The 144,179-nt window shown below is 40.7% G+C and overlaps 2 protein-coding genes and 1 long non-coding RNA gene across 3 annotated transcripts; 1 reads left to right on the top strand and 2 right to left on the bottom strand.

Annotated features, from left to right (window-relative positions):
- Positions 1 to 24,358: 24,358 nt before the first annotated feature.
- On the bottom strand, positions 24,359 to 54,452 carry LOC121157578 (steroid transmembrane transporter SLC22A24-like). Its single transcript, XM_040981862.1, has 10 exons — positions 54,051 to 54,452; positions 52,034 to 52,137; positions 46,120 to 46,274; positions 45,834 to 46,002; positions 33,109 to 33,232; positions 27,575 to 27,690; positions 26,764 to 26,978; positions 25,645 to 25,753; positions 24,996 to 25,199; positions 24,359 to 24,419 (listed from the first exon to the last, which is right to left on the bottom strand). Exons 1-10 carry the CDS (start codon positions 54,450 to 54,452, stop codon positions 24,359 to 24,361), a joined length of 1,659 nt encoding a protein of 552 aa, XP_040837796.1.
- Positions 54,453 to 64,270: 9,818 nt separating this feature from the next.
- LOC121157577 lies at positions 64,271 to 81,497 on the top strand. Its single transcript, XR_005884074.1, has 3 exons — positions 64,271 to 64,281; positions 71,062 to 71,066; positions 81,378 to 81,497. It is a non-coding gene; the product is annotated as an uncharacterized LOC121157577 (long non-coding RNA).
- Positions 81,498 to 98,091: 16,594 nt separating this feature from the next.
- LOC121157562 (steroid transmembrane transporter SLC22A24-like) lies at positions 98,092 to 127,596 on the bottom strand. The gene is made up of 9 exons (XM_040981849.1): positions 127,195 to 127,596; positions 124,779 to 124,882; positions 112,247 to 112,401; positions 111,984 to 112,152; positions 108,654 to 108,798; positions 100,214 to 100,329; positions 99,592 to 99,806; positions 98,741 to 98,849; positions 98,092 to 98,299 (listed from the first exon to the last, which is right to left on the bottom strand). Exons 1-9 carry the CDS (start codon positions 127,594 to 127,596, stop codon positions 98,092 to 98,094), a joined length of 1,623 nt encoding a protein of 540 aa, XP_040837783.1.
- Positions 127,597 to 144,179: the final 16,583 nt, after the last annotated feature.

Raw genomic sequence — 144,179 nt, 5'->3', positions numbered from 1 at the left:
GACCACACTACCTCCTTGTATGTGCAAGATCTTTAGTAGGAACATGCCTGGCTAGGAAACTCTGGGCACTTTCATGCTAGGCTGCACCTATAACTGTGGAGCACAGGACCAGGGCAGGGAACAGCCAGGCTAGACAAGGCAGCAGCCCCTGTGGGCATATGTGAGAACCAGGCCTGGGGGTAGGTTAGGTTGAGCTAAGCTGCAGTATCCATGGGACTACATGGGCTGAGCCAGGCTAGGCTGCAGCAGAGGCTAGCAGATGGGGTAGGTCTGTAGGAGTATTGAGAGTTGCTCTCACTAGGTCATGGCACCCACTGGTATGCATGAGAACTGTTTTGTTGTTGTTTTGTTTTGTTTTTTAGGGGGCAGGGGGGCCCAGAGCAAACCCTGATAGTCATTACAGGAGAGCGTGGGGATCCAAAGTTGGAACTAAGTAAGGACCAGAGAAAGCTCCTGCCCCTAGTCATGAAGCAAGTTTATTGTTCTTTCATTTCTGCACACTGCTCAGGGCTTCTGGTTGTTGTTCCGGTGACATTGGACCCTGCAAAGAGGGATTTGAACTTCTTCCATCCCTTGTGGGAGATCCAAACAGGAGTGGATGACCTCAGAGTCTTTGGGCTCTGAAGGCACTCCAATTCCCTGTGTTCTCCTTGGCAGTTTGGATGTAGTTCTTTGTGTCTGTACTACAGTCATTGGTGAGGATCCGAGAGTCTCCACGATTGGGATACAAGCCTCTTCCTATCCACCTGCTCCACTATAATCCCCCCTGCTGTATGCATGTGACCTCCTGTTAAGAGGCTGATAGGATCGCTCTTGATTCTCCCCTATGTCTTTGTAGTTTTACTATTGTCTAATGCTTATTTGAGTCTGTTGTCTATAAGTTACCTGTTATGTTCTTGATAGATTTTACTTCAGGTCTGCCTCACACATTCCAGGAAGATGGAAGATTTCTCTGTTTTCCCGCCCCATTACTGAGAAGCATAGGGTCTTAAAAGTGCATTAGGTTTTAGAGTTCCTTGATGTAGATCTTAAGCAGTCTGACTTACATTGATTATTGGTTCATTGGCTACATCACAATATCTTATTGCATGTGTTACAGGCTGTAAGAGATTGGAACAATATTATAATTTACAGGTACTATTTTTCAGATTGACAACATTTCATCTTAATTGGTATTTTTGTGGAGGATTTTTGCACCCACGGTCATCAGAACCCAGTTTTCTTATTGGAATTTAATCATTATTACTGAGTGAAATATTCTCTGGATCATTGAAAGACTTTTCCTAATCTTGAGTATTAGAAATGTGACTCTGGTAACTTTTTTGAGCTTAGTGTTGTTTTCATTGAGTTTCTAAGTTTTGAAGGTCCTATTACTTAATTTTCCTTCACGTCACTTCAAGATCAACTTTCAGTGCTGCAAAAAATGTACTTTTCTTATCAATACTTGGGTAATACATTCATTGTCAGTTTTTCATGTGGTATTACTTAGAACAGAACCATGGAGCAATATCTGTCATATACTATCTTTCAAAGTTAAAGAAATCATTTATTTGCTTCATGACTAAATTCACATTGTTTTCTACTCAATTGATTTCATTTCTTTCTTTATTATATGACAGTAATTATTATAAAGTCCCAGACTTTCTGATGAATTGTCATTATTTTGCATTTTAAGTAGTTTAATGGATGCTATTAGGCATGAAAGCATGCCGGAAAACAGCTCCAGCTGACTTCAGAGTTGGCAAACGATGCGTAGATCAGTGAGAAGACAAGAATAGACGTGGACCACTACAATGCGATGCTCATAATAGACAATTCAAAAAAGTTGCCTTCTGTATACAGAACTCATCACAAGTTTTTGCACAACCAACAACTATTTCATTTTTACTACATGATTAAAAGACAGATTATAAAAAGAATTCTAAAAATATTATTATTTTACTACAAAGAAAATATTTTCAGCAAGGTATTACTCATTCAGACCTGCAGTTACCCAACTGAAACCAGGAACTCCACGGTTGGCAGCACAAGTGGTTACATAGTGACAGGTGGTTTACTTATATCCAAAATCAATTTTCACTAAACCTAAACTAATATTACTTAGAATATCAAGAATACAGAATTAAAAAGAAAGTTTATAAATGAGAGGAATTTATAAAGGCATATGTCATAGATTCTTTCCAAAATTTATATTAAACTTTATTTTAATTTCTTTTAAAAATTATTATCATCATTCTATGATACAGTTCCATAGGCCCTGAATGGATTTTCCCTGCTCCCTCCCCAAAACCCCTCCCTCCTTGACAAATTCTGCTTTATTATTACTATAGCATAGCTCTTCATAAACAGTCACATGTTCATTGCCGGCATGGACAATGGCAGAGTCCAACATCCTGTTGTCAAGATATAGCTGAAATAGTTTCATTTGTATCCATCTTTGATCTGGAAGTAGAGATGTACACTGCACTGCATTATTGTATCTGGACATTATAGTTTCCATTTTACAGTCACTACATGTCTCTCTTAAACGCAAAATCACAATATAAAATCAACACCATGAAGAAAAATAGAAATTTACAGCACCATGAATTTGATAGTTTACCAGCCCTAAATTGTTGTCTATCCCACCATTCCAATCACAATGAAATCTCTTCAGAATCCACTGGCCGCTATAGTCCACCTTAGTGTCTCCATCTGCCCAGATCTTCACTGCCAATGATTGGCTGGGGTAGTTGATCAATTTGTTCTGTCCTCCATCCTCTGCCATGGTACCAAGCAATGTACTGCCATATCCTTCATGTACATTTGGATATGCTGTCCACTGCTCCATCTAAGTCACTGAGGAGGCCCAGCTCTGACACATGCACTCCATGCTAAGACCATGGAACCTGCAATTCTCTCCATGATTAGGGTTCTGAATCCAGTGGTTCAGTTGGTAGGGAATCACCAAAGAAACTATCCCAGACCTTATTCTTATGTGTGTTTGCCAATAAAGGGTCTGGCAGTCTGTCATGGAAATCACCCTACACACTCACCGGCAGTTGCAATTGCTGGGTCAGTTCTGTCTCCAGCCCCGTGTTTTACATAACCTGATGGGTATTGGAGCCCAACCTGATCCTGCCAATGACATACACGTTTACCAGTGGGAGCTGCAGTCTAGTCAGAGCTACCCACAAAACACCCCACCTGGCCTGCCCCTGCCCTGGTTCCCATGCTTGCCTGTATGTACAGCAGATTGGTCCCATCTGTCCCATATTGCATTCAGCTCTCATGCATGTTGATGGGCATTGAAACCCAGTTCATTCCAACCAGCCCCACTGTCCAGTCCACACTGGTGACAGTGAGTGCCACCATCTGTTTAAGGCATGCCTGCACCTGACAGAATTTGTCACTGTGCCAGCCTCTATGGCATACATTGTAGATTCTTTATTGAATCTTATAATCAATCATACACTGATTACCATCACCTTCACCTCAGAGATTTGAAAATATATCTCTCAAGTGATCCAATCATCTCATCCCTGGCAATTTACAGAAAAGAAATGTGTTCACTCCAGAATGAGGAACTTGGTACATGGAGCTGGTAATCATACACATGAACTATTGACTGATGGTCAACAGCTAAAGATTATTAAGAGCAAAAGACTTTTAAAAGCTGAGCATCTTGTAGACTTGATGAAGATTGAAACATGATGTAAATTTCATGCTGGCAACAAAAGGGCTCAATCAGTAAACAATGTGTTCTAGTAGGCACTTCTGTTTGCTATCTAGACTTAAATATTAGCTCCTAGTCTGTGCATTTCCGTATCAATTGTATTAGGATGCTTGTTCTGAATTCCATGAGCATTCTCAGAGGATTACAGCTGATTTTGATTCTATACCAGAGATTTCCTATTGTCCTAATCAATTGTCTTCTCATAGCCTCCCCAACTCTGTTTTTTAAGTGAAGTAGTTGAACAGGCATATGGTTCAGCTTATGGAGATTATTTACTCATTGGTGCGTGTCGTAACAAACAATAGAAAACAGAAGAGAAGAACTGCTTTCCATCAGATAATGAATGACTAATACTCTAAATCCATGTATTCATCCACTGTAGGGCATTGTCAACTTTGTTGGTTAATCCTTCACTGGAGACTCTGGGTAACCAGGCATTCAAAGTGTTTACATTTTCAGATTTTAATTGCTCAGGGTCTAGAGTTATATTACACCATGGTCCTGTAAAGGGTATTTAGTCATGTCTCAAATGTCAAGAGAGCTGTTACATTTAGCAGGAGTAATGCAGAAATGGAAAACATTCCAATCACGGCCTAGAGGACATTGATCACCTGTTCTCCCAACTACATTACAACCTGTTCAATACTGTCGACCTGTTTTTCAAGATTGTCATTAACTTTTGCCTGTGAAGTTTGTAAGTAATGACAATTATTTAGTTGTACAAAATTATGGGTTTGGACACTAGTCTGTAACACTACTCCAGTTACTGTTGCAGTAGCTGTATAGCAGTAAGTTTTATAATAGTTAAGATAAGAAGTCCAGTGAAGATTTTGTCCTGTACAAGAGTAATTTTTTTAATTTTAATTTTTTCCCTGTATGACAGATTAAAATCCACATTTAGTAGGAGCCCTTCTCTTGGGGAGTGTTGCCATTCTTGGGTAAAGTTAATAAGCAACCAAATGATGGTCAAGCATGCAGCACAAGGCTATGGCTTGTTTTTTTTGAAAAATCCAGGCTGTTATTAATATAGGTATAAAGTCTATAAGTATAGCAGCCAATACTATTGATAGTGAAATTAAAACTTAGAGCTCCAAAAGTCAAAACATGGGCATGAAGGATGGGGGTTGACACAGGCTTGAGCATAGAAGGTACTATTACAAATAGATAGAACTACAGACACTAAGGATGTTACCAGAGAAATGTCCCTCCAATACAGTCCAGGTGGTGAAGCTGCTGCCAATTTCCATAGTTGATTCTGTTTGGGATAAAGGATATTGTTATGGAACAGGTTGGAGTGAGAAGGAGACAAACACCTGTAATGTCAGGCCTTTAGCTTATGCATTTCATAATGTACAGAGTATGGTTATAATCCTCACTAAAATTGTGTGAAAATTTACCATGAGGGACACAATCAGCAAAAAAATATTTGTAAAGAAGTTACAATTAATTTTCTACCCAAAACTCTACAGTTACTCTAATGTTCAGGTTGATACTTCCAACATTTATATTAGATAGCAGTTTGAGAAGGGAGCTTAGACTTTCTTATGTTAGTTTAATTTTTATCAGTTACAATGAAGGACAAGGTCTGGATGAGGCCAAAAACCATTTTTTTCCATGGTGGTAAAATATTAAGCCAAGTCTTTTAAATGTGGGGGAAAATATTCAAACACAAGGGAAGAACATGAAATCATAAAGGGATATTTAGATATTTGCCTTCTTCCTCAGGAAAAGCTGGCCCCTCTGACCTACTAGGTGCAGGGAAATGTACACAGTCATGAATCCAAACCATAGGTTCCTTATCTACCCATTGCAACAGTGGAGGTTAAGATACAGGTTTTACACTGCTATCAAGTTTCTCTCTGTTTTGGAGGAAGATCTGGATGTTTTCAAGGGAGCTGCTGCACTCTCAAGCTCAAATGAGCTGTAGAGAAACCAATAGATATTCAGAGAATCTATCAGGAAATTCTGTGGAGACACGCATGTAACCTGTGCTGAGGGTTATCAGTGTCCAAGATATCAATTATTCAGTTGTCCCACCCAGTGATTTGCAAGGCTGTATTAGAGAATACAGATGCAGAAAAATGCTTGTCAGCAAGGGTATTAATGCCTCCTTTAGACAAATCTTAAAAGTAAGTGTTAAAAATGTAGCAATGGGCTGTGAATAATGGCTTAGTGGCTAAAGTCCTCAACTTGGATGTACTGGGATCCCATATGGATTCCAGTTCATGTCTTGGCTGCTCCACTTCCCAACCAGCTGCCTACTTGTGGCCTGAGAAAGCACTCAAGGACAGTCCAAGGTCTTGGGACCCTGCAACTGTGTGGGAGACCTGGAAGAAGCTCCTGGCTCCTAACTTCAGATTAGCTCAGCTCTGGTCATTGCAGCCACTTGGGGAATGAGCCAGCAAACAGAAGATCTTTCTCTTTGTATCTCCTTCTCTCTGTAAATCTGCCTTTCCAATAAAAATAAATAAATCTTTAAAAATATGTGGCAAGAAGTTCTGTTCCTAATCTAACAGTAGAGACAATGTAATGATAACATTTATTTAATAAGAATATAATATGGGGAACTGAGTTCCAAAGGTCCAAACAAGAAATGAGATTCTAATTTAGACTATTCTCTGTTCATGACTACAACTAATGGTAACTTATAAAGGAGAAAGTTTATGTTTGCTTTCAGTTTTATACTTCCATGATTCAAGATAGGACATCCCCACTGGTCTGGAATCTGCTCAGTGTAGTGGAGGGTGGATCACACATGGAAAGAGGGTCACACAGCATGACAGGAAGCAGAGACAGGAACTGTGTCTGTCCCCTATGTCCATGTGCCTATTATAAAGACAACATGATCACCATTAGCAAGGGATGTTTGGGCTAGGCCTTCCTGCAGAGAAAGATCAAGTCCTTTTTTCTCATGATCTGGGAGCCAAATATGTCCCATTCTAAGGCTGTTTGGATTTGGGAGGCGGGAAGCTGCTTGGGTGATAGAATGGAGATGGGAGACAGAACAAAGGGACTGGCCTTTTGTCAATTCTGGGAAGTGTAGAGGGGGGTCATCCAAGCGCCACACGACTCAGTGTAAGAGATCAATCCAAGTCGCACACTTGTGGGGGTGGCCAGGAGTCTCACCCCTCCTCCACTGAGGAGAGACCAGACCAAAACCTGGCTGGGAGCTCAGCACTAGGGTACCCACTTGGGTGGTCAGCGTTCAGAATCCACTTGGGGAATTTCTAGTCACAGAGAAGTGTCACCTCTGCCAGAGACTGTCAGTCCTCCTCCAGGTTTCCTCCGAACACACGCACCCATGGCCTTGCTCCCAAAAGGAAAATGAAAATGATAGGAAAGGGCAAAGAGGTGGTTAGGGATTAGAGCCTCTGAAGGCCTAAACAGCCGCCCTTCCTTACACCACCCCCCTAACAATACAATCCCTCTGGAGGTTCGACCGAGGCTAGACCATGGCTGGGGGTCCTCCGTATCCGTGCAGAGTCATGGGGTGCCAAGGGTCACTTCCATGGGTGCAGTTCCACTTGAAGGAAGGCATACAGACCTTGTGAAGTCTTCTCTCGGTTGAGTCAGGCCACATGGCTCCCGTCTAAGTCTCTTTTTTCATGCCCCATGTTGGGCACCAGGGGAAATATGTTACCAGAAATGCCGAGTGGGTTCTTTCCTCAGCTTAGTATAGAAATAAAAAGCCGGGAATCTGCTGCAAACAGAAAAGTTTATTTGTGAAGGGACCAGGTGAGCAAGGAGGGGAGGGATGGGGAAAGCACCTGCGGAGAGAAAACCAGGAGGCGGGGTATCTCTCGAAAGAAGAAAGAAAGAGAGACTTCCACAGGGAGTCTTAACTACCATACTATTTCAGAATTGAACAATTATTGGGGAAGGTGGGTAGAAATTTGCTATGTTCGGATGTTTCTCCATCTCTGAGATTACCTTAAGAATGGCAAAATAGAGAGAAAACCTAATTCAGACAACTGGGGAGTTGGCCATTTCAGATTCAAAGGAAGAAGATAGTTTGCAAGTGAATAAAGATTCTCCCTTTTCCAAGGATTTATCTGAAGGGATTCCATCAGCCTCTACTCCACAGGGACCTAGACTCTGCTAGCTCATCCTGAGGATCCCTGCCCCCCTTATCCAAGGCATCAAAGTAAAAGGCTTCTAGGCCTTATCCTAGAGTGAAGGGAGAAGCCATGCTTCCTCTTTAAGCTGTGGGGGTAGGAGAGTTTGGTATACAGATTGGTTATAAGCCTTTCTCTCTTGGAGAACTCAAGGAAATAAAAAATGAATTGGGCAATTACACTGACAACACTTATCAATATGTAGAAACTTTTTTTTAATGCAAATTTTTTTTTGGCAGTTGTATCTGAGTGCATTTTCCAAAAGCAAGGCATCAGCTTACGTCCAATAGATTATTGCAAAAGGACATTTTCTGTGTTTATTCATGTGGTTACATTTTTTTTCACATTTTATTATTATTGCTATCATTTTATGATACAGTTCCATATTCCCTTATCCCCTCCCCATATTACCTCCCCCCCCAGTTCCTTTATATCATTACTAATATATGGCTCTTCATACTCAGTTATATGTTCATCATTGTGGGCATGGACAATGGCAGAGTACAGAATCCTACTGTCAAAACATAATAAACAGTTTCATTGTAAGTCCACCTTTGTCTGGAAATAGAAAAGCATACCACACTGCATCCTCACATCTGGATGTTAGTCTCCATTTTTCAGCTACTGTACATCCCCTCAAATGATAAGTCATGATACAAAATCAATAATAGAAAGAAATATAGAAATTGACAATGCCATGAAGTTAAATGACATGTTACTAGATATGACAGTCTCCATTACACAACTACTGTACATTCCCTTAAATGAAAAGCCACAAAACAAAATCAACATCAGGGAGAAAAAAGAAATTAACAACACCAAGAAGTTAAACAACATGCTTTTAAATGACTAACATGTAGCTGAAGAAATGAAAATCAAGAATCTTTTTGCAGGAAATGATGCTACTATATGATCTATGAGTCATTGAATGATTTAATCAGAAGAAAGTGTTTTGTAGAGATGAAACCAACAGAAAACAAAAAAACCCAAGTGATATAATTTCAGCTGATCTTTGTTGGAGTGTGTCTCCTCCAGACAATAAACAGATGGGATTTGTTTTTAAATTCAGTCTACTAATCTATGACATTCGATTGAGCTTAAGCCATTTACATTCAGAGTTAATATACATGGGCGGTACTTTGGTCCTGTCATTTTAGGAATGGGTTGTTCATTGATTTAGTCTTCTGTTGTTATTTTACTGAGATGTTCTTCACATTTGCCTTTGGTTTTGGTAGGTGCTATTCCTCTTCTCTGTCAAGAAAACATCGTGAAGTATCATTTGCAGGGCAGGCTTGGAAGAGGCAGATTCTTTAAGCTTTTCTTTACTCTGAAAGAATTTTATTTCATTTTCAAAGACAAAAGAAAGCTTTGCAGGGTATGTTATCCTAGGCAGACAATTTTTTTCTTTTAGAATCTGGAATATGTCACTCCAGTCTCTTCTTGCCTGTAGAGTTTCCTGTGAGAAGTCCCCTCGAGTTTAATTGGCATTCGTTTATATGTCAATTGATTTTTTTTATGTGCACATTTCAGGATCTTTTCCTTATGTTCAACTGAATAGAGCTTGATGGTCATGTGTCTTGGTGAAAATCGCTTTTGATCAAGCCTGTTGGGAGTTCTGTGCCCCTTCTGGATCTTGTTTCCCAATTCTTTCTCCAGATTAGGGAAATTTTCCTTGATTATTTCATTCAATACATTTGCAAACTCAGCCTCTCTTTCTGCACCTTGTGCATCTCCCATGACTCTTATATTTGGCCTCTTAATACTGTCTTTTAGTTCTTGATTACTTTTTTTGGCCTGATCCAGCTCTGCTTCCAGCTTTTTGTTTGCTTCCTCCTGGTAACAGGAGATATCTGCCAATTCTGAGATTCTTTCTTCTGCTTGCTTCATTCTATTTTGGAGACTCTACACAGTGCTTTTAATTTGCTCTACTGTGTTCTTAATTTCTGATATACCAGCCTTGATTTGCTTACTGCTTCCTTAGATTCTTTGAGCTCTTGCATGGGCTTCTCATTTTTGTTCAGTAGCTTTATAATGAGTCTTATGAATTCTGTGTCCCCCATTTTCTCGATGTCTTCCTCAGTTAACTCTGAGATTGGCAAAGGGTTTTGCTCCTTGGCAGGGGAGTTTTCAGTAATGTTCATTGTTCCTTTGTCTCTTCTTTTGCCCTTGATCATTGTACTTCTGGTTAGCAAAGTCTTCTTTTTGGGCAGGTTTCCATGCTGTGTCACCCACAGGTCTACAATGCGATTTTACTTATTGCAGTTGGTACACAACTTTTTGCTTGCAACCACTTGTGCCGCATCCTCGAGCGAGTTCCAGGTCTGGGTTCTTATGTCAGATTTCCACCGTGGTTTCCACAGCCCCAGCTCTTGGCTCACCACTCTCCACTTCCTGTGATACCGTGCTGAGGCTGCACCTTTCCTTTTTATCCCTTCTTTTTCTCTGTGTGATTTCAAAACAACCTATCTTCAGGCCCACAGATTACTCTTTTTGATAATTTCTGCTGTTGACATTATCTTTGGAATTTTTTTCTGATTTTTTCTTTCAGCTCCAGAATATCTGTTTTATCATTCTATCAGGATCTCTGGTAACTTCTGCTAAAGTTCTGAACTATTTCCTTGTGCTTTCTTGTGGTGTGTTCAGTTTCTTAAAAGGTTAGTATTAAATTCTTTTTTATTTTACCTATATGTTTTTTATTTTTCATGATGTGGTTTCATAGGCACATGGGTTTCCGCTTCCACCACTCCTGCTGCCCACTGTTTCCCCTACAGTATCCCAACAGTATATCGCTTGAGCAACGGTCACAAGTACAACATCCTGCTGTTTGAGTGTGTCCTGGCATTGTAGATATAGATAATGTCACAAAATCTAGTATCCTATTGTCAAGATATATTTAACTACTTTGTGTTTTTTTCAGGTGCTGAGATGCAAATTGCAATTATCTTCACTTCCCAGTGAAGTTCACCTATGAGACTACACATATATATGTTTACTTATATGTCTATTCAACTTGTATTTTTCATGAAGTTTGTCTTATATCAGAGGGAACATATGGTATTTGTCCTTTTGAGAATGGTTTACTTCACTAAGCATAATGGTCTCTAGTTTGGGCCATTTTGTTTCAAATGGTAGGCTATTGTTCTTTTTAATGGATGAGTAGTATTCCATGGAGTAGATGCACCATGATTTCTGTATTCATTCCTGTCTTGACAGGCATCTGGGTTGTTTCCATGTCTTTCCTATGGTGGATTGTTTACTATAAATATTGGGCTGTAGGTCACTTTCTCATATGCAGAATTTACTTCCTTAGGATATATTCCTAGCAGTGAGATAGCTGGGACTTACCAAAGATCAAATTTCAATTCTCTTAACACTATCTTAGCACCTTCCCACCATTTTTCTCCGGGATTACAAAAGTGGTGTGGTCTTTGAGCAGAAGTTGCAAGTGTAACATTCTGCTATTCAAGTGTATCATTGTACTAGGATTACAGGCAAAAGTAGAAAAACTATTATTGCCACGGTATATTTGACTGTTTCACTGGAAGTCTTGCTTTTACTAAGAGGGTCCCCCGGGAACATCTTTGCTTCCTGGTATACTAGTCTTACTACTCATTGCATTGGTTACCTCATTGCCTCTTCTACCATTTCTTCTGTGTCTGTGTTAGTGTTTCCCCTTCTATTCTGTTATCTAATTCTCTCTCTAAAAACCTCCCTAAAATATTATATACTATTGCTTTAAACTTATTACAGGCTGCAGATTTATGTATTTCTTTTGAACACAATATATAGTAGGACATACTGTATAACACTGTAAAATTTATGATTTTCAGGATCTACCATTGTGCAACAATGAGTTAAGTAACCACCTTGATGCCATCATCCCATTCCACTGAGTTTGAGTTCTGATAGCTCCACTTCCTATCCAAACCCTCCCAATATGCCTAGCAAAGGTGCAGAAGATGTCCATGTACTTGGCCCCTGGCACACATGGGCAGACTTAGATGAAGTTGAAGTTCACTGATTTGGGCTGACTTAGCCCTGGTTTCTGTAGCTGTTTTGGGAATGAACCAGCAGGTGGCAGAGTTATCTTTCTCTGTATCTCGTTTCTGCAATCAAGCATTTCAAACAAATTAAACTAATTGCATTTTAAAAATTCTGTTTTCATTTGGAGGATTTCACGTTTACATTACATCTGATATGATTTTCCAGACTGGAATATACACTGTTCTATACTTTTCTGACCTATCTATTTTTAAAACAAAGATGTATTTATTTTATTTGAACTACAGATTTACAGAGAGAGGGAAAGAAAGAGATGGAGAGATCATAAGTATGCTGTTTCACTCCTTTAATTTCTTTTTTTTTTTTTTAAGATTTATTTGTTTGGTTTGCAAAGTCAGATATACAGAGGAGGAGAGACAGAGAAGAAGATCTTCCATCTGATGGTTCACTCCCAAAGTGAGCACAATGACCAGTGCTGTGCCAATCCAGAGCCAGAAGCCAGGAGCGAGGAGCCAGGAACTTCCCACAGGTCTCCCACATAAGTTCAGGATCCCAAGGCTTTGGGTCATCCTCAACTGCTTTCCCAGGCCACCAGCAGGGAGCTGGATGGGAAGGGGAGCTGCTGGGATTAGAACCAGTGCCCTTATGTGATCCTGGCACGCTCAAGTTGAGGATTTAGCCACTCGTTCATGCTGCCGGACCTAACACTCGCTAAATTTCTACAGCTACCAATGCAAAGCCAGTATGAAGCCAGAATCCAGGAGCCACCTCTGGATCTCCTATGAAGTGCAGCTCCCAAGAAATTGAGCTTTCCAATGCTCTTTTACCAGGCCATAAACTCAGAGGTGGCTGAGAAGTGGAGCAGCTAAAACTTGAACTAGAACCCATGTGAGTGCCAGCACCACAGGGGAAGGATTAGCCTGATATGCCAGAGGGCAGGTCCACCTTCTCTGTATTTTTTTGTAAGTATGATTCTCTTTTTATTGTTACAATTTAGAATATTTGCTTGAATTTCCTTTAGTGATTGGTCTAGAGATGCAAGCATCTTATCTTACCCTTTTCTACTTAGAGATAATAACTACACCCCTCATAAATATAAGAATCATATAATGCTAAATATCTTTTGCTGAATGCTTTGCTGTTGTGATTGATTTGCATTAACTTCCTTGGGCTATGGGATGGCTAATGAGCTGATTAAGCAATATTTCTATAATACTAGCAATTGAGTTGGTGGACCAAGTAAAGCAGGTGACCCTCCCCATTGCAAGTAAGCATCATCCAATGCACTGAAGGCCTGCCCGACACAAAAATTCTCAGTAAGGAGAATTAATTCCTGCCGAGTCAGTAGAGCTGGTAGGCACAGTCTTCCCCAGCCTGGAGAGCCTTTCTTCCCAAGCTTTCAAACCCAGGCTGGAATCAACACCATGGATACTCCGGCTCTCAGGCTTTCCAACTTCACCACCAGCTTTTCTGAGTCTCTAGTAGATATCCAGCTAATGGGCTGCTCAGCCTCCTCAATCACAAGTCAGTTTCTTATAGTGAGCATATACATACATGAACATACAGATATACTTCTTGGATGCAGTAGTGTGGTGCAGTGGGTAAAGCCACCATCAGAAATGCCAGCATCCCATAGTTTACGTACTTTAGCTGGCCACCTGTGAACCAACTCCATGCTAATGGCCTTGGAAAAGCAGTGTAAGATTGTTCAAATGCTTGGGCTTCTGCCATCCACTTGTGAGACACAAATAAAGTTCTTTGCAGCCAACTGGAGCATGAACCAAATAATTAAAAGTGGATGATTCAGGAGGAGTCAAGATGGCTGACAGAGTTAGATTGATGTGACCGAGGTTTCTAAAAGTTAGAGACGGGAGCAGTCTGTAGTGAGTCTGGTAGGAAAAGAACCACGGGGACCACTGTGGGAAATCCCCCAGTCCGCTAGTACTGAGAAAGGGGGCACACAGCAGCAAAACAAATGTGAAAGACTGGGATCAGCAACCTGAGAAGGACAAAGAAGGTGCCCCTCTCTGTGAAGACTCGAGCGAAATTTGGCGAGCAAAAATCAGAGAGAGAACCTCAGTGAGTCACTAACACAGGAAATTGCCTGCTGTTAGCATGAGGCGAAGGGGCAGGCAAATCTCCTGTACAAAACAGTAAAGGGTGTCCGAACTGAATTCAGGAAAGGTGCCAGAACTGAGCAATTCACGGCCGACTTAGATCTGTGTGGATGGGTTGGAGAGATTGATTAGACACAGAAAAAAAGAGCCTGGGCGATCCTGTGAACTGGAACTCCGCAGCACTGGGCAGCGCCAATCCCAGGGCCATGAGAACCCCACAGAAGGGAGGCCCAAAAGCTACCATAAATATAGCCCTGTTTTAAAGGACCCACAAATCTCACCCTGAAGAAGTAGGGTGAGGGGAACCCAGGCGCCGCAAAGAAGAAAAAAAAAATCCAGGACAGCAAGACGTGAGGTCACCCACTAGGTAGCAGCAGAGGTCAAGGGTTTGCAGCCAACAATACCTTAAATCACGTAAACATGGGGCAAGGTCACAAAAAAATGAATGAGTCAGAGGAAGGAGCCAGTGACACCCCAAAAATTCACCAAAAGCCTCGGTCAATTGCAGAGATTACAGAAAGGAAATGATAACCTATCAGAGAAGGAGTTCAGAAAAATAGTTATAAAAGTCTTTGGAGACAATGAAAATGATGTGAGGAATTATGGAATTAAAAAACCACATTATCACAGAAACAAAATTAGTCAAAAATGAGATCCTTGACCTGCAGCATATAGGTGAAAGCCTATCCAACAGAATTAACGCAGCAGAAGACAGGATCTCTGAATTGGAAGATTCCCAGAATGAAAGCAGGCATATTATCCATCAACTGGAGAAACCTTTGAAAAAGGCCAATAAGATCATACAGGAAATGAATGACAACATGAAGAAGTCTAATGTCAGAATTATAGGCCTACCAGTAGAAGTGGAAAGAGAGACAATATACAACTGGTGCTCGATGAAATTATTCAGAAGAGCTTCCAAACCATTTGGAACATGAACCCAGCCAAATCCAGGATGGTCAGAGAACCCCAACAAATTTTACCCCAAGAGATCCTACCCAGATATGTGATACTCATGCTCCCCTCCAACGAATACAAAGAAACAATTCTGAGACTAGCAGGAAGCACAGAGAAGCTTACATTTAGAGGCAGGCCCATCAGAATCACTGCTGACCTCTCAGAACATCGCTGCAAGCAAGATGGGAATGGAATAAAGTCTTTCAAATACTGAAACAGAACATCTGCCAACCAAGAATAATGTACCCAGCAAAGATCTCATTTGTTTTCAAGAATGAAATTAGATACTTCCATAGCAAGGAGAAACTAGAAGAATATGCCAACACAAAACAAGCCCTACAAAATCTCCTTAGAAATGCGTTAATCCCAGAGAAAAAGGAAGCAAACCATAAGCAAGAATGGCAAATGGGAAGACCTCCACGCTAAAGCCCACACAAGGAAAGACAATCACATACCAACACCCACAAAAACACACGTGCATGGCAGGACAAAATTGCAGTCTTTCAGTCTCTCAATATTAACTCTTAACACAAATGACCTAAATTCATCAGTGAAAAGACTCATCAACAAACAGGACCCAATGATCTGTTGCCTATAAGAGACACATCTAACCACAGAAGACGCTAAGAAACTGAAAGTGAAGGATTGGAAAAAGATATTTTATGCCAATGTACGAGAAAAAAAGGGTAGTGTAGTGATCCTGATGTCAGATGATATAGACTTCAATATGAAAACATCTAAAAGGACACAGAAGGATGTTTTATATTGTTGAAAGAAATGATCCATCGGGAAGTGATTACCATCCTTAACGTTTATGCCCCAAATTCAGATGCACCCAGCTACATGAAGCAATTACTTATAGACTTAAATGGAGATAGAGATGAACATACAATAACTATGGAAAATCTGAACACCCCATTAACACCAATAGATAGATCAACAAGACAAAAGCTCAACAGAGAAACTACAGTGCTCACACAAACAATTGAACAGCTGGACCTAGCAGACATTTATAGAACCTTTCATCCTAAGGCTGCATATTATACATTTTTTTCAGCAGTACATGGAACCTTCTCCAGGATAGACCACATGAAAGGACACAAAAGAAGTCTAACTAACTTCAAAAAAATCAGAATCATACCATATGCCTTCTCAGACAACCACGGAATGAAACTGGAAATCAGCAATTCAAAATGTCACAGGAAAATCATAAACTCTTGGAGGTTGAACAATATGCTATTAAACAAACAATGTGTTAGAGAAGAAATTAAAGACGAGATAAAAAAAAATTATGGAAACCAATGAAAACTCAGATACAACAGTCCAAAACTTGTGGGACACCTCCAAAGTAGTGTTATATGGTAAGCTCATGGAAATTGGTGCTCCATATCAAGGCACAAAATGGCATCAAATACAGGAATTAAGCACACATCTCCAGGAATTGGAAAAACAGCAGCAAAATGACCCCACAAACATTAAGTGGAAAGAAATTATCAAAACAAGGGAGGAGACAAACCAAATAGAAATCTAAAACTATACACAAAATCAATGAATCAAAAAGCTGGTTTCTTGAGAAGATAAATAAAATAGACACCCCACTGGTCCAATTGACAGAGAAAAAAACCAAGAGAAAGCAAGAATTCGCAGCATCAAAGATGAAAAGGGCAACATAATGACAGACACTGCAACCATTAAGAAAATAGTTAGAAATTACTAGAAAAAAACTGTACTCCAACAAATCAGAAAGCCACCAGAAAATGGAAAGATTCCTAGACTCCCACCACTTACCAAATCTTACCTCAGGGGCAACAAAAGACCTGAACAAGCCCATCACTGAAGCACAGATAGTCAGTGATTAAAGATCTCCCAACAAAGAAAAGCAGACCCAGATGGCTTCACCATAGAATTCTACAAAACATTCCAAACAGAGCTAACTCCAATCCTCTACAAGCTCTTCAAAACAATAGAAAAGGAAGCACCCCATCCAAACTCATTCTATGAAGCCAAATTCACTTTAAACCCAAAGCCAGATAGAAAATTAACACAGAAGGAAAACTACAGACTGATCTCCCTAATGAACATTGATGCAAAGATTCTCAACAAAATCTTAGAAATAAAATAAAATAAAAAAAATCAGACAGATCATTCATCCAGACCAAGTAGGATTCATCCATGGAATGCAGAGATGGTTCAACATAAGGAAATCCATAAATGTGATACACCACATCCAAAAACTGAAAAACAAAAACCATATAATAGTATCAATAAATGTAGAAAAAGCTTTTGACAAAATCCAACACCACTTCATGCTAAAAAGCCTAACCAGGGAAGGCACAGAAGGAACAATACACAATATAATGAAACCAATATATGAAAAACCCAATGCCAGCATCACACTGAATGGAGAAACACTGAATCCATTTCCACTGAGATCTGGAACAAGACAAGGATGTCTGCTATCACCACTGTTACTCAACATAGTCCTAGAGGTACTTGCAGAGGCCATAAGGCAAGACAAAAAAAATTAAAGGAATTCAAATGGGAAATGAAGACGTCAAACTTTCACTATTCACAGATGGCATGATCCTTTACATAGAAGAACCAAGAGACTCAATACAGAGACTGCTAGAACTTATATGAGAGTTTGGTAGAGTGGCAGGGTACAAAATAAATGAACAAAAATCAACAGCCATAGTGTATGCAAACAGCCCCAAGATGGAAAAAGATCTAACCAGCAAGGCACCAAAATAACATTCAAAATAATAGAGAAAATATGAAGTATCTATGAATAAATCTAACCAAAAATGTAGGAGACCTTTATGAAGAAAACTACAAAATACTTTAAAAAGAAATTAAACAAGACTTCAAAAGATGGAACAACATCCCATGTTCTTGGATAGGTAAAATCAATATCATTAAAATGTCTATACTACCGAGAGCAATATACACACTCAACTCAATCCCAGTCAAATTACCCAAAACATTCTTCATTGAACTGGAAAAAATGATACAAAGGTTCATCTGGAAACACAAAAAACCCCACCAACAGCTAGAACCATCCTGAAGAATAAGAAGTTAACAGGGGAAAGAATCACAGTCCTGGACCTCTGGACATACTATACAACATTGGCTATCAAAACAGCCTGGTACTGGCACAAAAATAGAGAGGAGGATCAATGAAGCAGAATAGAAACACCAGAAGGGAACCCACACAGATACAGCCAAATAAGCTTTGATAAAATGACAGATGACAATCCATGCAAATGGGAATGTCTCTTCAACAAATGGTATTGGGACAACGGGTCAATAGCCTGCAGAAACAAAAAGCTAGACCCACATTTTTCACCATACACTAAGATCAAATCTAAATGGATAAAAGACCTAAACCTACACCCAGAAACCTTCAAACATTTGGAAGAAAAGTGTTGGAAACATCTTACAAGATTTAGGTGCAGGCCTTGACTTCCTAAAAAAATCACCAAAAGCACTAGCAATCAAGCCCAAAATTAACAAATGGGACTTCATCAAACTAAGAAGCTTCTGTACAGCAAGGGAAACAATCAACAAAGTAAAGAAGCAACCCACAGGATGGGAGAAGATCTTTGCACATTATGTAGGTGATAGCTGGCTAATTTCCAGAATATACAAAGACTCCACTGCTGGTGGGGCTGCAGGTTGGCACAACCTCTATGGAAATCAGTATGGAGAGCACTCAAACAACTGAAAATGTGCATACCATATGATCCAGCAATGGCACTCTTAGGAATATATCCCAAACACCTGTTACACAAGAAACCAACATGCACCCCTATGTTCATAGCAGCATAATGAATAATTGCAAAAACTTGGAAGCAACCGAAATGCCCATCAACAGAAGACAGGATAAGAAAGCTATGGTTCATTAACTCCATGGAGTATTACTCAACTATTTAAAAACAAAAACAAAAACAAAAACAAAAAACGAAATGCAGTTCTTTGTGGCCAAATGGGCCCAACTGCAAACCATAATGCTAAGGTAAATGAGCCAATACCAAAAAGTTAGATACCACATGTTTGCCTTCATTTGAGATGAAATTATGTCAATCCGGAAAATAGTACCTGTAATATTATTTCAACCTCAAACAAGCTGTATCTCATGCAATAAGATATTGTGATATAACTTTGTCTCTTTTAATATTGTTCATGTCAAAGTCTATATTATCTCATAAAAGAATAGCTACACCAGCTCATTTTTCATTTCTGATAGCCTGGAATATATTTTTCCAACCTTTCATTTCAATAATGAAATAATAATTTCTTACCCTCCCCTTGGTGAGCTATCCTGCGAGATAATTGTCATTCACTCCAAATCATAAACTCATTTTCTTTGTCAGTTTAAAGATTTGTACTCTAATTTGCAAAATTTGTTGCCCAACATGGGTCTTGAATAAAAAGCAAGAGGTTATTGAAATAAAATGAAGAGGTTATTGCAACTTCAACTGGAACACCACGGCCTGCAAGGTCTTCAACGGAGACCTGGAGAGAGAACCAAATGTTGGGTGGCACAGGAGACATGAAGAATGGTAGCAAGACAGGAGGACTGATCAAGCTCCGAAACTTTTTTTTCTCAGGCAGTATCTAAGCAGCAGGTAAGGTGTCAGGGGTTTCTACAGCAGAATGTGGGCCCAGCAGGGCGGATATATTTCCATGACAACCTTATCTTGACCAAATCTTTACAACATCATTCTGGATTCTAGATGAAAGGTTGCCAGAAATCTAGGTGAAAGGTAACTGGAACTTGCATACCAAGGCTATTACAAAATGAGGAAATAACAAAATGGAGTCACTCCTGTTGTTCGGCAATTCTCGGGTCCCCAGCAAGTGAACTCTTGGTAAATCATGAGAAATAGTACGTAGATACCTTCTACAGTTAAAATAAAGCAGAGTGAAATGTTAATGTAAAGACTGGCTTTTTAAAAAGATTTTTTATTTGTTCTTATTGGGAAGGCAGATATACAGAGAGCAGGAAAGACAGAGAGGAAGATCTTCCATCCAATGAATCACTCCCCAAATGACTGCAATGGCTGAAGCTGAGCCAATCTGAACCCAGGAGCCAGGAGCTTCTTCCAGGTCTCCCACATGGGTGCAGGGTCCCAAGGCTTTGGTCCATCCTGGACTGCTTTCCCAGGCCACAAGCAGGGAGCTGGATGGGAAGCAGGACTACCAAAAGTAGAACTGGTTCCCACATGGAACCCCGATGCATTCAAGATGAGGACTATTAGCTGCTAGGCTATTGCGCTGGGCCCAAAACTGGCTTTTGAACACCCACAGAGATTCTATTTCTGTTAATTTATACCAGTGATAGAGATTTATAAAAATTTAGCAATGGTGAAATACAGTCATGGAACAAAGAAAAAAGAAATATTACTTCAATGCAGCAGTTAATTTTACCAAATTTATTATTTTGCTTATTTCTACGTGCACTGCCTTTCTGCTGCTGCTTCTAAGAGTAAAATCTGTTCACCAATATGTACTAATATCAGTCAATATAATGTTAAATATTAAATATATTAATATTATATTTACAAATTTATATTTATCAGAAATCAAGGTTCAGTCTGGTTAAAACCACAAAGAAGGCACACAATGGGCCACTGAAGAATTAGACAGACACTGTTGAATGACTACTGAGAATTCTCCATAGAATAGAGCCACCGTTGGTTGCAGTTGGGGGTACTTGGGCTGGGTCAGGCTTAAGGCTTGGGATCCTAACTCTGTCCACTGCTAGTGGTGGGCAGATCTTGAGCTAGTCTGGGCTTGAGGCCAGATAATTTTCTCCATCAATGGCTACCATACTGTAGGCAGATCTCAAGTCTGGGCTGGAGGTGCAGGTACTTTACTGTGTGGCTGTAAACTTGGGCCAGCTGTCTGGACATCAATGTGTGGGGAACTTGGGCCAGCTGTCTGGACATCAATGGTGATGGGCAAAGCCCTTGGGCCACCTGGTGGTGCTCTCTGGGAGTTAGGTGTGTGGGGTTATGGGAAGTCTGGGGCATGGCACAGGTGGGGAAGAACAGGGACCTAAGGGTTCATGTCCAGATGAGGAATGACTTCTCTGGTAGTTCCATGGACAAGGCCACTTTGCTTGAAGGGCTAGAACATGGGACCCACTGATGAGTGTCAGGTAAGGCAGAGGGTACTGAGAGGCTGGGCTATGAAGCTGATGAGTATGGAACTGAATCAGGTATGGGGGTAGAATCTGTGGGGGAGAATCTGGGCTCACCCATGTGGAACAGCAACCTCTGGTGGCATGCACAAATTCTGTGGCTGGGAATAGGCCTGGTTGGGGAGCTAAGGGGGATGACCTGGCTGGGCTGGAATTTCTAAACACCTGGGGCTTTGGGCTGGGCTGGACATGGCTGAAATGTCCTTTGGTATGGGTGTGGACAGGGTCTGGAGAATGCCAGATTGGGCTAGATTTAAGCACCCACTGGTACTTGTGACATTCAGGGTGTGTGTAGAACACGCTAGGCTAGATCTCAGCCCTGCAGAACCAAGTGAGCATTGTGTTTAGGCACGGACCAGGTGTGGATGGCCTGCAACACCAAATAGTAATAATCAGAAAGAGTATGGGCCAACTGGGCAGGGACATCATTAATGCCATGACAAGAAGTAAACTAAGTCTACCTGGACCAGGGACCCATTGGTGTGCACAAGATCTGTCCCTGGGAGGAGGCCAGATAGAGAAGCTTGGTGAACTGCTTTGTCAGATTGCAGTGGTTGCAGTCCCTGTAGGTAAGTGGAAGAATCAAGGTAAGGAATATCCCAGACCATGCTAGATTACAGTACAGTATACATGTGGCTCAGGTCTGGAGGTGGGCCAGGCTAGGCCAGTACATAACATCCACTGGCAGATCTGAGAACCAGGATGCAGTGCAGGCAGGGCTGGGTCAGGCTGCAACACCAGCGGTCTGGGTAAAGCTGGACTGCAGCATGAACCAGAGTAAGATGGAACTGGGGGTAGGCTGGATCAAAGTAGGCTGAAGCACCCGCTGGTGGAGATGAGCCATGCCAGCCAGAGATGGAGGGGCCCTTTGGTCCACCTGTGATGTGGGTGTTGGCTCCATGAGCCCCAGGGTTGGTGGGTCCAGAGGGGCAGTTCTACTGGCCCAGGTAGTTTCGAAGTTTCGAAGAATGGAACTTGCATTATTTTTAACATATTGTTTACCCAATACTATGTCAATTAATTCCATAATGTTGTATATTGATACTGAGGTTTTGTTGGGGCTTTTAACTGACCGGATCTTTACTCTGTTAGCCCTATCTTCAGACTAGAGAAGGTCTCCCCAAGAGGCCACTGAACTTATCTGGACAATAAGATGCTGGACTTTATGCTAGGTATGTGTTTGCAAGGAAGGAATCTTAACTGAACTTGAAATGTGGTTATGCAACAAGGTGGAGGAATCCACCATGGGGGGAGGGGTATGGGAGGGGTGGGAGGAATCCCCAGTGCCTATAAAACTATCACATAATACAATGTTAACAATAAAAAAAGATATAATTAATAGTTTCATTGGAAGTTCTTCAATGATTAGGCAGTCAAGTTGCTTATTACAATTTATTTTCACTTCTCAATGTGAAAGTCTCTGTTATACAATTCCTCTAGATAACTGTATGTATATGCATGTTTGCCTCTTTATTTATTGATCTTGTATTTTGCAAGATGGTAGTCATAATCCTAGAGAATATATCATGATTGTCCTTTTATGACTAGTTTATTCTTTGAACATGGTGCTCTATGTTAGTTGAGGTGACTTTGTTGCAAATGGTAAGCTTTCATTTTTTTAATGGATGAGTCATATTCCCTAGAGTTGATATACTACAGCTGCTTTATCCATTCCTCTTTGGATGGGCAACTGGGTTGTTTATATGTCTTTGGTGTTGTACATTGTGCTGCTGTAAATACAGAAATACAGATCCCTTTCTCATATGTAGATTTAATTTCCTTTGGATATATTCCCAGAAGTAGGAGAGCCAAGTTTTACGGCAGATTAATTTTCAGTTCTCTTAGCACTCTTCACACTGACTTCCATAGTGGTTTTACTAACCTACATTCCCCCCAACAATGAACAAGGATATCTTTCTCAGCACATTCAAGACAATAGATGTTCTACAGTTTTGAATGTAGGTCAGTGTCACTGGAGTTAGGCAGAACCTCAATGTGGTTTTCATCTGTTTTTCCTTGGCTGTTGTTTCTCTAGCTTCTGCAGATGTGTGCTTAGAATGCTTACTTGGTGCTTTCTTTTTTTTTTTTAAGATTTGGATTTATTGATAAGCCAGATATACAGAGAGGAGGAGAGACAGAGAGGAAGATCTTCTGTTGGAAGGTTGACTACCAAGCGGCTGCAACAGCTGCAGCTCAGCCAATCTGAAGCCAGGAGCAAGGAAATTCTTCCAGGTCTCCCATGTGGGTGCAGGGTCCCAAAGCTTTGGACCATCCTGGGCTACTTTCCCAGGCCACATGCAGGGAGCTAGATGGGAGCGGGTCTGTCAGGATTAGAATTGGTGTCCATATGGCATCCCGGCATGCTCAAGGCAAGGACAGTAACCACTACACATTTGCACTGGCCATACTTGATGCTTTCTAATTGACGTGAAAATTCATTGATATGAATTTTCCTCTTAACACTGCCTTGATGTATCTGGCTATTTTACATATAATTCTATCATTTAATTATCACGTATTTTAGTTACACCATTATCAGTTCTTGTTTTGAAGAATACAGTTCATATGAACTATCAACACCAGAGTGTACCAACGCTCCTTTGAGTTACTCTTTGTAACTGCAATTTTATATCCTTTGACCAACATGTTCCTTACCAAACTGTCTCAGTCCATGCCATCTAAACTATATTTTGTGAGGTTAATTCATTTTAAATGGGATATCATGTAGTTGTTTTGGCATGTTGGCGTTTTTCATTTATCGGAATGTCATCCACATCCATCCACTATGTTGTAATGGTAGGATATTTTAATAGATGAATATTATGCAGGAGCTGTACCACCTATTCTGCATCCCTTCATCTAATACACATTTAGCATGATTCCATGTAGTGGTGATTGTGAGTGCTACTTCAATACCCATTGACGTGCAGACATCTCTTTGACAGAGAGATTTCATTTCCTTTGGAAATCCTAAATAATGAGGCAGCTAGATCATGTGAATAATGCTGCTTTCTAAAACCACGTTGGCTGGTAGTCATTTGTAAATGAATTAAAGGATGCCTATAACCTAGTCCTTCTTACAAAAAATAGGTAGGCTTGATTTATACTTGTAAGTCATGTTCAGAACATTCATGCATTTAGTTTGACAAAAGTAAGAGGTTGCCATTCGTCCATTTCATTTTCCATTTATACATAGGACCAAATTGAATTTTTTTTCTCCTTATTTGGACCAATCATCAAGAATATGTTAAAATCGTGTTACTTTCTGGGAAGCATTTTTCTTCTTTACTTTTCTTGAGTCTTTAGAGCTGGGAAAAAGAAATCCAAGAGAACAAAGTCAGAAAACAAAGAAGCTAAAGAATAACTACACATGTCTCACAAATTCCCCACGAGAACCACCTCCTGCAGACGGACTGTTTTGCAAGGAAGTTTTTTTTCATACTCGATTCCTATTTTTCTCCCAAAATAAAACAATAAACAGGTTTATGTGCATGAGACAAACTTATTTCTATTTCACATTTATCAAGTGCTCACTGGGTTGATGGATGATAACCAGCATGAGAATGAAGCATTTGGCAATTAGTAGACACACAAGGAAATATCAGAAGTGTGCCTTGTTAGGGCAGAGCATGAACCACCACTAACCAGAACATTTGGGGTCTTTTCAGCACTAAATCTACTGGTGCAGCATAATCTCCATGACACAGAAAGCCTCACAAGGAACCTGAAATGTCTGGGTAGAAGTGAGGCTGTCACTGAATGGGGACATTGACAGCCCAGGTCTGAGGCTACCAGGACAAAACCCAAATGATCATTTCCTTCTCATGACAGAGCTGTCAGCACAGCAGCTCCCTGCTCAGATCAAGGGTGGGAGATTTACTCACAAATTTTCTACATCCTGAATGGTTTCAGGAAATGGCTGATTCCTGGTTTCTGGAAGGCAGAAGACAATTAGTCCAGAAAGCATGGGGAAGACTCCATACATGATCCAGGGCAGGTGAGGTGAATACACGACTAGGGTCATCAGGAAGGGAGCCAGGACTGCCCCAATTCTTGAGAACAGATTATTGATTCCTCCAAATGTTGACCTGTGCATGCAAACAACAATACAAATAAATTATGTAGAGATAACCATATAAAACATCTTATTTATCATCTTGTTTTCATGGTGGAGGAATACTACAACAGAGCTACACACACGAGCTCTGACAGTAAGCCCTTACTCATCAAATTTTCTGTGCTATCTCCCAGTTTGCTTTTGGCAACTGCTTGAAAGTCTGTTTTATCACCTTTCAGGAGGATTTCTGCAGCATTGATCATGGAGTGTGGTTTTTAAGGTAAATGCAATGACGCATTACAGGACTTGGCACATTTTTAGGCACAGTTGCTTTCATAATTATTGGTTATTGATCATTAGTTATTACCCCATTTGTTATGCCATTTACTCCTCTTACATCTAAACATTCTTTAAAATGTGTCAGTTATTCCAATAGTCTTTTAGAAGTCAGACAGATTAATTTTTAGTTCTTGTACCTGCATACAGTTGGGATCAGTTCATTTGCACTAACAGAAAAAAAAACCATAGCAGAAGAACCAGCACCAATTCCCAAGGTGGCTAAAGCCACACGTGGAGTCTGCATTTCTGGAGAGAAAAAAAACATGGGAATTCAGAAAATTTTGAATGAACACATCTGCACAACCTCCCAATGATTTTTAGGAAATACTGTTGGAGGGGTTTCTGGTTGGGGATGTTTAGGTCTATCATGTGATCTGTATCGTCTGCGACCTTCCAGATTTACGAAATGGTGACTAGATCACCAGACTACAAGATGTCATGGATTACACAGAAAATGAAATGTGTCCAGGTACTCCAACTCTTCCTGCATGCAGGAGTGAGTTCAATCATTTTAAGTTACTATGGTTATTATTATTATTGTTGTTGTTGTTGTTATTATTATATGATACAGTTTTGTAACTTCTGGGATTGCCCACCCTGAGACCCTTCCACCAACTTCCTCTATATTATCACATTTTTTAGTCCTACATAAACACTCATAAGTCTGTCATTCCTCCATTTAAGAATATCCTGACATTGTAGAATGTCGAGTTGCCTCAACTTTTCCTGCACACATGTATAACTTCATTCATTTTATGTTATTTTTCCTGCATACTTTCTCTGACATGAATGCATACACAGGTAATAAATGCATATAGGGTTACCACTTGTAAGTAGTCAGTATTTGTTGTATATAGTATAGTATAGTTTTATAGGCAGTCTATAAAGATGTTACTGGTGATAAATACATATAATCACATATTAAACAGTTTGTAATTAAGAGTGTGCAGAACAATTTTTGATGTTAGCCAGGTATTTTGTCAAATCATAACAAATAGATTGTATTTATTGGGGAGTGGATACAGTCAATAGACACAGAATCTGGAACAATAGTTCATGAGATAATTAGTACTTCCAGTTAATAATCAGCAGTGTCAACTTGGCAAAGATTAGCAGTAAAAATTTGAAAAGCATCTTATACAATTTAATGGAAATATCGAAGTAGGGCTTTAACTTTGACATGAGTACATAAATCCAAGCAACTCCCAAGGACTCCGAGGAAACCCATTCATCCCGTAAACTCTTAACTTCCTTACCTTTGGGCAAAAATGTGCTGATTAGCATGCAAAGCCCTACCAGGAAGAAAAGCAGGGACTGACTGGTGCGACGGCCCAAGTGCTTTGTTATAAAAATGATACAGCATCTTGGTATGAGTGTGAAAGCCCCAAAGAGAACCTGTACCAAGAAGATACTGCCCCCCACTTCCTGGAGGTTGAGGACCAAGCCCATAAATGGTACAGTGGCTCCTAATCTGCAGGGAAGAAAGAGGTAAAGACAAATTTAATAAGCCTCAGTGACAAAAAGAATTCTACATACGATTTTGAATGCAAACATTATAATTGGTAAAATATTGTTCAGGTATCTAATGAAAATATTGCTCAAGTATCTAACATCTAAGAAGCAAAATAATAAATTAATGAAAAATTATAGTATAAATGAATAGAGAATGTTTGTAATTTCTACTCATTTGCTTCTTCTTTCTATAGAATGTTTTTAACAAGTAAAAGGATAATTTGTGCTAAAGTTTTGCATCCTCCCTCTCTCGCTCCACAGATTAACTCAGTGCTTGGACTATCTCTGTAACCAGGTTAAGTAGGTCCCAATGAATCCTAGAGGGCAAGAATACACCACAATATTATCTGCAGACAAGCTTTTCTAATCATTTGCTTTTCTCTTTTATGTTCAACTGTAAAAAGAAATGCTATTAATATGCATGTTAATATGTTGAAATGCTGTTAATATGTTGAAAATGTGAAATTTATTCACTTTATATAACTCTTTGAAAACAAAGGAATTTTGTTTGCTTATCCAACATTTTAAATGGATCCATCACCCCATGTGCTTCACCTCACAAGGCCCAGGTAGAGGATTCTCATGCGCAGTTTGGCTGCACGCAGTATCTGAAATGTTAATGGCGCTGTCCTCATTTTTTCCAGCTCCTCCAGAGCGGTGGATCTCACAAACTTCAACAATAGAGAGAGAGAGAACAAGCATTTAGGAGAGGTCTGGGAGGTTTTAGTGATGAGTCCTGGAGGATGAGATGGTTATAAGAAGGGGCAATCACCACAAGGGAACAGATGGTGCCATCAAGTGTGGAATGTGTGTCTGGGTTAGTGGTCAAGAGGCCATGCACCACACAAAGTACGGCTGCATTTAGCTCATAGCTCAGGCCTTTGCTCCTTTATTCAGCTTCTGTTAATACAGCTCCCAGGGGTCCGTGGTGATGGTTCAGGTCACAGAGTTCTTGCCACCAACAGGGCAGACAGACCTGGACTGATTTCGTGATTCCTGTTTTTACAGCCAGTCCAGGCCTGGCTGTTGTAGACATTTTAAGAATTTACAAGCACATAAAAACTCTCAATATCGTTTTTTACCTACTCTTTCTCTCCCTAAGTAAAAAACATTAGTATCTCACTTCTTCAATTTTTATTGTATTGCCATTTTATGATACTGTTCCATAGGTCCTGACATCTCCCTTACCTCTCCTCGAATTGTCCTCCCCCCTCCACTGATTTCTCCTATATTGTTACAAGAGAATAGTTCTTCAAAAACAGTGATAAGTCCATCATTGTGGGCATGGACAATGGCAGAGAATCCAGCATCCAATTGTCAAGATACATTTAACAGTTTCATTGGGAGTCCATCTCTGATATGGAGGTAGAAATGCATACTGCATTATATCCTCACATCTGCATAGGATAGTCTCCATTACACAGTTACTGTACATCTTCTTAAATGAAAAGCCACAAAGCAAAAGCAACAACAGGAAGAAAAAAGGAAATTTACAATGCCACGAATTTAAATTAAATGCTACTGAATGACTAATGTGTCACTAAAGAAACAAAAATCAAGAACCTTCTTAAGGAAAATGATTCTACTGTATGATCTATGAGTCAATGAAGAATTTAATCAGAAGAAAATGTTTTGAAGAGGCTGGTCAGGAAAGGCCATCATTGCTGCTAGGACAGGACCTGGACTAAGTAGGGCTGGCCCATGGACCCACCGGTGGATGCTGCATCACACCGTTGTTTTTGCTTATCTCCTGTGTCTGTCAGTCTTGAGGTGCCCTTCCGTTGTTGTTCTGTCCTCTCCTATTTTCTGGAATCTGCCCTCCCCACGTCACTCTGGCTAGCATTTCTCTATCTGTTTAAACATGTCCTTCCACTTGTCTGCCATCTTCATTCCTAAAATCTCATTTGATATCAGGTTTTTGAAGTGACAGCAGCAGTGGGCAGCATTGAATCATGGTCCTCAATACCAGCTTCTAGTTTTCACACTTCTGTGTAATTCACCCATGTTTACTGGGCTTGTTTCTAATAAACAGAACATTCTAGGATTGCCAGTTGCTGCTCCCAACTCACAGAGTAGATTTTACAAGATTATTTTCTGTGATGCAGCCTTCCCTGGAGCTCCATACTTTAGCCACTGCAGTTGGAGAGACCCGTACAACCAGAAATGAGATCTTCACTCCAACAGCCTGAAAGGCCTTTTAGCCTTCCAACACCCATGTGATTAAGCTTGGGAGTAGACTCTTCTTCAGTAAAGACTGGATAATAATGCCATAGCTCTTAATAATGTCCTAGTTGGAAACTGCAAGAAGACATTAGCATATCTGTCATCACCTCATAGGCAGCATTTTTAAGACCTTAGAAAAATCAGACTGTGAGTGTGTCATTCAGGAACAAAGGGCTCTAAAGAAATTAATTCCATTGTTGATAGGATACTGAGGTGTCTTATCTCTCAATTATCTGAGTGGGAGGCTGTGGCAGAGACATGTGTCTCTCAGAGGTAATTGTTAGTGTGGTTTTGCTAGGAAATAAACACCAAAGAAAACTACAGGAGAGCCACACCAAAAATAAATGCAAAGTGATCTGAAAAGCAGTGAAAAATGAAAAGGTCATGTAGTTCCCAGAATGCACCACCCACCTGTACATAGCTCTATTCTTTATATATATATATATAAAAAAAAGAATTGCAAAGTTTTTATCGAAGAGTTAAGAGGTTGTTGCTTAGAACCAATTTGCTTTCTCCTTCCTAATCTTGAGACCTAGCTACAGGACATGTAAACTTAGCCCAGCTGAAACTTAGAATTGATGTGCACTCCTTTGTGCCTCACGTTTCTCTCCACTTTCAGCAGGGATATCTACAGAGGTTAGCATGGGCTTGTAACCGTTTTGCTTTCATGTTAAGGACATGTAGTTTTTTTTTTTTTTAGTTCCCCAGAAGTACAAATGCAAAGCGCTCTACTATCAAACTGTAATAAATATGTTGGTTCACATTTGAGCATCATTTTAATGTTCAAGTTGTGAACTCTGAATGTAAACTAGAATTAGATTAGTTTTCCCTCAGCATTTTGCATGCAGCAGTTTATGTATCATGTCAGAGCGATGCAGTCACTGGAGCCGGAGTATAGAATCTCCATGTTTTCCTTTACCAACATTTTGTTCTGCAGGCATTTGGTTTCTTACATGGTTGGTATGGGGCATTCTTCATCGGGTCAGTGCCAACCAGCTTGTATGATGTCTGAAAGGCCTTTGTTTTTTATACATCATCAGCTAATGCACAATCCTGTCCTAGCCCACTGAATCCTGATGAATACTTCCTGTGTTCTCTCAAAAGAGCTGTGCATGGACCCTTGCTGTAGCACCTACTCCAGAAACTGAATTCTTGGGGTTATGTCCAATACTAGGTATGAGTTACTTGAAGTCTCAGTTTTACATTAACTCACTTCCACTCCCACTCAGGTGCTGGGTAAGTGGTTTTATGTGACTTAGTGAGCAAGTCAGGTCAGGATCTGCTCTCTGCTTTGAAGAAGCCAATAAAAGCTCTGCTTGCTTCATTCTATTTGGAGACTCTACACTGTACTTTTAATTTGCTCTACTGTGTTCTTTATTTCTGATATACCAGCCTTGATTTTCTTTATTGCTTCCTTAAATTATTTGAACTCTGGCATGAGCTTCTCATTGTTGATTAGTAGCTTTAAAATGAGTCTTATGGATTCTGTATGGCCCCTTTTCTCAATGTCTTCCTCAGTTAACTTTGAGGTTGGCAAAGGGTTTTTCTCCTTTGCAGGGGAGTCTTCAGTAATATACATTGTGCTTTGTCTCTTCTTTTGCTCTTGATCATTGTACTTTTGGTTAGCAGAGTCTTCTCCTTGGGCAGGTTTCTAAGCTGTGTCACCCACAGGTCTACAGTTCAATTGTATTCATTGCAGTTGATACACAGCTCTTTACTTGCAGCCACTTGTGCCACTCCCTCCAGCAGGTTCCAGGTCTGAGTTTTTCTGTTAGATTTCAACAAGGAACTCCATAGCCATAACTCCTGGCTCACCAATCTCCATCTCCTGTGACACTGTGCTGAGGATGCACTGTTGTATGTACAACCTTTCTCCCACTTCCGGTTGGGGCAGTTCCCAAGATTGAGGAGACACCAGGTGTCCTATATAGGTAGGTGTTGGTGCCACTGATCTTGCCGGAACCTGTTGGACATTAGTTCTGGGTGCCATATGGACCTATTTTGACCCGTGCCAAGCCACAGTTGGCATTATTTTCCTGTGGGACCAGTTCAAACCACGGAACTCGGTGAGTTCTCATGAGCTCAGCACATGTGCAGTTCACTGTTGTCCCTTGCAGTCCTAAAGCTTTTGCCACAGTGTACAAAATGGTGCCTAATGTACCAATACTAGAGTTCTTGATCTGCTGGCTGTCAGGTCTGAGGGCTACCCAGACCTGTCTTGGGTGGAACCTGTAGAATGCCATGTTGATACAATTCACTGAGTGAAAAATGAGTTCACTCCCAGCTCAGCGTGTCCTCAGTCCTTTCCCTTGCCTTTACCTCCTTAGGCAAAATGACACCCAATTTGGCTCTAGTGGCTGACTAGGCTATGAAATTCACCCTGTTCTTGCACTGTTGGTCTGGGATGTGCTGCTCTGTCTCTGTTCCTGGTCAAATCAAACGGACCAGCAGGACAGACAGTTCTTTGGATTCACCTCCCAAGCTCCCAGTGAAAGTCCCTTCCCACCTGTTTGCTGGTGGAGTTTTGGCTGCCTGTAGAGTTCAGATCACTGTTAGCTGAATGCTGCTGGATTATCAGTTAGTGTAACACCACCCCATTGTTTTCACTGCTTTCCTGTGTCTGACGGTCTCCAGGTACCCCTCTGCTATTGTTCTGTCCTCTCCTATTTCCTGGAATATGTCCTCTCTGCTTCATCCTGCTTAAATGTTTTTCTGTCCATTTTAAAAGTGTCCTTACCCTATTCTGCTATCTTGATCCTCCCTTAATTTGAATAGTGTATTAAAATCAACAGTACACCTTTACTATCTTCTTCTTGAGCAATAATTCTTTGTTTTTTAAGATTGCATGGGGGTCTGTCGTGGCAACCTAGGGCTTGCTTGCCGGTATCCCATATAGGCACCGGTTCATGTTCTAGTGTCCCTGTTTCCCATCCAACTCCCTGCTTGTGGTCTGGGAAAGCAGTCAAGGATGCCCAAAGGTTTTGGAATCTAAAACCTTCATGGGAGACCCAGAAGAGGCTTCTGGATCCTAGCTTTGAGTCTGCTGAGTTCTGGCCATCTCAGCCACTTGGGGAGTGAATCATTAGGCAGAAAATCTTTCTCCTTGTCTTTCCTCCTCTCCATATATCTGACTTGTATATCTGATTTTCCAATAAAAATAAATTTTAAAAAGTTTTAAAGAAAGGATTTATGTTTACCTCAAGGATTTCTGTTTACTTTGAGACAGTGAAATAGTTAGAAGTCAAATTGTTTTGATTGTTTGTATCTACATGTCTCGGTAATGATATTCCATTTTTTAAAAGATTTATTTATTTATTGGAAAGTTAGATATACAGAGAGGAAGACCTTCCATCTGATGATTTACTCCCCAAATAAGCGCAACAGCTGGTCCTATGCCGATCCAAAGCCAGGGTCCAGGAACTTCTTCCAGTTATCCCTCATGGGTGCAGGGTCCCAAAGCTTTGGGCCGTCCTCGACTGCTTTCCCAGGCCACAACAGGGAGTTGAATGGGAAGTAGAGCTGCCAGGATTAGAACTGGCGCCCATATGGGATCCCGGCACATTCAAGGCGAGGACTTTAGCTGCTAGGCCACACCGCCAGGCCCTATTCCATTGTTAAATATAAATTATCATGCTGACTTAAATCAGAGAATTTCAGTATCAATGTTCAAATTCTTGACACAAGAGAATGTACATTTTTTTACTTAATGACCTCTCTCTAAAATGTTGAATCCATGGGGCAACTAGATAGCAGTAATGTCCCACTTACAGAGTTCTAATTCCAGTCTGTTTTCTCTCCAGAACCCAGCTGGGAGTTGTGAGGCCAGACCATTTCATTCCTGAAATCAGCTCCCCTCCCCATGTCACCTCAATTGTCAGGATCTCTTCAGCATTCTCTTTTCCATTGATGTGTGCCACTCTTGCAAGCGCCTTCATGCCCTCTTCCAGCTGATTAGTGGTAATCAGCCACCGAGCCGACTCCACCAGCCACCTGGTGAAAGAACACCCAATGTCTGAGAAGAATACTGCTGGGATTTTGGTGGGGATCATGTTGAATCTGTTTATTTTGATAATATGGGCATTTTGATGACGTTGATCCTGCTGCTCCAGGAACATGGTTTCTTCATCTCTGTATGGAAAATGTTTAAGTGTCTCCATCTTTTAATGTCTTCCATTTCTTTCTAAAAATGTTTTATAATTTTCATTATAGAGGTCTTGCACATGTCTTTAGTTAAGTTTTTTTCTAACTATTTGAGATTCCTCACTGCTATTTTAATTGTCATCATACTTATAAGTTCTTTCTCAGTCATGGAGTTTTTTTTTTCTTTTTTTTTTTTAAATCTATACTACTGCCATTGATTCATACTCATTAATTTTGTATCCTGCCACCCTGACAAATGCTCTTATGAGTTCCCATAATCTATTGATTGAATCTTTTCATTTTTCCTATGTAGAGAATCATGTCATCTGCAAACATGGGTAATTTTAATTCCTCAGTTCCAGTTTGAATTCCTTAATTTTTTTTTCCTAACAGCTCTGGCAAGGAATTCCAATACTATATTGAATAGCAGTGGTGAAACTGGACACCCTTTTCTAGTTCCAAATCTTATTGGAAAAGTTTCCAGTCTTTCCCCATTTAGTATGATGCTGGCATTGGGTTTTTCGTGTATTGGTATGATTGTGTTATAGAAAGTTCTATGCCTATCTTGCTTAAGGTTTTTAGCATGAAGTTATGTTGGATTTTGTCAAATGCTTTCTCTGTCTCTATTTAGATGATCACATGGTTTTTATTTTTCAACTTGTCTACCTGGTGCATCCCATTTATTGATTTGTGAATGTGAAATCATTCCTGCATGCCATGGATAAATCCCACCTGATCTGGGTGTCTGATCTGCCTGATGTACTGGTGAATCTGTTGACTCGTATTTTGTTATGGATCTTTATGTCTATGTATATTAGGGATATGTATCATGGAATAAATAAATAAATAAATAAATAAATAAATAAATAAATAAATAACACACAAACCACAGTTAACACTCAATGGCTTAATTGTCTCTTAACATGAACACAAAGTTCCTTTCTCCTTCCATTTAACGCTAGCATAGATTCTAGCAGTGTCATTTAATCAGATGTGCTTTACCCATTACACTGGTATGTGTAAACAATGGTGTTGGGGGAAATTATGTGACCTCAATAAGTGTTCACATAATCATAGAAAATGATGATAAGCAATGGTATATGCCATTTCATTACCTGGTGCCCCTTTATCATTTTTGTTAGTGTTTTGTAATCTTCACTATAGAGTTCTTTGACATCTTGAATGAACTTTCCCAAAGTATTACAGCTTTTTATGCTTATGATGAATGGGATTTCTGTTAGTGTGATCATTGTTGGATATAAAACTGTTACTGACATTTTGAATTGATTTTGTGTATAGTAATCTGATGAATTGGCTCTTGTTGGTTTTTTTGTTTTGGTTTGTTTGTTTGTTTCCAACATGTATAACAGCCTATCTTTTAGAAACATGAAGGAAATTCTTGATTTCTTGTTTTCCTAATTGTATACCTTTTACTTATTTCTCTTGTCTAATAGCTTTGGTTAAAATTCCATTGAATAAGAATGGCATGAATGAAATTCTAGTTTTGCTCCACATAAAGTCTGGGATAAATTCCACATGATCAAAGTAAAATATCCTTTTAATATGTTATTACATTTGATTTGCTAGACTTTTCTTTGAGAATTTTTGCGGTTGTTTATCAGAATCTTTGATCTATAGATTAATTTTCTTTGTTGTGTACTTCTATGGTTTTGGAATCAGGGTAATTATGCCCTTGATGATGACTTTAGAAAGGTTTTCTTCCAGTCTTTCCCCCCTGCCAACCCCAAAAGATTCAGTGCCAGTTCTTTAAAAGCTTTTAGAATTCTGCAGTGAAACTGTTCTGTCCTGGGTTTTTCTTGGTTAGGAGTTGCTTTATTACAGATTGAGTCTCATCAATGGTAATTGATCTGTTAAGGTATCCTATATATTCATGAATCAACTGTGGGTTGTTTGTTTCCAGATATCAATCTGTTCTAGTTTTTCTGATTTGTAGGCATAGAGTTGTTTACAATAGATTCTTATGATTCTTATATTTCTTCAGTATCATCAGCAGTAATTTTTATATCTGATGATTGATATGTCTTTTTTTCTTAATCTAAATAACAATGTAGCAATTTTATCTGTTCAGATTGTAACGTTTTAAAAAATTGATTTATTTATTTGAAAAGCAGATTTATAGAAATGGAGAGTGATAATGAGACAGAGAGACAGAAAGAGAAAGAGAGAGAGAAGACAGCCAGACTGCAGCTTGGCGCAATAGCATGGTGGTTAAAGTCCTCGCCTTAAATGTGCCAGGATCCCTTTGGGCACCGGTTCTAATCCTGGCAGCCCCTCTTCCCATCCAGCTCCCTGCTTTGTGGCCTGGGAAAGCAGTGGAGGTTGACTCAAAGCCTTGAGACCCTGCACTTGCAGGGGAGACCTGGAAAGAAGTTCCTGGCTCCTGGCTTTGGATTGGCACAGCTCCAGCTGTTGCGGTTGCTTGGGGAGTGAATCATTAGATGGAAGATCTTCCTCTGTCTCTCCTCCTCTCTGAATATCTGACTTTGAAATGAAAATAAATAAATCTTAAAAAAAAGGAAGAAGACAGACAGCACATGCATTCATTGGTTTACTAGAGACAATTGCTGCTACCATCTTCCATCTTCCAAGGCTATTCTGATCTAAACAAACAGCCTGCAACTCTATCCAGGTTCCCACACATTGGCAGAGGCCAAGTCCTCGGGCCATTCTCTGCTGTTTTCCCAGATGTATTGTCAGGGAGTTACTTTGGAAGTGGGGCCTCTGGAACTCTAACAGATGCTCCTATGGAATGTTGCACTTACATGCTGCTGCTTATCCTACAGCAATTACTTGTTTACTGTTAACTTTCCAGGTCCTGGAGATGGATCATTATGTTGTTTATCTGAAAATTTTCTACTACTCTTTCCTCTTAGTGTTGCTCTAGTTGATTGGTATGGTATGTTTTGTTTTCACTATTTCAAGGAAGTGTTTAAGTTCTCTATTCCTTTCCTCAATGACCCATTATGCATGTTTGCTGTTTGTATCTCACGGAGTTGCAGATTTTCTTACGGCTTTGGTTTTTTAAATTCACACTTTTATTGAAAAACTGTTGGGCTCCCCACCCCCACCCCCTGGCTTCCCTGTGGCTGTAGGACTTCCCAAATGAAGGACAGAGACTCAAACAGAGCCTAGTCTCGGGTGTGGTGCCTTGGGGGTGGTGGTGGTGTTGGGGGGTGGTGATGAGGAGGCTGTGTTTGGTGCAGGAGGGCAGGAAGGAGTGGGCATGCAACCCCAGAGCATCTTGGTTTCATGAGGGGAGCTCTGGTAGCCTCTGTAGGTGGTTGAGGTTTAGGGGGGATATGGGGCTTAAGGGAAGAAGGCCTTTGGCAGCAACCCCTCACATATGGTGTCTGGAAGGCTTTTACTTTGCTGTTGCCCTGATTAACTGAGTATGATGGGATGATACTTAGAGTAGGGTTGTTTATGATACATCTTTGTAAGACTTCACAGGCATCAAACTACACATTCTGGGTAGTTAAAGCTTTAGTTATTGGTTTAATAGCCTATAGTTATTAGTTTAGTCAAGGAGTGTTGTCAGGTTTTTGTGCTGTGGTTTATTTTTAGCTTAAAAAGATTTATTTTATTTGTTGTAAATTGAAGTTAAAAAAAGACAGATCTTGCATCCACTGGTTCACTGTGTAAATGGCCTCAATAGTCAGAGCTGGACCAGTCAGGAGACAGGCACTGCCTCCTGCTCTCCCACATGGGGTCAGGGTCTAAAACACTTGGGCCATCTTCCATTGCTTTCCCAGGCCTGCCCAGGACATAAACTGCCAAATGTATGAGATACTGGCATTGCAGGTTGTCACAAGCGGGACCTTATGTTTTAACTTTTATGGTTTTGAGGAAGGATTTTTTTTTAAATTTTGCCTTATTGTTTTACTATATTAACTAAATAGAGTTTTATTAATAGAGTCAATCTATTTTTGTTATAATTTGTCATTTGTTTTTAAAGTTAGCTTAGAGAATATTGGGGTGACCTGTTTTTCATCAGTTTTATTTTTTAAGTCTTGTTACTGATATATTTATTTTTAGTATAGTCAGCAGCTTTTTCATTCTTAGTGGTTTTATTGCAGTTTTGTTGGTCAGAATTATTTGGTACAAACATTTTTAGTGTGGTTAGAGTTTTAAAAGTGTTGTTGAGATACAATTGATTTAATGTAGTTGGCTTCTTCAGATTACTTAGTAATTTTTCAGGCTGTGCCTAAGGCCTTGGAAAGGCATGCCTGCTGCCCAGACATCATTTTGCCATTCTCTCTTGTGCACTTCGTAAATGTTTTGACTGTCAGAGGTAAGTATTCTGCTCAGCCTTGAAGGGATGTGAACAGCTCAGCTAGAGGGGAGTTTGCCTCTGCTTGCTTTCCACATGCACGGGCGGGAGGTCTGGGGTTATGTTTCCAGATTAGACAGCTGCTTGAGTAATGCTGCAGTTATAAATGCATGCATTTAATGCAAGGACACTTCCTTATCAGCCACCAGCTACCTGGAATCCCCTACCAATGCTGCACTCATGGCTGAAAGAAATAAAACTTTAAGAGCCCAAGTGGTTTTCTTGCACTTCAGTGTCCTGCTTGGTGCACTCTGCATTGGCACTCTGCCTTGCTGCATCTCCCTGGTGAGGGGCTTATCCTTCACTACGCTAAAAATAAAGCTTCCGTTCTGCTTGCAAAGAAAACAAGAAGAAAAAAAAATGGAAAAAGTAAATTGGAATTGGTTGGAGGAGATACATGGTGTGCTGCTGACTTGTAAAAGGGAGCCTATTCAAGGGAACGTTTCCTGTGTTGGTGCAAAGAATGTGGATTCTGTAGTTGTAGGATGGAATGTTTTGTAAATATTGTAGAGTCTATTTGACATATAATTTATCCAAGTTCTGTAATTTCTTTGCTGAATTTTTGTTGGATGATCAGTTCATTGTGGGGTGTGTTGCTACAGTCCCCAATGTTGATGTCTTGGGACTTATGTCTTTCTTGAGATCTAGTAGCATCTGTTTTATAGGAGTGAGTGGTCCTGCATTGGGTCCATTTACATTACAGCGGTCACATCTTATATACTTAACCACTTGATTCTGACATGGTGATTTTTGTTTTCCCATTTTAGAGTTTCTGTCTTGAAGTATATTTTGTCTGATACAAGCATAGTTACTTCCTGCTTTGATTTCTGTTTGTAGGGAATATTTTTTTTATATCTTTAGTTTTAGTAAAAGTGTATATTTACTGGTGAGGTGATTTTTTTGTGGATAGCATACTATTGGATCATTTGTAAAAGCTTTTTAGAAGACTTTGATTTTTTTAATTGGGGAATTTAGTCTTTTTTTATTTTAGGTTCTATTGGTAAGTGATGAATTTATGAGGCCACCTTTCCTTTCAAATTTATTTTGTTGTTTAAAGCAAGTTTTGCCCTTTTACTGATAGGTTTTATACATTCATACATGTTTTGTTTCTTTGGGTCTATATGTAGGACACCTGCATGTTTAATTAGTAAGGCTGGTCAGATAGTGATAAATTCCCCAACTGTTGGTTTTGAAAGACTTAACTGTCCATTATTTATTAAAGATTATGTTACTCAATAAAGTATTATTGGTTAGGAGCTTTTTTTCCCATCTCTCTCTGTATCTATGCCATACCCCCTTGCCTGTAAGATTTCTGCTAAAAAAGTAAGCAGTCAGGTGAATGGATGATTTTCAAGAGTTACCTAGAAATTTCCTCTTGAATGTTTTGAATTTTCCCTTTTTGAAAATATTACCAGTATGAGAAGATTTCCTGTATTTCATTATTTTAAGAGGATAGCTGTACTTTCCTCACTCCCTCAATTTCCCATCCTTTCTATCTGTATTTCTCCTAATTTTCTGGAAAAGCTTAAGTTCAGTTCAATTCATGATCTTAGGCTGGATGCACCATTAACTATAATGTTTCATAACTGAAGTGTAGGGAGATCAAACTCCTAACAGGAATATGTACAAGGGTTACAAATAATAATTAAATCATAAGGTATTGTTTTTGTTCTTATGCACTGCTTCTTTTTGTCCTCTACTCATTGCACTTTTAAGAGATTGATTTTAAGGTGGTGTTTTTCTTTTTAAATTATTGCCATCCAAAGCACAGTGAAGTGAAAAATTGTGATTTCTGCTTAAATGTCCTGATAGATAGGGGTCCTGAGCATTTTGTCATGTGCCTGTTGGCCTTTTGATGTCTTCATTTAAAAAATGCCTCTTTATGTCCTTTGTCCATTTCTTTACCAGTTTGTTTTGTTATTAATGAATTTATTGAATTTCTTGAAGATATTGGGTGCTAATTCTTTTTCATAGCAAAGCTTGACAATAGCTTTCTGCCATTCTCTTAGTTTCCCCTTTACTAGATTGAATGGTCCCTTTGCTGTGAAGAGAGTTTTTAGTTTGATGTAATTCCACCTGCCTCATTTTGCTTTTATGTCCTGTCTTCTGAGCTTTTACAAAAGACTTATGCCAATTTCTTGCAGTAGTTTCATTAAGTTTTCCTTTTGCAACCTGATGGCTTCAGGTCTTAGATTTAGATCCTTAATCCGTTGTGAGTTTATTTTTCTATACATGTAAGGTAGAGGTGTTGTTCATGCTTCCATATGGACAATTCCGTTTTTCAATAATATCACTGTTGAAGAGACTATCCTTTCTCTAGGGAAGATTATTTTTAAGCTTTTTTTGGTCAGAGATTAGCTTATGGTAGATGCATGGATTAATTTCTGGAGTTTCTATTCTGTTCCATAATACACAAGCCTATTTGTGTTAGTGTGAGATTGTGTTTCTTAAACCATCACTGTCTGTTCCTTAATGTAAATGATCATGTCATCAGCAAACAGGGTAATTTGACTTTTCTTTTCTAATTTCTATCACTTTAATTCTTTCTCTTTCATAATGGTTATGGTTAAATCTTCTAGACTATACTGGTTACTAATGGTGAGAGTGGATATCTTTGTATGCTTTCAGGTCATGGTATAAATGATTCTAATTGATCAAGATTCACTATGGTACTGGTTCCTGGCTGATCACACACTGGTTTTATTGTGTTAAGGTACATTGCTTCAATTCTTAAAAAGTTTTTGTTTTTGTTTTTGTTTTTGTTTTTAGCAAAATGATGTTGCATTTTATCAAATGCTTTCTTTGTGTCTGTTGAGATTACAAAATGAATTTTATTTTTCAGTTTGGTAATGTCTTGTGTCATCTTTTTATTTGTGTATGTTGACTCATCCCTGCATCCCTGGGATAAATCCCTTTGCTTTGGGTGGATAATCTTTTTGATATGTTGTGTTTGGTGAGTATTTTGTTGAGGATTTTGCATCCAAGTTCATCAGGGATATTGTTCTATACTTCTCTCTCTCTTTTTAAAGGATTTATGTATTTTTATTGGAAAGGCAGATATACAGAAAAGAGGAGAGACAGAGAGGAAGATCTTCCATCTGTTTTTTCACTGTCCAAGCAGCTGCAATGGCCAGAGCTGAGCAAACCCAAGACCCTGGGCCATCCAAGTCTGATTTCCCAGGCCCCAAGCAGTTAGCTGGATGGGAAGTGGGGGCCGCCAGGTTAGAACTTGTGCCCAAATGGGATCTCCGTGTGTTCAAGGTGAGAATTTAAGCCACTATGCTATCTCACCTGGCCCTACAGTTCTCTCTCTTTGTTGCTTCATTTTTAGGTTTTGAAATTAAAGTGATCTGAATTCACAGAAGAAGTTTGGGTTATTCTCAGTATTTATAATGTTGCATAGTTTGAGAATGTTTCTTTAAAGGTTTGGTAGAATTCAGCAGTGAGAGCATCCAGCCCTGGGCTTTGTTTGGTTGGTATGAGCTTCATCATTGATTTGGTCTTGGTTATTGGTCTACTTAGATGTCCCCTGTCTTCATGCCTCAGCTTTGGTAAATTGTTTCCAGAACTGTATCCTTTCCTTCTAGACTTTATAATTTTCTTCTCTGCATTTATTAATGTGGACTTTCGGCCTCTAATTTTTGTCAGGTGGGCCAATTTTGAGAACTTTGTTGATTTTTTTTTAAAACAGCTATTCATTTGGCTATTAGAATGGTTTGTTAAATTTCAATTCTAATTCTTATTCTCTCCAATTAATATTCATTTCTCCTATTAATTTTGGGCTCATTCATCATTCATGTGCATTCTTCATTAATTTACTGGATACCTTTCTATTTATTGACATAGACAATAATTTTCACAAACTTTCTTCCATATTGTTTTTGCAGTATTCCATGAGCTTTGATATGTTGCTATCATTTCATTCACCAGGGAGTTTTTTGCTTTCCATTTTGATTTTCGTTATGACCCACTGGTTATTCAGGAGCACACTATTCGATCTCCAGGTGTTTGCTTATTTTCCAGTTTTGTGTGTTGTTAATCTCCAGCTTCCTTTCATTGTGAGAAAAGCTACATGGTATGATTTCAATTTCTTGATTGTTTGAGATTTGTTTTATGGCCTGGTATGGAGGCAGTGGTAGAGAAAGTTCTTCACACTGATGATAAGAATGTTTATTCTGGAACCCTGAATGATAACCTAATGGCTGAATTTTCACCTTGCAAGATCCTGGATCTCATATGGGCCCTGGTTTGAGGCCTGGCTGCTACACTTCCTATCCAGCTCCCTGCTTGTGGCCTGGGAAAGCAGCAGAGGATGGCCCAAAACCTTGGGACTCTGCACTTGTGTGAAGACTGAGAAAAAGCTCCTGGCTCCTGGTTTCAGATTGGCTCAGCTCTGGCCATTTCAGCCACTTATGAAATAAACAGTGCATAGGAGATCTTTCGCTCTGGCTTTCCTTTTCTCTTTAAATCTGACTTTTCAATAAAAAAAAATTAAAAAACCAAGTCTTTCTTCTCTATTCTCATTCACTGTTTATTAGTCATGGTTTCATTTTTGTTCCTTTTATCCCCTGCAATCAATAGGCAGCTCTTTCTTAGGCAACTAAAAAGATGCATCATTTTACTTAAAGATCTAATTATTTTCATTTTTTAAATCATTCAGTTTAGAAAATAAAAAGAATGTTTATTCTGCAGCGATAGGCTTGAGTATTCTGTAGCTATCAAGTAGCTCCATTTCTCAATAGTGTAGATTAGCCCTGCTCATGTTTGTTTGATTAACTGTCTGCTAGTCGAAACCCCTTGTTGTTATTGTGTTGGAACATAAGTCACCCAATGATTCATTACTATAGGTACATGTTCAGTTAAACTGATCTATTAATAATTACTGATCTATTAATCATTAATAATTCTCTTCTTTGTCCATTTTACAGTTTTTTTATGGTGTTAGGAAAGCTATTCTTGCACCTTGTTGCTTTCTGCTAGTGTGAAATATCACTTTCCGTTCTTTCACTGTGTATCTTTGCTGTGTGATGTTCCTGACAGCATATGCATTCAGCCATATGTACCTTTTACTTGCCAATTTAGTCCACTTGCACTCAAGATCACTATTGATAAATAATGACTATGCTCATAAAAATTCCTGCTTTTTTATCCCCTTTATTCTTTAAGTATTACAATTGTATTCTTTCTGTCTTCACAATCTTTCATGATGCTGTTTGTTTTCTCCGTTACTATGGTACTATATTCTTAAGTATCATTTGTAAGGCTGATTATCTTTTACCCATCTTCATTTGTTGTAGGCTAAGGAGTTGATTAGTGCTCATTAGACTGGGCAGGAACAGGAACTGGGCTTGTGGCTAAAAACACCTAGACTAATTGGACTCATCTGTATCCAATATCCTGGTAAATGAGGATGTGGGGGGAAGAGTATTTAAGGAGAGGTGAAGGAGCAATAAAGGGAGACTTCGCAGAGACGTCCGCCATCACTGGACTCCTGTCAGTGCTTTATCCCCAGATCCTCTCAGTGTCCATGTCACTGGCTCTGTTGGCCGGAGCAAATGGCGTCTAATGTGGGGCATGGCACGAGGGACAATCTGAGGGACCCCTTGACCTACAAAGGTAAGTTTAGAATTAAAAATTTTGCAGGGGCATATCTAATTTCATCCTCAGACCCTCTCAGTGTCCATGTTACTGGCTCTGCTGGCCGGAACATTCATTTATAAATGAGATCTTGCTGGATACAGCATTTTAGGCTGACAGGTTTTTGTTTTAGAACTCAGATTTCAACCCACAATTCTCCCATAGCATGTTGAGTTTCTGATAAGAAATTTACCATATTGGGGAACCTTTAAAACATCTGACACACTTTCATGTTTTCTTTAGCTTACTTTGGAAAGTTTTGCTGTGGTTGAAGGTCTTTCCTGTCATGTTTACTTAGAGTTCCCTGTGCCTCCTGTACTTGAATGTGTATACCTTTTAGAAATTAAAAAAATTTCGACTATTACTTCACTGAATAGTCAGTCTTAGGCATTTGTTTTCATTTTATCAGAAAATCCTAAGACACAAATATTTGGCCCTTTATGCTATTCTAAAGATCTTGAACATGGTTTTCAGTTTTTTCCACTTTTTGTATCAGTGAAACATTTCAATTGATTTGTCTTCTTGTAGCTTATGTACTGTTTCCTCTTCCTGTTTTAATTTGTTGTTAAGACTTTGCACTCTGGGAGTGGAGCAATGGCCTACTGGCTAAAGTTCTCACTTTGAACATGCTGGGATCCCATATGGATGCCGGTTCTAATCCCGGCAGTTTCACTTCCCATCCAGCTCCCTGTTTGTGGCCTGGGAAAGCATTTGAGGATGGCCCAAATTCTTGGAACCCTGCACCCGTGTGGGAGACCTGGAAGAAGTTCCTGGCTCCTGGCTTCTGATCAGCACAGGACCAGCTGTTGCACTCACTTGGGGAGTGAATCATTGGACAGAAGATCTTCCTCTCTGTCTCTCCTCCTCTCTGTATATCTGACTTTGCAATAAAAATAAATAAATCCTAAAGAAAACGACTTTGTACTCTAATTTTTGACATGCTGAATATTATCTTGACATGTCCCATTGTGATTAAATTTATTTCTTTCCTTCTTTATTTTTTCTTATTTAGTCCACATAAAATTGGCAGATTCTATATATTTCAAGATACATTTCTAGGAGCCTACTGATATTTCCATCCTAATTATTTATATGAATGAAACTTATGTGATGTTTTGCATCTGTGCAGTTTAAGAGCACAATTATAATGTCCACAATAGATAATTTCTGTTTATTTTGTAATCATTCTCCACTAAAGAAATAATTCAACAATAGCAAATGTAAAAGCGATTGTTCCTGAACAGTATAGACAAAAGCATAAAGAGTAACCAAATCTCAAAATGTCAATTTCTCTCATATGCACTACAGATTTTGTGCTCTGCATGTGTGTTACCACTATGGCTTAAAGTGGACTGACTGGCTTCTTTTGTTAGCCATGGGTATGCTGGAGTTGATGATAGTGGATGTGATTAAGTATGCATGCTTCTGGACATCATTAGGCCAAGGTTTGCAGGTGTTCTGGCAGCATCTTGGGTCTGAAGGAAGATAAACAGGTTGATGTATCTTCAGGGACCTCAGTAGCATTGCCTTTATGAAGGCTGCTTGGGAACAGCCTGGGATTTGACAAATGTGGGTATATTAAAGCAGTTAGCTTGTGGGAAGGACTAGATAAATAACTGGGGTCAATTGTCTTAGGAAACTCGGTTGCATGCGTAAACAATAAGGTACTGTGCAGCAAAGAACTAACCAGGGGAAAAGCATGTCATGAACCGGCCTCTTTTCCCAGGTCAATGCAGCAGTGCAGTAACCCGGTGGCTGCTGCAGAGACCTTGGTCCGTGAAGGCTGTAGACATCTCCAGCAGCCTTTTTGGGACTGCTGCTTATCCTGCTCCTCTCAAACAGGGTCACTTTTGGTTTGCTGTTAATCTTCAGAGTTGGCATTCTGACAACTGTGTGCCTGTTTCCTCATTTTATGACTACTGTGGTGTCTCCCTGCTTGCTAGATCTCTGGCAACTTCTCAACTCCTCCAGAAATCTGTCTCAGACATCCTGGTTAAACAGTTGTGTTTTTGTTTTGTTTTGTTTTTTACTCCAATTAAGTTTAAATCAGGTCAAAACATCTTTTAAATTATGTCTTGGGCAAATCTTCAAATAGACAGGCAATGAGAGCTCACTGTAAACAAGGAGGTTTTTGGAGGGTTAAGACAGGACAAGTGCCACCAATCTCCAGCCTATACTGCCTTCCAAAGTTAAATAAATAATGCCATTACTTCATGACTAAGTACATGTCGTTGTCTATTACAACTGATTTCATAAGCAATTCTCTCTCTGCTACACTGCAAAGAAGACTACCAAGTCCCAGCCTTTGTCGTGAAGTGTCATCCTTTCCTTGTTCTCATTTTAGGCATTTCAGAAGGTATGAACAGGAATCATGGCTGCAGTCAGGCCTAAATCAACTAAATGTTTATCTGACAATATTTACTTGAGTCTTACCAACTTAGCTTCCCTTAGGATTGTACATACCTGGACAGCAAGGAGCAGACAAACAAAGGTATAGATACAACCAGCTGTAATGTGTACCAGTCCCGAATGGCAAAAGCTACTCCTCCCAAGAGCATCTGCCCAAGGCTATAGGCACATAACATCAGCGTTACTCCAATATGTTGAGATCTTGGCACTGTCCACTCTGAAGCTTAGAAAAAGGAAAGAAAACAAAACAAAACAAAACATATACACAATTTCAGAGAAATGGCAATTTCAGGTCCATTGAAGGCACAGATATAGTGGAAGTCACACATTGTTGACTTACAAAGAATGACAGGGTTTCCTAACACATTCATGACAGGAAACCCAGCCAAGAAACGTAGGATGCAGAAGATGATGAAGTTTGGAGCAAAGGCTGTACAGGTGTCCAGGATGGCCGTCAAGAGGAGACACCATGTGTATATCAGCTTCCGCCCATATCTAAGAAATAAGATTATTTAGGAGAGAACAATATAAAGGTTAGTCAACTTGAAACACATGACATGTCTTGAAATTCAGGGTAAATGTTCAGCAACTGAAACACTGTATTTGACCCTGCTGGATTTGTCTTGTCAACAGCAGAAATCATGGATATTACCCTCTCAAATGTCAATTTTCTCTTATGCATTACATTTTTATACTCTGTACATAAGTTATCACAAATTAGGCAAACATGATGTTTGAGTTTAGAGACCTGCTTTTTTTGTTAAACACAATAATTCCAGCTGTGACCATTTGGTTGCAAAAGACATGATTTCATTCTTCTTTATGTCTCAGTAGTATTCTATAGCAACACATCAATCTCACCAATGAATAGATCAATTAGACAAAAATATCATCATCATCAACAGAGCTAATCTGCACTATTGGTTGGATGATATTAACATATCTACAGAGTATTTTATCTCATAGCTACCAAAGACACTCTCTTTTCTACATTGCATGGACATTTCTCTAGGACAGACGATAAGCAAGGGCATAAGGAAGTTTTAAGAAATTCAAAATTAGGAAAACATACTATATGTCTTTTCTGACCCAGCGCAATGAAGCTGAAAATAAGAAATTTAAGAATATGTAAAAATTATGAAAACACACGGCAGCTGAAAAATACACACTCTTGAAATTGTAATGTGATGTAGAAGAAATCAGAGATAAATAAGAGAAATGTGAAACAGATTACAGTGTGATTAGTCATTTTATGGGATACAACAAAAGCAAAGTTGACAGAAATCTTTTTCATAACTAGTGTTTTTATTAAGCCTTGAAACACACCTCCTACGATGCATTATCAGAAGGAATTAGTAGGAGGGAAGAAGCATTCAAAATTTAAGAATAAATAATCAGGGTCTAGTGTGGTAGTTTGGCAGGCTAATCTTCCACTTTCGAGTGCTGGCACACTGCAATGGGTGCAGGTTCATGTCCCAGATGAATTATTTCTTATTCAACTCTCCAACTATGATTTGGGAAATCAGTGGCGGGTAGCTTAAGGCTTCAGTTCCGTACACCTCTATGGGAGACTGGGGAGGAGCTTATGGCTCCCAGCTTTGAATTTTCAGCTCTGTCCATTGCGGTCATTGTGGAGTGAACTAGCAAACAGAAGATCTCTCTCTGCTTCTCTTTCTTTATCTGTAAAAATCTTTTAAATAAAAATAAATAATTTTAAAAAGAAACAAACAAAATGACACTTCAAAATTATACAAAAGATCAATCAAATGAATAGTTGGTGTTTTGAAAAAAATAAAAATTTTAGACCTTTGCCCAGCTTATCAAAAATAAAAGACCTAAATTACTAAGATCAGACATGCTACAAGGAATATCACAGAAATAAATAGAATCATCATATATGCCAAAATTGGGGCACAAAGACATAGAAAACCTGAAATACCAGCAACTTGGAATGCAAATGAATCAATAACAAAGACAGTACCAACAGGGCAAAACCACTGGCTGGATGGCTTCACTGCTGAATTTTACCAAGCTGTTAAAGAAAAACTGATCCCAATATTTCTTAAACTATCTAAACAATTGAAAAGGGAGGAACCATCCCACACACTACCCATGAGATCAGCCTCATCTTAACTCCAATGCCAGAAAAATGACACAACAAAGAACCATAGAGCAATATTCCTGCTGAAAACAGATGCAAGATTTCTCAATAAAACATTAGCTATGGAATTCAGCAAAAATTCAAAATGATTCCCATTAGGATAAGTGTGATTGATCCTTTGTATATGATTCAACATATACAAAGCAACACATGTGATATGTCACATTAACAGATTGAAGAATAAAAAAATTTACTATCTCATCAGGTGTAGAGAATGCATTTGACAAAGTATATGATCCTTCCATGATTATAAAAATCTTAAACAAACTGGGTATGAGAGAGAGAAATCTCAACATAACCAAGAAAATATGTGGGGTTTCTTGTACCTTTCAGCACCTGCATGGAAGACTTGCTTTTCAGGGGCCATGGAGCTCATGCTGAGCCTGGGGCCAGCAGAGTGGGATTGGGGATTCATCCTACACATGCTTTGGCTCCAGGAAGGCAAGGAAAGGAAAAGGCAGTAAAGAGGAGAGGAGTAGGTGTGCATGGGGACATGGCTTGGGGACTTGTAAACATATTGGGGAACCAGGCCAGTACGGTTTTGAGAAGGGAAGTTAGAGGACCATTCTAGGTCAGATTAATGCACCCAACCAAGTGTTGGGTTGGTTAACATCTATCACCATCCACTGGTGCACACAAAAACTAGGGCTGGGAGACCCACATGGCAGATTAGACCACAGTATCTGCCAGTGACTCTCAGAACAGGAGACGGATCATGTCATATTGGGCCATGACGCTAAGCAGTATGTAAGGAACTAGGTCTTGGGTTAGATTCTATGGGAGACAAGCAGGATCACCATTGTGAGACTGCAATATTTACTGCTTTGCTCAATGTCTGGAGGTGGGAATGGGCCAACCTAGGCATAACCATGGAACCCACCGATACTCATGGGATCTTGACTTGGAAACAAGCCTGAAAGCCCAGGCTTCAGCACCCATAGGTTCACCCAAGAATTGAGCATGAGGCACATTGGGCTGAAAATCTGCCATCACACACAAAGGCACTGATTGGAACATGTGAGATCTGGGTCTGGGAATGGACCTGGTGGGGGAACCTGGAGAACTCCCCTGGTGAGGTATAGCTCCTGTTGGTAAGTACATGATTCAGGTTTGTATGTGTTCAGGCTCAACAAGGATGCTCCACCTGTCAGCAAATGTGTGGGTTGGCTCTGGAGGGGCAGACTGGGCAGGGCAAGGCCAAACTGTAGCACAGTGGCATATGCAATATCCAGGATGGGACGCGAGCCATGCTGGGCTATGCTATCACACCTTCTAGTTGCATGAAAGCCAGGATGGGAGAAGGCTGGGCTGGGCTAAGTTGTAGCACCCACCTACCAATGAGATTTGGGACTGCGGGGCAGACCAGGACAGGACAGACTGAAGCATTCAATGGCAAAGGTCAAGATGGTGGATGGGTTATGCTTGGCTGTGTTGTAGCAACCACTGGTAAGATCTGGGTCTTAGAGGTAAGGAGATACTCTGGCTGGATTGTGGGACCCACTGGTGAGTATGAGAGCCAGAATGGGGGCATTGAACTGGGGTAGACATGGTATGGGTGTGGACTGGACTGTTATGTGCCAGACTTGGCTAACCTCCAGCATCCATTGGTGCTCATGAGAGTCAGGGTGGGAGTAGGATGGGCTGGGCTAGGTCTCGGCGCCCACTGAAACACAAGAGAGCTAGGTTTGGGGATGGATCAGTCAGGGCTGTGCTATAGCACCAATGGTAATAATCGAATGGGTGTAACCTGGTTGGGCAAGGCCTTGTACCTGCTGGGACAGGACGTGGGTCATGTCAGGTTTGGACAAGGTCCTACTGATGTAGGCAAGATCTATTACTGGGAGGAGATCTGATAGAGAAGCTTATGGAACTCCTCAGTTAGGACACAGTCCCTGCAGGTGACAGCAAGAACCAAAGCTGGGAGCAGCCTAGACAAGGCCAAGTTATAATACTCACTGGCATACCTGTGATTCAGGTCTGGGGGCTGGCTGGGCCAGGTTAATTCATAGCATCCACTGGCAGGTATGAGAACCAGGATGAGGTGCAGATCAGGTTGGATTGGACCACACCAGCCCTTTCACATTAGGGTCAGGACTTGGGGGGTAGCTGAGCTGGGCTAGGCTGTAGCACCTGTCATCATGAGCCAGAACTAGGGTAGGTCAGGCCAGGGTACCCCAGGCTGGGCAGGATGGGATGAGTCAGAGTGTAACAACCACTAGCAAATGCCAAGGGGAAGTGAGCCATGCCATAATGGGCTGTAACACCCACCAGCACACTTAAGATGCCAGCAGGGGGCAGGTTCAGTGGGGGGTGAGGGTTAGCTCCCTTGCTGAGCCATTGCTCCCATTGGTGAGCACTATGTCTGGGACTAGGGGCAGACCAGGATGAGCTGTATTACAAAGCCTGTTGGCCTGCATGTGAGCTGGGCTAGGAGAGAGTCAGTCTGGGCAAAGTGACCACATCCACTGGTGCATGCATGAGCCAGAGTAAGTGCAGATTGGTTGGAAATTTCTTCAGCATTAGCTGGCATGTGCTGGGATGGGGGGCAAGTCCTGTCAGGCTAGATTACATAACTACATGGAAAGTGCAAGATCAGGGGTTGGGAGAAGGCTTATCAGGGAAACTGTGCATACACCTCTGATGGGCTATAGCACCTACCAATGAATAAGAAGACCATTGGTGCTATGCCTTGATGGGTCAGGTGGTAGCTGGATAGTGGGGTTGGTCAAACTGAGCTAGGCTATAGCACCCATGGAAATATACAGAGCTGAACGAGATGTGGGAAAGACTAGACAAGCCTGTTGCACATAATGTCATGCATAGATTAAGGCTAGGAGTGGGACTGGTGGGGGTCATTAGGGTTCTTTCGAAATAGGCTACAGATCCCACTGGTATATGTGAAGGACAGGTGTGTGGTAGGCTGGGTTAGACTGGACCACAGCATCCATTGGCTTCAATATGAGATGGAGCTGGGGACAGAATTGACCCAGAAACTGCAACTCCCAGTGTGTGTTGGGGGGAGGCTATAAGGGTGACAGACTGAGTCAGACCCCACATTGGCTGTCACCTAAAAAAGTCAGGTCATGGGTCACCTCTGGTGAGGGTTCTTTGGGGACACCACCCAAGTGGACTGCTGGTTTCAAAACTCCTGGGCAAAGCAGCAGAGAATCACCCTAGGTCTTGGTTCCCAACATTGATGTGGAAGACCCAGAAAAAGCTCCTAGCTCTTCCCTTTGGGTCGGCTCAGCTCTGGCCGCTGTGGCTATTGGGGTGTGAACCAGCAGATGGAAGGCTTTCTGCATCTCTCCTTTGCTCTCTGCAAAACTTGTCTTTCAAATGAAAATAAATAAATCTTTGAAAAAAATACTGGAAGGCATGTATGTATTCGATAGATGATTAATATCCAGAATTTATAAGGAGGACAAGATAATAAAATAAGCCAAACATTTCAGTTAAGAATTGAGCTAAGAATATGAGTATGATTTTTCCAAAATTGAAATACAAATGACTAACAGACATATGAAAAGATGCTCAGAATCACTAGTCATCAGGGAAATGCAACTTAAAACAAAACAAGAATTCACTTCACATCAGTTCAAATGGACATTATCCAAAAACCAACACACAACAAAGGTTGGCAAGGCCTGTGGTGATAGGCTGATACACTGTTGGCGGTAATGTGAACTTCTGCAAACACTGTGCAGTGCATTTGGGATATTCCTCATAGATTTGAAAATAAGTCCACAATATGACCTACTCATGCCAGGCTTGGGAATTTATCAAAACAAAATTATATCAGTGTACTACAGAGGTAAGTATATTTATTGCAGGTCAATTCACAATAAAAACTTATGGAATCAACCCAGATGCTTTTTTCATGTCTATGAAAAGAACAAAAGATTCATAACAACAAATTACATTATCCAGGTCACATATAAAAACACTCTTATTTGGTCGTAGCCTCCTAAAATCAGAAAAAGCAGAGAGAATGCAGCATAAATTAAAGTACATCACATGAGTTTAGCAAGGATTTCTAAAATCAGTGTGTGCAGCATGTGATCAACAGGCCAAAAGAAACTGAGATGGCACTTACCTGTCTGAAAGACGGCCAAATATCAGGCTTCCCAGCAGCGACCCACTCATAAAGAGGGTTTGAACCACTGATTTTTGGGACTGATAATCACACACCAGGTCCCACTGGAAGAGGAAAGCAACCCAGTGGAAGTTTAGGAGAGTTTAAGCCCTTTTGTTCAACCTGATGACAAATCCTTACATATGACACTGGCCTCCTGCTATGGGGCTGCTCCCTCTCCAGCTTCACCTGCCATCACTCTCCTCGGGCTGCCCACACTCCAGAACTACTGAACCTACTCAGCCTTTGCCACGCAACTGCCTCACTCACCCCAAGCCATTCAGGCAATCTGCTGCCATGTGTCTGTAGTCTTTCTTCTCTTATATTACAAAATCCTTTCTGTTACTGTCAGCACCTTGGAAAGGTATAATTTATCCTGCTAATATTCTTAGAGTTTCTTTTCTAATTTTTTACTTCAGAATAATCTGTATAAAGTAAAACTTTGGAATTGTACAAAATGTTCAAAAAGAGCCCACACTCAAATTCCACTGTTGTAAATTCCATAGATACTTTCCGTTATCCATTACCCAATGTAAATTTCTCCTATTTTGCTGAAATCAAAGTTCACTTCCTCTGTCTCCCCCATCTCTCCCAGTATGTAATGCTGTCCTTTCTGTTCTGGGTTTGGTTCATTTTGAGGTTTATTTTAGCTCCCATATATGAAGATAACATACAATTTTTAGTTTCCTATATCTTTTTTCAATTAACTTGATGTCCCTCAGTTCCACTCATTTGGATGCTAATGGTAAGATTTCAGTCTTTTAAAATAATAAAATGGAATTCTATTGTGTACTTAATACTTTCTTTTCTAAAAATATTAATTTATTTTGTCTTTGAGAGGCAAGTTATAGAGTTAGGGAGACAGACATACACAGAGAAAGAGCTTCCATCCACTGGTCACTCCATAAATGGCCAACTACATCTTGGACTGGTACAGTTCAAAGCCAGGATTTGGGGATTCCCTGGAGGCCCCCAGACGGGTGGCAGGGCTTTAGGACATGAAATATTATCAGGAACATCCCGAGAAGATAAATAGGGAAGTGATTCAGACGGGAACAAGCTAATGCTTATATTCCTTCTGACTTGTAGGATTTTTTTTAATACATTGAACTATTGAGATGGGCTCACATATTTTCATCATTACTTCATGTGCTGATGACAAACTTTGTTGATGTTATATCTTGGCTATTGTGAACAGCAATAACCATGATGGGAAAGGAATCATGGAATTACTCCACATAATTTGGATGTATGCTCAATGGTGGATTTAGCAGGTTTTATGACAGTTCATCACCTGGCTTTCCAAAGTCTGTACTGCTTTCAGGACTAGCTGTACTGATTTACATTGTCAGCAACAATGTATAATAGTTCTGCTTCATTTATGTAGAGGTAGCCATTGCTAACTTTTCTTTCTGAGATGGAATGATATCTCATTGTGGTTTTAATTTTCATTAATTTCTGAGGTGTCTAGTAATTTGGGCCATTTTCACATCTATTTCTTGATCATTTTTAGTAATCTTATTTGAATCATCTGAAGAATTTCAATAGCACTGTCACCTAAATCCTATCCCCGGAGCTTTTGATTCACTTGCTGTGTGTTTAGTTTTGAAGTAAGTACCAAATGGCACTGATGTAGCATAATACACGCCTGGTAATACCTCAATCACTTTTAATACAGTGATCATCACTAATGATGTGATGTGGTAGCAGATTATGCATAGTTTGTTCAATTCAATGAACTCAAAAATATAATCAAACACCTGTGATGAAATTGTGGTATAGATGTTCAATAACTAACTGCTAAAGCAATGGGTACTACATACCCTTCTGAAGACACAGTGGGTAAGAGAAGTCCCAGTCCATTTTTACTTTTCACTCCAACACTTTCAGTTCTTATCACATCTCCATAGAGAGATTTATATAAAAACACGTTCAGCTCAGATCACTTCTCTAAAGAGGTTTACAAGAGGACTCTTACCTCTGTCACGATGGTGGAGAGGAAGTAGCTTTGGTCATACACCCAGCCATCCACACAGGGCTCTGTGTCTGACTCACTTATGTTGGAGAGGGTCCCATTCAGGTGAAGGAGCTGCCACTGGGGATGGATGAAGCGACGACACTTCTCTGGCTTCAGGTTTGAGTCCAGGGGGATGGAGACTCTCAGGAGATCATCCTGGCTGAGGATGCCAGTGTCATTGTGGGAGACAGTGTGATTGTCAAGGAGAGGGACCCAGCAGCGATGCTCAGGGGTGGCTGCAGTGAAGTTCTCCAGCAGAACATGAGGGTATGTGATGACACTGGCAACAAAAAAGAAAGCAATCTGAAGGATCTGGAATCTTCCCAGAGTTCCAGCTTGATCCAGGAGCTCATCAAAGGCCATTGAGGCTGAAGGGCTTGTCTCCAAGAGGAAGCACAGTTGTTTTATGGAGAGAAGTTCAGAGGAGACAATGTTTCCTTCCCCCAAGTTCACTGACACTGTGTAGACCTTGACTCCACTTTCTTCACAGCAGGCCCCTTCTCACACCTGCATAAGAGCAGAGATTAGAGTTTTCCCTGTTTCTTTATGTTTAGGCAGCTGCTAGGTTGAAAATTGAGGCACAGATGCAACAATTTGGCAAAGAGATCACCAGTTGTTAACAAGATGTTAGACAAAGCACTTCTCTGAATGAATCTAACCCCTGGGCTTCATGAGACTTGAGTGAACTTGTTTCAATTGGATGACATCTCCACATGGATTAATATATTCATGTACAGAGGTCATTCTTTTTCAGGAACGAGATATTGGAGATTTATTTGTGAAGAGCCCAAGGGTGACCCTCTACAAAAACAGAGTAGGGCTTGCTGTTAGAACTGAAAATGACTAAAAGTTAATGGAAAGTTACCATTGGTTAAAATAAAGCAAAGTGGAATGTTCATCATGAAGGTACCTTTTCATTAGTAAGGTTTTGCTTTAGTTAAATAATAACACTGGAGGCTAGTGGGGTGGTCTAGCGGCTAAAGTCCTCGCCTTGAATGCACCAGGATCCCATATGGGCGCCGGTTCTAATCCTGGCAACTCCACTTCCCATCCAGCTCCCTGCTTGTGGCCTGGGAAGGCAGTTGAGGATGGCCCAAAGCCTTGGAACCCTGTGCCCATGTGGGAGACCTGGAAGAAGTTCCTGGTTCTGGCTTTGGATCGGCACAGGACCAGCCATTGCGCTTACTTGGGGAGAGAATCATCAGATGGAAGATCTTCCTCTCTGTCTCTCCTCCTATCTGTATATATGACTTTGTAATGAAAAATATAATAAATCTTTTAAAAAATAATAACACTGCGTCATTGTTAGGATTTTTCAAGTATTGAAATAGAACACAGAGAAAGGAAGGTGGATAATTGTGCCTGTATGCAATTGTTTATTTCAACATATGTTGAGTGATTCTCATAGCACTTAGCTCTTTCTACTGTTATTTGTACAAAGTAATATTGTTCACTCATGTGTACTTAAATGTATAAGCATTTATTTATATAAAAAGTATAAAGTTACTGTTTAATAAAAGCCAAACCAAGCTAACAAATGAACCTTTAGGACTTTTCTGAAAACTGTAAGTTCCTGTTCCACTTCTAATTCATTGTCTGTGGAACATTTCAACACGAAGATTTCTGTGCAGTTTGTGGACTTTGGAACAAGCCCAAGGACATCAATCTTCAGAATCACTGGGTACTGTTGCAAAATGTTAGAAAGCAGATTCCATTCATTTGTTGGGGTTATCATAACAACAATCTCATGACTGCTGAATTGTATTTTCTCACTTCCTGAGGTTGAAAGTCCAATTCATGGGGTCAACAGGGCTAGCTACTTTTGAGGTCTCTCTCCCTGGCTTGTGGATAGTTGTTTCTTGTTCTGGTCTCACCTGGTCTTAACTGGTGCAGATGCACCCCTGATGGATCTTCCCCTTCTTACAAGGACACCAGTCATATTGGATCAGGACTTTTTCCTATTACCCTCATTTAAACTGTTCTCCAAATACAGTTATATGTTGAGGTGTTGAGTGTTGGTATTTCAGCATATGAATTTCAGAGAGATACAATTTGATCAATCATGGAGTTATACAATCAAAATAGTTCACTAAAGCTACTGAGGGTGTACAAAACTGGTGACATGTGGATCATGCAAGGCAAGTTATTCACAAGTTTATGAATAAGAATATAAATAATGACATAATGCTATCATGATACTATAACTTATATAAAATAAATAATAATGTAAATTGTGAATACAACACTTGGCAATTCCTTGGTCAATTTTGTTATAAACCCTTTCAATAATTTCACTCCTTTAGTTCTCACCCTTACCATCTTCATATTTGTCATTGAGGAAGCAGAGGTCCAGGAACATTTACTAACTTTCCAAAGCAAGGATATGCAGAATGTAACGCGGGAGGCAAAAGAGGGACTTAAGCAAGTTTTTTTTGCCTCCTTCAACAGACAAGGCTTATTCGTAGTAATTATTTTTTATGCTGAGAATCTATGATAGTATATTCAGAATCAGAGTAGTGCAGAGCAAATCAACAAAACCCATGGTGTTCAGTCTTCCTCATCTTCCAAGAACAAAGGGATATTGAAGTTTAGGAAATTGGGAAACACCATGCTAATACAGTGAAGACATCAAAAGATGAGAATTAACATTCCACGGAACAAACAAGAATACATTGCTACAATGACGTAGAAACAATGCAGAAATAGAAGTGTTGATGTTAAGGGTATAAATCATTACAAAATCATAACAAAATCTTTGTACCTATCAGAGAAGACTACATGATTATATTTACTTAATAAAAAGGATTCAATACGGGAAAATGAGATGCAAAGGTCCAAACAAGAAATGAGATTCCAATTCAGACTTTCATCTTTTCATGACTACAATTTACGCCCCTGGTATATGGTAACTTATAAAGGAAAAGGTTTATATATGCTTTCAGTTTTAGACTTTCGTGCTTCAAGGTAGGGCATCCCCTTGAATCTACTCTGGAATCTGCTGAGGTTAGGGTAGGTTGATCACATGTGGAAAGATGGTCACACTACAAGACACGAAGCAGAGACAGGTAATGTGTCTGTCCCCTATGTCCATGTGCCTCTTATAATGCCACTGTGATCCAATTATAGGGCTCTACCATGACGACCTAATCTAATCTAGTCACGTTACAATATGTGTCTTTAGAAACCATATTTGAAATACTCTCCATTCCTAATCCATTAACATAAGATTCGAGTGGATCATGCTTTAACTTATAGACTGTTGGAGACCCCTACCTATCCAAACAGAACCACTAGTCACCATAGAAACAGGGAGATGCTGTTACAAAGATTAAAGAACTGGCACTGGAGGAACTAGATAATTGTGTTTAGATATTACAGTGCCTAGATAACCCTAAAATAAACGGGAGGTAAGTGGGAGCTAGAGCGACAAAGGAGATATTTCCATTGATGACGCTGTAATCTAAGGCTCTAAGATCTTTTCCCTTCCCTATGCTCTCCGACTTTCCAATTTCATCTGCTATTGCTTCAAAGGAGCTGAAATCTAATTGGCAAGGGAATCCTAAATTGTGTATAAAATATACATGTGCATCTTAAGTAATTATTCTAAGCAGAACAACCATTTAATTATCATCCTAATTACAAAATGTAACATAGTAGTAACTAAGAAAACATTTGTGTGCCCATCCAGAATATTATCCTTTCCTGTTCTTATGTAATGACTTTCTATATTTGCATTACTGATTTTCAGACAAATAATTCAGTACTGCTTATGGTTCCTTTATTTTATGTCAAATTAGCATGTGGTTGGTATGAATCAGCTAACACAGATAACTGTGACAGGACCAACCATGAACACTGCAAAAGTGTCAGTTCAGGTAAGGCTCTTGGAAAGCTTAGATCCTCTGTCCTGTTTAATGTTGCTGTTTGAGGGTGTGTTGACCTTGGTAACTTTTGCTTTGTCAGCAGAGTCATTATTGGTTTTACGATTAACAGATTGCTACCAGTGACCACTCTGCTGTTGTGCATATAATATGATTTTTTTGTATATTCACTTTAATCATAAAAACCTTTATTTTCCTTCCCCTTGGTGTGCTATCCTGTGAGATAGTTGCTGTCATATTTCATAATCAATTTATTTTCCTTGAAAGGTTGAAGACTCTGTGTTCTGATTTACAACATTTGGCACCTGAACATGGGGCTCAACTGGCAGAGGAAATCCAAGAGGTTATTGGAGGAAAAACTAAGAAGCTACTGAAACTCCAATTGAAACTCTTGAGGTAAGCAGCTCCTGGCAAATCATGGGAAACACATCTTCAGTTATGGAATAATACATAGGTCTTTTACAGGAGCTTTGGAAAGGCTCAGGAGTAAAAATCTCTCAGTGTATGTATGAGCATCTCTTTTCACTTGTGTGTAGGCAGTATCCGTGGTTTCATCCAACAAGTGTATTTTAAACTATAACATGTGGCAGAAGAGCTCAGCAGCAGGGAAAAACGATGCCAGTTAAAGTTTGACTGCTCTGTTCATTGATAATTATGAGACTTAGGCCCTTATAGTTAGATTCAGAGGTGTCTTGGTTGGTAGTTATTGATATGGACTATAGACCAAAGCCCCCACAAAAATTTTCTCTTTCTGCAGAAAGAGAAAAAAAGAAGCTTTTGTTCCCACTAACAATTTACAGAAAAGGGTGTCTAACTGTGGCAGAACGGGAAGCCTCTGCTGTAAGCTCAGCATCACTCTCTGATCATTCAGAAAGGGAGTCAGATATTATGCATTCTGATGATGACTCAGAGGGGAGTAAGATATTACAATTATTAAAGTGCAGTACAAAGGTTTACTAAAGGAGATAAGGAAACTAGGCAAAAGAATGGATAAAGCTGGCATACAAAAGAGAAAAGAATTGCTGCCAATGGTTCGAAGGTCAGCTAAAGCAATAAATAAAGTTGACATAGCAGAGAAAAAAAATGGAGCCTAAACTTCTGCAGCCACCATCTCCCCAACGCTGCCATCTCCTCCACCAGCTTCTCCAACTTGGAGACAAGCACTGCACACATACTCTGTAATTATCATTTACGTCCCTGCAGGACAAGTTGGTCTGCAATACCCTAATGGGCTTAATCAGCATCAGTAGAATAATTGGGATATCAATACCTTTAAGGAATTTAGAAAGAATGCATAAGGAATTTAGAAAGAATGCATTCCACTTACACTCAGGGATTGTTGGATACACCGTCACATGCTCAACGAATGATCCCTCAAAATTGGGAGTCACTGTTAAAAACAGTAACAGAGTCAGGAGCATATATGCAATTTAAGACTTGGTGGGAGAATGAAGCCAAACAGCAGGCTAAAAAAATCAAGAAAACAATGTTGCAATTATCATGGAACAGTTGCTGGGGATTGGACAGTGGCTGGGGCTCAGGCACAGTTGGTGTATGATGATCAAGCTATTAATCAGGTCTGACAATGTTGCATGAGAGCCTGGGACCGGTTAGAGGAAGCAGGAAAAATTCATCATTCTTTTGTGAAGATGGTGCAGGGCCCAGAAGAACCTTATGTAGACTTTATCTCCTACTTACAGGAGGCACGCAACGGGTCTTTTCACAAACAGATGTCCAGGATCTACTGTTACACATCTTAGCTTATGAGAATGCTAACTCTGATTGTCAGCAAGCTCTCTGACCAATTAAAGCAGCTGAAGGAAGTCTAGGTGATTATACGAGGGCATGTATGTGTGTAGGATCCGAAGGGTACAAGGCTATTTTGTTGGTTGCTGCATTAAGCACGAGGTTAAAGCAAAACAGACTTAAAGATTATAATTGTGGCAAATTGGGACATATATGAAAAGATTGTAGTAAATGAAACACTCAGAAATCTGGTGAGCAACTTGTGGGTTATCTAAAGGTCTGCCATAACGTGGAGACTTTCAAAGATCCTGCTCATCTGGCAGGGCTTAAAACCTTTGCCACCAAGAAGCAAATGAATAAGTGTTTTAATTATGGCAAGTCCAGACACATTCAAAAACAATGCCAAGTGCCTCTTTTAACTGAAAAAATATGGCGCTAATACTGCTAAGGATCACTATCCTAAAATATGTTCTAAATACCATAGAGGTCTACATTGGGCAAAACTATGTAAATCTAAAATTGATCATGAAGGCTGATGCTGTAGCCAGGAAACTCCTGGCATGGCCATCCCCAGACCCCGAAAAATCAGAGGTTTGCAAAAGCACCAATATCCTACCCAATTTGTGCCTACAAAGGAGTAACAGACTTAAAATCTAATGGAAGTGCTGATTAAAAGCTGATATCTCGCAGGATCTCAATGTCACTCTTTCTCAATGCTCCGTCTCTGCCCCTTTATCTTGTACTCTTTACCCTACAGGTGGAACTCTTCAGGAACAAAGTTCTAAACAATTATGGCAAATGGATGTTACTTACATATCTCTTTTACCTGAAGAGCCATTTTTATAAACTAAGCCAACATACTAATTTTTATCTATAGCTTTTTATATTAATGTAATCTTTCTGTTCTCTGCTAAGTTATTTTTTAAAGATGTTTGAAAAATTGCAGAAGTCCAATTCAGCTGTATGTACTTTCAAGAACTTCAGAACAAATAAAGCCTATTAGTAAAATGTAGACTAAAAATCCAGAAAAAAGATGAATGTTTACAATTTAGTAAATGTATTCAGGTTATTCAGTGCATATCTTTTAGGATAATTTATATTACTGAGAAAACTAAATCATAGGTCTTTAGCTTAATGGATATATTTCACAGTAATGACAGTTTTTGTCCTCTCAGGGTTTCAATTCAGACTGGATTATAATAGTCGACTTTTCACTTGCTAACTTTTAGTGGGCACTGTGAGTACCAAGCTTGTTTAGTAAAGACTTCTTAGTAAATTCTAGATTTGTCTGACACAATCTCTCTTGCACCCTACAACATTTTAGAGTTGTCAGTCTTGGAAGTCTGTGGGGGCCACCATGGTGATCAACATGGCCCCTGCTGCCAATCCTGGCTTCCTGGGTCACAGGATTTACACGACCCTTACCCATATCCAGATATGTCACTGTTTGATGTTTGTGTTGCGTGCTCATCTGGGACTCAAGAAGGCTGGACAAAGGACAACTTCTTGAGTCAGGGTCCCGTATGAGACGTTGATATGGCCCATTATGTTTCTAAATTGTCTGAGCATGGTAGCCACTTGTGTCAGTCATAGTGTATGTCTTTTTGTTAAAATTATTTGATTTAACAGGTCCAGTGCCCGATGTATGTTCCCTAAGTCATCTTGGTACAGTTAAGTATAAATTAGACAAAGGGGAAAGACTATTTGAGTCTGTTTCAAATGCCATATAAACTAACAGGTATCTCTTCTTGTTGGTTAATAAGTTTTATAATTCCAGGCACAACTATATAAAATCTAAATCTACCTGTATTTGCAAAGCATCTAAGAGATTTGGCAAACTTACGTTACTAAAAATAGAAAGTAATTCTAATCAATTAATTAGAATTTTAAAAAATCTACAAATCTTAAATTGTTACTAAAACTAATTTATTATTTTGTCTTAAATAAAGATCACTAAAACAACACAAAATATTTCTGATTAACATAATTTAAATGTTTAATATAAACCATTTTTAAAATTAATACATTAATTTATTTGCGCTTAAGTTTGACAAATTACATTCTCATTACTGTCCATAATGTACAATTTAGTTGTTAACTTGTACTCTTTAAAATTATAGCAAGCATCAAACTTTCAGGTAAATGTTTTCTAAAATTGTTAGTAATTTTCACTTAATGTTGTTCCTTGGAGTAAACAATCTGGCGACAAGCTTTTTCTTCCTTTCTCCTCTACTTTCTAAAAAAAAAAAAAAAAAAACTCTCAGGATCTCCATATCCTATAAAAGCAATGACTAATTTCTTTCTATTGTTAAATATACTTCAATTAGTAAATCTTTGCTTTTCACCTATTTTGCTATCACAGAAGTTTCCTCTGCAGCTGTCAAACTGTTGACATGGGGTCAATGGAGCTATCAACATGGTGCAACGTAAGGGAACAACAGTCTGTCTCCAGAGATGTTGTTTCTAGCCTTGGTTGCCATCACCACTATGTCCTCTGCTTTAGCTGTAAGTCGGGGTAGTAATCACATTTATTGGGCCTATATTCCTCATCCCCTACTAAACTGCCCTATCAAATCATGGAATTCGAGTATCTCGGTATGTCAATGATTCCACTCGGCTTCCTGGGCCTTTTGATGACAGGGAATCTATCTGTGTCATTTACAAAATATTCAGCTGTTTATATCCAAACTTGTGTTTGATTATTCTTTGTGTTGCTGATGGGGCCTACACATTGGAATGAATCAATGAACTCTCTGTTCTGCATGAATTGTTCTTTGTATACATGTTTATCAGAAAACAATACTGCAAATTTCTCCCTGGAATCTGTATGCTTGCTCAGGGTTCATGTGGGACTGTAGCTACCTATGAGACTGGAATGGGAATGGGAAGAGTCAGCATCTACATTCATTCTTTTTTTTTTTAAAGATTTATTTTTATTATTTTTTTTATTGGAAAGGCGGATATACAGAGAGGAGAGACAGAGAGGAAGATCTTCCGTCCGATGATTCACTCCCCAAGTGAGCGCAACGGCCAGTGCTATGCCGGTCCAAAGCCAGGAGCCTCTTCCTGGTCTCCCACGCGGGTGAGGGTCCCAAAGTTTTGGACCGTTCTTGACTGCTTTCCCGGGCCACAGTCAGGGAGCTGGAAGGGAAGCGGGGCTGCCGAGATAGAACCGGCACCCATATGGGATCCCGGGCATGCAAGGCGAGGACCTTTAACCACTGTGCCACCGCGCCAGGCCCTACATTCATTCTTAATACCTTGGTTCAACAGGCTAAACAATTTGTAGGAATGCTAATTGCAGCCATACTGGGGATTATTGCTATCATTGCTGTGCAGCTGCAGCTGGAGTGTCCTTGTATCAGGGGGTTCAGACTATTTATCTTGTGCAAAAATGGCAAAGATATTCAGAACATTTATGGGCTATCCAGAGACAAATTGATAGTCAATTATATTCTGAGATAGCCAATTAAGAATCAACTGTTATCATACTGGGAGGACAAACACAATCCATTAACCAGCGACTATCTCTAAAATGTGACTGAAATTATACTACTGTGTGCATGACTTCTGTGGGCTGGCTTGGGGGAGGGAGGGTCAGCCAGACTTGGCTATGTTCCAACATTTGTTGGCAATCATAAGAGCCATAATACATGTGGGTCAGGCTGGGCTAGGCTGATGCACTGTTACATCACTTGAGAGTTGAATCAATGGATGGGTAAGACAGAGCCAGGCTGTAACAGCAATAGGTGTGAGTGAAACTGGCTTTGGGTCAGTCGGACTTGGCCACAGTATCCACTGGTGAGTGCCAGGACTGAGAGCCAGCCATGTCAGTCTGAGTAACACCACTCACTGCACATGTGAGAATTGTTGCTGGGAGCCAATCTGATAGGTGAATTTGGTGAATTCCCTGGCAAGGCTTAAATACTTTCTGCTGAGTGTGAGAGCCAGGACTTTGAGCAGAGTAGATCAGGCTGGGCTACAGTTCCCAATGGTATTAGTGTTGTGCTGGGTCTGGAGGCAGGCTGGGCAAGGTCAAGCCATAGAACACACTGGCATGAGTGAGAGACAGGACAAGGTGCAGGCCAGAATCAGATTGGATTCCAACGCCTTCCAGTTGACACAGGGCTGGCAGTAGACCAGGTTGGGATAGGCTGCTGCACCCACCCATGAGAGCTGGACTGGGGACAGGTTGGACTGAGCCTAGCTGTAGTACTTACTGGCAAATGTTGAGATTGGGGAAAGACCATCTCATACTGGGGTGCTACAGCTGCTCACACACTCATAACCTGGGGCTAAGAGTGGGCCTGATAGTGGAATTCAGGGACTCCCTAGCTATACTGCTGTTTCCTCTAGTGAGCATGAGAATTGGGATTGGGGGTGAACTGGTCTAGTGGGTATGCCAGACTGGGAAAGGTTGCTGCACCTACTGGCATGAATGAGATGAGAGCCAGAATGAAGCAGGCCAGGCATGCTGGGTGTCAGCACTAGCTGCCAAGTGCTGGGAATGAGTGTAAGTCCTGTCAGGCTGGACTACACTACTCTCTGACAGGTGTAAAATCTGGGTTTGAAACATTCCTTGCAGGGGAACTATGGTCATTCCCCTCTGTTAGTCTGTACATATCACTGGTGAGCACAAGAATCAGGGCTGGGGACAGGCCAGGCTGGACAAGGCAATAGCACCTGTCAGGATATTTGATACAATGTCTGGGAGCTAGTAGTGCTGAGTTGAGCTGCACAACCCACCAGTGTGTATGAAAACTGGATGAGTTGTAGCATGGGTTGGGCTAGGCCACAGCAGAAAGTGGCATGAACAAAAACCAGGGATAGGAGGCTGTCTGGAGAGGACTAATTGAGGCCTCCTCACTAGGCTGCATCCACTGGTATGTGTGAGGATTGGGTCTGTGCACGCTAACCAGCATGGGCCATAGCATCTCTCAGCTTTCATGATTTACAGGGCTGGGGAAGAACTAACTAAGCTGCAATCACAGTTAGATGCATGATCTGGTGCAGGTAATGCAACACATCTGCAACACACAAGAGTGAAGTGTGAGATTACCCCAAGTGATGTTCCTTGGGATCACCCTAACATGATTGTTGAACTCATAACCTGGCCACCTAGAAAAAAAAATCACAATATGTGTGGTCCGTCCTTAGGGTGCAAGTATCAGAATGGGGTGTCCTCAGTTGATGATGCCTTTGTGGTGGACTGCATGTACAAATGCACATGGAGGACATGATGATCACCCCATAAGGCCAGCAAGGGATGTCAACTGCCTCATCAAAGGCTGCAAAGCAGAACAGCTCTCCTAACCAAGCTTTACACCATTTTGCTGGATTTGTTGCTACTATGGATGGACTTTGAAAACCAATAAACCTTGGAAAGATTTTCTCAACTTTGGTGCAATGAAGCAAGCATTTGGTGCAATGCCTCAGAACTATCAAAAACACTAAACTAACACCCTCAGAACACTATTCCCGCATCAGGGTCTCTAAGGCACCATCAAAGAAACATCCCCTATCCCCAGGTGCTAATGTAGTTTGAGAGCAAGGAGCAGTGTGGGGAGCCGTGCAGTTGGGTCGGATGGCATGGGTGTGTGATGAGCACCGCTCCTCAGTTAGCAAGGCTGCGAGGAGTTTCTGGCTGCGTGGCAAGGCCTGGCAGAATGTCTCTGGTCACCTCATTGTATGGTCTCTGCCTCACCCATTGTATGGAACTCAATCACCTCTCTGATGTTTCATAGAATTCTTCTGAGGGTGTTGTTGTTGCTTTTCTGCTAATGTGAAGTGATTCCTGTAACTGGTATGACACCTCAAATTGATCTATCATGTTATGATAAAAACACCTATAGTAACGTAAGGCCATGACACACAGTTGAAAGTATACAATAATACAATTGAGCCCACTATGTTTTCAAACATCCTGTTATGTGCCCACTTTTGTCCTAAAGTTTGCCCTAGTATAAGTAATGTTTTCCTTAAGAAATGGCTTGATAATATCTTGCAACAGATGGCAATCATGGAGGTACAAAGAGTTTGTTTACCATGCACCTCGAACTGTTACAACACATGATATGACGCATTTTAGTTTCTTACCACAGAAAGCAAAAGTATATGGGGCATCTTTTATAAGGAAATAAATGTGAACCCCCTCAAATTGGCTAAAAATTTCTATCTTATATTGGCATTCATATTTATGAAAAGAAAACAGTTTATATAGATGAAAGAAAGTTTCTTGTAAAGGCCCTCTGTTTGTAGATTGGCTGAATTGCCTTGATCCCTTTCACTGCCCTTTAACAAAAGAACAAAAAACAATTGAATCAGCACTAGGTGACGGTGACCGTAATTAATGCATGATTTGATTATAAGATTTAGCAAAAAATCTATGTTATATGCTTTTATAAAATCCTTTCATTTATGATCTTTTAATTCTGTATTCTTAATATTTTAATCAATATTAGTTTGTGTTTAGTAAACATTGATTTTGAGTATAAGTAAACTACTTGTCAATATGTAACTGCTTGTGCTGCCAACCGTGGAGTTCCTGGCTTCAGCCAGGTGATTGCAGGTTTCAATGAGTAATGGTTTGCTAAGAATGTTTTCTTTGAAATAGAAAAATATTTTTTAGGATTGCTTCTTGCATTTTCATAAACATGATGTAAGGAAAAATGAAACAATTGGATGTTGTGCAAAAACTTGTGATGATTTATGTATAAATAAAGAAGGCAACTTTTCTGAGTTGTCCATTATGAGCATCAAGTCATAGTGGTCCGTGTCTTATCTCTTCCTATCATCTCGCCGATCCACGCATCCTTTGCAAGCTCTCAGTCAGCTGGAACTGGTCTCTGGCAGAGCAGCTCCCTCCCCTTCCTCCCTTGTAGACAAAGGGGGAAAAAAAAAACCTGAAACATGTCCCACTTACCTGCCTCTGTAACTGAACCTTCACACTCAAATCAGAAGCTCATATGGGTATGCATCCCTGTCAACTATGTAAACAATATTAAAAAATAATAATAATCAGTAAAAGCAAAGAGATAGCAAATTAGCAGAAGTGAATAAAGATGACAACATAGCATACTAAACTTAGAAGATACAGAAAAATCTGCATTTTGAGGAAAGTTTTTAGTAATTAGCGTTTATATCCTGAAATTAGGATGGCTTTAGATCAGTGAGCTTACAATACATCTCAAGGACCTAGAAGAACAACAAATCAAGTACAACATTAGTAGGAAGGAAAAATAATACACTATTGACTCCATTAACTTAAGAAAATGAGAGAACACTCAAATTAATAAATCCTGGATGAAAAAGGAGATGTTTTTATGGATGCCACAGATATAGAAGAGTCATTGGGGGTTACTGCAAATAACTATCTGGCACATTCAACCACCAAAATTGATTCATGAAAACCCAGATAACATGAAAAGATCAATATCAAAGACAGATATTGAATAATTAATTAAAACACTGTCAACAGAGAAAAGCCCAGGCCCAGATGTCTTTATTGTTGAATTCTACCAAACTCTTCAAAAATTGATTCCAGTGCTACCCCACTATTCAAAGCTGTTTAAAGGGAGAGAACACTTCCTAACGCCTTCTATGAGATCATATCACCTTGACTTCCAAACCAGAAAGTGACAGCAAGAAGGAGAACTATCGGGCTGTTGTCCCTGGTGAACACAGAAGAGAAAATCCTCAATAAAATACAAAATAATTAAATATGAAAATATATCAGAAAAATCATGCAGCTACACTGAATGGGATTCATCTGTGTTATGCAGGGACACTTCAATATATGTGAATAAATAAATGTGATACTTCGTATGAAAATTAAATAATCAACATTGAATGATAAAAAGCATATGGTTATCTCAACAGATGTAGAGGAAGCATTTGATAAAACACAACACCTTTAATGAGAAAACGCTTTAAGCAAACAGGATAGAGAACGATCATTGCTCAACATGACCAACGTAATTTACAACAAATCCATTACCTCAGCATCATTTTGAATATGGAAGTGTTGGTAGCATTTGCACCAAGATTTGAAACCAGTTATGCTCACATTCACCACTGCTGTTCAATATAACTCTGTAGGCACAGAGGTTAGGCAAGAAAAAAGATCAAATGGATATAAACTGTAAAGGAGAAAGTAGACTTATCCCTGTTTGCAGAAGACACCATCCTGTACATAGAAGATGGATCAAAAGACCGCCAAAATAAACTATTAGAACACAGAGGAGAGCTTGCTAAAGTTGCAGGTTATAAAATCAATAGCCATGATTGAGAAAGAACATGTAAAAGCAATACCTTTCACAATAGCATTCAGGACTTTAAATGCCTTGAAATAAATTTAACAAAGCAAGTGAAAGATTCTTGCAATGAAAATTACCAAACATTATTGACTGATATAGAAGAAGAAAAAAGTGGAACAATCTTCCATGTTTATGGATTGGAAGAATTAATATTGTCAATCTTTCATAATGCTCAAAGCAATTTACAGATTTAATATCAATAAACTATTAAAGACATTCTCAGATCTCCTTGCTAAATATGTATTGGAAAATGTGTGAAATGTGTTCACATTATATCAATAAAGTGTTCACTTTATAATAATGTGTATGTGTTTATAGGAAATGTGTTCACTTATATCAATAAATAATTTAAAATAAACTATAGAATGAGCTTTAAATATTTCAAATTGAATCATAAAAATCATGAATATCTAAAACACTCTTAAAGAACAAAAACAAGGCCCGAGCTGTCACAACATCGAATTGAAAGATATTAAAGTGGAATTACAATAAATCACTCTAGTACAGGCAAGAAAACAAACATTTAGAGCAACGGAGCAGAACAGACACACAGGGATTTATCCAGGTATCTACAGTCAACTAATTTTTGACAAAGAGCTAACATAATCCCTGGAAAAAGGCCGTATGTTCAACAAATACTGTTGTATAAACTGAATCCAGGCATGCAGAAGTATAACACAACACCCCTACCTAACACCTGACACAGAAATCAACTCAGAATGAAGCAGGGATCTTGATCTGGGCAATGAGAATCTGGGTAAGATCTCAAAGGCACAGAAAACAAAAGCAAAAACTGACAAGTGGAATCAGAAGATTCTCCACAACCAAGACAATACTCAGGAGAGCAAAGACACTGTTCCTTTGGTAAAGGGTTAATAACCTATAAGAAACTCAGATAACTCAATAACAAGCAAGCAAAACCCTGATTCAAAAATTATCAGAAGTCATGAATAGACATTTCTTAGAAGAAGAAATACAGATGGCCAGCAAGTAAGCAAAAGTTTTGAATTTTTCTCTCAAAAGCCAAAATGAGGTTATCTCACTTCACTAAGATTGGAGATGATCAAGAAATACTAATTATTAGTGATGACATGGGAAAAAGGAAACTTTGCACATTATTCATGACAGTATTCACAGAAGCATATATTAGAACAGTCATTACAGAAAGCAGTAGGAAGACCCACCAAAAAAATCCTAAAAGTATGACTTGAATGTGATTTACCAATCACATTATGAATATTTCTGAATGAAATGGATCAGTGCAGAAAACATCTGATTTCCCATGTTTATTGCAGCACCATTCATCATACCATTCATCATGGAATCAACCTGTGTGTCCATCATTATATACACATTAGAATACTATGTAGCTATAAAAAGCAACATCATATCACTTGTGATAACATGGATAAACTTGGAAGACATTCTGTCAAATGAAATAAACCAGATGCAGAAAGACAAATACTACATAATCTCATGCTTTGTGAAATATATAACAAAGTTGATTTCCTAGAAATCAGATACAAAACAATGGTTTCCAGAGGTTAGAAACAAGTTTGAAAAAATTTGAGAGAGTGACCAATGAGTGAGGTCTCATATGATTTGGCACAGTGAGGTTAATTGCAACATATTCAGTGTAGCTGTAGAGAGGATTTTGAATGTTATCATCACAAAGAAATACAGATGCTGAAAGTGAGGGATATGGTAATTATCCAATATGATCATTCCACAATGATACAGGTTATAATATCAGGTTTGGAAGTTTCACCTTGTATTTTAGAAATATGTTAATTATTATGGGTCAATTGAAAACAGACTTTCAAGATCTACCTAGAATGACCATATCAATATTATACAACCTATACATCAAATTGAGAAGTATTACCAAAGATAGTTTATCATGAGAAAAATTTAATTCATAAATACTCTGATAAAAGAACCACAGACACTAAACTTATGAATAACCATAACCAAGGAAATTAGCCCTCAACTCACCCTGCTTTCCTTCTTTAACCACATTTAACACAGTTTAAAATTACGAAGAATTACTGCTGTGACTTAAATTAAGACATACTACCACTTACCAAAAGTTATCAGTGTCATCACATTTCACTTTGCTCAATGTGTGCCTCTCCAAATCTAATTCTAGAAAGTAACTGAATTGATTATTGAGTTTATTTTGTTTTATTTAGAGACTATGCCTACCAAAGTCCAAAGCCAATTTCCACAAGTTCCTGAGGACAGGCACACTCAGAGTAAATATTTAAACTGATTTAATTTTAAGGGCCCAAAAGCCCTTTTTAAAAGTATTTATCTCCATGCCCAGCACGATAGCATAGTGGTTAAAGTCCCGGCAGCCCCGCTTCCCATCCAGCTCCCTGCTTGTGGCCTGGGAAAGCAGTCCAGGACGGCCCAAAACTTTGGGACCCTGCACTCGCGTGGGAGACCTGGAGGAGGTTCCTGGCTCTTGGCTTCGGATTGGCTCAGCTCCCGCCATTGCGACCGCTTGGGGAGTGAATCATCGGATGGAAGATCTTCTCTGTCTCTCCTCTTCTCTGTATATCTGACTTTACAATAAAATTAAATAAATCTTTTAAAAAGTGATTATTTGCTTTGCATTTACTAGAAGATATTCTATTTCCTGATCTCACATGGCTAAGAAAACTGTTTCCATTGATCTGTTGCAGTAACAAATTGTGGATATTGATGAGGCTTCACTGTGAGGGTCCACTCAAATTCACAGTGGATTGATCAAAGGGCATTTTTAAAAAGATTTAATTATTTTTATTGGAAACTGAGATATATATAGAGAAGGAAAGACAGAGGAAGATCACCCTGGTGATCTCACTGCCCATAGCTAAGTGGATTCAAAGCCAGGAGCCAGCAGCTTCTTACAGTTCTCCCACTTGGTTGCAGGGTCTCAAGGCTTTGGGCCATCCTTGACTGCTTTCCCAGGTCACAAGCAGGGAGCTGATTGGGAAGTGGAGCAGCCAGGACACAAATTAGCATGCATATGGGATCCCGCCTCAGGCAAGGTAAGGACTTTAGCCACTAGGTTACTGCATGGGGCCCAGAGTAAATTTTATATGTCAGGGAAACAGTGTGGCCTCTCGACGTAAGAAACATCCTCCTCAATGTTTTTAATGTTTGGCATGGACGGAAAAGCACTGAGGTGCAGAGTCTTTGAGAATATAAAAGACTCCAATATAATCTATATGCTTTAAAGTTAGAATTTTACAAGGTTTATCTTTTTAGTGAAAGGCAGATTTACAGAGAGGAGAGCATAGATAAAGATTTGCTGTTTACTGGCTCATGTCCTAAATGGCCGCAACAACCAGAGCTCAGCCAATCTGAAACCGGGAGCTTCTTTAAGGTGTCCCACATGGGTGCATGTCTTTGAGCCATCCTCCTCTGCTTTTCCCAGGCCATGCGCAGGGAGCAGATCAGAGGTGGAGCAACTGGGACAAGAACCGGTGCCCATAAAGGATACAGTTACTTTGAGTTAGGAAATTAGCTGGTTGAGCCTATGTGCCAGCCCCCAGAGTTAGAACATTTAAAGAAAGTTATGCTAGAGTGAAGTTCAGTGCCAGGGTCAGTATGCAGTGGAGAAGCTAACCAGTATTCTGCTGAGCTGGTAAAGCTGGTGAACACTGACCAGTTATAAGTTGGGGTGAAGCTTCGTTACTTAGTCTCTTTCTCTTCCAGTGGTGCCTGGTATATGGGTCCCAGTCACTGAGCCCAGGGACCCTGCTCCTCTGCATGACTTGGATGCTGTTCATAGGTTGGTTAATGAGAAGAATGTAATGGAGAGATGATCTGATGTCAATGAGAGAGGGTGAGTTCAGTCCCATTCTCAATAACTATAACTTTTTCAAAATTTTAATTAATTTACTATTCCATGATACAGTTTCATAGGCTCTAGGATTTCCCTTTCCTGCTTCTCAAACACACGCTCCCCATCCCTCACTGATTCTCCCATATCATTGCAATAGTATAGTTCTTCACAATTAGCCTTAAGTCCATCATTCTGCTATTTAGGTGTCTCCTGACATTGTAGACATGGGAAATGGCAAAGAGTCCAGTAGCCTATTGTCAAGATACATTTAACTGTTTCATTGGAAGTCCATCTTTGATTTGCAAGTAGAGATGCACACTGCATTGTATCTTCACATCTGTATGTGACAGTCTGCTTCGTACAATTAGTATACACCCCACCTCCAAATTAAAAATCATGGAAAAATCAACAAAAGAGAAAAAAAAATGGAAAATTTACGACTTGTAATCAAATAACATGCTACTGACTGATCAATATGTTGCTTACAAAATGGCTATTAAAATAACAAGTGATGGCAAGGCTGAGGAGAAAGGGTGCACCAATAAACTACAGCTGGGTGTGCAAATTGGTAAAATTATTATGATTGGGAGCATAGGAATTCCTCAGGAAACTGAAAGTTGAATTTACCATATCACCTGGATATCATACTCCTGTGAATATATTCACATGAAGTAAATGCAGCATATGAAAGAGACACCTGCACTTTTTTGTATAAAGCAGCTTGCCTCAGAGATAATTCCAGGCATACATATTTGCTTCCTGAAGGAGCTTCAGCTGGTGTGAGTAGCACTATTTCTGTGACCCATTTTTGGTTTAATCTCCTTGTGACCCACTCTGGAAATTGAGGAATCTTTGTGATGTCAAGTGACCTAAGACCTCAGAAAAAAGCAGGGTCACATATTATTGGTCCATTATCAGATCTATCTTTCAACTATGTCTTCTACTGCCCTAAAGGAAAGCTTCTAGCTACTGTGTAGATGACTAATCTCCATGTGACTTGGTAGGCTTCCATAAATTTTTAGTTCTCTCTCAATGCACATATGTGTCTATATATGCACACATGCATACACATATATGCATATATGAATAAATACAAATATAATTATATAGTATGTTATGTATACTATGCATAATATATACATATGCATATACATTATTCTATTTATGCAAAATGACAACTTAATGTATTTTGTAATACAGATTTAGGAGCACACCATAAACTTCCCTCATGCTCAATTTCTCTGTATACCCTTGTCTCTTTTTTTGTTTGTTTGTTTTTAAAAAATTTACAGTGGCATACTTTCATAATCACAGGCTTAACGCTTCATTAAGTAAAAAACAATTACAGCACATACCAAGTACAATAATAAACTACACCTCCTCAAGAATATAGACAACACTGTAGTAATAATCAAATCTCCAAATGTCAGTCTTGCTCACATAGATTACTGCTCTGTACCCTGTGTATTAGCACAGATCAGGGAAATAATGATATTCTTTCTTGAACAGGTTTTCCCATTCTTTTCAACATAGCTAGGCTGAACATTTTTCAAGCTTTAATGCTCTAGTTCCTTTTTGCTTAAAAACACTGTCTTTAATAACTGCTTCTCAATTTTCGTTATTCGTGTAAGTACCAAACCACTCCTTCAACACATTGGCTAGAGAAGCCTTTGGTCATACGAGCAACTCCAACTCTTACTGCAAGTTCTACCATCCACAAACACCAGACGATGAGTGCAATTTAGCCAAGTTCTACGTATTCCCTCTCCTCCACGGTCCCATCACACACTCACAACCTCATTCTGAGGTCTAATTAGAGTGCTCTAGCCAATGTTCCTGTCAGTTTTCAGGACTACTGGGTATTCTCTAAGGAGGCTGAGGCTTTCTCTGTAGCTCTTCTTTCATCTTTCTGGGCCCTTGCCAGTATTACCTTGAAACTCCATTCTTAGCAATCTAGGTGTATCCTTTTACGCCCTTCAAAATTCTTCCAACCTGCGTTCCATGCTGTTTCAAGGCCACTCCCACAATCTTAAGCCTTTCATGTAACAGCTGGCTCTCTCCTCAAGCTCTCCACTTAAAAGTAATGCAAACCTGACTGACACAATATCCATTGATCCATGAATTTGTTTAAAAAGGCAGCCTATATACACTATTTTTCATCCATCAAAAAAAGAAATTTCTGACAGCAGAATGAATGAAAGTGAGGTCACCATGCCGTGTGAAGCAATCCAGACCAAGACAAGGCTCTCATGTCATTTTCCTGTGTTGAAATTAAAAATGTGAGATCTGAGCCTACAGTAGTGATGATGGGGCTGGAAAAGTGGTGGAGGGGGTATTGAGGAAGTTGAAGAACTGATCTCACAATACAGTGAGACAGAAATAACAAGTTTTAGTGTTCCATGGCACATTGGTGTGACTGTGGTTCACAATAATATGTTATGCCATGCAAAGAACTGCAATTCAGGATCTGGGAATCTCCAAACAGGGAGAAAAATAAGCAAAGAAATGCTTGTTGCTGACTTGATCAGTGTGTGTGTGTGTGTGTGTGTGTGTGTGTGTGTGTGTGTGTGTGTGAGAAGAAATGCACTGTGCCTGCACCCTTGGTAATGTACAAATAGTGCATGCTAATCAAAATTACGAAGAACAAAATTAAATGTAATTTTTAAATGTTTTTTTAAGAAATCAAAAAAGTAAGACAATGGGAGAGGACAGAAGGGTGGAAATGAAAGAGGAGGGATGGAGGGATTATCATTATAGTAGAGCTGTATCTCTATGAACTACACTGAATGCGTTCTCTTGTCTTAATATCACATGAATGTGAAAGATAATGAAGCATTAAAGATAATAAAATGGTAAAGGAAAGAAAAAAAACCTTAGGTATAACCTTGGTGGCATAACATCATTTCTAGCATTCTGTAATAGAAATGAAGGATTCCATCATTGCTTATTTGTAATCATTGAGCTTCCTTTATATTTGCATAAAACCTTTTAGTTTTTATTAGATAATTTATTAGTTTTTATTAGTTTATTTATTAGTTTTTATCAGTTTCCCAGAAGTCTTTTGCCACACTTTCACTCACACCATCTTTTATATGTAAATTGTTCCTCAGTATTCAGGTGCCCAAGTTATCTATACAGGGGAGAGTAGTGTCAGGTTCAACCTGGACCTCATGTGGCTCAGTAAGAGGCAGCATTTTCTTTTGAACTCTGATAGCACACTGTGTATCAGCTGTGCTTGTGTATTACAGTATCAAAAAGCTGTCAGGCATGTAATTGTATTTTAATGGAGAGATGCTTGAAGAACCGACACATCACTGTTTCAATGACAAGCACAGAAAATTAGGTCATCTGACTGTATCAATAATACTGTGAAAGTAAAGCTTTAAATGAGTTTACATTGTTTCCTCCTTCACCCTGAAAGCCCACCCTGACTCTCTTCTTAAAAACATGGAATTGCTGTGAGTTCAGCGTTTGATTTCACTTTGCTTCATTTTAACTCAGGAGTTTCAAACTGTATACTTTGAATCAAAATACAGTACTGAATATGTAAAACTCTGTTTGGTTCTTTCACACAAACATCATAACATAATTCACTCTTAAGTCTCAAAGATGTCACTTTCTAAACATGTTTGAATACTGTGTAGCAGGCACATTTTAGTTTGTGGAGAAAGTACAATAAACAAATCAATGTCCAATAGTGATTTCATGGACGACTGGAAGCAAGGTAGCTTTCACAGTAGACTTTAAATAGATTTAACTTTCGACTGTGGCTGCATTCTGAAAAATAATCCACCTCTGTAACTTTACTGAAAAATGGGTCTCTGCCTGATCACTAAATGATGTGAGGAGGGTTTTCACAGCCCTGTTCTGGTGGTGAGGAAAGGCCTATAAAAGAGGTGTTAGCAAGATGAATTTGAACTGTGTGATTTTGTATGGAAAGATTTTCTTCATTTGATCAATTCACATAGAGTCACTGTGTCTTGAGTCACTTGTTCTGCCCCAGTGTTTTCTACAAGGCACTGTATAATGCTGGAGGTCTTGGAAAATTCCAGAACCTCCATGTTGGCTTTCTGTGTACTGTCAAGTACCTTGGGTAGGCTCGTAATCTACTGGAGAACTTCACTGCAGTGCCCCAGCCATTTCATCCTGTCTCCAATCCTTAACCGTAACATTGATCCTGACAACAGCACTGGGACGCTCAGGCATGAAGTGTTCTGGACACAGCATCCCATTGGAAATGCCACTGTTTCACCCATCTGTCCTGGCAGGTTCTTCATGTAATTTGAAGATTCTCTAGCTTAAGTAGACCATTCACAGGACTCTGTGAGAAGGACTGGGTGTATGGTCAAAGCCACGTCCCCTTGACCGCTGTGACTGGTGTAAGGGGACTTAAATAAATACGTTAATTCTATGAGCTGGTTCTCAAGATACACAGTAAGGAACAAGCTTTAAGCCTTTGGGTGCTGCAGCCAGCTAACACATCGACCTTTAAAAAATATTAATTACTTTCTACTATAGAAATGCCAGCAAATGTAGAGATAAAAAGACTAGATAACTAGCGACATGAATTCTATCTCAGAGGTTATAGTCTCCTTTTAAAAGATGGATTTTTTGGGACCGGTGCGGTGGCGCAAGTGGTTAAGGTCCTCGTATTGAACACCTGGGACCCCATATGGGAGCCGGTTCTATCCCCGGCTGCCCCGCTTCCCTTCCAGCTCCCTGCCTGTGGCCAGGCAAAGTAGTCCAGGACAGCCCAAGGCTTTGAGACCCTGTGCCCGCATGGGAGACCCGGAAGAGGCTCCTGGCTTCGGATCGGCATAGCATCGGCCGTTGTGCTCACTTGGGGAGTGAATCATCGGAAGGAAGATCTTCCTCTCTGTCTCTCCTCTCTGTATATCCGCCTTTCCAATAAGAAAAAATAATAATAAAAATAAATCTTTTTTTAAAAAAAAGATGGATTTTTAAAACTTATTTACTTGGTTATTTATTTATTGGAAACAGTTACATAGTGAAAGGGAGAGACAGAGAGACAAAGAAAGATCTGCTGGTTCATTCCCAAATGACCAAAACATAAGGTCTGGGCAAGGCAGAAGCAAGGAGCCAGGACTCTATTCGGATCTCCCACATGGGTGGCAATGCACCAAGCACTTAGATCATCTTCTGCTGCTTTCCAAGGCACATCAGCAAGGAGCTGGATCAGAAGTGGAGCATCCGGGACTTGAATCAGCACCCATATGCAAAGCTAGTTTTTCAGGTGATGGCATACCACAATACAAGCCCTGAACTTTTACTTGTAAGTGCATCCATTTGAAATATGTAGATAATATAAAATCATTTTGAATAGTGTGTATCAAAAAATTGCTAGGTCAGTATACACAATCTGTGGTGTCAGGGGATGTTGATGCACTCTTCATTTCCTGTTTGAATTTCAGATCAGTCAGATGGAGTCTTGGGGGAAAAATGTATACGACCATGATATTTAAAGATTCTCTTTAAGAATACCTGTAGAGATGCGGGTTTTAAGATGGCTGACGTAGGAGGAAGGCTGTGAGGGAGAGCCCAGTGAGAGAGGGATAGAACGCTACAGAAGCAGCAAAGAGGAACAGCAAAGAACCGCAGGGAGAGGTGCATGAAGTTCCCTGGACAGTGTGGAGCCAAAAAGATCCACACAACTCGGAAGAACAATGAGAACAAAACAAAACAAAAGGCAGGGAAGACTGCGTCCCACTCCAGACCTACTGAGTAACCTTTAAGAGCAGCCGACAGGAGATGCAGCCGACCCAGAGACAAGGAAACCGGGAGGGATCGTCACCGGCAAAGGTCTTCAACAGCAGCAGAGGCAGACTGCAACAGCCTGAGGTTCGGGTGAGCCAGGGAAGGGTTAACAGCTTCTGGAGCCTGCCTTCCAGGGACGGGCACAAAGCCCAAGCCTCTGGGGTGCTCCTTTTACCCTCCCTTCCTGCAGAGGTTCCAGCCTCTGAGAACACAGGGAAAGCGCCTTGAAACTTCCGAATCTGTGCCTTGGAAGTGGCACACAGTAGTCCTGGGTGCTGAGAAGGCACAAAGAAAGCGCCCCAAATATTCCTGCGCTGTGTGGGCCAGTGCATCTCAGTGCGCAGAAACTACCAGCAAGGGTCTAGAATCCCCCACACCCTGATACCCTGTGGGTGGGCAACACACCAGGAGGGCTCTGAACACCACGCTGGGCTGGGCGGTCCTGCCTGCAGAAACCACCTCCGCAGCGCAGGGGCTACACCAGGAGGGCTCTGAGCACTGGGACGTGCAGCGCTGTGTGACCCTGGCACGCAGGAGCCACTCCCATAGAGTGACTTGCCCAGCCTCACTCCTTCTGGAGTGGCAGGGGCCATCCTGGTTCAGATAGCCAGAGTGCCAATAGTGCTGGGCTTTGCCCAATGGCTGCCCAGTGGCCAGCCCTGGAGGCCTGGGGGTGTGGAATTATTACCCTAGTATATCCATGGATAAGGCCACTGCCCCTGTAGGTGAGGAATGAATCCTGAGGGACTCCTAATGCCAAGGCCACTGTACTTGCAGATAAGCGAGGGGACTGAGATCTAATGGTTTGGAGGGGAGAGACCAGATCAGTATGGGTCAGACCAATCATCTGCTAACGTGGGAGTCCTGAGATGAGCTTGTTAACATGAAACATTGCTGACTACAATACACCAGTCCACACAATAACTAGGGCTAGGGGCTTGTCTAGCAGGGCTAGATCCCAGTACCTGACTGAATGTCAGAACAGGGGACAGGTCACATTAGGCAGGGCCACAACACTAGCCAACATGTAAGAGAATCATATCTGGGGGTAGATTCTGTGGACAATATGTGGGCTCAACTCCGTGAAAATACAAGTCCTGCTGGTTTGCTTAAGTGTGGTGATGGGCTGAGCTAGGTGTGACCATGGAATCCACCAACTCTCACAGGTACTGGGACTGAGAATAGGCTGGGCCAGGCTGTAGCACCTGCACATACATCCTAAGATAGGATGTGGTGCAGGCTGGGCCACAACATTCACCACCTCATTCAAAACATAAGATGGAAGGGCAGGCTATGCCAGGTAAAGGGCCTAGCACACTGGCATGTGTGAGATCTGAGTCTGGAAGTGGGCCTAGTAGGGAAACTTGGGAAACTCCCCTAGTGGGTCGTAGCTCTGGCTGGTGAGCAAGTGGTCCAGGCCTGGGTTTTGGGCAGACTGAGCAAGGTAGCTCCATCCATTGACTAGAGTGTGGGTTGGTTTTGAGAAGGGGTGGATGGGGCAGGGCCAAGCAAAGTTTATCTCACTGGAAAGTGCAGAAACAAGGTTGAAGCATGGGTCATGCCAGGTTAGGCTAACACACCTACCAGTTTACATGAAGCAAGGATGGAAGCAGACTGAACAGGACCAGGTTCCAGCATCTGCCAGCAAGATTTGGGACTGGAGGCAGGCCTGGTCAGGCCAGATTACAGTATTCAAAGGTAAAGGCCAAGACAGGTGATGGACTGTGCCAAGCTGGATCAGAGCAACCACTGGCACACACGAGATCTGAGGCTCGGGATAGGCCTGGTTGGGGAGTAAAGGGGAAGCCCTGGCTGAGTTGTGGTTCCCACTGGTGAGTGTGAGGGCTGAAGTGGGGTCTGCTGTCTGGTCTAGAAATGGCTGCAGTGTCCCTGTGCATGGATGTGGACGGGCTCTGGGGTGTGTTGGACTGAGTTGGACCCTAGCACCCACTGGTGCTTGTGAGACCTAGGGTGGGTGTAGGATGGGCTGGGCTAGGTCTCTGCCCCTTGCTAAGCTATGCATGAGATGTGTCTGGGTGTGGATCAGGCTTGGTTGGGATGTAACACCCAACAGCAAGAACTGAAATGGGTGAGGGCTTGTCAGGAAAGGACACTGTTCCTGTTAGGACAAGGGATGGACTAAGCAGGGCTGGCCCATGGACCCACTGGTGTGTGTGAGATCTGGCATAGAGAGAGGTTCTGATGGAGGAGCTTGAAGAATTCCTCTGTCAGGACACAGTCCCTGCAGATGAGTGCAAGAACCACAGTAAGGAGCAGCCCAGACCGGGTCAGGGAATGGTATCCACTGGCATACATTTGACTTATGTTGGGGGTAAACCAGATTGGGCTGGTTGGTATCCCCTGCTGGCAAATCCAAGCACCACAATGGGGTGTGGGTCAGGCTGAGTCAGGTCAGAGCACAAACCAGTTTACATAAAGGCCAAGATTGGGGGCCATCTGGGCTGGGCTGGGCTATAACCCCCACCAACATGAGCTGGAATTGGGGGAGGGGCCCGACCAGGCTGCATTACCCCCTGGCAAATGCCAAAGTGAGGCAAGCCATACCAAACTGAACAGCAGTGCCCAGCCAGTACCCGTGGATCTGGGATGGTTAGGGGTAAACTTTGTAGGAGGGTTGCATATGGCTCCCCTGCTGGAACACCACTCCCACTGGTGAGCATGAGAGTTGGGATGGGGGAAGACAAGGCCAGACAGGGCTATAAGCACTTGTTGGCCTCATGTGAGCTGGATCAGGGGAAAGCTAGGCTGGATTGGTTGAACCTACAGGTGCATGCATAAGCCAGATTGGGTGTGGGTTGGTTGAACTTTGTCATAGCATTGCCTGGCAGATGCTGATATGGAGGCCAATTATGTAAAATGAAACTACAAAAAAACCTGGAGAGTGCAAGGTCCAGGAGTAGGAGTGGGTCCATTGGGGAAACAGTGGGCACCTACCTCCCTCTGGGTTGCCACTCTGATTGGTGGATACAAGAACCGGGACTGGGGCAGGTATGGCTAGACAGAGAGTGGCACCTGCCAGCAGGTGTTGGGGCTGGAGATTTGGACTGATTGGGATGAACTAGGCTTCAATGCCCATTGACAGGTTTGAAAGCTGAAGGGGATGCGGGGCAGACTGGACCAGTTTGCTGAGCATCTTGACAGGCACGGGAACCAGGTCAGGGGTCAGGTCTGGTGGAAGTTATTGTGGGCCGCTGTGACTAGGCTGAAGTTCCCACTGGTCTACATGAAGGCTGAGTGTATGGTGGTCAGGATTGGAATATGCTACATCACCTATTGGTTTGTGTAGAAGATAGGGCTGGAGACAGAACTGACCAAGCAATTGCAGCCACTAGCATGTGCATACACTGGTTGAGGTGATGGATGGTGCTAGACCCTGTGTTGACAAGCACATACAACAATCACGTCTGGGATCACTTGGGATGAAGTTTCTTTGGGGATTCCCCCAACTGAACTGCTGGACTCAGAACCCCAACCATGGAGAGAATTGCGGCTTTCATGGTCTAAGCATGGATTGCATGTGTCAGAGCTGGGCCTCCTCAGTGGCTTAGAAGGATCAGTGGACAGCATAACCAGTTGCACATGGAGGGTATGGCAGCATATTGGAATCTGCAGAGAACATCTGGTGCCATAGCAGAGGACAGAGGACAGAACAAATTGATCAACTGCCCCCAGCCAAGTGTTGGCAGTGAATACCTGGGCAAACGGAGACCCTAAGGTGGACTGTGTCAACCAGTGGATTCTGGAGAGGTTTTATTGTGGTTGGAGTGGTGAGACTTGCAGTAATTCAGAACTGATGAACTATCAAAAACCACTTGAGCAGCACCCTCAGAGCATGTCCTACACGGAGAACCCTGGAATGATCTTGGGTGGCTGTCCACCATCCCAGGATTCAGAGGCAGTTGGGAGGAAGCTGAGTGTGGCTTCCTCCCTTTTTCTCCCCCCTTACCCTTGTTACAGGAAGGGATAAAAGAGATTGTGCAAATAATGATCTCACCCACCTTCCTGTAACCCTAATAACATGCAAAAGTTATCAAAAATTGTTGGGGGCACTAACAATTTCCTGCCCTGTGATTGGCCCTTTGCCCTGATTGGTGTGTCTTGGTGATCTTTAACCTGATTGGAAAGGTTTGGCAGATAAGCAGGGAAGCTTGGCGGGAGAAGGGCTTCAGCGTAACAGAATTAATGGACACAATGGTTTTTAACGGAAGATCACAATAAAGCACCTCTGGGACTCTCTCCAGTGTCAGGAGATTTCTTCCGTGGGACAGGAGACCCAGATAACTGGTTCTGTGGCTCGGCTAGAAGTCAGCTGATGAACACCAGGAAGGTAAGCTGAGCAGATCGCTCAGGTAGCTGCTTACAGCGGGAATTAGTTTACAACTGAGCTTTTTGCTCAGGAAGCCACACTACGTGGGGACGTGCACGTCAAGTGCACGGGTGTAGCGCCCATTCAGGCTCACAGTTTAGCACCTGTTCAGGTTCGTGGTTTAACGCCCATTTAGGTTCCCGTATTAACGACCATTCAGGTTCGCGGTTTAATGATCTGTCAATTTCGTGATTTGACGATCGGTCAAGTTTGCAGGTTAGCAATGATCAGAGGTGTTAGAAATATGGCCAATTTAACTTCTTCAGTGCACATGCAGCCTTTATTGCAGAAACTGCTGACAGTGCTATTGTTTTTGCAAACTGTGCAAAGGATCACCCAGTGGTTTCTGGAGGAGGGCCTTTTGATCCTGCCACAATGGGAGCACTTAGGCAGAGACTTAGCTAGGGCTGAATAGCAGGAGCCCCTCGTTCCAGGAAAGGTCAGGACTGGACGTTGATTAAGTCTTGCCTGAGAGATGGCACTGATACATTCAGAGGACTTATACAGGAAGGTGAGAAAGCCTTATGGAGATGCAAAAAAAAAAAAAAATCAGAATGGATGGTTTAAATACCCTTAATGATTTCCAGCAGGTATTGGGGCATATTAATTGGATCTGACCATATTTTTGTATTATTAGACAATGCCAAAATTGTGTCCCCTTTTTGTCACAGCCTTGCTTTGGGGTTAATTGCCGTGGTCTTATGCCTAATCATATATGGCAGATGGATGTTACCCATGTTCCCAGTTTTGGTCGCCTTTCTTTTGTTCATGTCTCTATTGATCCCTGCTCTGGGGTTCTTTATGCCTCAGCTCATAAGGGGAAAAGGTTCAAGATGTTATATCTCATTGCCTTCAGGCTTTTTCAGCGTGGGGCGTCCCCCAGTGTTATAAGACTGATAATAGAATTACCTGTACAGCCAAAGCATTTGATAAGTTTTGTTCTGAATTTGCAATTAAACACTCCACTGGTATCCCATATAATCCTACGGGCCAGGCTGTGGTAGAGCCCATGCAACTCTCAAAGCATTATTAATAAAATAAAAAGGGGGAGTAGGAGCCACCCTATATCCCAATAGTCCTAAACATCAATTGGCTTTAGTTACTTATATTTTTAATTTCTTGATTTTGGATTTGGATGGCCGTTCTGCCATGGAATGCCACGCCGTTGGTGCAGGCCTCTGCAAAAATTGGGTGATGTGGAAGGATGTTTTAACAAAACAATGGATGGTCCCACATCCTGTCCTATGACAGATGCAAGGAGCGGTTTGTGTTTTTCTGCAGGATTCTGACGGACCAGTGTGGGTGCCAGAACGTTTGACGCGAGTGATAAGAAAGCCGGAGCAAGATGAACCTGTGGACGTGGTGGATGCAAACCAGCCTGATGTTCATTCAGATACTGAGAGGAGACAGCCAGAATCTCCAGCTATAACTGCACTATAAAAGGGGTGCAGCAAATATTGCCTTGCTGTCTAGGGTCTTGGAAATGGCCCCCAGAATGGACTGGCTGTCAAAGTACTGTGACTCCTAGAAGAGTAGCACCTGATCTTGCTGTGACCAATTTATTTCCTACCTGTTCAAATTCCACCTTTGTGGGGTATAACTATACATATGGTAACCCTGTTTAATCTGTTTCTGCTCAGTCTTGGAATGTCTGGGTACTTTGCACTAGTAGGGGTGGGTGTTCAGATATATCAGCTTTTGCATTTATTGATAAGGTAGTGATAAAAATTGTAATTATAGTAGTAATATTCTAGAATATGGGAAGAAGATGTTAAAGTTAATTGCAGTCATGACGTTATCTATAATGCTATTAATGTATGTGTACAAGCTCCATTTATGTTTATTGTTTCCATGAGTGCTAATGTTACCCTTTTGAATTGCTCTGTAGTTAAGTGAGCCCTTACCCAGTGTTGGGATTGCTCTGGCACTGTGGTGCTGGTACGCATTCCACAACTTATTCCCATGCCCGCTCAGGTGAAAGAAAGTGATCTTCAGGTTCTTATTCATCATAGATTTTAAAAGAGGCATTTTACTTGTTAATCAGAGAGTGGATCTTTTGCAGGAAGCAGTGGAACAACTGCTCCATCACATGGGGACCTCCTGTGTGCTTAGTCTACCTGGAATGTGTGTCACTCCCTCTATTGTCACCAATGGTTCCTGAGCATTGAATTTGTCCAGAGAGTTATCTGCTATGCTATCCCCTAATGGAAGCTGATCCATACGATTTGATAATTTGACTTAGGAACTAAGATCCCAAATTATAGCCATAAATAGCACCAAAGTAGAGATTGCCACGGTAGTGCAATGGACAAATTGGATACTGAAGGATCTTTTCTTTGCACGCCAATGGGCTGGTATAGTAGGCCTGGGCCTTATCTTATTAATTTTCATTCTTTGGGGTCTGTGGATGCTTCATCTTCAAGCACAGCATCAGCAGCAGTAACAGCGGCTGCTAGTGCAAGCTGTGCTTGCCCTTCACAACAGAGAACCCCCAGAAGTCTGGCTATGCATGCTGGACCAGTAGCCAGAGATGGGTAAGTATCCGATATGGCTTCACCAACCTAAGACAGATACCATGTTCCTAGCCATGTGGTTAGTGTGCCTTGCTGTTCTTTAAGCTGATTGGGCAAGTTTGACAGATAAGCAAGGGGCTTGGAAGGGGAGGGGCTTCAGCATAATGGAATTAACGGACATAACGGTTTCAACAGAAGATTGGAATAAAGCGCCTCTGAGACTCTCTCCAGTGTCGGGTGAATTCTTCCTTCGTACGGGAGACCCAGATAAAAAATAAAATAAATAACAAATAATAATAAAATAAAAAGATGGCAGAGGGTTACAGAGAAGTAACTGGAGACAAGGCTTTAAATGGAAAAGAGCCTGGTAACAGCAAGACTTGAAAGGCCTGTTGAAGAGTGCTTGAGGGCTTTCCCAAGGGAGGTGATCATCACGTATACTGTCTCCATCTCTTCTAATGCGTCCTGGATTGTGAATCTCAGGCAATGAATCCTGTACAAGAGGAAAGAAGAATGCTGGTATTTCAGTAGAGTTAAGCCCTTTCATCAAACCTGATCACAAACCCTGCATATGGTTCACGTGGGACCGCCTCCCTCTCCAACTTCACCTGCCATCACTCTCCTTGGGTTGCCCATGCTCTAGAACTAGTGAACCTGCTCAGAGTTTTACATACAACCACCTATTCTTCAGAAAATCTACCGCCATGTGTCTTTTTTCTCTTGACCACCATCTCTTTTGGCTGTATTAATGTCCACATATTGGAAAGACACTGTAATATAAATCCCATAAGATGCAATTTTAAGAGTCTTCTGCTCCCAAATGTAAGTAGTTAGAAAACAAGAATGTTTTTCCTTCATAATGTCATGAACGTGTCATACAATAGTTTATGTTAATCACTACATTGTTTTTCAGTTTTGTTTTTGAAAGCTTTTATTTTAGAATAATTGACCTTTTACAAGTTTAAGTGAAGATACACTGGTATATGCATCACTACTATCAAAGCAAAAGAGAACTTCCAATGAAACTATTAGAAATACAGTAACAATATGGTATTAGATTTTCTACCAATGCCATGTACATTTAAGTAGCATAATGTTGGACTTGTGACAGTTGCTGAAATGGTATACTATTGTAGTTAAATGAAGGATATGGGGGGCGGGGGGAATGAAGAGAGAAGCAGGTGGCAGAGGGAGGAATATCTACACTTACAAAATCATACGCTGGGAAATGATGTTAAAAAATAAAAACAATTATGCTGTAAAAGAAAAGAAACCTACATTCTACAGCTAAACAAAATCATTCAGGTAAAGCCCACACCGAGCTTCTACTATATTACCAAAATACCTATTTGTACTAGTCATCAACCACTCCAAAATATCTCTGATGTTTTTGAATCCAAGTTCTCTCTGTCTCATATCCTCTTCTTTTTTTATTTGTTATTAACATTGTATTATGTGATACAGTTTTATAGGCACTGGGGATTCCCCCAACCCCTCCCAAACCCCTCCTCCCTTAGTGGATTCCTCCACCTTGCTACATAACCTCAGTTCAAGTTCCGTTGAAATGCTTTCATTGCAAGCATATACCTAGCATAAAGTCCAGCATCTTATTGTCCAGATAAGTTCAGTGGTCTCTTGGGGAGACCTTCTCTGGTCTGAAGGTAGAGCTAACAGAGTAAAGTTCCGGTCAGTTAAAAGCCCCAACAAAACATCAGCGTCAATATACAACGTTATGGAATTAATTGACATAGTATTGAGTGAACAATATGTTAAAAATAATGCAAGTTCAATTATTCAAAACATCTGGGTTGAGACAGTATCAATGTCAGGTTCAAAAAGTAACAAACAACCAAGCATAAATTACAGGTTAAATTAAAGCAAACTTGTGATTTCTGACATAGTATTGAGTAGACAATATGTTAAAATTACATGCAAGTTCTTGGCTACCTCCTACAACTATTTCAATGACACCTCATCAATTGAGGTGTGCAACAAGTTTGGGGGGTGTTGCACAGAAATCTCTCATACCTTGCTGATGGATACTTGTTCTTTGTGTTCCATCTAATAGGACATGCGTGAGTCCTTGATGACCTATCTTTCTTTATTGTTCTTTGCTTATCTCATGCTATTAGTGTGTGTATATGAGAGTGTGTGGATGTGTGTGTGTGTGTGTGTGTGTGTGTGTGTGTGTGTGTGTGTGTGTGTGTGTGTGTGTGTGTGTGTGTGTGTGTGTGTGAAGGGGGGCAGGGAGTTTATGATGGACCTTGTTAGTCATTATACAGGGTAGAGGCCCAGAGCTGGAACTAGGTAAGGACTGGAGAAGGCTCCTCTCCCATTGTCCCGCAGGAAGTTTATTGATCTTCTGGTTCTGATGATTGATCGTGGTTCCTGGCTGTTGTTCTGATGTCGTTAATTCCTATGTGGAAGGACTCAGGCTTCTTCCATCTCGTGTAGTTTATCCAAAGAGGGGGGATGTCTGACCTCTGGGTTCACGGCATCCGGAGGCATTCCAGGTCCCCATGTTCTCTTTGGCAGTTGTGATGACGTTCTTGTGTCCGTTCTGATTCACTTTGGTGGGAGTCCAGGAGTCCTTGTGGGTGGGGGATAAGCCTCCTCCCTTCCCTCTGTTCCGCTCTGGGGTTCTCCTCTATTCTGTGCATATGACCACCTGTTAATAGACTGTTTGGGTCGTTCCTAATTCCTCCTGTGTGTCATTGTAGCTTTTGCTATTGTCTAATGCTGATCTGGATCTATCAACTTTAAGATACCTATGCAGTTCCTGTAGGTTACACTACGTGGATTCCTAGCTTTTTCAAAGGAGATGAGAGATTTCTCTGTGTTCCCACCCAGTTACTGTGTATCGTAAGGAATTGGCATTATATTGGGAGTTACAACCATTCAGAACATATGGGGTGAAACCATAATAGCAGCAGATTCGTCTGAGGAAGATTTACAGACATTGGAAATCTTTAGGGTTGCTTGGTGTCCCCAAAACACCGCAGTTTCAGCATGGAGCTGTCTTGAGCAGAATCATATCCTCTTCTTTACTGCCTTTATTAATCAACATTTTGTGTTCAAATTGAAGTTTCTCTTAGCTCCAAATTGTGAGGAGAATATGCAGTGTTTCTGTATTTGCTTTACTAAAGTACAGTGTTTAAGAAGGATGACAACAGGGACGTTATCCTGGGCCGACAATTTTTTAAACTTTTAGAACCTGGAACATGTCATTCCATTCTCTCCTGGCCTGTAGAGTTTCCTGTGACAGATCTCTTGTGAGCTTAGTTGACATTCCTTTATATGTCAGTTCATTTTTTCACGTGTGCATTTATGCATCTTTTCTTCATGTTTGATTGAAGAGAGCATGATTGTCATGTGTTTTGGTGAAGATTGCTTTTGGTCAACTCTTTTGGGAGTTCTGTGCTCCTGCTGTGTGTTGCTTCCCAATTCTCTCTAGACTAAGGAAATTTTCCCTTATTATTTCATTTTAAAACAGATTGATTTGGGCCCGGCGCGGTGGCACAAGTGGTTAAAGGTCCTCGCCTTGCACGCCCGGGATCCCATATGGGCGCCGGTTCTAATCCCCGGCTGCCCGCTTCCCTTCCAGCTCCCTGCCTGTGGCCCGGGAAAGCAGTCGAGGACGGCCCAAAGCTTTGGGAACCTGCATCCGCGTGGGAGACCCGGAAGAGGCTCCTGGCTTTGGATCGGCATAGTATCGGCCCGTTGCGCTCACTTGGGGAGTGAATCATCGGACGGAAGATCTTCCTCTCTGTCTCTCCTCTCTGTATATCCACCTTTCCAATGAAAAATTAATAAAAATAAATCTTAAAAAAATAATAAAACAGATTGATTTATTTTTTATTACAAAGTCAGATATAAGAGAGGAGGAGAGACAGAGAAGAAGATCTTCCGTTCGATGATTCACTCCACAAGTGACAGCAACAGCCAATGCTATGCCTATCCGAAGCTGGGAACCAGGAATTTCTTCCAGGTTTCCCACGCGGGTGCAGGATCCCAAAGCTTTGGGCCATCCTTGACTGTTTTCCCAGGCCACAATCAGGGAGCTGAATGGGAAATGGAGCTGCCGCGATTAGAACAGGTGCCCATATGGGATCCTGGCTCGTTCAAGGTGAGGACTTTAGTAGCTAGGCCATGCCGCCCGGCCCCGTTTAATACATTTTTAAACCCAGCTGCTCTTAATGCACCTTTTGGGACTCTGATAACTTTTATGTGTGGCTTTCCTTTGTCTTTGAAAATGAAATAAAAATCTTCGACAGTAAAAAATGGTTAAAAGAATATGCCTCTTCCAAACTTGTCCTCCAAATGATTTATGTATTTATGTATTTACTTATTTATTAACAATTTTGTATAGGCTGGGATTCTCCCCTAAATTCCCATTCCCCATGAGATTTCTCCCATTTTGTTATAATAGTGTAGTCCTTCATAAACAATGAGAATTCTATCAGTCTCTGATTTAAGTGTACACCGACACTGTTGGTACAGACAATGTCAGACAGTCCAGCATCCCATTGTCTAACAGTTTCATTGGGAATCCAACTTTTGTCTGGAAGCAGGCATGCATGTTCCATTATATCCCCATGTCTGTATAAGATAGACCCCAGTACTCCAGCACTATACATCACTATACATCACCATAAGTGAGAAGCCATGTAACAAGGTCAACAACTGGTATGAGTTAGAACAGCCACAACAACAACAGCATCAACAACAAATTACAGTACCATGAAAAAAATGTGCCACTGAGTAACCAACACACAAGTGACAAAAAGGAAACACAGAAGAATCTTGAGAAAAATGATGCCATTGTATAATTCATGAGCCCGTGATGAATTCGACTAGAGAAAAGAGATTATTTGGAATGAACCAAACTGAAATAAAAAAAAAAAAATTAAAACACATAAGATACAAGCAAAAAAGCAAACAAACAATCAGAAACCAGATTGAACTATTCCACTTTCCATGTTGGTTTCCTTATATAAGAGAGGATATATGGTATTTGTTCTTTTGTGATTGACTCATTTCACTGAAGATAGTGGTCTCTAGTTGGGACCACTTGGTTGTACGCACCAAGAGAAATGAACTTACATCTTAGCACTGCCTTGATTGTGTCCCTAAGTTTTGATGTGTTGTGTTGATGCCTTCATTTATTTCAAGCCATTTAAAAATTTCCCCTTTGATTTTCATATTCTCCAGTGTTTGGGTGATTTCTGTTGTTTCTTTGCTGAGTTTTAATTTTGTTGATCTGTCCATTGATGTTAATGGGGTATTATGGTCTCCCAAAATGATCATATTGGAGTCTATTTCTCTCTTTAAGTCCATTAATATTTGTTTCACTTACCTAGATGCTTTGGCGTTTGGCACGTATACATTTATTATGCTGATCTTTTCTTGCTGAATGCATCCTTTGATCATTATGTGGTATCCTTTTTCTTCTCTTGCAATGCTGTTTACTGCCGGAGTCCAGCTCCAGCTGAGTTCGGAGCTCGAGAAGGGTGCGTGAAGTAGGCGTAGAAAGAAGAGACAGACCACTACAATTCCAACATCATTGTGGACCACGTGAGAAAGCTGTCCGCTTTATTTATACAGAAGCAGTACACAGTCTTTTTTAGGGCATTTTGACATAGCTTCAAGGGGGGCACAATTTACAACTGCTTGAGAAGCGAGTGAGGGAGAACCCCACATTCTTTGCTTATCTCGGCTTGCCAGCCCCTACTTACTTCCCTCAAGTCTGGGTCCCATCCTTGGCGCTGTCTGTGACAACCAGACCCCTACCTTGAATTATGCATGGGAAAAGGGCTGAGAACTTGGTTTATGGGGATTAGGGTATTGGCACCAAAGGTCATTAGGTCTGCAGGCCCACACAGTTTGCTAACTAAGCAAGAGTTACAACGACGGAAGGAACTGCAATTAGCAATGAGCCATGTTTACTCCATTTAGGTTTCTGCTCTACAATGGGCAAGTAAATGTTTCCAAAGACAACTCTACAGATAGTTTCACCTTAAGACAGGGCATTATCCATTCTGATGTTGCAGCCAACATTTTCTCAGTAGACAACACATCTTATTCAGTAATACATTCCTACTACAATTCTTATTCTATAACTTATCCATCACTTAATGAGAGAAATACATTAAAAGAGAAAAAATATAAAAATCTAAGACAAAAGTTTCAAACATTAAATCCCTCTACAATTGTAGGCTCTACAACCTCATAAATGATCAAACAATAATCAAAAGTATACATGATGTTAGTAAAGTCACCCTATATTTCCTCTAGTTAAAAATTATGAAGGCAGCCAAAGCAACTACATTTACTATGTTCTAAAGAGTTGAGAGTTGTAAGGACAGGCTAACCTTTAAGGTCACAGTAGCTATATTTTGCCATAGCAGGATAGCCTTTAGGATCACAGTAACTATACTTTTGCCATAGCAGGATGGCCTTTTGGGGTCACAGTAATTATAACAGGATAACCTTTAGGGTCCCAGTAACAGGATAGCTATATTTTTTGTCATAGCAATTTCAACCTATACTCCCATCACTTCCATTAGTTTGTGAAACTCTTATCAGGCCATTTCCCAGAAAGTATGCTAAATATTTGGGCCAGATCTCAGAGCAATGGGTAGGCACACAATAAGGTGTCTGGAAACAGCATGGGCTTGATTGTACTCCTGTGCGCAGTTAAAGGCCCACTCACCAAGACATTATCAGTAACATTAACTTTTAAGCTCATGTTGGTTGTAAAAGCCATCTCACAGGGGCAAACTATGCCTAATAGATTGCAGAATTCTTAGTGGGGTGGTTGAGTGTCCATGCAAACAGGGGGTGAGACTGCGTCAAGGTGGTCAGAGAGAAATCCGCCGGGCCCTGCCAAACAGCTGTAAGCTCCCCCAGGCCCTGCCAAGCAGGGGAGCTGTTCTCTTCACACCTTCGTGTCATCCATACCTACTGCACGGACCCCAGCAGTTTACATCAAAGTCTATGTCATCTGATACAAGAATGGCTACACCTGCACGTCTTTCCTTACCATTTCCTTGGAATATCCTTTTCATCCTTTCACTTTTAATTTTCTCTGATATTTGTTGTGAGATGTGTCTCTTGTAAGCAGCAAATAACTGATTGTGTTTTTTGATCCAGTCTTCTAATCTATGGCATTTAACTGATGAGTTTAAGCTGTTTACATTCAGTGTGATTATGGATAAGGGGCAGTTTGGTCCTGTCATTTGGGGATGTATTGTTCTATGATTGAGTCTTCTGTTAGCCTTTTAGTGGGATGATCTCCACATTTGCCTTTGTTTTTGGTGGTTGCTATTTCTTTTTTCTTTTATGGGAGCACCCTTGAACATCATTTGTAGTGCAGGTTTAGATGAGACAAAGTCTTGAAGTTTTTCTTTATTGTGGAAGAATTTTATTTCATTTTCAAAGACAAAGGAGAGCTTTGCAAGATAAGTTATTCTGGGCTGAACATTTTTCTTTTAGAATCTGGAATATGTCACTCCATTTTTTTGTGGCCTGTAGTGTTTCCTCTGAAAGGTCAGCTGTGAGTTTCATAGGGATTCCTCTATATGTCACTTGATTTTTTCCACGTGCATATTTAAGGATTTTTGTTGTTGTTGTTGTTTAACTGAAGAGAACTTGATTATCATGTTTCTTGGTGAAGTTTGTTTTTGGTCAACTCTGTTGTGAGTTCTGTTGCCCTCCTGTGTATTGTTTTTCAATTCTTTGCCCAGATAAGGAAGGTTTTCCTTTATTATTTCATTGAATATGCCTTTAATCCCAACTTCTCTTTCTGCACCTTCTGGAACTCCCATAACTCTTATGTAGGATTTTATAATTGTGTCTTTTAATTCTTGGATACTTTTTTAGCTTGACTCAGCTCTGCTTACAGCTTTTTGTTTGTTTCTCCATGGTGACAGGAAATCTCTTCAAATTCTGAAGTTCTTTCTTCTGCCTCACTCATTCTATTGTTGAGACTCTCCATTATATTTTTAATTTGCTCTGTTGTGTTCTTAATTTCTGATATATCAGCCTTAATTTGATTTAGTACTGCTATTTCTTCTTTGAGCTCTTGTTTGTGCTTCTCATTGTTGATCAGCAGCTTTATGATAAGTTTTCTCAGTTCCGTGTCCCCCATTTTCTCAATGTCTTCCTCAGTTAATCTGAGAATGGGTGAAGCTTTTGCCCCTTTGTTGGAGAATCTCCAGTAACATTCATAGTGTCTTTGTCTTTTCTTTTACCTTTTGTATTTGCCAATCTGGTTGATGAAATCATCTCTAAGGTGTATTACTTACAGGTCTACAAGTTGGTTTGTTATGTTCAAGCAGTGCCCTGGATGTGGAAAACACAATTGTCCTGAATAATTGCTTTGTCAGTAGCACTGATTTTGTAGGCAGCACTGATCTTGTCACCCCCTGTTGACTGATAAGTCTGAGTACCTCCTGGAGTTATTTTGAAATGGTGGAGTTGGTGGCATGCCTTGTCTGGGCTGTTTTTTTCTGCAGGGCCTGTGCAGTGCTCTAAGATTGTGGTGATTTTGTTCCCAGTTTAGTTCTTGGTCAGCTCAGCTGTCCTCCCTTCAGTGGAACAGTGGCTGGTCCCATGACATTGATATCAGAAAGCTACTGAGTCAGTGCATGTGAAGTTTACCACTCCTCTTGCAGTTTGTCAGTGTTTGGAGTGCTTACCTCAGTGTCCAAGATGGTGCCCATAGGGGCACCAACAAAGATCAGGGGACTGTCAGCCATCAACTCCAGGAACCACACAGACCCTGCAGGCTGCAACACCAGTGCTGTGGGCTCAGCTCAGTGCAATTAGCTAGTAACAAGCCCTCTCTGGACCTTCACTTGGGGTCCACACTTGCTGCCCTGCTACACGAGATGGCACCAGGCAGGATGCTGCTGGAGGATTGTGGCTGCTGGCTTTCAGCTCCAGGAACAACACCAACCCTGCAGCTAGCAAATCTGGTGCTACCATCCCCACTTGGATCAGTTGAGTGTGATCAGCCAGAAATGAGCCTCCTCTGTGCTGCTCCATCAACTGCATGTTCTGCCTCTCCACACAAGATGATGCCCTGAGTCTCCTACTCTCTCTCCACTTGTGGCTGGTCCCAGTCACCCAGCATGATTGGCAGGTCCCAGACTTCACTCACTTCCTGAGCTCCCCACACATACACAGGCTACCACCTGGTGGTCACAAGAGCTATGTGGAGGTCACTGCTGGATGTCTGGCTGGTGCTGGAAATGGATCACTGGAGCCTGGATCACCGGAGCTTGGATCGCTGGGGTCTGAGTGGCCACTCATTGACCACTGGTGGGTTTTCCAGTCTACTGCAACACTGCTGTCCCATTGCCACAACTTCCCTGTCTCAAGGGTGTCTCCAGGTACCCCCTGCTTCCTGCCTGAACCCTATTTTTCCCTGTCATCTGATTATTGTACTTCACCCTGTCTAAAGATTCTCCATCTTAGCAAATGTGTCTGTACCCTATGCCACCATCTTCACTTTCCCCAACTTTCCAAATGATATCAAAGATGTTCTCTTGACAGAAAAGGAAAGGTGCACACCAAAACAAAAGACAAATGCAAAGAACATTCCTGTAAAATTACAACAGAAGACTGAATCAACGAACAACCATTGCTAAAATGACAAGACCAAATTATCACCTATTTGTATTAACTCTGAATGTAAATGGCATAAACTCATCAATCAAAACCAGTAGACTGGATTAAAAATAATAGACTGGATCAAAATTAGTAGACTGGATTTATCAGTCATAAATTGGTAGACTGGATTACAAGACAAAACCCATCTATTTGTTGCCTACGGGAGACACATTTGACCAGCAAAGATCAGTACAAACTGTATCTCATGCATTTTAATTTTTTTGTTAGTTTCATCTCTTCAAAACACTTTCTTCTGATTAAATTATTCAGTGACTCATAAACTATACAGTAGCATCATTTTCTTCAAGAAGGTTCTTGATTTTCTTCTTTATTTCTTTAGTAACACATTAGTCAGTAGGTAGCATGTTATTTAACTTCATGGTGTTGTTAATTTCTTTTTTTCTTCCTGTTGTTGATTTTGCTTTGTGGCTTTCCATTTAAGAAGATGTACAATAACTGTGTAATGGAGATTATCATATCCAGATGTGAGAATACAATGTAGTATACTTCTCTACTTCCAGACAAAGACGGACTCCCAATGACACTGTTTACTATATCTTGACAAAATGCTGGGCTCTCTGCCATTGTCCATATCCACAATGATGGACATATGACTGTGTATCAAGAACTATACTATAGCAATCTTATATGGGAACTCAGTGAGGGGTTAGGGAATTGGTGAGGGGATAAGTGAAACCTGAGGGTCCACGGAACTGTATCATAAAATGAAAATAATAAAAATAATCAGAATTAGAAAAAGGAATGGAAATATAACATTAACTACTTCTGTAGAACAAAGAAGGATGACGTTATTGTAATAACATGGGCAAAAGCAGTGTGAGGAAGGGGATAGAAGAGGAAATCCCTGTGCCTATGTGACAGTATCATGACTTTTTTTTTTAATTTTAAAAGTTCTTCTCCTTGGACATTGCTTCTCCTTTTGTTTAAGTCAGTTCTGCCATCTTTTTCTTCACTTCCCAATGTTTGCCACTCCATTAACAAAAGATAACAAGACATAACAATAGGGAATTTTAGAAGCTGTTATTTTTCATGAGTATTCAGAAAGGTTTTAAACATTAACTAGGGTAGAAAATATTTGTCTTTGGGGGACTGCTTTCTTTCACTAAAGATATTATTCCCAAATCCTTGCATGCAAAAAACAGATTGCAAAAGATAAGATTTCATTTTTTTTCATAGCTATGTGGTTTTCAATAGTGTATACATACCACATATCTTCATCCAGCTTGTATAGTCTCATCCATAGTGTATAGGTACAAATTTCTGCACCCAGTCAACCATTGCTGGACATCTGGGTTGAGTCCCAAGCTTAGGTGTTGTGAATCTGGGTGTTAACACCATACTGTTACAGATAGCTAGTTTGCTCATATGACAATTTCATCTCATTCAGATAAAAATCTCAAGAAAGCAGGGCTGCAATGTACATTACATCGGTTTTTGAGATTTGTGAGGAATCTTCATACTGTTTTTCAGAATGTTGTACTTGTTTCTATTTCTAACACTGCTGTCTGCTTGGTGCCGTGTGATGACTCTGACCATGTTTCTGCACCATACCTCCCTGCTTTCTGTAGCATTTCCACTGCAAAAAACTTATTCCCAACTCTCCCATGGGTGCAGGGCCCAATCACCCAAGGGTTAACCTCACCAGGTATGTCTGCTGCACTAATCTTGCCTTTTCTCATACTGGTGTGCTTGAGAAAGCTTGAGAAACTGCGGGCCAATCAACAGGTCAGGATGTCCCCCGCATGACTGATGGGTTCATGTTGACCTAAGTGCAAGCTTCCTGATACATGCGAGACATACAATGAACAAAGAGCGTGAGAATATTCCCCAGGAGGAACTAGACAGGGTATATTAGAATGGCCTGGACAAATATTCATACATTACATTTTATGTTTTCGTTCCCCTTGATGTCTTTTAATTGTGTACAGAATTATAATTTTGTTCATAATAATATACATTCAGTATATGCACACACATATTTTGGAGCCATTTGCAAATTAATTGTGCTTTAATTTTGATATTATACATGATAATTACATAGACTCACCCTTACTTAAAATATGGAACTTAAGTCAATTCCATGGGAAAAAGTTCATGGTAAACAGGAAGCCATGACCATCTTTTCTGCAAGTTTATATCTAAAACATTAATTCGTGCTGTTCATTACATAATGTTTCAATGTAGATGAAATTTCGGTTGACTAAATCTGATACACCGTTTGCACATCCTTGGGTATTTCTGTGGAATTGTCAAAATATTTTCTGTCTGCTGTCTGCTCTCATGACTGCAGTGCCAAAAATTCAGCTTTTGCTTTGTTATTGATGAGCCACTTTGCATCTTATGATGTGTGTTTTTTTCTTTTTAATTTATTTATTTTGGAATTCATAGGTAGATGACTTGTGTTCATTTGTGGTACATAAAATTTTGAAGCATATTAGCATAGTAAGATAGTTATATCTGGAAATTTAAAATGTATCATTTAATTATTTCTTTTATGTATATGACTGTCAACTCTCTTTTCAAGAATACAGTATATGAACTATCATCACCAGAGTGTGCCGAAGCTCTCTTGAAGATACCTTTTGCATTTTATATCTTTTGACCCACATGTTCTTATATGTATTCCTCAACAAATTACCTCAGTCCATGCCATCTATATTATATTTTGTGAGGTTAATTTAATTTAAATGGGATATCATGTAGTTGTTTTTGCATGTTGGCATTTTTCACTTATCAGAATGTCATCCACATCTATCCACTATGTTGTAATGGTAGGATTTTTTAATAGATGAATATTATGCAGGAGCTGTACCACCTATTCTGCATCCCTTCATCTAATACACATTGAGCATGATTCCATGCAGTGGTGATTGTGAGTGCTACTTCAATACCCATTGACGTGCAGACATCTCTTTGACATAGAGACTTCATTTCCTTTGGAAATCCTAAATAATGAGGCAGCTAGATCATGTGAATAATGCTGCTTTCTAAAACCACCTTGGCTGGTAGTCATTTGTGAATGAATTAAAGGATACCTATAACCTAGTCCTTCTTACAAAAAATAGGTAGGCTTGATTTATACTCGTAAGTCATGTTCAGAACATTCATGCATTTAGTTTGACAAAAGTAAGAGGTTGCCATTCGTCCATTTCATTTTCCATTTATACATAGGACCAAATTGAATTTTTTTCTCCTTATTTGGACCAATCATCAAGAGTATGTTAAAATCGTGTTACTTTCTGGGAAGCATTTTTCTTCTTTACTTTTCTTGAGTCTTTAGAGCTGGGAAAAAGAAATCCAAGAGAACAAAGTCAGAAAACAAAGAAGTTAAAGAACAACTACACATGTCTCACAAATACCCCACGAGAACCACCTCCTGCAGACGGACTGTTTTGCAAGGAAGTTTTTTTTCATACTCGATTCCTATTTTTCTCCCAAACTAAAACAATAAACAGGTTTATGTGCATGAGACAAACTTATTTCTGTTTCACATTTATCAAGTGCTCACTGGGTTGATGGATGATAACCAGCATGAGAATGAAGCATTTGGCACTTAGTAGACACACAAGGAAATATCAGAAGTGTGCCTTGTCAGGGCAGAGCATGAACCACCACTAACCAGAACATTTGGGGTCTTTTCACCACTAAATCTACTGGTGCAGCATAATCTCCATGACCCAGAAAGCCTCACAAAGAACCTGAAATGTCTGGGTAGGAGTGAAGCTGTCACTGAACAGGGACATTAACAGCCCAGGTCTGAGGCTACCAGGACAAAACCCAAATGATCATTTCCTTCTCATGACAGAGCTGTCAGCACAGCAGCTCCCTGCTCAGATCAAGGGTAGGAGATTTACTCACGAATTTTCTACATCCTGAATGGTTTCGGGAAATGGCTGATTCCTGGTTTTTGGAAGGCAGAAGACAACTAGTCCAGAAAGGATAGGGAAGACTCCATACATGATCCAGGGCAGGTGAGGTGAATACATGACTAGCGTCATCAGGAGGGGAGCCAGGACTGCCCCAATTCTTGAGAACAGAGTATTTATTCCTGCAAATGTTGACCTGTGCGTGTAAACAACAATACAAATAAATTATGTAGAGATAACCATATAAAACATCTTATTTATCATCTTGTTTTCATGGTGGAGGAATACTACAACAGAGCTACACACACGAGCTCTGACAGTAAGCCCTTACTCATCACATTTTCTGTGCTATCTCCCAGTTTGCTTTTGGCAACTGCTTGAAAGTCTGTTTTATCACCTTTCAGGAGGATTTCTGCAGCACTGATCATGGAGTGTGGTTTTTAAGGTAAATGCAATGACGCATTACAGGACTTGGCACATTTTTAGGCACAATTGGCTGTTGTAATTATTGGTTATTGGTCAATTACCTCAATTTGTTATGCTATTTACTGAATAGTCTGTTTTATTCCCTCAAATGAGTGAATGACTCCAATAGTCATATCTGGAAGTCAGAATGATTGCTTCTTAATTCTTGTACCTGCATACAGTTGGGATCAGTTCATTGGAATAGATGGGGAGAAAGGTCATAGCAGAAGAACCAGCAGCAATTCCCAAGGTGGCTAAAGCCACACGTGCAGTCTGCATTTCTGGAGAGAAAGAAACCATGGAACGTAAGACATTTTGAATGAACACATCTGCACAACCTCCCAATGATTTTTAGAAAATACTGTTGGATGGGTTTCTGGGTGGGGATGTTTAGGTCTATCATCTATCATAGAGAATCCTCAACCTTATGGACTAGTTAATAGATTAATGTAGTTTATAGGATGTTATGGATTAAACAGAAAATGAACAATGTTGAGTTGCTCCAACGCTTCCTGCACATATGAGTGATTTCATTCATTTTATGTAACTCTTCGTCTTTAAACATGGATAAATATTAAGGTAATAAATGTATATGCAGCTACCACTGTTAATTTGCCATATAATATAACATAGGTATGCAATTTGTATATATACATATTACTGATGATAACTGTATATAATCACATATTAAACAGCTTGCAATTAAGAGTGTGCAGAACAATTTTAGGTCTCAGTCAGGTATTTTGTCAAATCATAACAAATTGATTGTGTTTATTGGGGAGTGTATATTGTCAATAGACACAGAATCTGGAACAATAGTTCATGAGATAATTAGTACTTTCAGTTAATAATCAGCAGTGTCAACCTGGCAAAGATTAGCAGTAAAAATTTGAAAAGCATCTTATACAATTTAATGAAAATATCGAAGTAGGGCTTTAACTTTGACATGAGGTACATAAATCCAAACAAATCTCAAGGACTCCGAGGAAGCCCATTCATCCCACAAACACTTAACTTTCTTACCTTTGGGCAAAAATGTGCTGATTAGCATGCAAAGTCCTACCAGGAAGGAAAGCAGGGACTGACTGGTGCGAACATCCAAGTGCTTCATTATAAAAATGACAAACAATCTTGGTATGAGTGTGACAGCCCCAAAGAGAACTTGTAGCATGAAGATACTGTCCCCCACTTCCTGGAGGTTGAGAACCAAGCCCATAATGGGTACGGTGGCTCCCATGCTGAAATGAAGAAAGGAGTAAAGACAAATTTAATAAGCCTCAGTGACAAAGAAATTCTACTTACGATTTTGAATGTAAACATTATAATTGATGAAAATATCATTCAGATATTGAATGTCAGTGTTGCAGAAGAAGCTAAATAATGAAAAATTATAGTATAAATGAATAGAGAATGTTTGTAATTGCTACTCATTTGCATCTTCTTTCCATAGAATGTTTTTAATGAGTGAAAGTATAACCTGTGCTCTTTTTTTACATTCAACTGTAACAAAAATGCTGTTAATATCATTATTCTAAATCTGTAGGTTGACAAATGTAAAATCTATTCACTTCTTGGAAGTAATTTTTGGAAAGAAAGGAATTACATTTCAAAGCTTTAAGTGTATCCATCTCCCCATGCACTTCACCTCACAAGGCCCAGGTAGAGGATTCTCATGCGCAGTTTGGCTGCACGCAGCATCTGAAATATTAATGGTGTTGTACTGGATTTGTCCGGCTCCTTCAGTGCACTGGATCTCACAAACTTCAACAATAGAGAGAGAGAACAAGCATTTAGGAGAGGTCTGGGTGGTTTTAGTGATGAGTCCTGGAGGACGAGATGGGGCAATCACCACAAGGGAACAGATGGTGCCATCAAGTGTGCAATGTGTGTCTGGGTTAGCGGTCAAGAGGCCATGCACCACACAAAGTATGCCTGCATTTAGCTCATAGCTCAGGCCTGTGCTCCTGTATTGAGCTTCTGTTAATACAGCTCCCAGGGGTCAGTGGTGATGGTTTAAGTCATAGCGTTCCTGCCACCAACAGGCAGACAGACCTGGATTGATTTCCTGATCCTTGATTTCATAGCCAACACAGCCCTGGCTGTTGCAGATATTTTAAGAATTTACAAGCACATAAAAGCTCTCATTATGTTTTGCTGCTTCTTCCCCATGTCTGTGGGTCTCAAGCTGCCACTCTGCTGTCAGACTTGTCCTCTCCTGTTTCCTGAAATCTCTCCTCATTGTTTCACTCTGGCTAATTATTCTCCATGCTTTTAAACCTGTTGCACATTTTATTTTTCTCTCCCTCATAGAAATAAATAGCGGTAAAGTCTTACTTGGTATTAAGGTGTATATATTATTAAGTCAGATTAAGTAGACTTTTTGAAGTGACAGCTGCAGTGGTCATCATTGAATCACAGTTCTCACTATCAGCTTCTGGTCTTCACACTTCTTTATAATTCAGTCACATTTGCTGTGCTTGTTTCTAGTAAACAGAACAACTGGGTTCTGAAGAATTCAGTAAAATCAACCTGTAGAGCAGTGAGTACCACAGCTTAGAAGATGAACCCAAGAAGAGGAGCCTGCTAACCAGAAATGCAATGACCATGATCAAATGAAGAGACAGAGGCACAATGAATATTACTGATGTCTCTCCCACAAAGGAGCAGAAGGCCTTGCCAACCTCAGAGTTAACTGAGAAAGAGGTCTGGAAAATGGAGGATAAAGATTTAAAAGGGTTGCTATGAAGCTTCATCTCAAAAATGAGAAGCACACACAGGAATTCAAGGAATTTAAGGAATAAGAAATACAGAAAATAGCAGCAATGAATCAAATGAAAGCTGATATATTATAAATGAAGAACATAATGGAACAAATTAAAAAGTGGAAAGCTTCAATATGACCATGAGTGAGACAGAAGACTCTCATACTAGGAAAATATCTCTTGCCATAACAGGAAAGCAATTAAAAAGCTGGAAATAGATATGACTCCAGCCAAAAACCAAATTACTCAAGAATTAAGAGACATTACAAATAGGACAAATGTAAGAGTTTTGGGGAGTTCCTTAAGGTACACAAAGAGAAGTTGGTTTTAAAGCTGCATTCAATCAGGGAAGATGGCTGACTGTGGAGGGTAGGTGTAGCTGAGTTCATGGGGAGCTAGGGACAAAATTGGAAAAGTACAGAATAGGAAGAGGAGAATTGCTGGGAAAGGAATCTGAAACTCCCCAGAGTTGGTGGGATCAAGGCAGGGCTGAGCAGACATAGAGGACTGCAAAAAAAAAAAAAATAATAAAATCCTCTGGAGACAACAAACACCAACTAGAATCAGTGGAAATGGAGGCCACCAGGGTAAGCAGGGACACAAACAAAGAAAAAATAAGGGAGGGGGGGCGGAAAGGAATTTTTGAGTCACTATTCAGAGGCAAAAATGGGTGGAATCTGAGCCCATCCTTACCCCAAAGTTCTCGGACCTGGGTCACCCAGAAAGACATTGAAATTGCCCAAAACAGAAACGTGCAGCTCGTAGGGGACAGAGGTCTCTCCCAAGGAAAAAGGCTTCTCTCAGTGACCCAGAAACAGGAGAGCAGATTCTGGGTACAAACAAGAGAGGCACTAGAGCAAAGTGACCTGCCTGGTTGGTATCAGGGGCACAGAGCAGCGGGCGTGTGAGTGAGAGCAAGGCCAGCTCATCATGGTTGAGAGAGGACATGGTATGCTCAGAATGTGGAAAATCTAGCTGCTGAATGCACACTGTGTGGTGACAGCTGGACGACTCCCTCTCAGGGCACCAGTTTGGTAGGCAGAGGCTGAGAAAGTGCCAGGTGACTGGGAACACACTGGCCCTGATTAGCAACTGTATGGTCAAAACTATCTAATTTACTCCAGCCACATAACAACTTGACAACAGAAAAAGTGAGTACCAAGGAGACTGAAAGTACCAGTCAACCACAAGGTGGAAGGAGCCAACAAACATCCTGACTACCTGCCCAGCAGATGGGCAAATTAGGGTTGGATGAGGATAACCACTATGGTGTAGTACAAGAGACAGATTATAGGAAAAGATAGGGGTCAGGCAGTTGGCAGGAAGGTACCTGGAGACCCTCTGGATACAGGGAAGCAGCCACGATGGCAGAGCAATGTTGCAGTGAACAGAAAGCCTATCAGCAGCTGGAGAGTGGTGGTTAAGATCTCAACAATAGTGAAGGATCCTGTGGCAGCCATGGCTCGATTCTTGTGGCAGCCAGGCAATTCATCTTAGAAATCTGCACTAAGGAGAAAAATCCGTCAACCAGAATTGCAATGTCAAAAGATAAAAGAAGAGACAGAGGCACAATGAATGTTACTGAAGACTCTCCAGCAGAGGAACAAGAGCCCTGGCCATCCTCAGAATTAATTGAGGAAGACTTTGAAAAAATGGGAGCCACAGAATTCAGAAAACTCATTATAAGGTTTCTGAAAAACAATGAGAAGCACATACAGGAGTTCAAGGAACTTAAGGAATATGTTACATAGCAAATGGTAGCAATGAATTAAATGAAAGCTGATATATCAGAAATTAAGAACATAGTGGAGCAAATTAAAAGTACAGTGAAGAGTCTCAAAAATAGAATAAATGAAGCAGAAGGAAGAATTTCAGAACTGGAAGATATTTCCTGTCTCCACGGAGAAGCAAAAAGCTGGAAGCAGAGCTGGGTCAAGCTAAAAAAACGTATCCAAGAATTAAAAGATGTAGTTAAAAGATCTAACATAAGAGTTATGGAAGTTACAGATTGCACAGAAAGAGAGGCTGGAATTAAAAGTGTACTCAAAGAAATAATAAAGAAAAACTTCCCTATCTGGAGAAAGAAATGGAAAACAACATCCAGGAGGGTCATTGAACACCCAACAGAGTTGATCAAAATCAAACCTCACTGCAACACATGATAGTTAACCTCTCTTAAGTTGAACAAAAGGAAAAAAAAATCCTTGAATGTGCACCTGAAAAAAATTATGTGACCTATAGAGAAACCCCAATCAGACACACAGCAGGCCTTTCAGAGGAAACACTATGGGCCACAAGAGAATGGTGTGACATATTCCAGATATTGAAAGCAAAAAATTTTCAGCCTAGAAAAACATTTCATACAAAGCTCTCCTTTGTCTTTGAAAATGAAATAAAATACATTCATAGTAAAGAAAAGCTCTAAGAATTCACCTCTTAAATCTGCCTTATAGACAATGTTCAAATATGTTTTCTTGACAGAGAAGAATAGCACCCACCAAAACAAAGCAGAAGACCTAGAAGAGATGGACAAATTTTTGGTCATGCAAAACCCACCAAAACTAAATCAAGAAGAAATTAACAACCTAAATCCATCTATAACATGGACTGATATTGATTAAAGCCCTTCCAACCAAGAAAAGTCTTGGACCAGATATTTTCACTGCTGAATTCTACCAAACATTTCAAGAAGAACTTACTACAACCCTTCAGAAATTTTTCCATAAAAATAGAAAGGGAGGCAATCATTCTAAACTCTTTCATTGAAGCCAACATCACCTTAATACCAAAGCCAGATAAAGAAAAAATGAAAAAAGAGAACTCTAGACTGATATCCTTCATGAAAACAGGTGCAAAGATCCTCAACAAAACACTGGCCAACAAGATTCAACAGAACATCAGGCAGATCTTTCACCCAGACCAGGTGGGATTTATCCCTAGCATGCAGGGATGGTTCAACATGAACAAATCAAAAAATGTGATATGCTACAACAACAAATTGAAAAATGAATATGATCAATTCAATAGATGCAGAGAAGACATTTGGCAAAATCAAACATTGCTTCATGGTAAACACCTTAAGCAAGATAGCCGTGGAAGGAACATTGTACAACACAATCAACGGAATAGATGAAAAACTCAATTCCAGCATCATACTAAACCAGGAAAGACTAGAAGTTTTTCCATTAAGATCTAGAATGAGACAAGGGTGTCTACTTTAACCATTGCTGTTAAACATACTATTGGAACCCTTGCCAAAGTTATTAAGGAAGAAAACCTGTGAAAGGAATTCAAATTGGAAATGAGGAACTGAAATTATGTCTATTTGCAAATAACATGATTCTCTACATAGGAAAACCAAAAAGACTCAATCAAGAACCTATTGGAATTTATAACAGCATTTGTCAGCATAGCAGGATACAAAATTAAAGAACACAAATTGATGGCGCAAGTATACATAAATAACTTCATGGCTGAGAAAGAATATGTAAGTGCAGTTCCCTTTAAAATAATGGAGAGGACTCTCAAATACCTTGGAATTAGCTAACCAAAGAAATGAAAAACCTATATAATGAAAATTTCAAAGCATTTTTAAAAAGGACACTAAAAGTGGAGAAACTTGTTCCTGGATAGGCAGGATCAATACCATGAAAATGCCCATATTATTTATTGTAATATACAGATAATGTACAGATTCAACCTGATCCCAATTTGAATGCCAAAAACATTCTTCCCAGGAATAGAAAGAAGATACAAAAGTTTGTTTGGAAACAAAGAGACCACGAATACCACAGCTCCCCTGAAGAATAAAAATCAAGCTGGGGGAAATCACAATTCCAGACCTTAAGACATACTACAAAGCAGTGGTCATCAAAACAGTCCGGTACTGGCACAGAAACAGAGAAGATCGATGGAACAGAATAGGAACACCAAAAGGGAGCTCACACATGTATAGCCAACTAATTTTAGCAACAGAAATGAAAACAATGCGTGGAAGTAATCTGGTCTCTTCAATAGAGGCTTTTGGGGCAATTGAATAGCAGCTTGCAGAGGTAAGAAGCAAGACTCCATTTGTCACATCATAAAAAATCAGCTCTAAATGGATCAAGGATCTCAATCTACACCCAGAAATCCTCAAACTTCTAGAGGAAAACATAGGACAAACTCTACAAGATGCAGGCATAGGGTGGGTCTCAGGACGGGGCTTCTCATGCCTGGATCCCGGACAGCCACCATGTGCACATGGTGAGCTGTTCCCCTGGCCTGCTGGGTTTCGGGGGCTGCTTCCTTCGGGGTGAGTAGACTGAGGGGGGAGGTCTCTGGGACTGGGCAGGTCCGGGACCCACCCGTCGCCTTCATTGGGTGGTGAATGGGATTTGGGAGGAGCGCGACCTTGGGCCTGGGAATTTAAACCTCCAGCAGCCTCTTGGCAGCTAGTGGGTATCAGGACGGGGCGTCTCATGCCTGGATCCCGGACAGCCGCCATGTGCACATGGTGACCTGTTCCCTTGTGGCCAGTGCGCCATTTGGTGCCAGGCTCCGCCTGCTGGCCACCTGGCCAGGAAGCTCTGGGGATTTGGTTCTTTGGGTCTCTGCTTATTCAGCTCCAGGTTGAACCCATTGTGCTTCTTGGACCTGAAACAGGCAGTAACTCTTTCTTTGTACAACTGGTAATCACTAATAATGCTGACCACCAAAAACCAGTCCATGCAGAAGCTATGGCTTGGGGCTTGTCCTGCAAAAGTAGCTCAAACAGCTGGCGAATGTGTCAACTGGTAATGGAACAGAGTAGATCAGGCACGACTGAGCAAACCTTAGCCCACAAGCAAAAGTAGAGACTAGGAGGGAGCAAAGGTCATGCCGAGCTAGGCTCTTGTACCTACTGGTCTGTGTGAGACAGGGACGCCAAGCCACAGTGTCTAAGGCAGCGTTCAGGACAGGTGAGGGGCTAGGCCAAGCTGAGTCAGAGCAACCACTGGCAGGCAAGCGATATATGGCTGAGAAAAGACCCAGTTGGGGAACAAAGGGGACAACATTAGCTGGGTTGAGGTTCCCACCAAGAGGCGCGTGGCCTGGAAGGGGGGCTGCGCTCTGATCTGGAAATAGCTGTAGTCTCCCTTGGCACAAGTGTGGACTGGGATTGGATGCACCGAACCCAGCCAGACCCCGACTCCCCCTGGTGTTCTGGAGGACCAGGGCAGATGTGGGACAGACTAGGCAAGGTCTCAAACCCCTACTGAGCTATGTGTCAGCCATATGTGGGTATGGACAAACCATGGCTGGGCTGGAACATCCAACAGCAAGAGCCAGATTGGGTTGAAGGCCAGTCAGGAAAAGCCACAGTTCCAGCTATGACAGGAGGTTAACTGAGTAGGGTTGGCTCATGGACCCACTGGTAAGCGTGAAACCTGGCATTGGGAGAGGTTCTGATGGAGGAGTCTGGGCAACTCCTCTGGCAGGACACAGACCCGGCAGGTAAGTGCAAGAAACATGATAGGAAACAGCCCAGAAAAGGCCATGGAAAGCTACACACTGGCATACAATTGGCAGACGTGGGGGCAAGACCACATCATCCACTGGCAAATCCAGGCACCAGTGTGGGTCGACCTGGTTTCGGTCACAACAAAGCCTAGTGCACAATACAGAATGCCAAGGTGAGGTTGCCTGTACCAGAAGGGACCGCAGCGCCCAACCAGCCTGAGAACAAGAAAGGAAGTGGGCAGAGCCGGCAGGGGAATAAGGGAGGGTTCCTTTGCTGGACAGCTACTTCCACAGGAAAGCATAGGCTGGGATGTAGGCAGACCAGACTAGGCAGAGCTACCACACCTGTGCGCCTCATGTGGACTAGATCAGGGAAAAGCCAGGCTGGGCGGATTATTCCTACTGGTGCAAACAAAATTAAAGTGGGTGAGGGTTGTTTGGGCTTAGCCACAGCATCAGCTGGAATCTGGGAGTGGGAAAGGCCTGGGAGGGAAATAGTGGGCTCACCTCTCTTGGGTCACCACTTCCACAGGAGGACATAAAACTAAGATAGCGGTTGTGGTGGAATGGGGTGTGGGACAGACTGGATTACTGCTACACTTACTGGCAAACCAGGGTTGGGGGCGGGCCTCGTGGGGGTTATTGTGGGTCGTTCCAACTAGGCTGCAGCTCCCACTGGTTATGTGGGGGCCAAGTATGTGCTGGGCAGAACCAGGCTGGACTGCAACACCCACTGGTTCCAGTGGAAGTCAGGAGTGAAAACAGAACCAACCCAGCAATTGCAACCACCAGCTGATTGGGGCAATGGGCGGTGCCAGTCCCTGTACTTGTTCGCACATACAAAAAGTTTCTTTGGAGATCTTCCTAATCTAAAGGCTGGACTCAGAACCCTAACAAAGAAAAGAAAGAAGACAGAGGTCAACCAACCATCTCAGCTATGATGGACTATGTCAATCAGTGGATTTTTCAAAGACCTCATAGTGCTTGGAGTGGCAAGATTGACAGCTACTCATAACTGTTGCAATATCAAAACCACTTGAGCAAGAACCTCAGAGCATGCCCTAGATCCAGGACCTGGGGAGTGTGGAAAATTGGGTGGGCCTTCTCTCTTAATACCCCCCTTTAAACATGAAGGTAACAATATGGAAAACATACTAGTATTATCCACTTTCCTGTAGCCCTTAAACCTTCTTACCCTAATTAACTATGTAAAGATTGTAAAATAAATAAATAAATAAATAAATAATAAAAAAAAGATGCAGGCATAGTTAAAACTTACTAGAAAAATCAGAAAAAGCATGCACAGTCAATTGAAAAATAAATCCTTGTTACTGCATCTGTACAGCAAAAGAAACTCAACAAAGTGAAGAAGCAACCAACAGAATTTGGGAAAATCTGCACACTACGCAACTGATAGCAGACTAAGATCCAAGATTTACAGAGAGTTCAGAAACTCAATGACAGCAAAACAAACAACTCTTTGAAGAAATATGCAAAGATAATGAACATTTTTCAAAAGAAAAATTCAAATGGTTAATTAACATATGAAAAACTCAGTCTTCCTATGTATCTGGGAAATATAAATAAAAACCACATTGCAGTTCCACCTAACTCCAACCAAGTTGACCTACATTCAGAATTGACTAACAACACCTGCTGACACTGATAAGGGAATAAGGGTACCCTCCTTCACTGTTGGTATTCCTTTATGACCCCATCTGAAAAATAACAAAATCCTGGGGCATTGTAATAGCCCACTCACATAATTCTAATTTTACTCTGAGGTCTCGTTGGAGCCCAGATTTGGGGGATTGTGAGTTCATGACACTTTGTACCAATAACCGTCTCCCCTTCCCAGATCACCTCAGTAGTGAGGATCTCTCCAGCGTTCTTCTTCCCATTTATGTATGCCACCCTTCTAAGTGCCTTCAAGCCTTCCTCTAGCTGGTTGGTGGTAATCAGCCACCGAGCCGACTCCACCAGCAACCTGTTGAAAGAACACAGAAACCACAGTAAACTCCATGACATAACTGTCTCTTAACTCTTAACTCTCTTTCCCTTACATTATAACACTAACATAAATTCTAACAGTGTCACTAAATCAAATATGCCTGACACCTTGTACTGGTCTTCATTAGGGGAGGGAGTCATGTGACCCTCAGTAAGTGGTTACACAATCATAGAAAATTATTAGTAATAATCAATGGTATAATATACTTTCTTCTAACATGAGCAAAGATTCTAGCAGTGTCAAGATGTGCCTTACCCATTGTACTGGTCTTTGTAGGTGGCAGGGGTGGGTGAGTGGGCAGAAACTATGTAAGCACAGTAAGTATTTATATAAACATAGGAAATTGTGAGTAATAAGCAATGATATGTATCTTTCCATGTCTTGGTGTACTTTGCATTACTTTTGTTAGTGATTTGTAATCTTCACTGTAGAGTTCTTTGACATCCTTAATAAACTTATCCCAATATATCCCAAAGTTATCATCAGAGATAACAATTTTATGCTGATTATTGATATGTCTTTTTCCTTCCTCTAAAAAATACTGTATAAAATTTTATCTGTTCAAATAGTAACTCATTAAAAATAAATATTTTTATTTGAAAAGGCTATTTATACACATGGAGAGAGAGAGAGAGAGAGAGACAGAGAGACAGAGAGAGTAAGAGAGAGCACGTGCATTCATTAATTTACTAGAGACAGTTGCTACAATCTTCCATCTTCCTATTTTGGTTATTTTGGCCTAACCAAATATCCTGGACAAGTTCTTGGGCCATCCTCTGCTGCTTTCACAAGGAGTTACTTTGGAGACAGAGCACCTGGAACTCTAACTGATGCTCCTATGGAATGCATGCTGTACACGCAGTAGCTTATCCCACAATAATCACTTCTTTGCTATTAACTTTCTACGTCCTTGAGATGAATCATTATGTTGTTTATTTGAAAATTTTCTGCTTTTTAAGGTAGGTACTTTTTGCTATACCCTTTCCTCTTAGTGTTGCTCTAGCCCATAAGGTGTAATACATTTTGCTTTCCTTTCAAGGAAATGTTAAAGTTCTTTATTCCTTTCCTCAATGACCCATTGCCTATTCCTGCTGTTCATATTTCACGCAGTTGTAGATTTTCGGTGGCTTTGCTTTTCCTAATTTAAACTTTCATGGAAAAGTGGTTGGGCTGCACCCTGGCTTCCCTGTGGCTGCAGGGCTTCCCGAACTGAGGGACAGACACTGAAACAGAGCCTAGTCTTAGGTGTGGTGCTATGGGGTCAGGGGTGGTGATGAGAAAGGGGTGTCTGGCACAGGAGAGGTGGCAGTAGGTGTGAAACCCCAGGGCACCTGGAGGTCATGAGGGGAGTCCTGACAGCCTCTGTAGGTGGTGGGGTGGTTAGGGGGGACCTGGGGCCTAAGGGAAGGAGTCCAGTGGCAGCAGCTCCCTTCCCCCTGTTCTGTTTCCAGAACTGTATCCTTTCCTTCTAGATTTTACGATTTGTATGCAGATAGCTGCTTGTAATAATTTCTGGTGATTCTTTGTCTTTCTGCAGTGTCAGATGTAACGTCTCCACTTTTGTTTTCTTCTCTGCATTTATTAATTTGGACCTTCAGCCTCCAAGTTTTGTCAGCTGAGCTAATTTTATTGATTTTAAGAAAGCAGCTGCTCATTTGGCTGATATTTGAATGGTTTATTACATTTCAATTCTCTTTAATTTTTCTGTAGTTAATGTTTGTTTCCTCCTATTAATTTTGAGCCTGTTTTGTATTTCTATATCTTACACATGCAGTGTTCATTCATTTAATTGATACCTTTCTAAATTCTTGATATAGACAATAATTTCTATAAAATGTCCTCAATGCTGCTTTTGCAGTATTCCATCAGCTTGTATAAGTTGCTATCATCGGGCCCGGCGCGGTGGCGCAAGTGGTTAAAGGTCCTCGCCTTGCACGCCCGGGATCCCATATGGGCGCCGGTTCTAATCCCGGCAGCCCCGCTTCCCTTCCAGCTCCCTGCCTGTGGCCTGGGAAGGCAGTCGAGGACAGCCCAAAGCTTTGGGAACCTGCACCCGTGTGGGAGACCCGGAAGAGGCTCCTGGCTTCGGATCGGCATAGTATCGGCCCGTTGCGCTCACTTGGGGAGTGAATCATCGGACGGAAGATCTTCCTCTCTGTCTCTCCTCTCTGTATATCCGCCTTTCCAATGAAAAAATAATAAAAATAAATCTTTAAAAAAAAAATAAGTTGCTATCATCTCATTCATCAGGGGGTTTTTTAACTTCTATTTTGAATTTCTGTATGCTGCACCTCCCATCCAGCTCCCTGCTTGTGGCCTGAAAAACCAGTGGATGATGGACCAAAGCCCTAAAACCCTGCACCTGCATGGGAGATCTGCAGGAAGCTCCTGGCTCAAGCTTTCAAATGGGCTCAGCTCTGGCCATGGCAGCTACTTGGGGAGTGAACCAACAGATGGGAATTCTCTCTCTGGCTTACTAATAAAAAATAAATATGTTTCTTAAAAGCTGAATGCTTATTCTTCAGCTGTAGAGTGAGTGTTTGTAACCAAGAAACAGATCCGTGTTTCAATATTGCAGATTAGCTCTGTGGTTGTGGTTCTCTGAAACTGCTTAGGTGAAATCCATCATGATTATTGTATGGGGACATAAGCCACTCTGTGATTCAATACTAACTATTTTTTAATTGCAAGGTACTCCAGCATTAGGAGCCAAATATTTACTGTAGACACATGTTCTGCTTAAATCATTAGTAATTTCCCTCTTTGTACCTTTTAACAGCTTTTGTCTTAGAGATGACCTTTAATGGTGTTAGGAAAGCTATTCCTGCACATTTTTACTTTCTGCTACTGTGAAATATCATTTTCCATTCATTCACTGTGCATCTTTACTGGAATGTAATGTCATTACTTCATGACTAAGTACATGTTGTTGTCTATTACAACTGATTTCATAAGCAATTCTCTCTCTGCTACACTGCAAAGAAGACTACCAAGTCCCAGCCTTTGTGGTGAAGTGTCATCCTTTCCTTGTTCTCATTTCAGGCATTTCAGAAGGATGAACAGGAATCATGGCTGCAGTCAGGCCTAAATCAACTAAATGTTTATCTGACAAGATTTACTTTGAGTCTTACCAACATAGCTTTCCCTAGGATTGTACATACCTGGACAGCAAGGAGCAGACAAATAAAGGTATAGATACAACCAGCTGTAATGTGTACCAGTCTCGAATGGCAAAAGTTAATCCTCCCAAGAGCATCTGCCCAACGCTACAGGCAGAAAATATCAGTGTTACTCCAATATGTTGATATCTTGGCACTGTCCATTCTGATGCTGAAAAACATATGTGCACAATTTCAGACAAAGGGCAAACTCCCAGGTTAATTCAAGACACAAATATAATGGAAGTCACACATTGTTGACTTACTAAGGCTGATACTGTTTGACAAAATATTCATGACAAAAGTCCCAGCCAAGAAACGTAGGATGCAGAAGATGATGAAATTTGGAGCAAAGGCTGTGCTGGTTTCCATGATGGCCATCAAGAGGAGACACCATGTGTATATCAGCTTCCGCCCATATCTAAGAAATAAGATTACTTAGGCCGGAGTAATATAATGTATAATCAACGTAAAACACATGAAATATCTTGAAATTCAGAATGAATGTTCAGCAGCTGTAACACTGTATTTGAACATGGTGGAATACTGCAGTTATCATCAACAGAAACAGATGTCAAAATGTCAATTTTGTCTTATACATTACATTTTTTGTACTCTGTAAGTCTCCACAAAGTAGGGAAACATAATATTTAAGTTATGCAAGTCTTGCTTATGTCACCAAACACAATGATTTCCAACTATGTCCTTTTTGTCTGCAAATGAATTTCATCCTGTTTTATCTCTCAATAGTATTGCATAGCAGCACCCCAATCACATCAATCAATAGAATAATTAGAGAAAAAAAATCATTGTCATCAAAAGAGCTAATCTTCAGTATTGATCAGATAATAATAACTGACATTTATAGAATATTTTGCCTCATAGCTATAGAATAGTTTCTTTTCTACCTTGCATGGAAATTTCTGATGGATACACTTGAGCAGGGTATAAGGAATATCAAGAAATTAAAAATCTAGGAAAACATGCCAGGATAAGGGAATATGGAACTGTATCGTAAAATGATAGCAATAATAATGTGAAAAATAAATTAATTTTAAAAATTATCTGAAATTAAAAATTTAATCTTAAATATTTATAAATTTTATCTGTTTCAGTTTTAATGTTCTTTCTTACTCTTCTTTATTGCTTTCTTTCTAATGCCTCCAATACTATATTGAATAAAACAGGTAAAAATTTACATCATTGTCGTGTTCCACGTTGAAGAGGACATTTTTTAGCTTTTCCTCTATATTGTGTAATATTGTCTATGTGTTTGTTGTATATACTTTTATACTTTTGAGGTATTTGTTTCTATGCTGCATGTGTTGAATTTGTATCATGAAGGATTGTTAAATCTTACTAAATGCTTTCCTGCATCCTAGTGAGATAATCATATGGTTTCTGTTTTGACTCTGTTAATGTGATTTGGAACATTTGATGATTTAAAAATGTTAAGCCAATCTTGCAATAGGAGGATGAATCTCATTTGATTGTCATGGGTCATCTTTTATATGTAGTGTTGGATTTGGTTTGCTAATATCTTGTTGAGAATTTTTGTACCTGTGTCATAAATATATAAGTTGAAAATTAAAAAAAAATCTAGGAAAACATACCATGTGTCTTTTTTGACCAAAGTGGAATGCAGTTGGAAATGAGTAATTTAAGAAAATATAGAAATTGTACAGACAAGTGGAAATTGAATAATACCAACTTGTGAATTAGCAGTGCGATGTGGAAGAAGTAGAAAAGTAAATTAAAATTAGAAACAAATAAAGATAGCAGTGTTTAAGTCAAATTGTGGAATACAACAAAAGCAATGTTAATAGAAAACATTTTGTAATTGATGTCTTCATCAAAATTTTGAAACACAGCAAATAAATAACCTTACAATTTATCTCAGGAATCCAGAAAAGATAAGACAAATCACACCCTGAATCACAGGGAGAAAAATCAAAATTTAAGAAAAAATAATTAGTGTCTAATGTGGTGGTGGTATTACAGACTAATCCTCCACATGCAAGTGCTGCCATACCACTATAGATAATGGTTCATTTCCCAGATGATTCACTTCTTTTTTTAAATTGTTATTAACATTGTATTATGTGATACAGTTTTATACGCACTGGGGATTCCCCCCACCCCTCCCACACCCCTCCTCCCATAGTGGATTCCTCCACCTTGATGCATAACCACAGTTCAAGTTCAGTTGAGATTCCTTCATTGCAAGCATATACCTAGCATAAAGTCCAGCATCTTATTGTCCAGATAAGTTCAGTGGCCTCTTGGGGAGACCTTCTCTGGTCTGAAGGTAGAGCTAACAGAGTAAAGTTCCGGTCAGTTAAAAGCCCCAACAAAACATCAGCGTCAATATACAACATTATGGAATTAATTGACATAGTATTGAGTGAACAATATGTTAAAAATAATGCAAGTTCAATTATTCAAAACATCTGGGTTGAGACAGTATCAATGACAGGTTCAAAAAGTAACAAACAACCAAACAAAAATTACAGGTTAAATCAAGGCAAACATGTGGTATCTAACCTTTTGGGATTCGCTCATTTCCCTTAGCATTATAGTTTCCAGTTGGGCCCATTTAGCCATAAAGAACTGCATTTTGGTTTTTTTTAATAGCTGAGTAGTATTCCATGGAGTAGATGAACCAAAGCTTTCTTATAAGTTCTTGACAACCTCTTGTAACTATTTCAATGACACCTCATCAATTGAGGTGCACAACGAGTTTGGGGGGTGTTGCAGAGAAATCGCTCATACCTTGTTGATGGGTACTTGTTCTTTGTGTTCCATCTAACAGGACATGTGTGAGTCCTTGATGACCTATCTTTCTTTATTGGTCTCTGCTTATCTCATGCCATTAGTGTGTGTATATGAGAGTATGTGGATGTGTGTGTGTGTGTGTGTGTGTGTGTGTGTGTGTGTGTGTGTGTGTGTAGGGGGTAGGGGGTTTAGGAAGAACCTTGTTGGTCATTATAGAGCGTGGAGGCCCAGAGCTGGAACTAGATAAGGACTGGAGAAGGTTCCTTTCCCATTGTCCCGCAGGAAGTTTATTGATCTTCTGGTTCTGATGATCGATCGTGGTTCCTGGCTGTTGTTCTGATGTCATTAGTTCCTATGTGGAAGGACTCGGGCTTCTTCCATCTCGTTTAGTTTGTTCAAAGAGGGGGGATGTCTGTCCTCTGGATTCTCAGCATCCGGAGGCATTCCAGATCCCCGTGTTCTCTTTGGCAGTTGTGGTGATGTTCTTGGTGTCCATTCTGATAGACCTAGGTGGGAGTCCAGGAGTCCTTGTGGGTGGGATATAAGCCTCCTCCTGTCCCGCTGTTCCGCTCTTGGGTTCTCCCCTATTCTGTGCATATGACCACCTGTTAATAGATTGTTTGGGTCGTTCCTAATTCCCCCTGTATGTCATTGTAGTTTTTGCTATTGTCTAATGCTGATCTGGATCTATCAGCTTTAAGATACCTATGCAGTTCCTGTAGGTTACACTACGCGGTTTCCTAGTTTTTTAAAAGAAGATGAGAGATTTCTCTGTGTTCCCATCCAGTTACTGTGTATCACAAGGAATTGGCAGTATATTGGGAATTACAATCATTCAGAACATGTGGGGTGAGACCATATTAGCTACAAGTTCATCTGAGGAAGATTTACAATCATTGGAAATCTTTAGGGTTGATTGATGTCCCCAACACACTGCAGTTTCAGCATGGAGCTGTCTGAGCAGCATACAGAGAACCAAGTTCCCAGGGCTCCCTGGGTGGGCTGCCAGCAGGCGAAGCCTGGCGCCAACTGGCGCACTCGACGCCCGTAGCAGTCCTTCGAGTGGGCATGGAGACTGCTTAGTTGCTCACCAGGTCAGAAGCGGCTGGGCCTGGGGACCCCCGGCCGCATGGCGGGCCGTGGGACAAAGCCCCCGGGCTTAGGCTCCACCTCTCTTCCCGGCCCGGGCTTGGGTCTAGCCACACCCCTAGCGACCCCGGCCCAATCGGATTAGCTGGACAGTTTTCCCGATGCTTTGCCCAAGACGGGCTGTGCGTGCGTGTCCAGCCCACTTGTAGCAGTCCCCTGAGTGTGCGTGGAGACTGCTTAGTTGCTCACCAGGTCAGAAGCGGCTGGGCCCGCATGGCGGCCGTGGGACAAAGCCCCCAGGCGTAAGCTCTACCTCTCTTCCCCGGCCCAGGCTTGGGTCTAGATGATTCAGTTCTGATCCAGTTATCAAATTATAGTCTGGGAAATCAGTGCATGATGGCTAAGGCCTCAGATTAAAACACCCACATACTTGCCTCTGCTCTCTTTAAAAATCTGCCTTTAAATAGAAATATTTTTTTCAAAAAGAAGCAAATAGAATGGCACTTAAAAATTATACAAAAGATCAGTCAAAGGAAGAGCTGGTGTTTTGAAAAAAATAAAATAGCTAAATCTTTGTCTCAGTTGTTTAAAAAATAAAAGGCCCAAATTACTAGCACCAGAGATGCAAAGGAGATGCTACAAGTAATACCACAGAAATAGATAGAATCATCACACATACCAAAATTGGGGCACAAAGACATTGAAATGCAATTGAATCAGTACTGAAGACAGTATCAATAGGATGAAGACTGTGGCTGGATGGCTTCCCTGCTGAATTTTACCGAACTGGTTCCAGTTTTTTTTTAAACCATCCAAACAATTGAAAAGGAATGAACTCTTCCAAACACCACTCATGTGATCAACATCATCTAAATTGCAATACCAAAAAATGACACAGCATAGAACAAGAAGTATAGAATGATATTCCTGATGAACATATCTGCACAAATTCTCAACAAAATATTGGCTAATGGAATTCAAGAAGACATCAAAATTATCAGCCATCTGGACAAGAGCGATTTATCCCTGTGATACAAGGATGACTCATCACACACAAACCACCAGATGTGATATGTCACATTAGCAGATTGAAGAACAAAAATCATTATCATTTGACAAGTTATATCATCCTTTTGTGATTATAAAAAGCTCAAACAGCAAGTGGACAGGAGGCTTGTATCCCATTGCTGGAGACTCCCGGATCCTCACCAATGACTGTCATTATGGGCACCCAGGACTACATCCCAACTTCCAAAGAGACCACAGGGAATTGGAATGCCTTCAGAGGCCTAGAACTCTGAGGTCATCCACACCCATTTGGATCTACCACATAGGATGGAAGAAGCCCAAACCCTTCCTTGCAGGATCCAAGGTCATCATAACAACAGCCAGGAGCCCTGAGTAGTCCGTAGAAACAGAAGAACAGTAAGCTTCCTTCGGGACTAGGGAGAGGAGCTTTCTCTAGTCCTCACTTAGTTCCAACTTTGGATCCCCACCCTATCTTGCAATGACCATCAGGGTTTGCTCCGGAGCCCCCCACCCCAAAACACCCCAAAACACACACACACACACACACACACACACACACACACACACACACACACACACAAATTGGAATAATAGAGAACAACAAGGAAAGCTTGGAATGAGATAGGAAAAGGTCAGCGTGGACTCACACATTCCTTACTAGGACACAAAGATTAGTTACTCCTCACTAAGGTATTGAAGGTTTATCTGCACACCCCTCCTAAAACTATTCTGCGCTTCAACTATTGACATATGCCCTGTTAGAGTTATAAGCCAGTTTAGACTATCCTAAAAACTGCCAAGTTCAACAAAATTAAGCTTCAACACTATAAACTGCTGAATGCTAAAATGAAAACAGACACGAGACAGCGGAATAGTATCCTATAGCCATTTTAAGGTGTATAGCAGCCGGTTCTGTGTATAAATTAAATGAAATGTCAATAAAGTAGTCACAGGATGTGGTTAAGAATTTGTAGTTTTAAACATATTTGTTACTCAATACCATGCCAATTAATTGCATAATGCTGTAGATTAATGTTGGTGTTATGTTGTGGCTTTTACTTGATCGGGATGATATTCTGCAAACTCTGCTTTCAGACCAGGGATGGTCTCCCCAAGAAACTGTTGAATTTATCTGGACAATAAGATGCTGGACTCTATTCTTGAAATGAAAGAAACAAGACTGAATTTTAACTGTAATACTGCAACGAAGTGGGAAGGGGAGGAATTGGGGGAAGCCCAGAGCCTATGAGACTTTGTCACATAACACAATGTAATCAATAAAGTAATATTAAAAAAACAAATCATTAAGATCATAAAGTGATGCTATGTATGTATTGGCACATTAAAATATTTTTCAATAAAAAAAGCTCGAACTGGTATAGAAGGGACAAATCTCAGCATAAACAAGAAAAATAGGTGGGGCTTCTTTTTCCTTCTGCCACCAGCATGGGCAGCTTGCTTCTAGCAGCCATGATACCTGTGCCAGGGATAAGAAAACAGAGCAAGCCTGGACGCTTCTGCATATGCTTAGGCCCAGGACGGTGGGAGGCAGAGAATGCTACAGGGAGGAAAAAGTGTGTGGGGATGTCATCTGAAAGTGGGATCCCAGATAACATGCTGGCATCGTGTGCAGATGAACCTGGCTTGGGGACTTGTACACATATTGGGGCACCAGGCTAGCATGGTACCACATACTGGCAACCAGGTTAGAGGCAGGCCTGGTGGGGGTTATTGTGGGTCACTCTGACTAGGCTGCAACTCCCACTGGTTTATGCGAGGGCTGAGTATGTGCTGGGCAGAACCAGGCTGGACTGCAACACCCATTAGTTCCAGTGGAAGTCAGGGCTGAAAACAGAAACAACTCAGCAATTGCAACCAATCACCAGCTGATCTGGGCAATGGACTGTGCCGGGCCCTGTGCTTGCTAGTACACACAAGAATCTGGTCTGGGAACACCTCAGACAAAGTTTCTTTGGGGATCCCTTCAATTGAGCTTCCAGACCCAGAACCCTAACCAAGAAAAGACAGAGGACAGAACAAGCCAATCAACCACCACAGCTGTATGTTGGCAGCAAAATGCTGGACAAATGGAGACTCTGTGATGGACTGTGTCAATTGGTGGATTCTTCAACGACATCATCATGCCTGGAGTAGCGAGAATGGCATCGATCCATAACTGGTGAACTATCAAGGCCACTTGAGCAAGGATCTCAGAGCATGCTCCATATCTGGGACCTGGGATGGGTGGGAGACTGGGTGGGGCTTCTCCCTCAATATTCCCCTTACCTTAGATATATGAATAAAATTTAAAAAGAAAAAAGAACCTACTAGGGCATGTCTTGTGCTCCATCCTGATTTCTAATTTTATTTGTGGGCTAAGGTTTGCTCAGTACTGCCCAGTGTGCCTGTTCCATCACCTTTTCATACACTGATGAGCAGTTGGAGCTACTTTGCCCAGGTTGTCTGATCCCCAGGTCTGGACTACCTGTTCACCAGTGGGAGCTATGACTCGCAGGGGAGTTTTCCAAGTTTCTCCCCTTGATCCCCTCCCAGACATAGTTCTCATACATGCCTTTGGGTTTTAGGCCAGTGCCTGGCATAGTCTGGCCTTCCTTTTGTCCTTGCATGAGCTAGTGAATGTAGCAGCCCAGCCCGCCCCACACCCTATACAGGATGTATATTCGGGTGCTGCTGCCTTGACCAGTCCAGACTGTTGTTGGTTCTTTAATTTGTGATTGATGGCAGGCTCCTTGGTCACACCTAGTTTAGTTCATCACCACTTCATCTCTTGAAGTAACCTGTGGGGCTAGATTTTTCATAGGTTTGGCCCATACATTTCCCCAGAGTCTTCCCCCAGATATGGTTCTCTAGCGTTTGTTGATGGCATGGCACTGCTTAATGTGACTGGTCTCCGCTGGGTCAGTTCTGTTTCCAGCCCTGTCACCACTTAGACCAATGGATATTTTGGTCTAGCTCTATCCTACCCACTAAATACTCAGTCCTCATGCAAACGAGTGGGAGCTGCAGCCTAGTTAGGGCAACTCCCCATAGCCCCCACCAGGCCTGCTCCCTTCCCTAGTTGCCATGCATGCAAGTATGTACTGTAAGCTTGTTCAGTCTGTCCCACCTCCCATTAAGCTCTGGTACTTGTCAGTGGGCATTGAAGCCTAGTTCGACCCAACCAGCCTACTATCCAGCCCACACACACACTGGCAGGTGCCTTTCTGTTTAGCAGCTTCTGCCCCTATTCTGGATTTTGTGCTCTTGAGTGGGAGTGGTTAGCCATGAGGGAGGTGCCCACCATCTCCCTACTGGGCCACTCCAACTTCTTGATTGTGCACTCTCCAGGAGGTTCTTGCATTTAACTTAACAGTATTAGCTCCCGATGCCAGTCTCTGCCATCTAATGATGTGGCAAAACCCTACCAACCTTTACTCACTCTAATTTTGCTTGCACCATTTGTAACAGTCAGCCCATGCAGGTCCTTCCCAGATCTAGCTCACATGAGGCCCAAAGGCGTTCCCCTCACCTGTCTCTGCCTTTGCCTTCAATGCTGTGGCATAGTCTCCCTGCCTCCTGTAGACCAGTTATTGTAAGAGCCAGGGTTGGAATGACATGTGCTCCATCCTGATTTCTATTCTTTTTTTTAAGAGTTGAAATTTGTTTGGCCCTGCCCATTCTGCCCCCTTCCAGTTGCAGCTCGACCCACTCCACATCCTGTTTTACGATGCTCGTTTGGGTGATGCTGCCTTGATCTACCCAGAATGCCATTGGTTCCTTTACCCATAAGTGACGGTAGGTGCCATGGTCATTCCTAGCTTAGCCCCTCACCACCCCAGCTTGCAAGCTAACCTGTGGGACTTGTATTTCCACAGGGTTAGTTCCATACTTCCCCCATAGAGTTTACACCCAGACCAAATTATCTCGCATTCTGGTAAGTGTCTTGATCATGCTGAATGTGACCAGTCCACTGCTCCACCACCCAGTCAAATAATGGTGCCCTGCTAGACAGGCCCCCATCCATAGCTTTGGTGTGGACCAGCATGTGGCAGTCAGTGATGGTCTATGATAGTAGCCTTTCTCAGGATTCCTAATGTGGCTGGTGATTCAGTCTGGCTCAAATAGCTCTTATGGACACTCCCCTCGAAACCGTCAGGTCTCAGTCCCCATGCTTACCTGAAAGTTCCAGGAACCTGTAACCGGGAATCACCCAGAATTCATCTCTCACATACAATAAAGCTGGCATTATTCCTAGGAGTCCCTAAGCAGCAATTTCATTTCCTAAAACTCCCAGAGCTCGTCGCTGGGCAGCAAGCAGGCAGAGCCCGGCACCATTTGGTGCACTGGCCGCCCAAAGCCAAGGACTCAGTTACTGCCTTTCGGCAGTGGTCTTGGCCTGCTGAGTCCTCATTCTTGGATCCAGCCCAGCAGGGGCAGCCCCCCACAGGGCTGCTACACCATGGGGTGCTGCCAGCCATCCCCAACCCCAAGGCCCCTAATCTAGATAACAGGTTCTAAACTACATTAGACATTAGCAAAAATACAGAGACGTTCAGGATGGAGGACCCAAGACAGTATCCTGACAGCCTCTTAATAGGAGGTCATATGCAAAGAGCAGAAGGGGACCCCAGAGTGAAACAAGAGGGTAAGAGGAGGTCTATATCCTAGTCCCAGAGACCCCCAGAAGCCTCTCAAGTGCTTTTGCCACAGAAGCAGTGGTTACATTATCAAAGATTGTTAGTATGGGCATAAGGACCATATCCTGACTGCCAAGAAAATCACAGAGAATTTGAATGCCCTCCTAGGCTGAGAACTCTGAGGTCAGCCAGTTTCTATCAGATCTCCCACATGGGACTGAAACATCCCAGAACCCTCCTCATAGAGTCTGATGACATTGGAACAACAGAGAGGAGCCCAGGAGGTCCTCAGAGGTAGAAGAATTGCAAATTTCCTTCTGGACTCAGGAGAGGAGCTTTCTCCAGTCCTTACTTAGTTTCAAATTTGGCTCCCCACCCTCTCTGGCAATGAAAATCAGGGTCACTCAGGAGCACCCAAATTAGCTCAGATAGACAGAAAGAGACTAATATACATAAAGATTTGAACAGACAGGAAAAATTCAGCTGGCTTATAATTTCTCAGCCTGTACCATACGGGTCAGGCTCCCAACTTGGCTTTTCCTAGAAATCACTTGGTAGGACGCAGAGTTCAGTTATTCCTCACTAGCTAAGATATTGGAGATTTCTCTGTGCACCTGCTTAACACTGTTCTATTCCTCAATTGTTAATATATGGCTTGCTAGAATTATAAATCTATTTTGATTATCCTAAAATGCACGAAGTTTTGTAAAACCTATCTTGAATACTGTAAACTGCTAAATATAACTATAATCATAAAAAAAGTAATAGCACTCACCAAAACCAAAGGCAAATGTGAATATCATCCCAGTAAAATATCAACAGAAGTCTAAATCAAAAAATGAACAACCCTAAAATGACAGGGCCAAAATACCACCTATTTATACTAACCCTGAATGTAAATGGCTTAAACTCATCAATCCAATGTCACAAATTAGTAACCGGATTAAAATACAAAACCCATCTATCTGTTGCCTACAGGTGACATAACACACCAAAAAGGAACAACAGAAACTATATCTCATGGACATTGATGTTTTTGCTTTTATTTTCATTTCCACAAAGCAGTTTTTTTCTTATTAAATTCTTCAATGACTCATAAGTCATACCATTTCTTTAAGAAGGTTTTTGATATCCTTCTTTGTGGTTTCAGTTACGTAATAGTAACTCAGTAGCAAGTTGTTTAACTCATTGTACTGTAAATTTCTGTTTTTCTTCCTGTTGTTGATTTTGTATTATGGCTTTTCATCTAAGGGGATGTATAGTAACTGTATAATGGACATTATCATATCCAGATGTGAGGTTACAATGCAGTATGCATCTGTATATCCATATCAAAGATGGATTCCCAATGAAATTGTTAGCTATACCTTTACAATAGGGTGCTGGATTCTCTGTCATTGTTCATGCCTGCAATGCTGGATTTATGATTGTTTTTGAAGAACTATACTACTGTATTAATATAAGGGAAATCAGTGGAGGGAATGAACATTTAGGAAGGGAGTAAGGGAAATCCCAAAACCTGTGGAACTGTATCATGAAATTAAAAAAAATAAAAGGCTGTTAACCTGAATGTGTCCTGAGTTAGTGGAAAAGTCAGGCTAGGCTAAGCACCATATCTACTGGTGAATGCATGAACCAGAGTAAGTGCAGGCTGCTCAGGCTTTGCTGCAACATCAGCTGGCAAGTGCTGGGATGGGGGCAAGTCCTGTCAGGCTAGACTGCAGAACCACTTGGAGAGTGCAAGATCCACAAATGGGAGTGGACCTTGTAGTGAAATTGTAGCCAAATCTCTGATGGGCTACATCTCCCACTAGTGAGCAAGAGAAGCAGAACTAGTGGTGGGCCTGGCGGGGCAAGGGATAGTACCAGACAGCACGAATGTGGGTTGGATAGTGGGCTTGGTAAAGCTGAGCTAGACTACAACATCCACTGCTGTGTATAAAAGTGAACTAAGATGCAGACAGACTGCACCCGTTGGCTACACATATTGGCATTCACAGGAGCTGAGGCTGGGAGTGGGCTGGTGGGGTTACTGAGGATCACAGTTGCCTCTGGTGCATATGAAGGCTGAGTGTGTGGTGGGCTGGGTTGGGCTAGACCACAAAATCCATTGGTTTGAATATGAGGTAGGATAGGGATCTGAACTGACCCAGCACTTGCCAGCACAAGTGCATGTGGAAGCTAATGAGGGTGACAGACTGAGCCAGACCCCACATTGGATGGTACACACAGGAGCCAGGTCATGGGTCATCTCTCTAAAGTTTCCTTGGTGCTCCCTTCCACAACTGGGCTGCTGGTCTCAAAACCCCAACCCTTCCTCTTGGGGAAAGCAGCAGAGAATCACCCTAGGTCTTGGGTCCCTACAGCCATGTGGAGACCCAGAAAAAGCTCCTAGCTCTTCCCTTTGGGTCGGCTCAGCTCTGGCCAACTCACTTGTAGCCATTGGGGTGTGAAGCAGCAGATGGAAGGCTTTCTGCATCTCTCCTTTGCTCTCTGCAAAACCTGTCTTTCAAATGAAGATAAATAAATCTTTGAAAAAAATACTGGAAGGTATGTATGTATTCGATAGATGATTAATATCCAGAATATATAAGGAACACAAGATACTCAGTAAGTCAAACATTTCACTTAAGAATTGAGCTAAGAATATGAGTATGATTTTACCAAAATTGAAATACAAATGACTAACAGACATATGAAATGGTGCTCAGAATCACTAGTCATCAGCAAAATGCAACTTAAAACACAACAAGAATTCACTTCACATCAGTGGCCATTATCCAAAAACCAACACACAACAAAGGTTGGCAAGGCTGTGGTGATAGGCTGATACACTGTTGGTGGTAATGTGAACTTCTGCAAACACTGTGCAGTGCATTTGGGAGATTCCTCAGAGATTTGAAAATAAGTCTACAATATGACCTACTCATGCCAGGCTTGGGAATTTATCAAAACAAAATTATATCAGTGTACTACAGAGGTTAGTATACCTATGTTTATTGCAGGTCAATTCACAATAAAAACTTATGGAATCAACCCAGATGCTTTTTTCATGTCTATGAAAAGAACGAATGATTCACAACAACAAATTACATTATCCAGGTCACATATAAAAACACTCTTATTTGGTTGTAGTCTCCTAAAATCAGAAAAAGCAGAGAGAATGCAGCATAAATTAAAGTACATCACATGAGCTTATCAAGGATTTCTAAAATCAGTGTGTGCAGCATGTGATCAACAGGCCAAAAGAAAGTGAGATGGCACTTACCTGTCTGAAAGACGGCCAAATATCAGGCTTCCCAGCAGCGACCCACTCATAAAGAGGGTTTGGACCACTGATTTTTGGGACTGATAATCACACACCAGGTCCCACTGGAAGAGGAAAGCAACCCAGTGGAAGTTTAGGAGAGTTTAAGCCCTTTTGTTCAACCTGATGACAAATCCTTACATATGACATATGGCCTCCTGCTACGGGGCTGCTCCCTCTCCAGCTTCACCTGCCATCACTCTCCTCGGGCTGCCCACACTCCAGAACTACTGAACCTACTCAGCCTTTGCCACGCGACTGCCTCACTCACCCCAAGCCATTCAGGCAATCTGCTGCCATGTGTCTGTAGTCTTTCTTCTCTTATATCACAAAATCCTTACTGTGTTACTGTCAGCTTCTTGGAAGGACACTATAATTTATACTGTTAATATTCTTAGCTTTTCTTTTTAAATTTTTGATATTGGAATAATTTATATAAATTTAACATTTGGAATTGTACAAAGTGTTCAAATGACCCCACACTCAGATTCCATTATTGTAAATTCCATAGATACTTTCCGTTATCCATTACCCAATGCAAATTTCTCCTATTTTGCTGAAATCAAAGTTCACTTCCTCTGTCTCCCCCATCTTTCCAAGTATGTAGCAAGCATGTTCATTTTATGTTCATTTGAGGTTTATTTTTTATATGATGAAAGGGGGCTCTGGCCCTGAGAAGCACTTTTCTGGGTACTAAAGGAACAATGATTTTTAAATTAATTTTGCTGTAAAGACCTAATCTTTCTTTTAAAAATGGATTTCCTGTGTCTTTTTTCAATTAACTTGATGTCCCTCATTCCACTCATTTGGATGCTAATGGTAGGATTTCAACCTTTTAAAATAACAGAATGGAATTTTATTGTGTACATAACATTTTCTTTTGTAAAAATATTAATTCATTTTGCCTTTGAAAGGCAAGTGATAGAGTTAAGGAGACAGATACACACAGAAAAAGAGCTTCCATCCACTGGTCACTCCATAAATGGCCCACTACAACTTGGACTGTTATAGTTCCAAAGCCAGGAGTTGGAGATTACTGGAGACCCCCATATGGGTGCCAGGACTTAAGGACATGAAGTATTAGCAGGAACATCACAAGTGCATGAACAGGGACTAATTCTGACAGGAGAGATGCTGATGCTCATTCAGGATTTCATCTTTCCAGAATACTTTTTTAACTCACTGAAATATGAAGATGGGCTCATATATTTTCATCATTACTTCATGTGCTGATGACAACCTTTCCTGATATTATATCTTGGCTACTGTGAACAGCAATAACCATGATGGAAAAGAAATCATGGAATTATTTCACATCATTTTTATGGTTTTATGGCAGTCCATCACCTGGTTTTCCAATGTCTGTACTATTTTTGATTTACATTCTCAGCAAGAAAAGTTCTGAGAAGAGAACTCAGAAGAGCTCTGCTTCATCTACTTACAGGTAGCCATTGCTATACTTTTTTGAGACAGAGGTGATACCTCATTGTGGCTTGATTTTCATTCATTTCTGGAGTGCTGTTGTACTGAGCATTTACCCACCTATCAGTTGGTCTTTGTCATTGATTCCATGTTGAGTCAGCTGAAGAGATTCAACAACAGTGATGCCCTGATCCCATGCCCAGATGTTTTGATTCACTTGCTGTGTGTTTAGTTTTGAAGTAAGTACCGAATGGCACTGATGTAGCATAATACACGCCTGGTAGTACCTCAATCACTTTTTTTTTTTAAAGATTTATTTTTATTATTTTTTTTTTTATTGGAAAGGCGGATATACAGAGAGGAGAGACAGAGAGGAAGATCTTCCGTCCGATGATTCACTCCCCAAGTGAGCGCAACGGGCCGATACTATGCCGATCCGAAGCCAGGAGCCTCTTCCAGGTCTCCCATGCGGGTGCAGGTTCCCAAAGCTTTGGGCCGTCCTCTGCTGCCTTCCCAGGCCACAGGCAGGGAGCTGGAAGGGAAGTGGGGCCGCCGGGATTAGAACCGGTGCCCATATGGGATCCCGGGCGTGCAAAGCGAGGACCTTTAACCACTTGCGCCACCGCGCCGGGCCCCTCAATCACTTTTAATACAGTGATCATCACTAATGATGTGATGTCGTAGCAGATTATGCATAGTTTGTTCAATTCAATGAACTCAAAAATATAATCAAACACCTGTGATGATATTGTGGTATAGATGTTCAATAACTAACTGCTAAAGCAATGGGCACTACATACCCTTCTGAAGACACAGTGGGTAAGAGAAGTCCCAGTCCATTTTTACTTTTCACTCCAACACTTTCAGTTCTTATCACATCTCTATAGAGAGATCTATATTAAAATATATTCAGTTCAGATCACTTCTCTAAAGAGGTTTACAAGAGGACTCTTACCTCTGTCACGATGGTGGAGAGGAAGTAGCTTTGGTCATACACCCAGCCATCCACACAGGGCTCTGTGTCTGATTCACTTATGTTGGGGAAGGTCCCATTCAGGTGAAGGAGCTGCCACTGGGGATGGATGAAGCGACGACACTTCTCTGGCTTCAGGTTTGAGTCCAGGGGGATGGAGACTCTCAGGAGATCATCCTGGCTGAGGATGCCAGTGTCATTGTGGGAGACAGTGTGATTGTCAAGGAGAGGGACCCAGCAGCGATGCTCAGGGGTGGCTGCAATGAAGTTCTCCAGCAGAATATGAGGGTATGCTATCATGTTGGCAACAAAAAAGAAAGTAATCTGAAGGAGCTGGAATCTTCCCAGAGTTCCAGCTTGATCCAGGAGCTCATTAAAGGCCATTGAGGCTGAAGGGCTTGTCTCCAAGGGGAGGCAGAGTTGTTTTATGGAGAGAAGTTCAGAGGAGACAATGTTTCCTTCCCCCAAGTTCACTGACACTGTGTAGACCTTGACTCCACTTTCTTCACAGCAGGCCCCTTCTCACACCTGCATAAGAGCAGAGATTAGAGTTTCTCCCAGTTTTTTTATGTTTAGGCAGCTGCTAGGTTGAAAATTGAGGCACAGATGCAACAATCTGGCAAAGGGATCTACACTTGTTAACAAGATGTTAGACAAAGCACTTCTCCGAATGAATCTAACCCCTGGGCTTCATGAGACTTGAGTGAACTTGTTTCAGTTGGATTGGTTAATATATGCATGCCCATAGATCTGTCCTTTTCTGAAAAGAGATTCATTTGTGTCTTCTACAATCCTTACAACATGTGGGGGGGGCGTCAATCGTCATGGCCTTAAGGCTAATGCTCTGTGGCAGATGGGTGTGACACATTATTCCTCCTTTGGCAAACAAGAGTATCTTCATGTCACTGTGGATACTTATTCTGTATTCATCATGGCCACCCCTTCAATGGGGCAGAGTGTCCTCAAGATTGTGGCCCACCTCTTAGTGTGTGTGTGTGTGTGTGTTTTAATAATGGACCTGCCTCGTTGCATTAAATCTGACAATGGCCCCACTTACACCTTTAAAGAATTTGATGACTTTTGCTCAAAGTTTGCCATTCATCATGTCTGAGACCTCACCAACAATCCTCAAGGCCAGGGTGTAGTTGAAAGAAAACATCAAGACCTTACAAAACAAGCCTCAAAAGCAGAGGGGGGAGGCTGGAATATACTACCCACCCCCATGAACATGTTAATTTGGCTTTGATCACTTTATATTTTCTTCATATTTCTTCTTTAAGTGAGCTAGCTGTCAGTGTGCATCACACTGTGTCCCAACACAAATGCTTTTAGCTCTATGGAAGGACCCAGTCACTCCACTGGAAAGGCCCTGACCCCTTGCTAACTATGGGAAGAGGGTTTGCCTGTGTTTTGCCTGGACCTAAGCCACAACCTCTGTGTCTTGCCTGCCTACAATGTCAAGCCCTAGACCCCCAATGAAGGATGCCTCTCCAATCTGGTCCTGAATGAATCACCATCAAGGAGACACCTGAAAAGGAAGAGGCCAGCCCCCTCCCCACACTGAGTAACATAGAAGATCTTAAGGGGTTTGTGAATCAGGTCCAGTAAATGTCCCCAACCCCAAATCCCACTAGGCCTCTTCTGATGGTGTGGTTGTGTGCAGCATTAATGACCAACAGTCAAGAGGCAAATTCACACGTATTTTGGGCCTCTGTTCCTGGTCTCCATGTTTTAGCTGGAGCTTTCCTGTCAGGAGCCAGGCCACATCACACCATTTTACTATAACTCCAATGTTTATGAATCTTATGGTCCTATTGATCCCAAGCCCCAAAGACCCCCAAACAACTGACTTTAACAAAGAGAAGCCAGTAAGCTCAAGGCAGTACTTCAGATACCTAATGATTTTGTCTTCTACTAGAGACCCTAGATCCACCTTCCTGAAGACTATCTGGCTGCTGGTGCCCCTCCACCCACTTCTCAGCATGAAGCAGACAGAGTGGTTATCACCCTCTGGCCATAACAGCAACTTTGGTCCATTCTTCTAAGGGAGGGAATGTGAAGAGTCAGATGGGATAATAGGGAGTTAGGGTCTCTGGTCCCTGGTGAAGTTACCTTTGTAAAATGTTACTTCATTCTCTTTACAGTGTGTGGCCTCCTTGTCCCCATAGGTGATTCAAAGAGACCACTTGTGCATTTGAAATCACACACTGTTTACTAATGTTAGTGATGTTTCCATTTTGCATCTCACCACTTGTGTTATATGCCTTAATATGTCTTTTAAAATCTTTATAACAAGAACTGTGCAAGCACTGTGGATTGCAATCCAGCTAAATGGTGAGTGGAGGAGACCCAGGGAACAAGCACATTACAAGGATTGTCTTTTCCATTCTACACACAACACACACTTGGCCTCATCATCACTTCTGCTGTTTCCCTTGTGACCACAGTGGCTGTCGCTGCAATATCTGTGCTATTCTTGACTCAGACTATTCAGACTACAAAAACTGTAAATAATATAAACATGCTAACCACCTATGCTCCTGGAATGCAAAACTAGGCCAATTTATAGACTCACCATCCTAGCTCTCCAACAGAAATTGGACTTGCATCAAGGACAACTAATGTTGTAACAGGCACTCTGCCTGCAATTTAGTGCAATAACAGATGGTGTTCTTGTGTTGAATTTTGTCCTCCAGGGTCTGTTCCTACATCTTAGGGTCACAGAACAATGGCTGCCCTTTCAGTGGAAGTTTTGGTGGCAGAATTCACTCCAAGAGAAGAGGGGGGCGATGTGGGAGATCACCCCTGGGTCTTTGCCTGCTTGGCCTATGTGGGAGGTCATAAGCATACAATGAGTTTTGTACATGACCTATGACATGATTGGAGGGTTTAGAGAGACAGACACGCCTTCTAGCCAATTACAATATGGTTGTTGGATGTGAGGAATATTGGTATTGTCTTTCTGCCTTCCCGTTCCTTAGTCTATATAAGTTTGTGCTTGCATTACAGTAAATGCACATACTCAATCAAACAGTCTCTGGTGGTTCTTGCGGCTGAAGAACACCTCACTCTCTTGGTGGTTTTGAGGGCCTGCTCGTCAGGAAGCCCCCAAAACCATACTAATGAGGTGAAGACATCAAAAGAAATGAGAATTAATGTTCCACAGAACAAACAATAATACATTGCTGGGCCTGGCATCATAGCCTATAGCTAAAGTCCTTGCCTTGCATGTGCCAGTATCCCATATGGGTATTGGTTCAGATTCTCGCTGTTCCACTTTCCTTTCAATTCCTTGCTTTTGGCTTGAGAAAGCAATAAAGGATGACCAAAGCCTTGGTACCCTGTGCTCAAATGGGAAACGTGGAGGAGGATTCTGGCTCCTGGCTTTGAGTTGGCTCAGCTCTGACCATTGTGACCACTTGGGGAGTGAATCAGCAGATGGAAGATTTTTCTATCTTTCCTTCTCTCTGTAAATCTGACATTACAATAAAAAAACAAATCTTTTTAAAAAGGAATACATTGTTGCAATTGTATTTCCTTTGTAGAAACAAAGGAAGATGCAGAAATAGAGAAATGTTGATGATTAAAATTTTATCACTAACAATATATTAACATTTCATATGTACCAACAGTGGGTTCCAGGCCTGTCATGCATTTGCGATTTATTCAACACAAAAGCCTGTGAGATGGTTATCAATATCCTTGTTCTACAGGTAAAAAAAGGTAACACAGAGGAGCCTTATCATATGTCCCACTTAGTTGACAGGGATTTGAATGTTAAGGGTAAAAATCATAATAAAATCCAAGAAGAAAGTCTATTTGTAGACAGAAAAGTCTATGTAATAATGTTTATTAATGAACATAATTTAATATGGGGAACCAAGTTGCCAAGGTCCAAACATCTTAGATTCCAATTCAGATTTTCATCTTTTTTTGTTTTAAAGATTTATTTATTTTTTATTGGAAAGGTGGATATACAGAGAGGAGAGACAGAGAGGAAGATCTTCATTCGATGTTTCATTCCCCAAGTGTCCGCAACGTTCGGTGCTGCACCAATGCAAAGCCAGGAGCCTCCTCTGGGTCTCGCATGCAGATGCAGGGTCCCAAAGTCTTGGGCTGTCCTTGACTGCTTTCCCAGGCCACAGGCAGGGAGCTGGATGGGAAGTGGGGCTTCCAGGATTAGAATCAGCACCCATATGGGATCCTGTACATTCAAGGTGAGAATTTTAACCGCTACACTATCATGCCAGGCCCAAATTTTCATCTTTTCATGACAAAAACTAATGTCCCTGAAATATGGTAACTTGTAAGGAGGTTTATTTTTGCTTTCAGTTTTAGACTTTCATGCTTCAAGGTAGGGCATCCCCACTGCTCTGGATTCTGCTCAGTGAGATGGAGGGTGAATCACAAGTGGAAAGAGGGTTAAACTACAAGACACGAAGCAGAGACAGGTAATGTGTCTGTTCCCTATGTCCATGTGCCGCTTATAAAGCCATCATGATGCAATCATAAGGCCCACAACAACGACCTTATCTAATCTAGTCATCATACAATTCATACCTTTAGATACCATATTTGAAATAGTCTCCATTCCCAATCTATGAACATAAGATTCTAGTGGATCAAGTATTTAACCTGTAAAGTATGGGAGACCCCACACCTTTCCAAACCATCGAATTAGACATCATACACAGAAACCTGCCACTGCAAAGACTGGAGAACTGGCACTAGAGGAACTAGATGCCTGTGTTTAGATCTTAGAGTGCCCAAGGACCCTAAAAGAAATGAGAGGTAAGTGGGGGCTAGAATGACAGAGGAGATGTTCTCACCAATGAAGTTGTAGCCTAAGGCTCTAGGAGTTTGCCCCCTCCCTATGCTCGCCAACTTTCCAGCTTTGCCTCCTATTGTTTCAAAGGAGCCAAAATCGAAATGGCAAGAGAATCCTGAACTGCACCTTTCAAGGACATCTTCCTAGTTGTTCGTTTTAATGGGCTCTATTGTAGCAAATGCAAAGATATCTCCTTTTCTGTCACAATATTCTGTTTTCATCACAATTTTCTAGAACATACCTTTCTATGTCCTTTGTATCTATGTTTTCTGAGTCATATTCAGATTGTTGGAAACACATAGTCCATCTTACCCATCAGTCTGTTGCCTCCTATTCCCAAAGCTTTGTGTTTTTATACATTTTTTCTTATAATATGTTCAAAATGTGAGTAATAAAGTCAACTACTTCTGATTTTTCAAAATATTACTACATGCAAACATTTGACTTTATATAAATATTGAAGTTGTCTTATCAAAGAGTATAGGAAACACATACATACATACATGTTAAGTAACTATTGTATGAAGAGCATCCATTTAGTTATCATCCTAATTACAAAATGTGACATGGCAGTAACAAAGAAAACATTCGTGTGACTATCCAGAATATCATCTGTTCCTGTCCTTGTGTGAATAACAGCTTTCTCTTTTGCATTATTCATTTTCAGACAAATAATTTAGTTCCATTTATAATTCCTTTACTTTAGGACAAATTAGCATGTGTGGTGAAATTCAAAGTGTTTTTATGAAGTTACATGCCAAGACTAACCATAATCTTATTAACATGCAGATCAATTTCAGAGACCCAGAAAAAAATGGAGCATTTCTCTTGGCCATTGCTTTTGCCGATTTAATATCAGTTGGAATTCATTTTTCTCTTGTAGAACATAACACAAATGGATATTGTGGACATTGTTTCCATTTGTCACTTTTCCATATCATGTATAAGAAATAAACCATATTTTTGTTTGTATCATATTATTTCCTTCATTACCTGTGTTAGCCTTACAGGCTATGGGTATTGAGTATTTGTTTCCTGTATTATTTGATGCATTTATTTTAATGGATTGTTTTGGAATATTTGGTCTATTTCTACTTACATTTTTTTAAAAAAAAAATACAGCTTCTATGAGGATGTATATATAAAATGTTTGAGGGACACATAACTTTTATCTGTTTGGCAATATTTCTTTACAATAGGTCACATGGTAAGTGTTATTTTGACTTTGCAGGAAACATATTTCAAAGCTGTCATATCATTTTATACATGCACTAACCATATATTGGAACTTAAGCTGCTCTATGTGAATATCAATAGTAAACTCTAGATGCAACTAGTAGATATAAACTAGTATGCTTCAATTTTAATTTTCTTCAGTTAATGATTTTTAGCATTTTAAAATTATAATTAATTATAATTATAATTCTGATTGCAGAAAGGAGATATAGAGAAAGAGAACTCTGCCACCTGCTGGTTCGTTCCCAAAACAGCTACAGAAACCAAGGATAAGTCAGCCCAAATCAGTAAACTTCAGCTTCATCTAGGTCTGCACATGTGTGCCAGGGGCCAAATACATGGACATCTTTTGCAGCTTTCCTAAGCACATTGAATAGGAAAGGTTGGATATGAAGTGGAGCAGCCAGAACACAAACCCAGTTGAATGGGATGATGGCATCAAAGTGGCTACTTAACTCATTGTTGCACAATGGTACACCCTGAAAATCATACATTTTAAGGAGTTAACAAAGTATATTCTAGCTATATATTGTCTCCAAAAGAAATAAAAATTCTGCAGCCTCTGATAAGTTTAACAAAATAGGAAGCAATTATTTTAGAGGGTTTTTTTTAAAGAGAAAGTACAAGGTGTCAGATTAGGAGGAGGAAACATTATAGGAGACAGAGAAGGATGGGCAGAGGAGGCAAAGAAATAACCAACAATGAGTAGTAAGACTAGTGTGCCAGGAAGTAGATATGTTTCAGAGGGATCTCTATTTCTGAATATAACAGGACTTTCAGTGAAGCAAACATACCTTGACAATATGATTTATACTTTTACCTAACTGCACAATGCCATCATGCACTTGGACAGCAGAATGTAAGACTTGTGACGACTGCTGAAGGACCATGCTACTTTTGTAATATGGAAGAAAATAGCCGGAAAGGAAAATAGGGGACAAAGAGGAAGGTTAGGAGGGAAATCTCTAACTACATAGCAGTGTCATGGGAAAAAAAAAACACTTAAAAGTAATTAAAAACAAAATTAAAAAGATTTACTGAAGGTGATTAATTTTAAATAAGAAGACCTCATCAAAGAATGCGTTTACAAAAAGACTAATAATGGAATAGCTAATCTTCAACAATACACACAAAACAACCCAGGGAAAAATGTTTGTCTCTTCAACAAATGCTATTGGGCCAATTGGATGGCCACATGCAGAAGTAAGAAGTAAGGCCCTTCACACTTTATTTAAAAAAAAAAAAAAGCTCTAAGTGGATCAAGAACCCAAATCTATTCCCAGAAACCATCAAAGCAGACACTCCACAGGATAGATGGATTCATAAAAAGTTCCTAGAAAAGTCATCAAAATCATAGGCCATCAAAATCAAAATAAACAAATGGGATTATACCAAACCAGGAAGCTTCTTAAGGCAAACAACCTTATCAACAAAGGAAGGTAGCAACAAACTGAATGGGAGAAAATCTTTACACACTACACAACTGATAGGAAACTAATATCCAGAATTTACAGCACTTCTGAAACTCAATGACAGCAAGTAAGACAACAGAAAATGGATCTGCCACATGACCCAGCTATCCCGCCTCTGGGAATATATCCAAGGGAAGTAAAATCTGCATATCAGAAAGTGACCTAGGTATTTATGGCAGCACAATCCACCACAGTGAGGACATGGAAACAATCCAGACGCCTGTAAGATGAGTGGATAAAGAACCTGTGGTACATCTACTCCACGGAATACTAATCAACCATTATAAAGAATGAAATTCTACCATCTACAACAAAACAATCCCAACTGGAGACTATTATGCTCAATTAAATAAGCCATTCCCAAAAGAAAAATATCATATATTTTCTCTAATATAAGACAACTTTTGTGCAAAATGCAAGTTGAATATATATATATATATAGGTAAACATATACTCTATAATGGAGACTAGCATTCTAGGAAGTGAAGTGATATTGCAGTTTGCATCTCAACACTTGAATGAAACAGTTAAATATATCTTGACAATAGCATACTGGACTTTGTAACATTGTCCATATCTTCAATGAAATGACACACTTAAACAGCAGGAAGCTGGAGTTGCAGCTATTGCTAAAGGAATATAATATTGTAATAATTTTGGGGGTGTTATTTGGCTCATGGAGAAGTTGAACAGCAATCCCCATGACTGTGAAGCATATCACTAAAAATAAAGAATAAGTAATTACAATAAAAAGAATTCAGAAGACTTTTGAGAAATTAAATACATGTCAGGAAACACAAGGAGACAAATCAGAAATTTATCAGAAGAATTACCAGATATACAGAAACTATCATAAAACAAATATTCTGAAGCAGGAAGAAGACATGACATGTAGCTTTATGAGATCACATTCAAAAAGTAAATGTATATCGCAGAGGTGCAAAAGGGACAAAAAGGGAATAGAATATTTACTGACCACCTGCAAAAACCCATAACTAATTAGCAACTTTTGTGGCTTACAAAGGACTTGACTACTCAAAATCATGAAAATATTGAAGCTAGGTAGCCATTTTTTAAGGTGTTATTTGATAAGAGCGTGATGACCAGACAGATAGACCTAGAATGTATGACACAGAGAAACAAAGAACTATAATGCTCATTGTGAAGGAATGTGAAGACAGAAAGTCTAGGAAAAGTACCAAGGGGAATCCAAGCCAACAATAGGAATATTTATGGGAAAATTATAAGATCCAAGTTGTGCCTGTCAAAATAATCTTGAAGGCAAATGCTTAAATTCTCCAATTGCAAGACATGCACTTGCTAAGAGACTTGAAAAAATTAGAAACATGTATTTTCCATATGCAACAACCTCCGCCTCTCTAATAAAGATATGCAGGCTGATACTACAAGGATATAAAAATATATCCCAGGGCAACAGAAAGGAAAGACAAGCAATCATAGCCATTCTTATATTAGACAAACTACACTTTAACATGAAAACTGTTAAAAGAGATAGAGCTATTATGTAATATTGAAAGGATCAGTTCTACAGGAAGATGTGACTAATAATTTGTACATAGCCAATGCCAGGAGGCCTGGTTATTCAAAGCACATGTTAACGGATCTAAATGGAGACACATTCTAACATAATAAAGGGGACTTGAACACATGACTTTAACATTAGACAGATAACTAAACCAAAATTCAACAATGAACCAACTGAGCTGATTTACACTATGGACTAAATGGATCTCACTGATGTCTACAGAGCATTTCAGCCTACATCTTGAGAACAGATAATTCTTTTGATTGATACATGGACTTTTCTCTAGAACAGGCCATAAGCTAGGCCATAAAGGAAGACTCAACTACTTTAAAAAATGAACTATTAGCAAGTATATATTTTTTAAAGATTTATTTATTTATTGGAAAGTCAGATATACAGAGAGGAAGATCTTCCGTCCGATGATTCACTCCCCAAGTGAGCACAACGGCCAATGCTATGCCAGTCCGAAGCCAGGATCCAGGAACTTCTGGGTATCCCACACTGGGGTGCAGGGTCCCAAACCTTTGGGCCGTCCTCGACTGCTTTCCCAGGCCACAAGCAGGGAGCTGGATGGGAAGTGGAGCTGCCGGGATTAGAACCGGTGCCCATATGGGATCCTGGCTTGTTCAAGGTGAGGACTTTAGCCGCTAGGCCATGCCGCCAGGCCCTAGCAAGTATATTTTTAAAGACAATGGAATTCAGCTGGATATTAACCAAACTGTTTGTGGGTCAGTTGGGCTAGGTCACAGTATCCACCAGTGAGTGCCAGAACTGGGGTGCCAGCCATGTCAATCTGAGTAGCACCACCCACTGGCACACATAAAATCTGTGGTTGGGATGCAGCCTAGAAGGGGAACTTGGTGAACTTCCATGCTAGGCTGCAGTTCCCTCCATTGAGTATAAAAGTCAGGACTTTGAGCAGAGTAAATCAGGCTGGCCTGCAACTCTCATTGGTATAAGTGTGTGCTGGGTCTAGAGGCAGGCTGGGTAGGGTCAGTTCATAGCACACACTTGCATGAGTAAGAGACAGGACAAGGTGCAGGCATGGCCTGTTTGGATTCCAATACCTGCCAATTCACAAGTGGGTGTGGGCCAGGTAGGGATAGACCACAGCACACACCAGTGAGAGTTGGGACTGGGAGCAGGCCAGGCTGACCAAGACTAAGTACCAGCTGGCAAATGCTAAGACTAGGAGCAGGCCATCTCGTACTGGGGTGCTATACCTACTCACACACTTGTAACCTGGGGCTGAGAGTGGGCCTGATAGTGGAATTCATGGACTCCCTCGTTATGCTGCTTCCACTAGTGAGTGTGAGAGCTGGGATTGGGGCTGAGCTGGTGTGGGGGTGGGCCCGACTGTGATAGATTGCTGTACCTACTGGCATGAATGAGATTAGAGAGATGAGAGCCAGAATGGAGCAGGCCATGCATGGTGGGTCTCAGCACCAGCTGACAAATGCTGGGACTGTGTGCAAATCTGGGTCTGAAACCTTCCTTGCAGGGGAACTATGGTCATTCCACCAATGAGCTGTAGCTATCAGTGGTGAGCACAAGAACTAGGGCTGGGGGCACACCAAGAGGCATAAAGAAGTGGCACTTTTCAGTGAATGTGAGGGAAGGGTCTGGAGGTTGGCAGGGCTGAGTTGAGCAACACAATCCACAGGTGTGTGTATGAGAGCTGGATGAGATGTAGCATGGTTTGGACTAGGCCATAGTAGAGGCTGACGCATGCAAAAAACAAGGCTATGGATCAGCCTAGAGAGGGTTATTTGTGGTCTCCTAGACTAGATTGCTGCATCCATTAATATATTTGAGGACTGGGTCTGTTGCATGCTGACTGGCATGAGGCATGAGCCACAGCATCTGTTGGCTCTCATGATTTACAAGGCTGAGGAAGAATTAACCTAGCTGCAATCACAGTCAGATGTACGGTCTCATGCAGGTGATACAAGAAACCTGCACTGGCTGAGCGAAAGAGTCGAACCTGAGGTCACCCCAAGTGAGGGTTCTCAGGGACTCCATAATGGGATTTCTGAACTGGAACGCTGGCCACCCTTGAAAACCACATTATGTGTGGTTTCATCTTGGGGTGCTAGTATCAGGATTGGGCATCCTCAGCTGATGTTGCCTATGTAGGGGACAGCATGCACAAATGCACATGGGGGACATGATGGACAGCTCATCTAAGTCAACATGTGATGACAGCTGCCTCATCAGGGACTGAAAAGCAGAACAACTTGTGTAGTTCCCTTGGCCAAGCTTTTTCTTTTCCTTACTATCTTTTAAATTTTAGAAAAGCTTTATGGCATATTCCTGGGGTTTTGGAAACACTAAGGGGGACTTTGAAAACCAAGAGAAACATTGAAAAGATTTCCTCAGTCTCCTGATACAATGAAGCCAACAATGTCTCAGAACTATCAAAATCACTCAAGTAACACCCTCAGAACACTATTCCCATGTCGGGGTCTTTAAGGCATCATCAAAGAAATATCCCCTATGCCCAGGTGCTGATGCAGTTTGACAGCAAGGAGCAGCTTCCTCCTGCTCTTCACCTGCTGACAAAGGAAATAAAAAACTGAAACATGTCCCCCTCACCTTTCTCTGTAATGGAACCTTCCCATTCAAATCAGAAGCCTATATGGGCATGCATCAATCTCAACAATATAAACAATATTTAAAAAAGTAAAATTTCACAAGAAAAATTTAGCAAGGAAGTAAGAATGAATGATAAGGACAATAAAGTTACACTCAAACTTAGAAAATATAGGAAAATTTGCATTTTGAGAAAAGTTCATACCAATTAGCACTTCCATCCTGAAATTAAAAAGGCATCAAATCAGTGATATTACAATACATCTCAAGGACCTAGAAGAACAACAGATCAAATACAGCACTAGTAGGAGGGGAAAATAGTACACTATTGACTCCATTAACTTAAGAAAATGAGATAAGAACCAAATAAATTAAAACCTATGTGAAAAAGATGTTATCATGGATGCAACAGAAACAGAGCAGTCATTGGGAATTGCCACAAATAGGCGTATGCCAAAAACTGGAAAATGTAAAAGAAATCGAAAGACCTGGGAACATACAATCTACCAAAATTGATTCATAAAAACCTAGCTAACATAAATAGATCAATATCAAAACAGATATAGAATAAATAATCAAAACGCTGTCAACACAGAAAAGCCCAGGCCCAGATGTCTTCACTGTTGAAGCCTACCGAACTTCAAAAATTGATTGCAGAGAATCAATATGGTGGAATAGGGTAAGGATATGTTTATACAGATAGAGAAACATTAGTCAGTGTGAAGCAGAGAAGGCACATTCCAGGACATAGGAGAGGACAGAATGACAGCAGAGAGACACCTGGACCTGACAGACAAGGGAAAACAGCAGGCACAACAATGTGGTGTTGCAGTGACCGATACCCCGATGGCATTCAGTGAGGGGTGATATGAACTGTACTGGCAGCTGAAACCAAACTAACAACAAGGTGAGAGGGGGAGTACACCAAGAGCTCAGGAAGTGAACCTGGACAAAGAACTGCCTGCCCTACTAGTCCGTTTGATTTAACCAGGAGCAAAGACAAAGCAGAAGGTTCCGGATGGGCTTGAAGGAACAGGGTAGACTTCACAGCCCAGTCTGCTCCTGAGAGCTGAATGGGGACCCAAAGTCTTTGGGACAAGACTGCACATACACTGAATTAGGAGTGAAATTATTTCTGGTTCAGTGAACTGCAGCCACATGGCAGTTTAGGTTCCATCCAAGATAGGTCTAAGTAGTCCTCAGACCTGACAGCCAGCATTTCAAGAACTCTAGAGTTGCACATCAGGTGCCATTTTAGGTGGCATTTTGTGCAGTGTGGCAAAGGTGTTAAGACTTCAGGGACAACAGTGAGCTGTGCATGTGCTGAGCTGGGAGCAAATGCACTGAGCTCAGTGCATTGTACTGCACCCACAGGGAAACAATACTGCTTTTGGCATCGTATGGGCAAAATAAGCCCATGTTGTCCTCAGACCTAATGGCCAACATGTTCCAGCAAGATCATCACCACCAACCATCTATCTATATAGGACACCTGGTGTCTCTCTAATCCTGGAATCTGCTCTAATTGGAAGTGGGAGAAAGGTTATAGAGACAGTGCTGCAGCCTCAGCATGGTATTACAGAAGGTGGAGAGTGGTGAGTCAGGAGCTGGGGCTATGGAGACCATGGCAGAAGTCTAACATAAGAAGCCAGACCACAACTCACTGGAGGGAGTGGCACAAGTGATTGCAAACAAAGAGCCATATACCAACCACAGTAGAATCTGATAGCTAGAAGCACAATGGCTGAAAGCAAAAAAGGAGACAAAGGCACAATATTTCTGAAGATTCTCCTGCAAAGCAACAAAACTCTTTGCCAATCTCAGAGTTAACTTAGGAATACATCAAGAAAATTGGAGATACAGAATACAAAAGACTTATTATAAAGCTTCTTGTCAACAATGAAAAGCACGTAATACAAGAGTTTAAGGAATTTAAGAAATATGTTATAGAGGAAATGAAACAAATGAAAGCTGATATATCAGAAATTAAGAATACAATGGAGTAAATTAAAAGTACAGTGGAGACCCAGTGAAATAGCTTAGTAGCTAACGTCTTGGCTTGAATGTGCCAAGATCCCATGTGGGCACTGGTTTGTGTTCCAGCAGCCCAGCTTGTCATCTAACTCCTCATTGTGGCTTAGGAAAGCAATCGAGGATAGCCCAAAGTGTTGGGACCCTGTACCTGCATGGGAGACCTGGAAGAAGCTCTGGTCTCCTGGCTTCAAATTGCCTTAGCTCTATCCATTGCGGCCACTTGGGAAGTGAACCATGGGATATATATATATATATATATCCATATATATGTAGAGAGACAGAGGAGGGGGAAAGAGGAACCAAAGATTGCAAGAAGAGACTATTGCAACACATAGGAGAGTTTTGCAATGCTGAGAGATATAAAATCAGCAATACTAAAATCAATAACCATGATTGAGAAAGAACTAGCAAGAGCAAAACATTTCACAATAGCTATAAAAATGTAGATACTTTGAAATAATTTAACAAAGATGTGAAATCCTTGCACTGACAATTACAGAAGACTAAACGAAGGAATAAAAGAAGAAAGTTTGGAAAAATTGTCCATTTTCATGAATTGGAAGAACTAATGTTAAAAGTCTGATGCTATTCACACAATTTATACATTTAATATCAAAGGAAAAGTAATAAGGTCATTCTCACATCTAGAAAAAATTTTAACTCTGTATTGTGAAATACATGAAATGTGTTCACTTTATATCGATAAAATAATTTAAAATAAAATATAAGATTTACTTTAAAGATTTATTAGAAATAAAAAACAGCCTGGATCACTAAAATACTTGCAAAGAACAAAAATAAAGCCAGAGGCATCGTAATATTAGATTGAAAGATATTGAAGAGGAATTATACTATATCATTCCAGCACAGGCACAAAAACAGACACTTAGAGTAATGGAGCACAACAGAAACCCATAAATTTATCCAGGCATATATAAATAAATAATTTTTTACAAAAAGCTAATATAATACCTGGAAAACTATTCAACAAATACTTTTGTATAAACTGGATCCAGGCATGCAGAAGTAAAACAAAACATCCCTACCTAACACCTGACACAAAAAAACAACTCAAAATGAAGCAGGGATCTTGATCTGGGCAATGAAAATCAGGGTAAGATCTCAAAGGCACAGAAAACAAAAGCAAAAACTGACAAGTGGAATCAGAAGATTCTTCACAACCAAGACAATACTCAGGAAAACAAAGAGACTGTTCCTTTGGTAAAGGGTTAATTATCATCATATCATATCATATTATCTAATATTAGATAACATAATATTGGATTATATAGTATCAGATATCAGTTAATATAATACCAGGTATTATAACATCAGATAATATAGTATCAGATAATATAATATCAGATAATATCAGATAACTTAATAGCAAGCAAACAAAACCCTGATTCAAAAATGATCAGAAGTCATGCATAGACATTTCTTAGAAGAAGAAATACAGATGGCTGGTAAGCTTGCAAAATTTTTAAATTTTTCTCTCAAAAACAAAAATGAGATTATCTCACTGCATTAAGATTGGAGATGATGGTCAAGAAATGCCAGTTATTAGTGATGACATGGGAAAAAGGAACACTTTGCACATTATTCATGACAGTATTCACAGAAACATATATTAGAACAGTCATTACAGAAAGCAGTAGGAAGACCCACCAAAAAAATCCTAAAAGTATGACTTCAACGTGATTTACCAATCACATTATGAATATTTCTGAATGAAATGGATCAGTGCAGAAAACATCTGATTTCCCATGTTTATTGCAGCACCATTCATCATACCATTCATCATGGAATCAACCTGTGTGTCCATCATTATATACACATTAGAATACTATGTGGCTTTAAAAAGCAACATCATATCACTTGTGATAACATGGATAAACTTGGAAGACATTCTGTCAAATGAAATAAACCAGATGCAGAAAGACAAATACTACATGATCTCATGCTTTGTGAAATATATAACAAAGTTGATTTCCTAGAAATCAGATACAAAACAATGGTTTCCAGAGGTTAGAAACAAGTTTGAAAAAATTTGAGAGAGTGACCAATGAGTGAGGTCTCATATGATTTAGCACAGTGAGGTTAATTGCAACATATTCAGTGTAGCTGTAGAGAGGATTTTGAATGTTATCATCACAAAGAATTACAGATGCTGAAAGTGAGGGATATGGTAATTATCCAATATGATCATTCCACAATGGTACAGGTTTGGAAGTTTCACCTTGTATTTTATAAATACATGTAATTATTATGGCTCAATTGAAAACAAACTTTCAAGATCTACCTAGAATGACCATATTAATACTATACAACCCATATGTCAAATTAAGAAGTATTACCAGAGATAGTTTATCATGAGAAAAATTTAATTCATAAATACTCTGAACACATAAAAGAACCACAGTCACTAAACTTATGAATAACCATAACCAAGGAAATTAGCCCTCAAGTGATCTCACCCTGCTTTCCTTCTTTAACCACATTTAACATAGTTTACAATTACAAAAAAATTGTTCATGTGGCTTAAGTTAAACATACTATCACTTACCAAAAATCATCAATGTCACCACATTTCACTTTGCTTGATGTGTGTATGTGTGTGTGTGATTGCTTACTGGGTTTGTTTTGGTTCATTCAGAGACTATACCTACCAAAGTCCAAAGCTAATTTCCGCAAGTTCTTTCGGACAGGAATGGTCAGGGTAAATGTTCAAACTGATTTAATCTTAAGCACCTAAAACACACTTTTGAAAGTAATTATCTTCTTGCATTTATGAAAAGATATTCTATTCCCTGATCTCAATGAATTAGGAAACTTCCTTTGCTCTATTGACCAGTGAATTGTGGATATGGAGGAGACTTTGCAGTGAGGGGCTGCTCGGACTAACAATGATTAATCAAAGGGCAAATTATACATATCAAGGAAACCATGTAGAGGCTTAATATAAAAAAATTTCCTCTTCAATACTTTTAATGTAGGTCATGGATGGAAAAATACTAAAGTGCAGAATTGCTTTTTCTTGTTTTTTTTTTTTTTGGTTTGTTTGTTTCCATTTTTCTATGAACTTTATTTTTTAATTTTTTTTACATTTTATTATTATTATTATTATTATTATCATTTTATGATACAGTTCCATATTCCCTTATCCCCTCCCAAATTTCCTTCCACCCACCCAGTTTCTCCATATCATTACTAACATATAGTTCTTCATGTACAGCCATATGCCCATTGTTGCGGGCAT

The sequence above is a fragment of the Ochotona curzoniae genome, unplaced genomic scaffold (assembly GCF_017591425.1).
Source record: "Ochotona curzoniae isolate NIBS_2020 unplaced genomic scaffold, NIBS_Ocur_1.0 contig_3527, whole genome shotgun sequence".
NCBI lineage: Eukaryota > Metazoa > Chordata > Mammalia > Lagomorpha > Ochotonidae > Ochotona > Ochotona curzoniae.
This window is presented reverse-complemented; position numbering and strand designations above follow the sequence as displayed.

Bases quoted from the DNA above. Each gene is read 5' to 3' on its own strand.
- LOC121157562 (XM_040981849.1), bottom strand. From the start codon at position 127,596: ATGGCCTTTAATGAGCTCCTGGATCAAGCTGGAACTCTGGGAAGATTC. The intron at 99,807-100,213 runs GTGAAGTGCATG...TCTTCATTTCAG, and splicing joins CTCTACCTGGGCCTTGTGAG to CATGGGAGCCACCGTACCCA. The intron at 98,300-98,740 runs GTACAAGAATTA...TTACACGCACAG, and splicing joins CTGATCCCAACTGTATGCAG to GTCAACATTTGCAGGAATAA.
- LOC121157578 (XM_040981862.1), bottom strand. From the start codon at position 54,452: ATGGCCTTTGATGAGCTCCTGGATCAAGCTGGAACTCTGGGAAGATTC. The intron at 46,003-46,119 runs GTAAGTCAACAA...CCTTTTTCTAAG, and splicing joins AGGAAACCCTGTCATTCTTT to CTTCAGAGTGGACAGTGCCA. The intron at 25,200-25,644 runs GTACAAGAACTA...TTGCATGCACAG, and splicing joins CTGATCCCAACTGTATGCAG to GTCAACATTTGGAGGAATCA.